Raw genomic sequence first — 120357 nt, 5'->3', positions numbered from 1 at the left:
TGAAAGGTAACTCGTATCTTTGTGCTTATGTAAGTAAATATTCCCTGCACAAACTCCATCAAAACATAAAGCAAGAGCTAACAGCCTTTTATCAAAATTTACAAAGCACATACGCTGTCTTTTATCTTGTCTTCTATGTGAGCTTCTCAGCAAGGATGTAAATAAATGAAAAAAAAAAACTTGCTACCACAGACACTGGTAGCAGTCTATATTTGCAATTAAACAGTTTATGCACTGCACAGTTAATTACTTAATCCATCTTTACTCACGGATTTGCAATTCTTGCCTCATAATCCTTGATTCCAGGGCTTGCCTGCCCAATCATTGAATGTTTTGCTTTGTTCTTACTATTTTACATAAAAGGCAAAAGGACAGCTTGAGTTCTGACAAACTTGACCTCAAGCAAGCATATGTTTTTGTCACCCCTGAATCTAACCAGATTAGTCTTCATTTTGTAATTTGTTAAGCTTGTTAGGCTCTCGCACTGAACACCAAAAGCAGCAGAGCAAAGATTTACCTAACTCCTGATACAAAACACATGGCCATTACTGATTCTAGTTAGTAGAGGCCAAACATCATGTCTGTAGTGCATTTTTTTCCCTGGGAAATCATACCTCATTTCAGCAGAGCAGAGCTGTGTGTGCTTGCTGTTGTGTTGCCCACAGTGGCTGTGTGAAGTTTCATCATTGAAGTGGAAATGAGTTCTCGTACCAAAGGCTCCTCATTCATCAGATGTTTTCTGCAAGATCCAAAATGCATGATTAAGCACTGTACTAAACAGAAAGGTAAAGGTTTTGGCACCAAAGTGAGGGAGCACTTGGATTGTGTTTGATTGGGCAACACTATGCTCCCTCAGCAAACCAGCTAGTTATAATGATGTTGCCACCAAATGGGATGTTAACTGAAATACCCCACCTTAGCCTAACAGTGCTGTGATTGTGTTGGCCACATTGCCACTTACCCATGTTCAGCACTAGAAATTTAATCACAATGTTTCAGTATGAAAGTGCTATTCATTAATGAAAGGATGAATTGAGATGTGTTTGTGGTGAGCTCAGCACACTTTTCGAGTACTTTGTGAATGAATGAAACTCGCTGTTTTATTCATTTTAGGTTAACCTGTTACTCCCTGAAGTGAGTACCAAAGGAAGTTTGCAGTTTGTCTTTATTTTCTTGACAGAGGAGCTGCACACTGAAATATTTGTCTGGATTCCTGCAGCCAGGAAGTCCCCTAACATTAAGGGCAACTTCTGCTGTAATGTGGGGCAGTGTAGTGCACCTGCCTCGAGTCCTCACATTTAGGCTCAGACAGAAGCATAAACAAGTACTTGCTGCGTCAACAAGGTAAGCTTCCAGAAGAGCAAAGCAAGACACCTTTGGAGAACTTTCGTGCAACAGGATGTGCATTTAGCACATGAAATTAAGATTCAAGAGTGATGATAATAAACTAGAGTGAGTCTAAGGAAGAGCCAACAAGATGCTTGGGTTGAGGCATGCTCCTGTGAGGAAGGGCTGAGGGAATGGGGGATGGGTTAGCTTGGAGAAGGGAAGGCTTTCAGGAGACCTAAGAGCAGCCCCCCAGCAACTGTGAGGAGGCTGAAGAGAATATACAGCTATGCTCTTCCCTGACCTGTATGATAGAAGACGTGATGGTCATAAATGCTTAGAGGCAAGGTTCTTGCCTTGGCATGGGGAAAGGTGTTCACTGTGAGGACAACCATGGGAGCTGCAGCATAGTCTAAATTCACTATGACCCTGCTTTGAGCACAGGTTTGGACTCTTCAGGGGCCTTCTGCTCTGAGTGATTCTGTAATTTACAGTGAAAATATGGGGGGGGGGGGGGAAGGAAAAAAAACACATTAAAAATTCTGTATACCTGTTAGCATCCATGTCTCCTTAAGAAAAAATAAAAATACTCCTGGATCCACTGTACTGACTACACTGAGTCAAACAACAGAATTTTATGAATTACTGCTTTCTAAAATTGTATGATGCTGTTACTATCTTAAAAAACTTCATGTGTGGTGCTTCCACCTTTTGGTATGTATTTTTTTATCTTGTCTGATTTTGACACTGGAAACAATTAACAAAGGATTCAGGTATTAAGGAACCTGTTTGCCAGACAATCAATAATTTCCTTAGGTCTGAACTTAAGGAAATCGCTGCTTGCAATCTATAGGTCTTTTGTGCTGAAGTAGACACACTCCTCAAAAAGGTTTCTCTGTCTGTCTTCAGATTATCCCAACTAAGCGGTAGTGCACTCTGGTGTTTTCTGAGAGAACTGTTGAGTTCTGTTTGCGTTGGTCATTCTTGCATGATTTGCAATCTTACATTTTGCATTCTTGATTTTTTTCAATAAGTGCCTTAGTTGATAGGGCATGTATTTTAAAGAAAAAAGATCTTGCATGAAAAGACAACAGAGAGAATACTAAGATCTCCCAAAACTGCCTGCTGACATACCTGTTTATTTAAGAACTTAAGCATTGTTTTCGTTCCTCTTGCTGCTACTTCTTCCAATCTCTCCCTTTTTCTCCAAAGATGAGTCAGATGCACAGACAGATTTCTTTTGGCTTCCTCTGCCCTTAAAAACAAGAGGATTGCTCTGATCAGACTTCACAGATGACTTTAAAATGACAATGTTATGTGTATAAAAACATGAATGACGAGATAAAGCAGAACAAATGCATTCAGATTGATCATAGAATCATTATAGTAGAAAAAGACCTCTAACACCATCTAGCCCAGCTGCCAGCCCATCACCGCCATATCACTGATCACATCCCTCAGTGCCACATTTCCACATTTCTTGAACACCCATCATGGACAGTGACAGCACCACCCCCTGGGCAGCCTGTGCCAATGCATCACCACTCTTTCTGAGAACAAATTTCTCCTAATATCCTACCTGAAGCTCCCCTGGCACAACTTAAAGCCATTACCTCTCATCCTATCTGCACCAAGATGCTATCTCATGGACACATATCGGTCATTCTGAGAATTCATTTTTTCACATCTCATGTACAAAGTTGAAGTTACAAATACTTGGCATGAAGGCAGCTGCTGAATTTTTAGGATAGCTGTATCTCAGTAAATCCAGGAGCTAGAAAGAAAAAAAAAAAAAAAAAAAAAAAAAAAAGCGAAGCTGGCATCTGAGTTAGAGCAGAAGTTCAGTTTCCCTCCCTGCTTCCCTCTCCCCAACAGGTTAGGAAGGTGTTTGCACAGCCAGCTCCTCACCATAGGTGTCTGTGCTGCGGTGTGCCTCCAGCACCTCTGGGCTTACAATGATTGTAGTCAGGAGAGAAAACAGACAGCCTTTTAGGTCTGTTGGCTGCTGGGAGAAAGTAACTGCAGTACTCAGTCACTGCTTTTGCTATCTGTAAAAATCAAGGTGCAAACTGTGAAATTTGTTACCCCTTTTATTTGTCTTACATGGTGCATGAGGAGACCCTTTCCACAAAGGAGGTGGTAATAAAGCTGAGAATTCACTAGGAACTGAAGTAGGCTAGGAACTTTGTGCTGAAGGAATTGGTTAGCAGAACTCAGGCTCAGCTCACAGCATCCTCTGCCAAAGCAGCCCAGTGCTGCTGGCCACTCAGTCCTCTCACCCTGCTTTCAGAGAAGATGCAGCCCACACAGTGCCATCATCCATGTACTGAGCTGATCCCAGCTTGCTACAGAGTTTACACAGAGACCAACATAGAGGCCATGCAGCTTTTTGCCCAAGAGCAAGTGCTTAACACGTTAACTTCCCTGTGCCCTCTGAGGCACCTAAAAGCAGTTACTAGCTTCTCAGGTAAAGTTTTCTCCATACAGATGTGGAAACCCTGCTCTGTGCTTTCTTCCTATTCTCTTCCAACACTGACTGGGTCTCCTGTGCAATTGTGTGGGCATCAGATAACCTTCCCAGGCTGCAAACACGAACTGGATTCTCATGTTAAACTTGTACCTGAGAATTTGCTCTACCAGATTGTGTTACTATTGCGTTAGTTATAGTGTTAGAGCTCTTTGTATCTGGTTCCCATGGAAATAAATAGGAGACACTATTTTCAGAGGACCTATATCTAAGTGCATCACTTGGCAGCTTGTGGACTTGGAAAAGGAAACAACAGAATACTGAAATCAACTCAAACTCTAACTTCAAGTACTATAAATAGTTTAAAATTGCAATACCTTATTTTTGCCTTACCTTCTGCTTGTACAATTTGAGAATATTAAAAAAGAAAGGAAATAGGAGGTCAACTTTCTCACATCTCTCTGACATACCCACCTTTAGAAGGTAGGAAATAGACACGTATGGGGCCTCTGACAGCAGATGTTCAGACAGGAGCTGGTATGGGTTGCTCAGTGGCAGTTTTGCCATCACTTTCAGTCTGGATCCAATTTTTGCCAGTGGTATCTTAGGAGAAAAACAATCAAAATCTGAGCTGTAATTGAGCTGGGGTATGGATTTCCTCACTTCCACTTGGATCTTCTGAGGCATTCTCTGAGTGTCAGGTATTGGCGAGGCACTGACCTGGGCAGACAGTCCAGCTGAGATAGAGTAGCACTTCCATCAGATATCCTCCTTCAGTGCTGCCCTGGAAATATCATTTCTATTGTTTGTGTTACACTTCCACTGCTTTGCTGTTGTTCTGAGCGCTCTGGAAATAAATAAACATCCAGTTAAACCATTTTTGTGATCCATAGGTTATGTATGTTGGATAGAATCATAGAAATCACTGAGGTTGGAAAAGACCACTAAGATCTTCTAATCCAACAGACATAATAACGAAATACTGCTCTGCAAGTTCCAGCTCTTTCTTGCTGTTCATAATGTTGTCTCCATGCTTATCTGTCCATCTGCATCTCATTAATTCCTCCAAATGAGAAACAGTCACTCTGCTAAGAGCAGATTAATATATACAGTGTGCCCAGAGAATTCAAGCTTGTGACGTCTGTCAGCTCAGTTTAATGTAAATTTCCTGTCTGAATGCAACAGTGTTTCTCTGGTGTAGTTATGCTTACATTTAATTTAAAACATTACTCTTTGGCTCTCTCAGTTCAATGCCTTAAATGTATTGATTCAGAGGAAGGGGTTAAGAATTGATAAAGAGAAACAAAAATATTTTAAACCTAGTTTATGTTTTTGTAGAAAAAAATTTTTTGTAGAAATAGTAAATAATTGGTCTGGGCTAGCTAGGATTTTGTGAGATATTTTTTTAATTTTTCTTTTTCCATCTTTAAAACTTCATTTTATTTTTCCAGTATGGAAACTCTCTGAATCTTACTACTTTTATTTTTGATTTTAACCTAACATGGGAGTGAAAGAAGCCCACCAGGTGCACACTCGCTTTAGTTCCAGTGCCACTGCTAATGCTGTGGTGTTACAATTCTAATTAAAATTACTATTATTAAAAAAAAAAGGTGGATGATAGGTAGGAAAAAGGTAGTTTTAATTAGAATTGGAATTGTAACACCACCGCATTAGAAATGGCATTCTGATGTGGTGTGCTGCTTTTCACAACATGGCTTCACATCAGCCTGGCCTATTAGTGCTGAATCCCTCTGAAAGATAAAAAGGTTCTAACTATTTAGAACACAGCTAATCCTCTGAAAACCAATTAAAAAATAATAATAATCCCAATTTGTTCAAGGTATTTACATCTCTTACCTACTAATGATCTCCACATGGCGGAGCTGTAGAGTTAGGAATAAGTTTTCAAAGAACAGAATCCTCGGAAGTGACATGTTGCACTGGTTAACTGAACAAGGCCCATAACTTTCTAACTGATGAGAGCTGTGTGTCCTTACAGGTTTTCCTACCATAACAAGTTGCACTGGACCTTAGGAAAATGGGTAAGGAAACCTTTTTCTTTGTTAATAGCCCCCATTCACCATACAGGCAAACATCCCAATCTCACTTTGAAGAAACATGAAAATCTCAAATACGATTTGATTGCCCATTCCTACCAATACCAAGACATTCACTTGTACCTTTCCCAAGCAAACTGATGCTCAGCCGGTCTCCAAGCAATAGCTTCTCTGGAAAGGCTGCTGATAGTTTCATGGTGAATGTGCCGTTACACGGAATGGAATACCAACTAGGCAGCAAGGGTCAGCTTGTCGCAGCCGTGCCCCATCCCAGCTTCTTCTATACCCCCAGCTCCTTGCAGTGAATGCAGAGTGAGAAACAGAGAGAGCTTACCACTGTGCAAACCCTGATCAGAAACAGCTGAAACACTACAGTGTTATCAGCATCATTCAGGTCACAAACGTAAAGCAGAGCACCATATCACAGAATCATTAAGTCTGGAAAAGAACCACTAAGATCACTTAATGCAACCCATCCCCGCCATGCCCACTGACCACATCCCTCAGTCCCACATCTCCACCTTTCTCAACCAGCTCCAGGCACTCCATCACCTCCCTGGGCAGCATGTTCAACGCCTCACCACTCCTTCTGAGAAGTAATTTTTCTGTATATCCAACCCAAGGCTCTCCTGTGAAACTTACAGGTTACTTAATTAAAAAAAATTAATCCCATCTCATCTAGACCAGCACAGTATCATACACTATCAAGACCCCGATGTTACACTCCTGCAGGAGCAGTTTACACAGTTCATTATTTACGCTTCCCAGGTGCTATAAAAGGTGCACTTTAAATAAATGCTTACTCCTTATCAGAGCTAGAAACCTATTGTTGTACTTGGAACCAGTGCTAAAGCCCACAGAATTATCAGTCACTGATAAACTCATAACAGTTCACACAATGTACTTTCTGAGTCAGCATAGGTTCTTCTGTTTCTCTCCCTTCACACATACATGCTCAACATTTATTAAAAAAAAAAATAAACCCACTAATGAACTACAATAAAAGGGAGAAATGCTACATATTATATAATTGAGTGCATGCACATGCGTATTTCCTGGTAAAGCTTAATATAACCAGAAAACAGCTTTAAGCCTGGTAGAAGAGACCCAGGGAGCAGACAAAGCCCAGAGCCATCACTGACAGTAAGGCACTCTGCTGAAAGCCCAGCTGTCTGACCAGGACTGAAGTAGAGAAAAACTGGAAAGGAGCTCTCAACTAATTTGACTTCTCAGGGGAAGAAAAAACCAAAAGAAAAAAGAAAAAAAAAAAAAAGAAAAAAAAAAAAGGGAAAAAAGGGGGGGGAAAAAAGGGGGGAAAAAAGGGGGGAAAAAAGGGGGGGGAAAAAAGGGGGGGGAAAAAAGGGGGGGGAAAAAAGGGGGGAAAAAAGGGGGGGGGAAAAAAGGGGGGAAAAAAGGGGGGAAAAAAGGGGGGAAAAAAGGGGGGAAAAAAGGGGGGGGAAAAAAGGGGGGGGAAAAAAGGGGGGGGAAAAAAGGGGGGGGAAAAAAGGGGGGAAAAAAGGGGGGGGAAAAAAGGGGGGAAAAAAGGGGGGAAAAAAGGGGGGGAAAAAGGGGGGAAAAAAGGGGGGAAAAAAGGGGGGAAAAAGGGGGGGAAAAAGGGGGGGAAAAAGGGGGGGAAAAAGGGGGGAAAAAAGGGGGGAAAAAAGGGGGGAAAAAAGGGGGGGAAAAAAGGGGGGGAAAAAAGGGGGGAAAAAAGGGGGGGAAAAAAGGGGGGGAAAAAAGGGGGGGAAAAAAGGGGGGGAAAAAAGGGGGGAAAAAAGGGGGGAAAAAAGGGGGGAAAAAAGGGGGGAAAAAAGGGGGGGAAAAAAGGGGGGAAAAAAGGGGGGAAAAAAGGGGGGGAAAAAAGGGGGGGAAAAAAGGAAAAAAAGGAAAAAAAGGAAAAAGGAAAAAAAAAAGAAAAAAAAAAAGAAAAAAAAAAAAAAGAAAAAAGTGTTCCAGCTTAATTGAAAAGAAAAACCAACAACAAAAAACCTCTGTTGATTGCATCAGTTCAGATCAGCCCAGATAGGGCCTCAAAGAAGCAGCAAGCAGCTAAGACCTTCCTAATAACCACATCCCAACCTACACATAACCTCCCTTTACCTCCCTTTCATTCTGTATCTTACCACAACCAACCAAGGTGTGAGAGAATTTCACTACTCCTCTGGTCGACATTTGAAGTATTCCAAACCAAACCACAGCCCTCCCCTGACCTTGATTCACTTCACCTGTGCAGGATCAGTTAGCAGGAGTGCTACCTGGAGAGAAACTAATTGATTGCTGATAGCTGTGTATGCCCCAGAAAAAAAAGCTCAAATTCTTATGGAGAAAAAGCTTTATCTTTGTGATAGGATGGATTAGTATTCTAAGAAATTGCATCTCATTTCTTTCCCCTGCTGCCTTTAGCTGTTCTACCTGTATCACTTCAGTGTAATAGACCTTTTTTGAGCGTTCAGCTGGACACGGATAATATTTTCCTGCAATGCTTTAAAGAGAGATCAGGGATCCGTGACAGCTGAAAGAATTTTTTTGGTTGGAATTTTGAATTCAGTGCTATGGTAAGCAGCACTAAAGCTGTCCCTTTGTCCCAGTGAGACTAGTTTCATCCAATTCTTCCTTCTCATTGGTATGCATGGCTTGCCATTACTCTGAGCAGACTCCAGTCTGTTGGCAGGCAGTAATTTAAAATGGCATCTTTTTGTTATTTTACTCATTTTATGGCTCTTAGGAGAGCAATCTTTTGTCTGACTGTATCTCTGAAGCCGTTTGGTCAGACATACAGGCTCTTGCATTGCTCAAAGCAATAAAAATCTTGTGGGAGGAAAGTTCAGATGGCAAGTAGTCAATAGTGTTCCTTGGCTGCCAAGGCAACTTAAGCACACCCCAAGCATGGTGAAGCTGTCCTAGCAAACCCAGCAACCAGCTCTCTCACACAAAACCACAGGATAATGACTTGACTGTGCTCAGAGAATCCCTTGCTGTGACTGAGACAATGGAAGTGTTCATTTTCATTGAAGCCAAAATTATATAAAAATAAGTACAAATCAGGTTTTGAGATTAAGTTCTTTTTGGCATTGGAAAAAATTCATATGAAACACATTTCTGTACATTATCCCTCCATTTTTATGATTTCTTTTTTTTTTTTTTTTAAATCGAAATTTTTTTTTAATGAAAATTTATTTTTAAAGAAGAAAAACTCTTCTACTTTTTGTAGGAAATAACATTTTAAATCTCTTTGAGTATCTTACATTTAGAAAGAGCAGCCGAGGAGCTTGAGGATTTGCATCTACCTATTCCAGCTCTTGCTTTGGTGACCCTTAAGCACCATAAGATGCAAATGTGTAGGGATCGAAGTCTCATGGATCTGCTCAGATCACAATGTGTTTTTCATTAGCTCTTGTATAGCAGCAATTATCTTTATCTTGCATCAGTATTTAATATCCTGTATAGATTAGGGTAATCATCAAGTTTAGTTAGTAAAGGCAATTCTTCATATCTTTTTCATCTTTTAGTTACTTTAAAATGAAGACAAACTTCCTTTTAGTTCAGTTCAACAAGCTTTCACACTGAAATAATAGAACAGGCTTTCTAACCTGTACTTTCCCTGTTTGAGTTCAGGCAGCCTCCTCCTGCCAAGGCCAAACTGTCAACCACATTTGGGGTTGGTCCAACTCTCCATCTCCCGTGGTCCTCAGAATTTTCCTCTATATAATCTAATGAAACAACAGAGGTTTCCTCATTATTTTAGAAAGACACTCCTAATGGCCATGCTTCACCCCTGTCTTGGGTTTCCTTGGTTTAATTAAAAGGATGGACTCTTTCTGAAAACACACCTATTGTAGCCTACCAAGATAAATCATTTCTCTGCAGATCTGAAAACAACTCACCCTTCTCTAGCTGTACGTGTTTGGTGAGCAGCTCAGTGATGGGGGAAGTGCTGCTGATGGCTGCATGTGAGCTGGGAACCAGCAGGACGGGGTCTAATAAAAATGTTGCCCATATCATGCATCAAAATGGAGAATAACCTTACAAGTAAGGACTGCTGAATTCACACTGAAGTCCAAAGGGGCAGTGTACACTTTGCTTACTGGTGCATCGTGCATTTAGTCCTTAATGGAAATATCTGAGCATCTGCAAATGGGAACCTTGGCATGAGCCAGAGTTTGCTACAAAAGAACCTTGCCTTTGAGTGTTGCAAAGGTGTTCTGCTTTTTATTATCTTACTATTAATACACAACCGTCACCCAGTTTCTATTGTTCTGTGATTAACCTAAAGCTTGCACTTGAGTTAGCTGTGCTTTTGCTTATTCCTTACTTGTTCCACTGATATCTGCTGGTTTAGCAATAGGGATTAGTTTATCAGTTTAAAGACCAATATATTAGTTTAGCAAAAGGAATCAGTGAGTGCTAGTCTCAAAACTTTCAATTTTAACTTTGCTTGCTATGTGATCAGCCTTGTTTTTCTCAGTGATTCTGCTTCACAGGAGCACTGGTGTCGAAATAACTACTTTTATCTTTGCATCCATCAGGTGCAAGCACTTTCTCTTCAGATTTCACATACATTGTTTTGAATTAGAGTGCACTGAGATGGATCATTATGGCTCAACAAGCAATGGGAATTTGCCAAACTGGGAAAAAACAGCCAGAGGTCAGCTGAAATCTCTGTGCTGAAGCTGATGATGGAAAAATGGGGAGACAGTAAGTGGTCATACGACCAGCTTAGATGCGGCTGCACTTGCCCAGAGGGACATTAGCATATATTAATGAGTTCTTGGAAAGAATGAATATGTATGCAAATGTATTATATATGTATGTCTTAACCATTTAAATGTAGAACTTGAACTCTGAGAGTGTGTACTTGATGTGTCAAGTCACCTGGTATGTATCATAAGGAATAAAGGAATGCCACTTTCTTACATCCCATTGGTGCTAGAGTTTTCTTCCTGGATTTCAGGTAACAGTATGATCTCAGTTTTCACCTGGATGGTGCTCTGTCAGTTCAGGTTTTAGTTTGTGGCATTTTGTGAAATAATCATCACTACCAAAGCTGAGATGAAGTGTGAATCTGGACATTTTTTAACAGTTATAAATATGATTATAACTCTTGGTGAGAAGTAGCTGAAAACTATTGTTAACTGAGGAATTTTCTTCTGCCTCCTTTCAAAAGTTATGGCTCCAGGTGAAGCCATCACCGTGTTTGCAGTGAAGTAGTCTCTTCCAGAGGTGTGCTGAGAGGCTCTGGGTTATTTGGAGGTGTGGGCATGGATAGTGAGATACAGAAAGCCCATGTAGAGTGGGCTGGAGCACCTCTCCTATGAAGACAGGTTGACAGAGTTGGTCTCCAGGGAGACCTCATTGCAGCCTTTCTGCACTTCAAGGGAGATTACAAGCAGGAAGAAGACCCAGTTTTTACATGGTTTGTAATGACAGGACAAGGGGGAATGACTTTAAGCTAAAAAAGGGGAGATTTGGGTTAGATGTTTGGAATAAATTCTTTACTCAAAGGGTAGTGAAACACTGGAGCAGGCTGCCCAGAGAAGCTGTGGATGCCCTGTCCCTGGAGGTGTTCAAGGCCAGGCTGGGTGGGCTCTGGGCAGTCTGAGCTGGCAGGTGGCAGCCCTACACATATTAGGGTATTAGAACTGGATGGGCTTTAAGGTCTCTTCCAGCCCAAGCTATTCTATGATTCCATATAGAGTGCTTAATGTCATTCTTTCTTCAGCTCATGCAGCAAATACATATGCACTTCTATTATTTATTTAGAATTTTAATGTGAGGGTGATCAGACACATGCCTGATCCTGTTCTTTTACCAAAGTTTGCAACATTCTATAGGGAACTGCTGTGAAGCACGTTGTGCCAGTGACAGTCTTCAAGGAAGCCCATGTACTGAATTGTGACAAAGATGTTCCTTGAATCCCATTAAAGTAAATTCCTTCTGTTATATCCTTGGAATATATCTGTGCAGTGAGTAACTCCTCTCTCCAGAATTGCCTGAATGCTGCAGAGCAGCACTCGGGGGCATTAATTTGAAGTGCAGCAGTTGTTCACTGCGCTTAATTTGCCCCACCAGTATTTGTATGGAGAACAGCATCCTGGTGCCACATCTGTGACTAGCAAATAGCTAATAATCTTAGAATCATAGAATCATAAAATGGTTTGAGTTGGAAGGGACCCTTAAGATCATCTATTTCCAACCCCCTTGCTATAGGCAGGGACACCTCTCTCTAGACCACTTGCTCAAAGCCCCATCCAGCCTGGCCTTTAATGCTTCCAGGGAGGAGGCCTTATATGTACCTGTACATGGTCAAGGGAATTACCTCATCGTTTCTATTTTCATGCAGCTTTTTATTCTGTGGGGAAAAAATGCATTGTATATCACAGTGTCACACAGATGACACCAAAAGCAGATTGCTGTTTGCAATTAAAACACCAGTGCAAATAATAAGTAGTTTAAAAAATAACAAACTCTTATGTAAAATAACTAGATATGAGTGGATAACATATGAGCATATAGAAAATACTGCATGTCTACCAAGTCTATGAATTACAGACAGGAATATGCATAAACCCTCTTCTTTCTTTTTATCAACAGCAGAAAAATACCAAAGAGATTTGATTCTGTCAGCTCTTATGAAAGTAAACACTGATTTCTCAAGTTTCAATCCAAAAGGCAGCAGGAATTCATCTGGTTTAAGTTTTTTCCTCCCACTGGGATTTGGGTACCCATGTTTGTATTTTCCAATTATTATTTTTATGTGTTAGTATTGCCAAATCTTTCTGTGCTTGTCTCCTTCTTATTTAGATAACTAAGCAGATCCCCATAAATTTGATCTTGCCAATTAGCTGCTCAAATTTGCTATATGCTGCACAGATCAAATTGTTTCTCAGCTATTAGTCTGCACCGTTTGTTCCATGGCAATGCTGTGATTGCAGTTTACAAGCAAACAGCATTTCAACTCAGCAAAGAGCAAGATGAAGGTGTATTTTAAAATATGGGGAAGAGAAGAGGGGAAAAAAAGACTTTTTTTGAAAATCATAGACAAGTTTTTATATCATTTTAGTTGCTGTTGTTGACAGATGCTGATTAAGTATAACTGATTAGGAAATGAAAATGCTACGTTAATGCTGTGACAATTACTTTGGAGATGTCCTAATTACACTACTGCTCTTAAAGGTAAAGGTAGGCAGTATCTTCAGAAGAAATGGAAAGAACATCTCCAGTCTAGATTCTAGTTTGCATGGCTTCTCCTTCTCTTGAAGGGAGAAACAAAAGAAGGAAAGGCTGGTAGTAGAGAAACGAAGAAACTAGAGAGAGGTTAAAAACAGAGACCATATTGGGACATTGAAAGAAATTGATTTGCTGATAAGGGCATGAAGATTGCAAGTTTCAAAGGTTAATGCTTTATTGGTTTGCTTGTGGTTTCGTTTTTGGTGATGTGCCCAAATCAACTTCCTACTTTGTCACCTAAAAATCAATTTATAGTGTGTGCACATGAGGCAACGGAATGTGATAAAGTTGTACCTGAATTAGAGCCAGAACATGAGGTCATGTAACCACTTTGGCTTGACACTGTCGCTGAAGTAATTAGCCCTGATGAGATGCTCATTACTTTGGATGCATGGCCATAGTAGCACAGCTGCAGTGCTTAAGGATCCAAGCCACAGTCTGCAGATGCTGCTGTCTGTACTGTGCAGAGTCAGTTTGGGATTCCTGAGCAGGACAATCCCTCCTGGACTTCTCTCTTGCATTATCTTCATTCTCAGATTCCCCCCAACCTGACAAGCTGTTAATCATTTTCTGATCACTGAGTCCCACCTGCCCCATTCATCAGTCCTTGGCAGTGCTGAGGACACATCTTCCACTTTCAGAGGACTGTTGCAAGTAGTTCCATAGGAACTCATGCCAGCCAAAGGCACAGAAGGCAAATCTGGTGCCTCCGCTTGATCAGAAGCATCCCAGGGAGCTGAACATAGATGAATGGCTAAACAGATAGTTGTGGCTCATAGGTTACATCCTCAGTACTTAGGATATTTGAGTCCTCTTCCCCACATTCTGACACTCGCACATTGCAGAATGACCCATTTTATTTGGGGTTTTTGGCTTCTGATTTTTTACAGAATGTGAACAGTCTCCTTATCACCAGTCCAGACAATGCTTTTCCTACAACTTTTTCCCTCTGTCACATCCCATTAATATACTACGGGAGAGATGAGGAGGAAGAGCTGCCTTTCTTACAAAGATATCTCCTTTCTCCTATCTTCTTGTATCCCAACCATTTGTCTTGGAACTACTTCTAAAGTACATATTACAATTGTCACACTTATACTACCCAGTAAATTCTCCTGAAGCATCTCCACTACAAAGGCAACCCCACCACAAAGGCACCAGCCTATTCTTTAAGCAAAATCAATTATCAGCTCCAAATGCATATTTATATGCATTTATATATGTATTTATATGAATTTGTTTCTGAACTTTATGCTTATGACCATCCCACTGTCATGAATCCTGTCCCTAATGCAGAATAATGACTTATTTTGGTTCTAAACTGTTCTCTAACACTTCTTTACTATTAATTTACTCATTTGTGACAGGAGGTGATGAAATCTTCTGAAGGTAGGCTTGAAGTGCTCTGTGGAACGAGTTTCATTTTGCAGAGAGAAACTGCATGCTGACCTAAAGTCAATTGCACACAGTAGCAGAGCAGCTTGCAGGACATGTCTCTCCATGGCTGGGAAAAGCTTTGTTAGGGAAGCTCATGATGTAAGGAAGTTCTTATCACTGTATATAAAGAGGGAAGAACTTGGCCCAAGGAATGTCTGATCTGTACACACACACCTTGTCACCCCACCGTGCTGATGCTTTGTGTACTAAGACCTGGCACTTCTCCAAGGAGGTGTGTCAAAGGTGAAGGAACATGGCACGGAGGCATCCTATTGTGTTGTAACCGTCTTGCTGGAGCCCAGAAGGTGTGTCTCTGCCCTTATAAATACCGCACTGCCTTTACAAGCAGCTCCAGTCCTTCTGAGAGAGACGAGCTGCATCCTGAGTGAAGTTTGGATACCTCTGGCTCCTGGGCAAGGTATTTATTTCAGCTATCTTACTTTCACACCGTTCTACTTGTAACTGAAAGTTACTGCCACATCATTAGTTGTTTTAATTTTCACTTGTTGCGTATTTTTAATAACTGCATATTTGTAACTACCATGGGGTGTTTTCTAAAGAGGGTTTCATGCTGTGAAAATCTCTTTGAATAGAATAAGGCAGCGAGTCAGGTAAGAGCTACACAGAAGTGGGACCTGCTCACGTCTGCTGCTATCTATGTGTTCTATGTGCAGAAAGTTGAATGCTGAAATGGACTCCTTATTAGCATGCCTCCACATGAATTTCTGCTTTCTAACGTGGCAACTTGGCTGCCGAAATGTGTGTGATGGAAACATCTGAACAGTACACTTAGCACACTAAAAGCCACATTTAACCTTCAGCTATTATGGTGTGCTCCACCAGAGCTTTGATCCTGAAAGCTGCTTCACAGAGGGAAACACCTACAGAAATAAATGCATTCTGTACACAGCAGCTTTAGGCACATCCAATTGTACTACAGGTGTCTTCAAAAGCAAAAAGCAGTTCTGTTTGTGCAGTAGGCAAGACAAGAAAAAAATGCATCTGTAGTTACTTTTCAGTTTATGAAAAAAATATTTTATTTGTAATAGAAAGCTCTTACATACCAGCGTACCAAGTGAATTAAGAAAATTTACAGGATGCCTAGTAAATAATTATGCTCTATTTCTATTTAGCACAGAGGCTGGAGTCAAAATGACTCATGTGACATTCACAAAATGGGAGATCGTGGACATAGCAGCAGCTTTGTATGGCATAGCTTCAGATATCCATCTCAAACTGACAAGTCCTGTGGCCAAATTCTGTCTGGGATTGCAGAAGGGATTGCAATAAGGGTTCCTCAGTTACTAGGCAGGAGTGTATCTTGGTAAAGAGTCTCTTCTGTTTCACACCGTTTGGATATAATAATATGTAATGGTTCTAGAAACCAGGTACTGTGCACATGGAGGACAGAGGATCTTCCCAATAACATCAAAGAATCATAGAATCATTGAGACTGGAAAAGACCTGTAAGATCATCTAGTCTAATCATCCATCTACCACCAATACTTCCCACTAAACCATGTCCCTCAGTGCCACATCTCCATGTTTCCTTAACACCTTCAGGGATGGTGACTCCATCACCTCCCTGGACAGCCTGTGTCAATGCCTCATTGCTCTTTAGGAGACAAAATGCTTCCTAATATACCACCTGAACCTCCCCCCTGGCAGAGAGGTTCTAATAGGTATCGTTCTAACAGATATCAAGGAGCCAGTCTGAACTCCTGCAGCTATCAAATAAAGTCCAGTAGGAAGTGAAAATGTTTTAATGACTGTATGTTTTTGTTTTGAAGGCAAATAACGAGCAAAACATGTGGATTAAAAATGTTGGACTCCTGTGTGTGTTGATTCTTGTGTCCCAGATGCTACTCACCAGCTGTGAAAGGCAGGAGAGAAGAAAGGGGAAACAAGGCATAGAGCACGGTGGGAAAAAACAGACTGAATCAAACCCAGAGAGAGAAAAAGGGCGGAAACCAAAAGGAGGAAAGGCATCTCCTAAAGGCAAATTTAAATCCAAAGAAAATGCTGACTGCACCTGGGCGGTGACCGACATGAGTGCTGCAACTGTGCACATTGAGTGCAGGAATGGGGACAGTGCGTTCTGGTGTGAGTTCTCAGGGGACCCCTCCACCTGCCCACACTATGCAGCAAATCAGAAGTCCTACTGGAAGCAGGTCTCCCGCTCCCTGAAGAAGCAGAAGCAGATCTGCCAAGACCCCAGGAGCATGCTAAAATCTAAAATATGCAGGAAAAGCCCACGAGGCGCTCACCTCAAGCTGACACGCTCAAGCCTCCTGGCAGCAGAGGGCCCTGCCAAAGAGCACCCAGCTCACCATGCTGCAGAGGATGCCCAGGTCCCAGCAGCTTCTGAGACTGGAAAACAGCCAGAACACAGCCCTCCAGACTGCGTGGAAGACGTAGATTACATTGATCAGAAGAAGGTGGCTGAGGAATACTGCCCAGAGAGTTTGCTGTCTTTATGCAACTTCTTCATCACCATGGTGCAAGACAAAAAGTGCTGAGGATGTGTTTGTAAAGTTCCGCATCACAACAGTCTGATCTCACCGAAATTACTGCAAACTCCCAGGTTTTATTCTCCTGTTATATAGTGTACATAGGAAAAAAAAAAGACATAAAACTGTATATTTATATATTTTTCAGATCTTGTTTTTACACGACAGACGACACTTGGTACAGTTGAAGATGTTACAGATTTCATTTGCACACATGTTTCTACATAAGCATTACCTGTTGATGTTACGTACTCTGCACAGAGGTATCTAAGCAGTCTCTTTGCCCCCCTTTGAGCTGTGCTAGCCAAAGGGATGACTTTGGTGCTATGCACTCCTCAGTTATGTACTCTGCATTTGACCTAAAAATTACTAAGAAAAATAAACTTCAAGATATATTTAAAGTATTCTCTGTGTGTTGAATTAAACTTCTCTGGAATTGCTGAGCTTTTCTGAAAGGCTGATCATTCACAAGACCAAGGCAAAGTATTGCCTATACAGCTGTTTTAACAAAACTTCTGCAGCTTTGCAGAATTCAGCCAGAGCATTCAATGATTTTGTTTGAGGGAAATAAACTATTATTTGTTTGCAATCATCATGATAATGAAGGGTGGCAGGATTTTCATATTTTCATAATTTTACAAAAAAATTTTGGTTTTCCCAACACATCAAAAGATGACAGAAAACTTTGCAAACTTCAGTTCTTTCATTTCTCCTATATTATGAAACACGTTTTACTTTTCTGTGGTAGGGAAACTGAGACACAGAGATTAAATGGCCTGCCCAAGATCACTTCTGTTGCAGGGCTGAACTCTTCCTCCAGCAGCTGAAGAACTTATGCTCACTGCTGCCTCTGTATTTCTTTGAAGTTCCATTGCTTGCTCCCTGCATATATGGAAAACACTAATAAATCCTTTTCCATGTGTTAGACTTCATCTGTATTTAAAAAATATTAATAATAATCCAATTCTACAAGAATAGAAATTTTAGAAAATTTCAAGCCAAATGCTGACAGTTGATCTTTGGAAACATTTAAAACTTCAGCTGAAAGAAAAATGTGCAAGTTACACTTTTCTAGTGGCAGTAGGCTGGAAAGGAAGGTCTGCTGCCACAGTGAAAAAACTTCCTTGAAATACAATTTCCCTGATAATTCCTAGCAGATTAACATAGCATTTCTGCCCCTTGAGAAAATAAAACCCATTCCTTTTTGTAATTATCTCTCTGCTAAGACCTGGGCTGACCCCAAAATTTTAAAGAATATTCATAAGATGAGTTGTTATGAGTAACCTTTTATTTAAATCAATATGTCTGGGGAGGATGTTTTAATGCTGCTCTGGCGAGTTGCTACATTCAAGACAAATGTCTTGAATGTAGGATGCTGCTATTAGTCAAACTGTGTTATTTCAGAAGGATTCAGCTGTATTTTAGTTAAGTCCAAATTAGAAGAAGGAGGTAGATACTTCTTACTGAAGTTTGAGCCTCACATGCCTTGTGGATACAGGGGGGTATTCCCAGGCTGTCTGGTGCAAGTATTGTTAGACCAATGCCCACAGTAAAGCAAAATTTCCATAAAGAGGCATCAGTGCTATATTCCAAGTAGACTGAAAGACACAGCCATTCCAGTGCCACATTGGGTGGAAAGCTAGCTACCCACTTCTTATTATTAATGTAGATATGCAGGTATGGAGTTTCAGCTTCTAGAAACGTTGTGTTTCAGCCTGCACCATTTCACAGTGGAAAAATGCTGAAATAAGGCCAGAAGATGCAGAGGAAGGATGAGTAGCACACATATGGCTCAGCCAACCATATATTGTAGCAATTAGTGACAAATATCTAATCTAGTATACAGCTACCAGTATAATAACCTCAGATTACAACCAGAGCTCTAGACAAGGCTGAATTAAGAGGCTCAGTTGTTCCAGATACTTTGGAAAAAGTCCAGTCCTAACTACCCTTAGCTGCTGTTACCCTCCCAAGTACTAACATCAGCAATTGGTTGCCTGAAGCGTGATCCACCCCTTGGGATCTCCAGGAGGCACTGCTCAGCTCTGTGGCTGTTGGCCAGCCATGCACATGGAGCCAGTGACATATTCCCAAAGCAAATTCCAGCCCCAGATTCCGGAGCTGTGACTGTGTCTCTGCCTGCTGGACTGTCAGCACGTGTGAGAGCTGCACTCTCCTCTCCAGGGATGAATGACATTGTGTTCCCGTGTCTTCATTGTCTTGTTTTCTTCCAGGACTGACTGCTACCCTCTTGCATGGATCTTTCCAGAAGGAAAACACTTGAATCTTAGCAGTTCCAGGGTGCATTTCAGCTGAGATGTATGGGATTGTTCCAGTACCCCAGAAGGACTACAACGTCATGGGCAGCCATAGACTTCAGTGACTACATAGACTACAGATCTACAGTTAAGTGCATCTAAGCTTTCAGCATGCTTAGCAAACCTTGTGTTTCAGTCATGCATCTACAATCACTTGACTACAATTGCTGGGAGCTGCTCTCTTCTGAGCATTTACAGGGCCACTTGGGTTGGTATAACATTGGTCCTTCTAGAGTCAAGCAGGTTAAATAAATATTTTCTGGCATTCACCTTAGGGTCTATGATCATTCTGAGAAACTTCACCACTGACTCTACTCTGCATATCTTAGTGGTGGTACTGAATTTTCTAACACCATCTTTAGCAGAGCAAGAGGGAAAAAATGGATTTAAATTATGCCTGTGCAGCCTAGGACTTCTGCACCTTTCAACCTTCAACAAAGATCAGAGAAACTAAGAGTTAAAAGGAGACTAAAAACATCGAAGTTAAGCATTTTTTGGAAGATATTTGCTAGTACTTAATAGTCTTATCTAGGAAATCTAAGATGTAATTCTATATTCACTAGGAAATAGGGGGATGTTATTAGTGAACAACAAATAGCTCTGGCAGTGCAGCACAACTTTAGACTTTGTAAAATTTCAGCTCCTTTAATTTTAAAGTTTCTATTCTTTCATTATTTTCTGTAGTATATATTTCACACACACAATCTCATTTTAATGAGTTTCCGCTTCTTTTGCAACCTCTTTTATTCGTTTACCACTTTGGCAGCAGTACAGGTTACACATCTAATCTCTCCTGTTTCACGGCTGCTTGTAGGAGAACAGAGCTGGGTGAGTCAACTTTCCTGCTCCCAAGAGGGCCCTACCCTCCTCTTTCCCTGAGGGGGCCAATGAGTACCTACCGCCTGATATCACCTCACCTGAATTTGGCCAACCATTGCAGAGACTCAGTGTTCAGACATGACATATTTTACACTGCTGTGCTCAAGTCATGTAGGCATAGTTCAACCTAGATAACAAATTCCACTCCCTTTTCCACTTTTACCTGGTTGTTTTTTTTGTTGTTTTGGTTTTTTTGTTTGTTTTTTTTTTTCTGATGCTGCCCTGAGCAAGGCAGCTCCGTACTTGTTGGTAGCTGCTGCGCCTCACCCATGTCTTTCCCTGGATCTCATTCCATTTCAATATATTTTATTGTGTGTTCCTCTAGGCTATTTCCAAGAATGGCAACGATTTGTTTAGCACACTGGGACTTGATCAAATAGGAAAACCCATCTTCGAGGCTATTCCAGCAAAAAAGAGATTTGCAGTCTTGTCACCAGGGTAGTGGTAGCATCTCCTCCCTCACTAGAGCACATATAGCAGCACAGTTGGTAGTCTAACAAATCCTATTGATCTCAAGACCATTGTAGGTATTCCTGTGTTCTAATATTTTTCAGTGTCTTTCTGCTCTTTCCCTTGAAAGGACGGGGTATCCCTGAAACCCACTTGCAATCGTCAAAACCCTCAAAGAACCAGAGAGGAGAAGTCAGTGTTACAAGAACCTTGACTCTCTTTGAGTGATAAGACGTGGAAAGATCGAAGTTTCTAAAAATCACTCTGGTGCCTCACTTGCTCCTTCCATTGTCATCACAGCTGTGAGACAATACAGGGATTTGTGTAAGCAGAAGGGACTGGCCATGTCACAGATCATTTTACTTGTTTGTAGAACTACTGCTAGCAGAAACGTATGCATTGGAGTTGAAATTCTCTCTTTAAAGAGGACTGATGTAACAGGTTTCTCTGGAAATGTTCTCCTATCCATGTGAAGTATGTGTTTCATACCATTACTGGAACTTCTTCCAGGCTGCTTGTAGATTCCACTTGAAAGAGCTGTTTTAAGGCAAAGAAGTGGTAAGCAAGAAGTGACAGAACTGTGAAGACTTCCCTTCAGCTTGTTGCCACCCGACTGCCTCAGTCACTGATCAGATCCAGCACCACGTAGAAATGATAAGTTTAATTATTCTGAAGCTTCCAGGGGACCATGGAAGCATTATGCTGATTTGCAGGCAACAAACAGACACATCAAAGGGACCTCGTTATATAATGAGAGACTGCAACATGTCCAAAGCTGCCTGTGAGTATGCACATGTAAGCACTGTGGTGCTTTGTGTATGCAAAGGGAGAGGAGCTAATGTTAAGATGGATCCTAAAGTCCAGAAATTACAATGTTATCTGTAACAGCAATGTATCCTATACATCAACGATATGTGTATTAATTACATATAATAAGTCTGCTTAGATAACAGGATATTTTAAAAATAATGAGTTATGTTTACATCTGTTGCCTGAAAGTGACGTGGTTTCTGGAGTCACTGAGAGAGAGGTGGTGTGATTCTCTGGAAAATCTGGGAGTGCTTTTGGGCTGTTCCACAGCTGCTGCTCCTATTCCTTGTTCCAAAGGGCCCTCTCATGGATGACTGCATGTCTGCAGTGCAGGCTTCCAGGACATTTTGTCTTATATGGCTCTCGGTATGAATGTGGTCGTTGCCCAGCATGTATGGCAGCCTGTAGACCTTAGGTCCTGCAGAGTGTGTTCCAGTCAAGTGTTGATCGCAGAGATCCTTTGTTCCTCATTTACATGTTCAAACAACACCAAAGTGAGCTAAAGCAGCCAGTTGGTGGACAGAAAAGTTGGGACACTAGGGGATGTTGGTTTGTATATGACATTGTATAAATTCATTGAGCATCCAATGAGCAAAGCATTAGGGATTGCATGGACTGCTGCAGAAGGGCTGCTGGAGCTGGCAGCAATCCATTCCCATTAACAATCAGGTTGCTGGTTGGAAAGGGTTGTTGGAGCTCCTAGGTTGCCATCACTGTAAGAGAGATGACGTTAATTTTGGCCAGTGTCCAGCTGGATAACTACACTCTATCCAGATGATTTCCAGAATTTCAATCTGTTGAACCTTTGGCAAAATGTAGTGAGAAGCTCCAGGCCATGGAATTGGAGCAATATTAACAGAAACGGCATGCATAAATTTGGTTTGTTTTTCAAACTAAAAAGTATGTACAAAATAAATGTGAAGAAATAATCACATGAGATTCTGTAGGAGTGATGACAAAAAAAATCTATCTCCATAAATAAAAGTCTGAAGTACATTGCTACATTATTTAGGGAAAGAATAAAAAAGAGGAAAGATCTATTTTAACATATATATATATAACAACATAACATATATATTAACATAGTAATATTATTATCAGAAGTAAAACAAATGCTGTCATGGTTTCATGGTTTTAGAAATAATTCTTAGACTTTGAATATGCAATTTTTCCTCATCCAGCTGGAGTATATTTCCAAGTAAAGTTGTGGTGGAGTTTCCCTTTTCAAAAGCTGGCAATGTTTAGCTGGATACCACCACTATCATATGTAATATTTCTTTCTTGACTTCATAAGCCAATCCCATATCTTTATCTGCATATTCAAGCAGCAACTTGTTTTACAGGCCTGTGTGGGAATGGAAGAATCAACCAAGACCTGTCAAAGACAAGGATCCCTCCAGAAGCATATAACGTAAATATGTGTTATAAACATAACATAAATTCATGTTTCCTTCTTCTCTGACACAAAGTCAGAGCATATGGAAAACAACAGAATAAACAACTGTATTAAAGCAGGCTTAGTGAGGTTTGGTGAGCCCATACAAGCTCCTGAGTCAACATGTGCTTAGTAGATATTTGAATCTCTCTAAAAACTGAAGATATCCCTTTTTCCTAATTTTTTTTTTTTTTTTTTTTTTTTTTTTGTGCCTATTATTGTAGTTCTGAGGCTACTTTAATGCTTTTATTAGGAGATGATCATACAGGACCATGCCTGTAAGGCTGTTCTGAATTTGCTGTATTCTTGCTTCTGTAGTTAGCTTTGGCAAGGATACAGCTGGCATTTCTAGCACTTATTGTATTGGCTTCAGTCTTTGGAAGTAGCATAAGATTTACTTAGTGATAAAAACTTACCTTCCTATGGAGCACCAATCTTCATATCACTCTTCCTATCTCTAGTGAAATGAACGTTGAATTTGGCTTCTGCTTTGCATTTGAAAACTTTCTGGTTTTATTCCTTGAGAGGCCCTGTGTTTCACTTTTGAGGTTCCATCATTGACATAAAAACACTGCTTTTGGGGAAATACATCAGTATGAATGGAGCTCCTCTGGACTCATGTAAGTACTACTCAGAAGTAAATTTTGCTAATAGTGTGTCATTATGATGAATTTTATTCTTTGAAATAACTGCTATAATTTGCTATGGACCAGTAAGTCAGAGGTCCCCAAATAATTAACTGCTTCAAATAAAACTAATTGAACAACTGTTAACAGGACCAAAGTAACAAAGGTTTGAGTGAAGACTGTGCTTTTGGTTAATGTAAAGTCATATTTCTGGGGCTTCTTTGTGAATACAAGACACAGCTGCCACATGAATTCACCAACCATTTTGGATAGGGTGACATGATGGGTAAGAAATTCTTCCATTTCCAAGAATATAAATCTGTCATCTCTTCATGGTTGCAGGCAGCGTACTGAGAAGTATGCCTAGGCAATAAAACTTCCACTTTGATAATGATTCTGATCATATCAAATGATGATTCTGTTGGAACATGCCTTTCTCCCTCATGTTTGACTGAAATGTCTGGTCTGGAAGGATTGGTAGTTTTTGCAGTACATAATATTTACTTCCTAATGTTGGCTTGTTAAATGGTTGCATGACAAAAGGAGTTACTCTCATCCAAGGGAGCTTGTGCAATTACTCTAGAATAGCATTTGTATACTTTTTGGTTTTGCTCTGCTCAGATAAACACTACGCTTGCTTTTTCTGGCAGTAGATATGTCAGAAAATTTTAATGAATATCATGGGTTATGGAATTCAAAGAGCAAAGAGCAGTGAGAGGAGAAAGACAAAATGTGCATTGCTGCAGTAACAACAGAAGCTTCTCTGATGCTCAGATTTGGACAATGGAAACAACCTGGGGCCCTTTTAGGAAAAACAAATGCAGAACCAGTAGAATTGATCATTATCCCTTTTTTAATGTCTTTTGATTGTGGAACTATAACTTCTGAGAAAGCTAAAAGCTCTTCTGCTTGTGATGTGAGCACTGGAGTACATAAAAATGCTGTAAAGCAGATGAAACTGCTATGTATTCGCAGGAGTTCTTGACAGTTCCGAAGACCATTGCTTTTCATGATTCCTGAGGAGCTGAAATGACAGGAGAATTTGCCTCTCTTCGAGCATGCTAGACAAAAATTAGTTGCATTTCATATATTTGAAAGTGCTAGTCAGATGCTAAATGTCCAGCTCAAAGAGCCCATCTTAAAACCTTTAGGATGATTCAAAACTTCTTTTGCCTGACATTCTGTACCTTTCTGTTCTGGAGCACACTGAAACATATGAATAGCAATATCCAGTAACCAATGTAGAAAAAAAATGGTGGTGTGGTGTACAGAAAGGCAGAGGAAATTACATATGTATTTCTGTGTTGCTGGCAATCTTTGGCTCTCACAAGGGCAACCATCCAGATGCATATATATATGTGTATGCAGGAATGCATGTACCTGTAGATAGATTCAGAGGGAAAAACTGCACAATTTAAATATTTAGTGTCACACTCTTGTCAAAATGAAATGCCAAGAGCCTTTTACTCAGAAGATTGATTTTTCTTGTTTCTCAATAATATGAAGGGTTTTCTTCATATTACTGAGATTATTTCTGCTTTACAAATAGGGAAACAGAGTCAGAAGACTGAAATAACTTGCCTAAGTAGAATCTATAGGTTAGAGCTGTTCCTAGTTTGAGTGCATTCAAATTTCTGGATTTATATTCAGTACTAATTTGGCCTGAGTGTTCTGAGTGTTCATTTCTTTGAGTCGCAATGGAATTGCACTAGGGAACATCAAGAAGCCATTTGACCAGACCAGGAGCTATCAGTTCCACTACAGCTTCTAGTTAGTCTGTATGGTGGTAACAGTGCTCTCCTTGTAAACTCTTGAAGACTTCCATCAGCACCTATGCTTTCCAAGAGCTCAAAATATCAGCACTTGCATTGACCTCTCAGTTTCTTCAGAAGTGTTAGAAATGTTTATATGGGTGTGTGGCTGCATATAAACAATATGAACAATCTCGGAGTAGAAATCCAACCATGTCTATATTCTAGAATAAGTCAGATCTAATGCAGAGTCAGTCTATAAGCACAATACGATCCAATAGCCCTATTAAATGATGGTCTAGCAGACCATCCCCTGTACTCACTAAATCAACCAAATAGCTTTAATTCATAAGCAAAAGAATCAGCTTAAAATTCTTGGCAACTTAAAATCATAATGCAGGTTGTATAACTGGAATGAACAGAAATATATAGCAAAAGGCAATTTAAGCTTACGTAGTCACTTAAACCATATAAATCATGTAAAATATCTGTCTGCCTAAAATTCCCAAGACATTTATTCTGGTCTGTATTGCAATTGGGAGATGCAGTTATCACAGAATGTTATTCAGACTCCTGAACTCTTTGCTCCTGCTTTGTTCATGATGGGAAGCTCTGAAGAATGCCATTCCCTTGCAGCCCAGAGCTCACGCTGATTATTGGCAGTGAGTAATGGTGCAGTAGCTCCTATTACGACACAATATCCTTCCTAATTTATGTAAAGAAAGAAACACACTTCACTGTTTCCAGCAACACTTGAATTGTTTTCTTTACGCATGTTCCCACTAGTTTAAATGTTCTCTTTCTGTAACGAGTGAGTAGTTGTGTCCAATTGCAGCCTGCTCATCAGTCACCTCAGATTCCATCTACCAATTGCAGGCATGCTGGAGGCCACAACATACCTGCTCATTGCTGGAAACGCCTTCAAGACCAGACAATTCTGTAGTCCTAACTTTCCTTCTGTATTTGGGATATCCATGGGAACAATGGAAAGATACCATTTATTTATTTATTTGCTGCATCTGTTCTGAAACTAAGAGAGAAGAATATGTATTTGGCTTTGGCCAGTAGTTTTTGTATAGATATATCTATTTCCAAATATGCCTCAGACTTCCCTCAGAAGTCAGCTAGTTGAGTCTAAAATTTGAACTCTGAATATTATTAGAAAGTATATATTTATAGAAGCTGGGAGCCTTCGTATTTGGTCCATGAGTTGAAGGTAGGTGAATTATGCCTCAGAAATCTGATGTGGGATGTCTAAGCACTCCTTGTAGCACATGCCATTTCATTATATGGCACTAAATCACCAAAGACACACTGCTGGTGCACAGGAAACCGCAAATGATGGGCACAATCTGAGCACTGCATTGCAGTGCATATCATGCAGGAGCCTCAGGGGCTCCAGGCCGAAGGTTTAAAAGAAATCTCCTTTGAAAATCACTGTGGAAAAACAATTATCAGTGCTTCACTTGTTCCAAGTTGATTTATTGCACTTTGGATATGCATCTGGCTGGCAACAAGCAGCACACGTGAACAGTGATTTTCTTTACTCTTTCCAGAAAACAGATTGCTTCACCAAATTTTAAGCAGACCTCCCACCAAGGTGCTGGTCACCGTATGAGTGAAGCCTGCAATGAAGACTTTACTGACAGTGAGCTGCCAGGTAGGGAAAAGGGGTAGAAAAACATCCTTTTTCACTCACATGGAAATAGAATTATAGAATGGCCTCAGTTGAAAAGGACCTCAAAGATCATCTAGTTTCAATCCTCCACCATGAGCAGGTTTGCCAATCACCAGACCAGGCTGCCCAGAGCCCCATCCAGCCTGGCCTTGAATGCCTCCAGGAATGCAGCATCCACAACCTCCTTGGGCAACCTGTTCCAGTGCATCACCATCCTCAGTGTGAAAAACTTCCAAGTATGGGCCTCCTTAGTGGCTGGCACTTTTAAATCCATGAGCAATGAGTGAATTAGATGAAGAAACTGGCAATTCAGGACACCACTTTTGAAATGCACATGCATTGATTTCATTTTTCTGCACAATTCAAAAAGCTTTACATCTTCTTCAGCCACATATAAATCACTCGAGTCCGTATGTTGCACAAAATAAACCTCTTCCTTAGCACCCCTGTTGATTTAAACTGCTAAATTACACTGACAGCTGAGCAGGTCTGTACTATCCAGCATAGAATCACAGAATCACAGAACGGTCCAGGTTGGAAGGGACCTCAAGGATCATGAATCTCCAACTCCCAAACTCCATCCTGCCATAGAGACAGAACACTACTCCACAGAAGCTCTCACATGTGAAGGTGTGGTTCACACTCCCTGCAGTTGGCCCTTACTGGTGGCTCCTACTGGAAGGAAGACATGAGTTCAGGATAAATTCTGCCTGAATAGGCCCACAGTTAGCACAGTGGCATGCAAACAATTAATTCAATCAACATTTTTGGAAAAAGCAAACAGCAAAAATAAAATAAAGTAAATTCAACTAGTGGTACCCGCTGTTAGACATTTTGTTTAGTGGCCATCCATATAGAGATGGATCAAATGTAGAATGGAATGTTCAAACAGCTGAGACTCCAGTTTGCAATCATAGAATCTGAATAGACAGATTCATTAAGGTTGGAAAAGATCTGTAAGATCATCTAGTACAACCATCCACTTACTACTAATAGTGCCCACTAACCTGTGTCCCTCATTGCCACATTTACACATTCCTTGAGCACCTCCAGCATCAGTGACTCCATTGCCCCTCTGGGCAACCTGTGCCAATTCCTCACTGCTCTTTCCAAGAAGAAATTTTTCCTAACATCCAACCTGAAGCTCTCCTGGTACAACTTCAGGGCATTCCCTCTCATCCTATCAAGTCAAAAGAATAAAATTATTCCTTATTCATTCATTATATATCATCTGGTAATGAAGAAAGATGAAGGGCCTTGGGACATATGAGGGGTATGTTTGACTGCATGTAACACACTAACTGAATTCCAGTGTTTAGTTGCAAGTAGCAGTGTAAAGTCCTGTGATAAGTAAAGCTACCGGCATTTTAAGTCAAGAGCAGTATGATGTGGGACAGGAAAAACGTCCCACAAAATAAAGCAGCAGCAGAGCTACAGCAGTGGTAATGCAGAATGCATGGGTTTAACCCACCAGCACCTGCACGGTCATTCTCAGCCACGAAGGTCACAGGATGACAGTGAATAATTTGTTTGAGAGTAACAGAGCAGAAACCATTTATCGTAAATAATGCAGAGATGTAAATGAGCGAGGAAATGTGCCACAGAATGATTTTCATCTGGGGAAATAAACATGACCTTGCCTAAACTTCATCTCATCTTGCGTTGTGAAGTGTTGACCTGGAATTCACTGAGAACTCCTGCATTTACTGAGAACTCTGGACATATAGCAGTTTGAGCAGAGCAGGGAGAGAACAGCACGTGCACAGTGTCTTAATAAATTCTGGATATGCTGACCTGCATTTCACATGCTGCCTGCATCCAGAAACAAGTGCAGTAGCCCTGTTATAGGAAACACAGAGACCGTGTGCAAGCCAACCACAGCTTTAGGGCTGTGTGACACATGTGCTGATCTTACCCATGCTGCCTGTGACACATGCATTTGATATGTGCTATTGCCTAAGGCACTAGAGGTCATAGGTTGAGTTTCTGTTATTCCTGTGCTATTTCTACAAAAGACTGAATCAAAACATATAAAACCGTCCCATAGCTTATAGGCAGCTCATTGTCCACAGGACCTGCTAATGGTGATCTTGTCTATAGAAAACTAAAAAACTGGAATCAAAAGTCCATTGTTACTCACAGTATGACTGCCAGAAAACTGCAAATAGAATTGACCAGAAAGAAGAGCTTTCACCTGTAGTTTTCTTGTGAAGTTTGCAGGCAGGAACATCCCAGGAAGCAGTGTTTTCAACAGGGGACAGCTGGTTCTGTTTCAGTTGGTAACAAGAGCTTGTAGAGCTCTTCTTGAGACCTGCTTTCAGTTATTTTATTCATAGCACGGAAACCATAATTATAAAAATGTAAGATCTTTAGATCTGCTAGTCTGTCATCAGAATTAGCAATGTGGACGTGCATATTGCCAATAAGGCTGTAATATTTCACTCCAGCACTGAATTTGGATTTAATTTTCCTGCACCTGCCAATATGCTGATCATCACAAAAATGCATCTGTTTGAAGGGCACTGCTGGGTGCCAAATGGGAAAGCAGACAGAGATGCTAGCTAATTTCATACTCCTCTCTAGAAGTTTCCTAACCGCAGGTATGGCCTCAGTGCCCACAGCGAAACCTTCCAGGGAGTATGCATTTTTTCCAAGCACAGACCTCCTCTAAGGCTTACACTTCTCAGGAGCAATCAGAAGTCCTGACAGTCACACCAGGAAGAAAAGCTCACCACTGCCAATGATTCATTGTATTGCCCAGATAGGCTCTGGAGTCTCCTCCTTGGAGACCTTCAAAGCCACCCGGATCCTTTCACCTCAGCCAGCCTATGGTTCTGCGAAAAGACTGGGTTCAGTCTTAGTACAAAGAACAAACAATATTAACTGATAACACTAACAACATTCTTATCTCTGGCTAGGGACGTTTTGCAACAGTCTGTTGTGGGTTTATTCACCAGTGAGTGCCTCTCAAATCATGGGACAGCCCAGGCATTTTCTACTTTCACTGCTATTAATATTTAGTATAACCCACATACTGCTGAAAATAGTACCAAAGGAGATACATAAATAACTTCCAATCAATTTTTAATTTACTATGTCAAGTTTTATCAAGCCAAGTCTCAGCCAAAGTAACCTTGCCTGAGTTAATTGAACGTAATGTCAATAAACAGAATGGCAATTTTAGCAATGCAGAATAGAGTATTTCTGCTGTGGAGCTGTATAATTTTTGACATTGTAATTAAAAAGCAATTACCTTTGCTCTGACGTAATTTGTCATGCTGTACATCTACAGATCAAAATCAGTCATCTCCCAATAAATGATCTTTGTTTCACATACTTTCTGGTAAAATCTGATAAAAAGGGTGTGAACACAAGTAACCCAAACCAAAAAGGCATCAGATATTAAGTCGTTTTGTTCATCTTCTTCGATCGTGTGTTTTTGGCTTCAATGTTCAGTTGTATGCCACAGTCCATATACTCGCTCTTTCCTCCTGGTTTACTTATGGAGATCTCTACTTCCTGAGGGACTGAGCAGAATCTTGGCATAAACAAGAAAAAGGAATAGAATTATAGCCAGATGGAACATGTATGGCATTGGAGCAGGGTTGGGGGGGTTAAAGAGAAGCCTAGAGCATCAACAGCTCTACAGCTATGTTTGCTTGACTTTGGGCACTTCAGTTTAGTATTCACATTAGGAAACATCTCAGATGACAGTAAGAATGTCGTTAACTTGTCAGGATTGTTGTTATATTCTCTTGGTAAATTGAGATAGTGATATGCTGATGCTGGTGAGGTCTTTTTGCTTTTCAGAAAGGCTAATAAATAATAAAAGCTAATTTATATACATAATTTGTATTGTAAGAATGTTGTTATGTAGAAATGCTCTTTCTTCAGCTGAATTTTTTGACCACAAAGTCCACCCACTTCTGATAGGGCTTGTTAGATTAACAATTCATCTGGTGTTTGGTAGTAAAAAAAATCAGTCTCTAGTCTAATAAACCTGTAACTTCTAAACTTCTGTAACTTCTGTAAATCATTTTATTATGTCTCATCAGCATTAAGCACAGTAAAAGTAAGGACTAAATTTCAGTCTAGCTATGTCAATCTAATCAATAGCCAACATGCCAGAGGGGATATAAGATGTCTCTCCACTCTGTAGGAAGAATAATGAAGAATGGAAGAGTGAATTAAAAAGTCACTACTTGTAGCAAACCCTTAAATGTTTTAAAGGTTTGATCTCTTTAATTCAACAACATAAAAAAAAGGCAGAATTCTTTTCACGAGCAGAAGCTAACCTTCCCAAGAACACAAAAGATCTTTAGTACAGAACAGGAAGTTGCTGGAAGCTGGATATTGGCAAAGTCTACTTTTGCTTTCAATAATAAGGGTAATTACTGAAACAAGCTGTCATGGAAAGAGCAGATACTTCATTGCCTGACATTATCAGACAGCATGAGGCTGCTGGCCTTTCTGGAAAGGATGCATTATCCTAATGCACAATCTGAGAACAGAGCAGAGGCATGACAGGACAAAACAAAAAAGCTGTAGTATTCATAAAATCAGCTGAGGTGCTATGATCATCCTCATGACCTCAACTTTTAAAAATATGATTTCATCTTTCCTCCTATTCAGGCAAGAAATCTCAACTCTGTGTATTAAATCATTTGCCAAGTGCCTCAGAGCAATTCCCTAATAGAAGTAGCAATAAATCCTTACCTACACCCTGCATTCAATACAGTTCGAAGGAAAATGTAGTTGATTAATGAAAAAAGGATTCAGTCAGTCCTAGGACTTGATTAAATGTACTGAGCTATTTGTTACATGTGAAGTGTCTGGTATTACACACAAAAGTTGTGAGACGGATAGAAAATTGTGGATACAGTCACTGTTTTCCTGCTTCCTGTTTTTAGCAGTATTTTTAGAGCAAGAACACTCATATTACTGCTCCATTTCTGTAATCCATATTTGCCTAGACCACATCCTTCTGATCATCTAACTTTCTCTGTAGCATCTCATAGCATAAAAATATGGCTCTATGTAAGGCCTCGAGATAAATATATTTATTATATTAGCTACTCTTTCTTAGGGGCTATTTTATGTAAGAAAATGTCTGAGGGTCACTGTCTTTAGTATCAGGCAGTCTCTCCATGTCCATGCAGGAAGCATGGCCCACAACAGCCCAGCTGAAGGTTCTGCCTCTGGCTGGTAGTCCCAGCACACTGCAGCTATGTCAAGTCCCATACAAAACCAGACCCCTGTTGCCAGTGTCTGGGGGGATCCGGGTCCACTGCATTACATACTGCTAATGCATACAGAAACAAAATCAAGAACCCTTCACAGCTTGATGTCACCTCTGTCCCCACACGTAGGTCATGGAGAGAGCCAGCGGTTCTGCACGGTGACTGTAGGGTGACTGATGAGATGTGTGGGCATCAGCCACAAGCAAATATAAGGTATAAGGACCTAAATGGAATTCAGGCTTTTTGTATTCTCCTGTTGAGCCTCCTGATCCTACAAGACGCCAAAATGCTTTAAATCAAACATTGTGATTCATGGCAAACACCCATGGTCAAGCAACAACTGGCAAAGAGAACAGACTTTTCTGTATTTCATTAGTTTTCTAATCTCTACACTAAGTGCAATGATAACAGGCTCTAGTTAGGTGAAGTACATCCAGGGCTGAAGGAGCACAAATAGTGTGGCAGAAGGGCCACAGAAGTAGCTTGCACAGCACAGTGCAGGTCTGGGGGCTGAGAGCACCTTATCACACAGTAATGAGCATTCCGAGCAGGCTCTTGGCTCTGTTTGCTACGGGCCTGGGGCACAACCCGACCCATTTATCTTGAACAAGTTGTGACAGAGGCTCTCTTCATCAGATTGAAAGCATATTTTCAAAACTGGACACATTTCAAAATGGGTGAAGAAACTTTTCTTCTAGGCAGTGGAACAAAATGCATCGTTAATTTCTCATTTTATTTAGGTTTCTGTGAAAGCATGTTATTTGGCACACCTGTAAGGATTTTTGCTGGAACAATGCTAATGCCAATCACCTGTGTCACACAGCTGTCACTCACTCAAGCACAGTTGCCTGCACTGAGTATGCACTGCATTTTTCAAAAGCACAGGTTTGCTGTTTGAAGATTTATTACGCAACCCCTGATAAGAACAGTAATCTTTGTTAGCTAATATGGCTGAGAACAGCATACGTATCTGGATATCTGTGTTTGAGATAAAGATGAGGTGTTTCACTTTCTGCCACCTACGGAGACAATAACTTCTCTGTGCATGATGGAGGAGGGAGAAAGGGTGCAGCCTGAGGAGGATATGCCCTGTGGCCTGTCCCTGCTTTCCTGGGTGATTATGTGCGGAGTTTCATATTTTAAGTGAATTTCCAAGTTATTTTTCCAGTGTGTTTCTAGCTACTGTTACACAGCTGATATTCACAAGAATATATTTTTTGCTATTTGAGAACACATCTAGCAGATCTGTGCTGTGAGCACTTTAATGCAACTTGATCAAACCAAAACATTCCCAAGTTATCTGTTGTATGCCCCTCCTTGCAGCACATCATACTTTTCCACCAGCTTGACCTCTTCTGTTCCTTGGTCATGCCCGGAAGGGGACAAACTGCTTTCAGATGGCCACAGGTGTGGGGGTCCACTTTCACTAGAACATGAAACTGAATGAGCAACATCATCAGTTTTATTAGAAACCCTGATTGGACAGCCAACATTTTATTATTACACCAGAAAAGGTACAAAAGTGAGCATGAAGACAGATTCTTGACTTACAGTTAGAAATAGCCTATTTTAAAACACTAATATGAATCTGAGTCAATGCAGCTAATTATTATGTTACAGACAGCACATATTAAAAAAAAAAACCATGTAATTCATGTAAACATTATGGGTGAAGTCTTGGGTGTGATTGAGCTGCACCCAGTACAAGACCCCGTATTACAGAGCAAAAGTCTATCTGGAGATGCTCAAAGTTATATCAGCTTGCATGGTCACTAAAATGCATGGCACTACAACCTCCTGCCTGCTGCTTGTGAGTCACGCACAGCAAATCATCACCTCACCTACACAGCTGGGGTCAGGAAAGGCTCCCACTGCAGCAGCCTCTGGATGTTTGTCTCGATTCCAATGGATGGCCAAGCTGAGGGCCCTTCGTGGAAGCTGGAAAGCTTACACTTATTGCTATACTAACAATAAAATGCTATCTGAGCCACAACTATGTTTCCAGTAGGATTTTAAGTCAGTCTTGTTATTTTCTCTTCCCAGCTACCCTCTAAATGCATTCTTACAGATGCTGGCAATGCTCTGAGCAGTTTCTGGTCTCTTCTTGGCTTAGATCTGCCATTTCCTAACCAGCTTACTCACTAGAAGGTAAGAACTGCTCTACTTCTTCCATTACTTGCTTTGCCTGCTCAGAAGTGCCACAGTCCCTGGGAGAAAGGCCCAGGGCCTTGCCTGGCTCTGCCTGACTCAAGGGGACTGCCCAGTAAACAAAACATCCAACCTTCAGATACAGCTACAGGGGGAGAAACTCCAGGTCTTCCTCACTGACTTCTCTACTCTGTACAAATCATGGAATCTATAACATGTGCCAATGGACAACATTCCCTGCTCAGGGAATTTCCCTTCCAGCCCTTCTGAAGCAGCATACAGATCATAGCAAACTGTGTCTCCACTGGCAACTTTCTTTGTGCATGCCCAAGGCAGCCTCTGCTCTGATGCTCTGTGCACAAGTAGCTACATATGAGGGAACAAAAACAAATCTTCTGTCCTCAATCGTTGAACGTGCCTTTGGCCCTTCTGAAACAGCATGCTTGTTTGCTTGTGTGTGTACAGGAATCGCAGCTAAAATACCACCTCCTGCGACTTGGCTGTTAGTATCACAGCAAGGATTCCTGGTTATTGGCTCTGTACAACCATGGTGCTATATATCACTGTAAGCTACATAGTCATGTCCTTTTCAGTTTTGCACACAAATCAAGTCTTATATAGTGTGGAGCACTCTGTTTCAAGGAGCTTCCGTGCTGTTGATGCAAAGACTGCAGTCTGGGTGGCCAGGATTATGTACGCACTGAAGGAGCTGGACTGGCCTGGGAGAAGACAGAAAAGCAAATATTTAGTAGCCACATGAAAGTACAGCAGAGCAACCACACAGGTATTAAATGCAGTGTGAAAGTCAAAGTGTATGTTACACCTGTGCTTATCAAGTGGATGTCTTTTCTTAAGATAACTTTTCTTGCATAATGCTGCAGACATATCTTTGGTGTTTATAGGGGTTGGAGACAAGAATGGATGCCTATGAAGTAAAGCAGGGTGTGAACACTCTGCATGTCAGCTATGCTGTGATAGCAAAAGTAATTACAAAAAGAAGACACCTTTCACTGATCACAGAGTGGCTGCCACACTGGAAGTTCACCATTTCGCTTATCTAGTAATAGCCCTGACTGCTACCCTACATAGCTGTTGCTAAAAACATACTTGTAGGTATGTTTTAGATGTTTTGGCACAAGTACATCCCCTTTTTTTGAACTACTTGTGTGAAAACAACAAAAGCAAGAGATAATGACCAGTGTCAATTGCTATATGTCACAGAATACCAGATGCTGAGCTGGTAAGGACCCACACAGTTCTGCCATGACTTCAGTCCAGTCCATCCTAAAGAGTTTTACTGGACATATAAGTTAATTATTTTATTATTACTCTGTATACAAAATAATTTTAAAGTGTTTGTACTGTTCTATATAGTTGCTTATGGATGTTAACTGAGTGCTGACAAAAAGCCCTACTTTTTATTCTATCTTAAGATGTGAATTGTGAGCCACAGTAACGAGTGTGCCAACACATTCTTTGTGAAGTTATGAAGATTTCTTCTTGTGCTGAGCCAAAGGGAACTTAAATTATTACATGTTTCCCCTTCCTTCCTTTCTTCTTAGCTTATTTCAGCATAGGCTAGAATAGTTCACACCTGCTTACAAGTCCTGAAGTATTGGTTAAAGACTACAGTAGTCCAAAGAGAAAGTGAGTATGCGAGCATCCTAATTCAGTACATTTACGAACCACACCAGTGTTGTTTTTTTGCACAATGTGCAGAGCACTTATTATCAGGTTCAGCAATATCTAAACAGGGATAGATTGCTCTGCTTTCGCGAGTAAGATCCTAGTGCTTCATAAGGTATTTGCAAGGCAAATGTCTCCCTCTGCAGACAACCTTTCCCTTACTTAAAACCAATATCATGAACCCAGTACTTTACAGAAATGTTTATTTAGGAAATGTTCCTATCAAAGTATGAGTTATTTGCTTTAAAAAGCTATTTTTGGCAGATAAGATATGGTTATTAAGCTTTATGAGTAAAACTGAACTCTAGCCACTTTTTTTAAGGTCACTAGAGGACATTGTTCATCATCATAAAGGTCTCTTTACTGACACAGAGGGACAACGGCTCTCAAGCTTTTGTAACTCCTCAGCAGGCAGGCAGAGATTTCAGTCAAGTCAGAACTTGGGCTTTTCTGTTTCCTGAATTCCTATTTCCTGGACTCACCTGACAATGGGAAATTGTAATAATTACTAATGCCTATCATGTGTTATGTCTCACTCCCTGATAAAGCAGCTGGATGGAAAGGAAATTCAAATTATAGTGAAGGAAATAAGGACTATGCTTAACACAGTGTATTATTTGCATGAAGCTGGAAGGAAAATTCTTTACTTGGCTTTTATTAGTGTACATAAAAACCTGATAATATGAAAATCTGCTGCAGGAGGCTGCATTGCTCCTTTGCTGAAGGCAACCGAGCAAAGCCAGCAGCAGTAACACCCTGGAGCACAAGGCAAAGAGCACAAGTGGGAGGCTCAGAGAAACATATAGCCACTGAAACAGATGTGATGGAAATAAGAGGGCAATCTGCTCAATTGGCTGTAAACCAGGAGACAATGTCAAGCAGAGAGGGAGATAGGATATCAGTTTTGTTAGCAAGTAGATACTAATGAGAATTACCTGTAATTGTCTTCACAGGTGATCTTAGTGATCTTAAAGTTTCGTTCTTCTAAGATGTTTCTTAACTTCTTTATGGAATAGCCTGAGCAGGAATCCCTGGAGAGAAAAGTCCTTTGTTACTTGTGATCTTTGTATGTATGAGAAGTTCAGCTGAACTCCACACTGCATCATTTCATTTTATTTCAGATAAGATCTCCTAAAATGTGCTGTAAAATCTATTCTGGTTTGCAGAGCTTTGGTTACCACTTGGCCTTTGCCAATAGAAAATATATGATGTTCAATTGCTTAGCTTGTTTGAAAACCTTTGTGCAGGGAAGTCTGTGGAAAATAACTCACTTCCACCCACAAACTGAGATCTTCATGCGTTATTTATTTGAATTAGTTCAAGGAGTCTCCAGTTGTAGTGACAGGATTGACACACAGAGAGCCACTGCAAAAGACTTGTCACCTTGGGGGGAAAAAAATGACCTTTTGGTACAGAGTATGGGACACAAATGAAGACAGTACTGGGGCAAATCCAGGACTGTTCCTAACACACAGCATTAGTGGAAAACAGCCAGCTGTTCTTTGTTCACAGGATTTACCAGATATTATTAGTGATCCAGTATGAAATACAATTAGAAGATAGAAGCAATACATGTTCTTACAGTTACCTCTCCTTTGCTGTTGAAACAGAAAATTAAGTGGAAACACTTGTGAAGCTGGCACAGGAGAAAGACGTCAAGAAGGCTGGCAGGGCACCAGGTTGCAGCAATTGTTGAGAAAGAGGAATGTAATGGCTTTTCTGATGCTGGGAAATCATGGTACAAAGGACTGAATGTCTCATGCAGGGAAATTAACGCAGATTAGCCTGTCCCCTTTTCTCCAGCAAACTACTATGCAGAGGGTGACCACAATGTCTGGTAAGCTACAAAGATGATAGGCACACGACTGGGAGCCTGTGATAGACACATCAGTTTGTGTGGCAAAGAAACATTCCTGAGTGTCAGTGCTTATGCTAGGGGAAGGATTGCAACACTGCAGCTGACACTGTGACTGATAATGTTGCTGCTTGAGTAAGAGTCTCTCCTGGGTCCCTACTCATTCTTGAGATACACCACAGCCTCCTTACTGACTCACTGTGTCAAAGCAGCTGCCTCTGGCATGTGGGATCCTTAAGAACAGGAGAAACCACTACAATGCATTATAACCATGCAAACACCATCTCTGAAGATAAGGGTCAAAGGCATTGAACCTCACACTCAATGTTTGAAACATAAAAGATCTGCAAAGGAATCCTATCAGAATGAAATTGTCACTCAGGCTCAGATGTGATTTGAGGTCACTGTTTTGATATCAGTAATTGCACTATAAGCATTTAAATTGCAGGTTTATTATAAAAAATGTCAGAATCACAAAATCATTTAAGTTGGAAGGGACAACTTGAGATCACTTAGCCCACCCAAGGTCAATTAAAGCAAGTTGCCCAGGGCTTTGCTTGGTTTTTAAGATGCCCACAGCTGGAGAGTCCACACACCTCTCTAGGCAATCTTTTTCAGTGTTTTAAATCACTATCACACTGTCTCTGGTCACAGGACTTTGTAAAAGCAAGGAAAGTATCATCACTGTGTTTCAGCTACGAGCAACAAGCTGTAACTATTAACAGATAGAAGAGTGGTGTGGTTAGGATGACACCTTACAGATTTATAGTTAGAAAGAGCATCGTGGTGGAGGCAATTGAAAATGAAATGAAATGCTCACCCATCTCCTAGACTTGCAGTAGAAAACTCCAAAAGGAGAGATCTCCAGAAAGAGATCCTTCCCTACGGGCAGTAAGCCCTTAAGTGGGGTCTAGGAGAGGTGCAGCCAGGCTCCACCCCTTCCAGTCACACAGGTGAATTGCCTTCAGCTGTGCTCCCAGGCTGACTTAGTCCTTGCCTCAGGTGATCAATCAGTGGTTCAGGTTGTGACTCAACAGTTCCCATACTAATAAAAAAACTATAAAAATGTTATTCTTTCCAATAAAGTAAGTAGCTAGTAGAGAGAATGCAGAGCAGGTTTTCAGAGTAGGTTTAAGATGGTGGTTAGTGTCAGGCAGTCATTTTGTATCAGAATGGTTTACCTTTGGGGTCCACCGATGTCATGCATAAGCCAAATACGTATTTCAGAAATTTTATCTGGATTTAAGTTAAAGATCTCAACACTTCCAAAAACGCTGTAAGAATGGGACATGAAACATCCTTAGCAATGTAAGAATTCTAATAATATAAATTCTTACTAGAGAATGCTCCCCAACTACTACTGCTTATGAGTGCTGCTGTTATCCTCAGTGAACAAATGTTTTCTTTTTGCTGGATTTTCGTAGACAATTCAATTACCTCTGCTAAAAGATTTTCTCTCCATTCTCATTTTACTTTCATGACAGCTTCTGAAACTGTGTGCAGATAGAAACAAACTCAAGTTCTTCCATCTACAATACTTATTCTCCTGTTAGTTTTGTTGACAATGGTTTTGTTTGGTGCAAGGGAAATGAACATGGCTGTTCTCCTGACCAGAATAGGCTTCATCATTTTGTATGAGACTACTGCCAGGTAGCATGAGCAAGCACAGTCAGAAGAGCTCCACCAGCAGTTAGAAACATGTAATTCCTATAGCATAGTATGCAAACCTAGATTAAATGTAATAAAGCTACTTTGTGCAGTAATATCATACTAGAGATCTACCTATATACACTGAGAGGGACTTCAGTTAGAGTCACTGTATAGAAGGAGTTAAGTGCATCAACTCTACAGCAGCCAATGGTTTAGATTCCCACATGAATTCACCAAAATCCATTCTGCACCAGAACTCGCTGACAAGAACCTGCTGACAAACACACATGCCCAAAAGAAACAGGGATGCTGGGGATACCTGCTGCTTCTGAAAGCTCCTGCTTCTATTGATCCATTGAGCATCACGTGAACCACACCGCATGCTGCTTCTGCAAACTGACCAAAATAAATGGACGTTATAATCTGACACTGCATGCCATGTCTCCAGAGAATTCTCTGACTTCTTAGATGTCATCAGAACTGACTTATACAAGTAGAGAATCTGGACCCTGTTTCTATCTACGTCCTTGCAAATAAAAGCTTCTAAACTCTTACAGCAATACTGACATAAAGCTGCATCACCTTGCTGTCACTGTTTTCAGTTTATAAAATGGGATGCAACTTTCCAGAGCCCCAGCAGCTATAGCTGTCTGATGGGGCTGCCTACTTTCTCAGTAACTCAGTAACTCAATAACTGAGTAATCCTCAGGCTGCCTGGACTCCAGTAGTGAGGATGTGCCACAACCAAAGTACTACAAGTTTAAGGATGTGCAAACCATGAAATACTTGCCACCTCGTGACTCACACTCTGTGTACTTTTGTGGTTGGGATTTTTCTCTCCAGTGATTTCAGAAAAACTCATGGTAAGTTTTGATTGCTAAATTACTGGATCATGTAATTGTTCTTTTGTTCTTTAAACTTGCGTCCAAATATTTCAAGGCCATTACATCACAACATGATGTAGTCACAGTACTCCAGATACATAACCCAAAGGTAGAATAAACAACTTTGAAAAGCTTAATACAGATGACTGTACTTATCAAACTCACCAAGTCCCTTTACTTATAAACAGTGTATCTCAAAACCAGCTTGAGAGCTTTCAAGTTACAGGAGAGTTTAATTTTGTATAACTTTCCAACACAGTAAGAATGTGTTTTAGCAGATCTTAAATCTTCTTGGAGTAAAAAGCTTGTAGTTCAGCAAGCCTCACTCTGTATGGTGGTCTGTCCCTCCTAGACCCTAGAACTGTATGTCAAAGCTGTTTTGAGCTAGCAAAACTTGATGGATGCTAGTTTGCATGCAAAACATTTTTTAATGGTGAGAAGATTTTTTCTTACGCGCATGAGATATTAAGCACACATTAATGCTTGTTCTACACCTAGAAAGTCATCTATTAATAGTCATATCAAGACTAAAGTCTTCTGAGACACATAAGATTAAACTGATCAAGGTGAGTATTTTTCTGGCAGCTGTGTGAAATGAGCATTCTGTAAAGTGCTGATTCCACAAAACCAGGCCAACTGTTTAACTCAGTCTAGCAATGTCTCCTTCATGTGATCAGAGCTGGGACACGCATACAGATGGGCACATCATAGGGACCTTGGAAGGTAACACTGTGGGAGGACATCCTCTTCAGGAGTATGCTGGGAAGGAGCAACAGGACTCTCAGCCACTTGCTGTGCTAGTCTGGGAGCTGCTCTCAGCATCAACAAGTTCTAAGTTTCTATATTTTTGTAATTTCAGTCCTGTGATTTAATTAAGGCTTTTATTATAATTATTACTGTAAGCCTTATTTGTAAAGCTGTCTGCCAAGTGTTGTTCTAGACTCTGGCATGTAATCTCTGCCCACAGTAAAAATGCCCAACTCTGCTGACAGCTCTGGTCCCATTATGTAAAGTCTGATAGAAGATTTCCATACTCATACTTGTTGGCACCTAAAGCTAAAACTCATGTGAACTTTTACTTTTCTATTTTTTAAGTCCAATCTGGAAACTCAGATTTTTGACAGTGTCAGGAACTTCATGCCTTTTAACATTCTCAGATGAGAGGAAATTTATTCTACACCTTACCATCTTGGATGCCATTTTCCAGAATACAGAGCCAGAACTGCCTTCACATTCACTCCATTTTGGACAAGATTCATAGTTGATTCCTGAGAAGAAACATATTTATAGAAAAAGACTAGGGTGAATATTATTAAAATGTTAGTAGAGAGTTGTTCCCTACCAAAACTAGTTGGCTACATGAGGAAGTTCTAGGAGAAAAGAGAATTTACATGTGTTCAGAGGTCTTCCTCTTTACTCACACATCTCAGTGAGACAGCTGGCTGCCCCATATGCAAATAATTCTCAGAAAACCCAGTACAGAAAACACATATTTCTAAATATGCAGAACAGGTTGGTTTGTGACATATGAATTTCTGACTGTACCAAATTTTGCCCAACATTTCCAGTAATTCCAGCCCAAGTTTACAAGTTTAGAACTTGTTAACATTAGGCATCAACAGTCAGGAATTGTGTGGGCAGCATAACCTCAGGTCCCTCCATACTGCCCCCCTCACTTTGCCTGGCCTACAACCAGGACTCTTTTGAATGGAATTCTTATTTTGCAGTTTGTCCCACTGCAGTTAAAAGAAGGTACCAAATGACATAGATAAAGTGATCATTAGTCCCAGAAGCATTTAATGTCTTCCTTGTAGCCAAAAAGATGTGTTTTTTAAACTGAATTATTTTCAGAGTTCCGTAACATGGGAGAAAAATGATTGTGGTTTTAAAAGAAAAACATGTGAAAATGGACAGTATTTATGTCTATATGTGAGAGAAAATAATAATCTGGAATTCTAGTATGCATATTTGGTTTGCAAAAGTTAGGACTTGTTACCCGGAGCTGAGGGGTCTCCACACCATGAAAGCCCATCAAGCATATAACCCAGGAATGTGTCCTCCAAGGTAAGGAAATGCTGATTGGATTTTGAATAAAGATGAACGAGATCATACGTCCTGCTCCAAAACAGTGACTGCAAAATAAGATACAATGTGCAATAAATAATACTTGAGCTGGTCAGGAAATTTTCCTGGAGAAGAACAGAAAGTTTTCTTAATTGTGATAGTTCTAGTTTCCTATTCAAATGCTGCACGTTCCCATAAGCAGATTAGTTCTTAATCCTGCAGCCCTTCCTCCCATTTCCAAATTTTTGGGGTGATTATTTTTCATGGAAATGGATGCATTCAGCCTGCAAAGCATTTTGAAAGAAAATTTTTTACTAGTTCACATAGCATACAGTTTGTAGAGCACTTTTTGACTACAGATGGGAGAGCAGCTTTTTAGAAGCAGCATTCCTCTGACAGAAGGACTGCATATTCCTTACCAAGATCTGCAAGCTCAGGAAACAGGGACATCTCTGCAGTGTAACCAGGATGACCCTGGCAAAAATATCAGCCATCCTGGCAAAACAATCAGCCATGTCCATCTACTGACAGTTACTATGGAAAAGATCCACTTCTCAGAGCCCTGCGCAGACACATTGCTCCTCAGCAATGCCCCCTGTACAGCCCACCGTGCATCCCGCTGTTACCTTGTTGCAGGGTACTGGATGACTTGCCAACTCCATTAAAGGCTGATAATCTTTTGTTGTAGCATTACAGGGATTCTTGTGAATGAATGCAGCTTTTAATGATTCCCATATTTTAAGGCAATCCTTATCTCTGCCGAAAGATTGAATCATAATTAATTTACATTTATTATTAAATATCTTTAATAATTATTAATATTTATGATTGTGAAATAATTTCCTTCTGTTAAATTCAAATACTACAGATAAATTTTTAAAGAGTTCCAACTTGTGCTCAAGTATCAACATATATTATGCATTAAAAAAGCAGAGTATCTTCAGCAAATCAAGTATAAAGTGAGGAACAAGCAGTTCTAAAACATCTGAGCCAAAACTATGCCGAGAGTCTACCTGCCCTCCCAGGTTGCCCAAGGAGGTTGTGGATGCCCCATCCCTGGAGGCATTCAAGGCCAGGCTGGATGTGGCTCTGGGCAGCCTGGTCTGGTGGTTGGTGACCCTGCACATAGCAGGGGGGTTGAAACTCATTTAACATTGTGGTCCTTTTCAACTCAGGCCACTCTATGATTCTATGAGTCTACTGAATTATTATTTTTTTTTTTTTTTAACAAAAGCAGAGGTCTGGGTATTTTGGATCTGATATTATTTGCAATTGAGGGCTAGCTTTTGGCTAAGCACTTTGTTGAAGCTATAGCAGATTTGTATAAGTATAGGTGAGATCTGAATCGTGCACTCCAACTCCAGGACATTATTTTCCAGTCTCTGTATAATAGCAGTTCTGGCCCTTTTGCTCTCACTGGTGTGAGTCAGAGGAATCTCACTGCATTTATATGAGGGGAACCAGTGGATGTCAAAACACACCTCAGTCTACATTCATTCCTAGCTCGCTGCTTCATCAGCCTGGTAAATAATGCATATCTCTGCTCACGGAAACAGGGCTCCTCTTGCACCACACTAACAGGAAACTGGTGCATGGTGCTGACAAGAAATGATCTCTGTGCACCAATTTATTGCCATGTTCCATGACACTGCAGCACATAAGGTGTGAGTCTGCTCAGGGCATCTGATTTCTTATACCTGAAGTAACAACAAAAAACTTACATTATGATGATTCCCAATTACTGCCTGCCTGCTCATTTCAGACCCACTTTGAAAGCCTGCCCCTTCACTGACAGCCATCCAGTGATTCTACAGCTTTCTCTTCCCTTTATGTAAATTCAAAAAGCTGCATTACCCCACTGTCTGCATGCAGAAAGGAGCTGCTCTGGCTAACTCTGACTCATCCACTCCTTCTCCACTATTTGTAATCTCCTCCTGGGTATTCCTGTTGCCTGAAGAACCAATCTGAAGAATGGCCTTTGTCTTTGGTAAAGACAGGGATGCTTTCAGAGCACTGTAAAAATTGCAGGGATCAGTTAGTGTGTGACATACACAGAGCTGCAGGCTTCTCCGTGTGTGCACACAGGTACTTCTGAGTACCTGGGGTACTCAGGTAACAGGTAGGAGGTGGAATGTGATTAACCCTAAAAAAGAGTTCTAAAGGGATTAAGTGAAATTGGTAGTAGTTTACTGAGGATTCCAGAACATTTCACAGCTCTGTGATATTCCCAGTGGGTGGCAACACTGTCCATGGCAGGGGGTTGGAGCTGGATGATCTTTAATGTCCCTACCAACCTAAGCCATTCTTTGATTTGGTAATTCTATGATTCTTGCTGCTTAATTTGATCCAGATTGCGATTTGAGCATTAGAAAGGTAATGTGAAACACATACTATGAGCTGTTTGTATTACAGAAGGCCATGTCAGTGGGACCCAGAACCACTTCTCAGCTCCCAGCTATTTCCTCACTGTGCTTGGATGTGCCTGCACATGAACACCCTTCCCTCATTCCTAAGCCTGATGGAGAAGAAACATCACAGGCAGAGAAGGTCTGCTGTTGTTGAGATGTGTCCAGAAGTGCTCCAGCACCTGGCAGCCCCACGAAACATCAGGAGTGCCCCTATCAGATGTGTTGCAGGGCCCCATGCTTGTGTCATGCCAGAAAGGATTGGGCAATCCACAGCAAGTTGTCCTGGCTTTTCTTCCCTTCTGCCTTTTCTTATGCAGTGGCAAACCTAAATTATCATCTTATTTGATAGTGGTTATTTGGTTCAAACTAATTAACGTGGATACTCATTCATATTTGGCAGCTTGATTACAACTTCTGTATTGTAACATGCTTCTTGTCCTTGCCACAAGGCTACAGCCATTCTCATTCCACAGTTGGCTGCCCCAAAGATTTAAGAACACCTCTTGTGTTACAGACAGCTGCTTCTCTGCTCCCAAGATTTATCATCACAGTGTGCAGATTACTTTGCTGTGGTAGGGTCATGAGAGGGAGCATTGACATGTTTTACAAAGCACAGAAACTAGCATCTCTTGGGCCTCTACAGACCCAGGGAGCTGGTTGCTCCAGAGAGCAAGTCAAAGCAGAACTTAACTTGGCATATTATATTTTGTTCTCAAGGAGTTTGTCTCTGGCTGCAAACTCTGTAAGCATCACAGAGAAATCTTCATCACTTTAACTTCTGGTACCTCACAGGGAAATATCTGGGAGAGCAGTGTTCAGCCACAATCCTGACAGCACTGAGCAAAGCTATGTTTAATGTCACAGAGGAGGTAGGGCTTAGCCTTCATAGAAGGGAAGCTCTTCTACACCTGGTAATGAGTGTGGGACTTTTATTTGTACCACACAGAAGAATGATAAGGCATAAAGATGGACTTTCATGAAAACTCAGCAATTCCAGCATTATTTAGAAGTCTAAACACAGATCTTCACAGTAAAAACAAATAAATCTACAAAAGCTAAAGAATATTTCACTACCCTCTCCTACCAACATGTCAATTTTTACATAAGAATAAAAATAACTCACTGGTGTGCTCTGGAAGGCTATTTTTCTGGTAGGAAAAACAGGTTTCACCTCACATCTTAAGAGCCAGAGAGAATTATTTTTTGGCTGATACACAGCTGCAGTGAGAAAGCTTTAGGATTTGTGAATCCCAGCTCTGGGAGAGATGGAATTCTTTACAGCTTCACTATTGATATATGCACTAGAAACAAAAGAAAGAAAACATTTGCCTGCTGTGTAGTACTTAGCACATGCAGCAAAGGTAAGGGCAGAGACATGCTGAAGCTCAGGTTCTCCTGAAGATACTATGGGAAGTCTGCTGGCACTTGGTATTGCTAACAATTCTAGAAAGAGCACCTTCCTATTGAAAGATGTACACCTCTCTTGCCCAAAAAAATCTATGAAATGAACAATTCTCTCAAGGCTGCTGTGAGCACAGAGGAGAGCAGTTCTCCTGGAGCCAGTTGGAAAAGCAATGTTGGCTTTTTCACTGTGCTACAGAGTTTTACCCACTGCATGGCCTGGGCTGCTTCAGGTGAGGAATCACAGCCTCTGCTTTCCCTTTCAGAGCACCACAGGAACACAGCAATGCCTGTGGGGAGACCTAATCCACTAAACCTAAAAAAATCTGCCATGTCAAAGATCCTCCAACTAGGAAGTTTTCCATCACAGAAAGGATTCATTTAATTCGTCCACAGAAGGAGAGCTGGGAGAGAGATTGCCAGGAGACCATGGTGAATGTGCTTGCTTGCCACACAGCTGCAGGACTCATGTTCTTTTTCCCTGGTTTTGGTTGGTTTTGTGTGTTTTGGATTGCATACTAATTCTGCATCAAACAAACATCATGTGTATTTATTTTTGCAATAATGAGTTTCTTCCCTCTAGGCTAACTTTGTTTACACTGAAATATTTGAGACCTTTTATTCTACTAAAGAATCTGAAATATTTAAGCCAAGTTTCTCTGACAGATAAAATAAATGCACACATATTTTATGTGTTTGGGTGGTTTTTCAAATGCATATTTTTAATGAGCATTGTTTGGGAAATGTTGGTAAATTTGAAATAACACTTAACAAGCTTAAAGGGAACACGGAACCTGGTGTAAAATCAGGAACTGAAGCTGCAGCCTGTTCTCTGGAATACAGGGATTGCAGAACTGGGCCTTACAGCCTTTTGCAAACTGAGGCTCTATATCCTGCACTGAGTACAGCAAGAAACAAGAACTGAGATACAAATACACATCAGCAGCACCCCACTTCCTTCTGAAATAAGAATGTTATGTACACAACAAAACATGTCCTGCATTTTTTCCCTACATCTGAGTATAGGCTGTGTTTTCCAATGAATATGAGTGTTTCTATCCATTTACCTTTTTTATGAACATCAGATAAATTTATGAAAAGGAATCTGGGGCCAAGAACATTTCCATTAGCAGCTATCCTAGAAGCCAAACTTTAATGTGCATATTATAAAAATGGACAGCTTCTGCATCATTGTTTCTTGCATATCAGTGCACTGACCTGGCTAACCTTGAAAGAGCATCCTCACACTTAAAGGAATACAATGGCATTGAGCTATCTGGGAAATCACTATTAATTTTGTGTAGTGTTATTTTATTCTTTAAAAAAAAAAAAAAAAAAAAAAAAAAAAACACAAAAAAACCTGGACATGACAGAGCACATTCATTCCCAATTGAAATTGATGTAATTGGTATAATATCAGGGATGAGTTTCATCCTTGGTGACTTCAGCTGCACCAAGAAGAACCTCTTGTTTTAAGTTCATCACTGGGCTGACAGTGGAAGCTAAAAACACCTTACAAAGAGTAAGAGAGTACAAAGAGTATTTCCTTCAGCTGTGTCACCTTGAGGCTTTTACTCAGAAATTTGAGGGATGTTTGAAGTATGGAACCCATTTTAAATTCACAAGTGAAAATGATTCTCATGCTTTGGTCTGGAGAGCTCAGTCGGTCCTGCCCACATTCTTCAAACCCCTCTGCAGGAATGAGAAGCCCCCTGGTGAAACATGGCCTTCTGTGATGGCTTCCCAGGATCCCAAGTTTCCTTTCTAAAACAAAACAATATAGAGAGATTTTGATTGTGATCTCTCACAGTCTTTGAAGGTAAGGTCCTTTATAAAAGTGGGCTTTGCAGGGATTAAACAGGGCAGGCAGATTGTGAGGTTGGTGTTGGAGGCTCTGGCCTCAGCTGGCAAGTCATGCTGGCTTTCATTAGGGTTGGTGCAGCTTTGTGCAGGCACTCACCCCAGCACCTTTCTCATTTGCTACCATCAGCCTGAATAATAATGCAAGTACACACCTGTGCACTTAGAAACTAAAAAGTGAGTGAGAAGTTCTGTGGTTATAACAAAGATCCTGAACCATGTGAGAAGCATTCATACTGAGCTTTACTTTTAAGGCACCTGAGAATGAAATACCTGGAGACTGCACGCCGACAGAAGTAAATGATGCAGCAATAGTTCTGTACCTAACAGACCCACCTTTGGGTCTGTTAACCTACCAGTTTTCACAGAATCACGGAATTGTAGGGGTTGCAATGGACCTCCAGAGATCACTGAGTCCAAGCCCCTGCTACAGAAGGTTCCTTACAGCGTGCCACACAATTATCTGCCTCTTGCAGTAGCCAGAGACTGTGGTGTTGTTTATATGTTCATCTTCAATTTATTTTTCATATGAACTTACGAGTAACTCTGCCTACATGCTCAAATGTTACACAAACTATGCTGTGTTGAGGGGAATCCCTCTGTAACCAAGAATCTTTTTGCTCTATACTTTCTGCCCTAAATCCTTCTGCTCCCGCCCTTGCTGCCCTTTCCCTTCTCCCAGCCTCGCCGTGTCACTTATTTGGTGTTGCAGCAAGGCACAGCCCTGGCAGCTGCAGTTGGACTCAGGACGAAGAGTCAGAGCCGGTCGAACGCTGCCATCAAGTGGCAGAAGGCGCTGTCTGCAGGCTCTGAGATACCTCCAAACGTGAGAAAAAAAATGAGAAATCAAAGCTGATTTAAGCAGTGCTTTTAGCACTGAGAAGATAACAAGGGGAAAAGTTACCAGGGGAGAGAATGAAAGAAAAAAGTCAGAGATGCTGTCAGTCTCAAACTCTTCAATGAGGACTAGCATCTCACTACCACTTAGCTTAATTATAATGGTCTGTTATCTCAAAGTTTTGATAAATGGTTTTTTTTTGTTTTTTTTTTTTACATCTTGATTTTGCAAGCATTGCTCTCTGTAAAAGAAACAGTTCAAAAGCCAGAAAAGTAAGAATTGCAGAACTGCCAGACAGAGAGACATTCAAAACCCCACCTTAGAAAGGCTGCTGCAGGCAGAGCAACTGAAGTCCATACAGCAGAGATGCAAAGTTTGGAGGCCAGGAAAAAACTTTTTTTTCCAGACAAGGTGAGCTCTGCTGTTATGTGGTCCAGGGCTGTGTTCACCTACAAGGAATGATGGACAACAAGTGATGGCTCCTCACCACCACTGTTATTTCCCCTCAGGGCTCTGAGGTGTTAAAAAGCTCTCCAGTTTTCACCAGACCTGAGGAATGACAGCTGAAGGCCACCATCAGCAAGACCCCCTGAGAAGGGCTCTTTCCACGGACTTCTCTACACATGCATAGAACAGAATGAGAGCAGAGAGAGATGAGAGGGAACAGGACTGCCCCTTTATCACCAGCAAGGCCTTGGAGTGCCTCATCAAGAATATATATCAAATAGACAGTCTAGCCCAGCTCAGAGCAGGTTGCTCAGGACCATGTCCTTTCTGGTTCTCAGCATATCTAAGGACAGAATCTCCACAACCTCTCTGGGCAACATACTTCAATCTTGAATTGCTCTCAAATTTAAGGTAGTTTTTCTTATGCTTAAATGGATTTTCCTGTACTTTGTTTAGTGAGAATTACTTCTTGTCCTGCAGCTAGAGCTGTAAGCCCCCTCTTCTTTTCTCTGATAAGATCCCTGCTAAACAGCCCCAGCTCTCCCAGCCTCTCCTCTGTTCAGATATTTCAATCCTTTAATCACCCCTGTAGCCACTCATTGGACATGATGCCTTTGTACTGGAAGCCCAGCACTGGATGCAGTGCTCCAAGTGTGGCCTCAGATTTGCCCAACAGAGGGGCAGAAGAGGTCACTGTAACAATTCCTTTTTTTTAAAAAAAAAAAAAAAGAAAAAAGTGTTATGGTTTTTTTTGTTGTTGTTCTTCTTTAAATAAATAAGGAAAGATGAATCCTTTGCAGTCTGATGCAAACTAAATTCAGAAGCTTCAGAAGCCTGCAGTGCACTCCAAAAGAGGTGTTATTGCATTACTAGTAGGTAGTAACACAGCACTCTCCAGATGATTGATTCAGTAAAAGTGTCTCAAAGCAAGGTGTATTTTCTTCATGTAAAAATCAAACCTCAGTTAAGCTGAAATATAATGTCATGGCTACACAAGATAAAGCTATGGTTTTTTCTTACATGACGCTGAATCAAATCATAGCTGCTATGAAGTGCCATGCTCCATGTGAAAGTGTTAGCAATCAGTGAGCATGGGAATCAAATTAAAAACGCCCAGCAGAGCATGAAGGCATAATGCAAAAACAAGCATACGAAAACCCCAACAGATTGCTCTCTGGAGGGAAAGATGCCGCAAGTACAATAATATCTCACACCAAATCATGGCATCACGTGTTCCTTTTAACAAAATAACCACCATCTCTACAGCACACAAAGGAATGGAAAGGCAAAAAATGCACCATGGTCATGCAGACAGAAGAGAAAGCTCTCCTGAGTAAGCTTTTGCTAAATTTAATGGCACCAGAAAGTGTCAAAATTTCATGGAATCATAGAATTATTAAAGTTGGAAAAGACCTCTAAGATCATCTAGTCCAACTATCTGCCTAAGAATGATATTGTCCACTAAACCATGTCCCTGAAAGGGCATTCTACCACTAGCTTTGGGTACATTATTTGGTCCAACTGCTTTTAAAGGGGACATCCACAGTGTATGTCCATGCAGAACTGAATGAGAAGGACTTTGCTCCTCCACCATTTTGCAGTGCTGTGCTGACACACAGTGATGGCTGGGCCTGCACAGCCACATGTGCTACCAAGGTGGCTCCTTGCCTACATCCCTGTTGCTCTCTTACTGGCAGAAGTTGGATAAAAAATATCTGTCTTGTCTCTAGCCATGCTGAAGCAGTAGGTCCTTGGAGAGTTGACTTGGCTTGAGTGAATCAGAAGGGAACTGCACATCTGTGGGGGAGTAGTGACTATCTGCGAATAACAAGTCTGTTGAGCTGCAAATGTCAGATGAGTTCATTTCTAAGCTGAAAAAGAAACATTACTTTTGTTTCTGAAACTGTGAAACTTTTTTTCTGAAACTTTTCTTCCCTCTCCTTCACAACGTCACTAAGTGTTAACTGTACCCAAACCCACATCAGAGACAAAGCCGTAAACTTCACTGCAACAGGTTTTATGCTGTGTCTGTTACGGTCTGTTCTCCCCAGAAAGGAAAAACATACAGAGCTCTTGAAAAATATCCTCTAAGCAATGGATTACATAACATGCACATGAGGTCAGCGCGGGCTCTGCATGGTCATAAGAGTTCAGCTGTGTGAAGCATATATGCGGAAATTGCCACAAGGTAGGATCCTGTCTCGGGTGCTAGAAAAGTCTTCTGATTACACCGAGTTACATTCCTGACAACTTAAGTTTTATACCGCATGAAAACTGGAGCTTGAGGACAGCAAGTGTTCGGTTAGCCAGAAGAGGGAGCCTGTGTAACTGGGAACGGGGACAAGGAGCAATTCGAGGTCAAATTCCTTCCTGTGGTCAAAACCGCCTCTGGCTGTTCCTCAGACAAAGCTACAGAGCATACCAATGGCCGAGGTGGATGAGTAAGGGAACTCAGCAAGACCAGAGAAAGTAAAATGTGCATCTTTTGTTAATGCCAAAGAAAGTAAGACTACCGAGACGTGGTAAACTGTTCCTTTAGCTCTGTCTTTTGGCATCAGCCAGTATTTTGGAAAGCCAAGAAGAAGTAAAACCTGTTAATATGAACACCTAAGTGTGCAAGTAATGACCGTGTGCGTCACGTGCAGGGCAGGACCCCCGAAGCCTGCTCCTGTGTGGTCAGTGATGTTTCCTAGGATTGAGCCAAACACATGACAAGAACTATTAAATATTCCCTGCCTGCTTCTCACAGCAGAGGTCCCAAGACTTCACAGCACACAGACAGTAAAACAACGTGCACTACTTGGGAACTGCTTTTAGTGGGAACTGCAATACAGCACCTGAACTTTTGGTTGGTTTTGAAGATGTGATAAAATCTGATTGCATATGAGGTGCTTGTGAGACTCTGCAACAGACAGCAGCAGTCCCTCCAGGAGCCTCATTGATGCTGGGTTTGGGGCCATGTTTTGAACAGAAAATGAGGTTTCAATGGTATGAAAAAAAAGTAAAACCATCAGAAAAAACACAGGTTTTAAAGCAGAGCTTTTAAAAAATTACATGTTAGTGACAGATTAAAAAAGGCTCCACCAGACTCTGGACAAATTGGTGAGGAAAACATAAGATTTCTAAGCAAAGCAGTGAGGTTCCCACAATAGTAGCAGCAACAAAAGATCTCGCTGAGTGCAGGACGCAGCTTGATCAGTTCTCAGGAATGCCCGAGTTTCAGTTCCACGCTCCTACTCCCTTTCTTTGATGAAGTACAGCAAAGATCCCACGCAATGGAAGCTTCAAGGCCTACATTAATGATGAAAGAGTGCAGGATGAAAGATGGAGGGCTCTCTGATGTGTCCTAAAGGCACTGGCTTTATTATCAGAAAGCACCAGCGCTAAGAGTAGTTAGTTACATGACAACCTACATCTATCTCAGTAGGACCAGAAATGGGGAATCTAAGGTCAGATTCCCAAAGAAGACTCCTGGGTTTTACTTCTCTGCCCAGTAAACTCCTGAGCATTGCAGGTGCTTATTAATATTTTTCCTTTTTTGGTGCTCTCTTAAGTAGATTTCACAGTTTCTTTATTAAAAGTAAATAATCTTTTTCAAAAACCTACAACAGACAAGTTGTTCGAGCTGTTAAGCATGGCTGGATTAAGCACAGCACAAAAGATTATGCCTTGGAAAAACACTCCTGTTAGAAAACTTTTGATCATGAGTTTGCAATTTTAAAAGTGTAATTAGGAAAAAAAAATAAAGAAATGATTCCTAGTAATCATGTTGTGAACAAAAACACTTTAACAAGGATTCCTGAGTTAAAGCTGAGTCCATATTTCTTTAATAAGTTAATATGCACTTTTAGAAAACTGTATGTGATGTTGCAAAAGCTTCAGGAGCCTATTATATAGAGAAGCTTCCTCATCTACACTGCAAGCCCTCAGGTGTTTAATGTATAGCACACATTAAATCTGTGCAGTCTGGCCATAATTTTCCACCTGCTCATTTCACTTAAAATGCTGCAAATCAGCTTATTTGAGCAGTCCAAGAGAAGACAAAATCCAAACAGAATATATACAGCTTTGATTTCATTGGCACAGTGGTATGAAAATCATAGAATCATGGAATCATAGAATCATGGAACCATAGAATCATAGAGTCATAGAATCATAGAGTCATAGAATCATAGAGTCATAGAGTCATAGAATCATAGAGTCATAGAATCATAGAGTCATAGAGTCATAGAATCATAGAGTCATAGAATCATAGAGTCATAGAATCATAGAATCATAGAATGGCCTGGGTTGAAAAGGACCACAACAATCATTGAGTTTCAACCCCTGCTACATGCAGGGTTGCCAACTACCAGACCAGTTTAAGACCATTTCCCCTTGTCCTATCACTATCCCCATAAACAGCCATTCCCCCTCCTGTTTGCATGCTCCCTTCAAGTACTGGAAGGCCACAATGAGCTCTCCCCAGAGCCTTCTCTTCTCCAAGCTAAACAAGCTCAGTTCCCTCAACCTTTCTTCATAGGAGAGGTGGTCCAGGCCCCTGATCATCTTAGTGCCCTCCTCTGGACCTGCTCCTGGGTCTCCACACTTTCCTGTACTGGGGGCCCAGGCCTGGACACAGTACTCCAGATGGGGCCTCACAAGAGCCGAGTAGAGGGGGACAATCACTTCCCTCTCCCTGCTGGCCACCCATTTTTTAATACAGCCCAGAACACAGTTGGCCTTCCAGGCTGCAAAGACACACTGAGGTTGAGAGGTTGCAATTGTCTTTTTGCAGATGAAGAGCAGGATGGTTATGTTAGGAGGCTCACAGTGGTGGAAATGCCCACTAGAGCTAACTGAGGACACACGACAGGGTGGCTGGTGCCATGGGGATGAGGTTTAGTGGGTTCAGTGGTGATGTGTTGATGGTTGGAGCGCATCCTCTGCCAACCATCCAAAATGCTCAGTGTCCCCATTACCTGCAGGGAACACATGGCTCTTCTTACTTTGTACTCTGCCTTTCCTTGTGAGGCTAGAAAGCAGAAAATTAGCTCTCAGCCCTAATTTCTGATGGGGATCCAGGGAACCTTTTCTGTGAGTTGCACAGTCTGACAGCACCCAGTGCTCCAACGGGCTGAGCAGGGCCCTGGCTGTGGGCTGTGCCCAGGGCTGCCATGCCAGCACTGCTCACCATCCCATCACAAAGGACGAAGTCATTCCCACAAGCTGAAGACAGCTGTTTCAAATAACTCCACTGCATTTCCCAACATCCCTGTCCATTCTATAAATCTGTACCAGACCACCTCCTTTTCCTGTTTAGTCTTGGTTATGAGAATGCAAAGTTAAACACTTCAGGATTTTTGGCAAGACAGGATTTTGTGAATTACTGTCACCTCTCCTTACACCAAGCTGTGAGGATCGAGTTCTGGCTTAGCTGCCTGCCCAGAAGTTGCAGTAGGTGCTCACCAACTTTTGGCTCTCGACCAAAAGTTACTGATGTTCACATTCTTTCCGCACACAGATTCCTTAAAAACCCCAACTTGGGCACAGACAGTTGGAACCACAGAACCATGGCATCAGAAGGGACCCACAGGGATTACCGAGTCCAACTCCAGGCATCACAGGACCACCCAAAACCCAAACCGTATGTCTGAGAGCACTGCCCAAACACTCCTCGAACCCCAGGAGCCCTAAGAGCGCGTTCCACGGTGCAGAACCTCTCCCCGTGCCCAACCTGACATCCCTGTGATGCAGCGGGTTTTTGGGACCGCGCTGCCTCGCACCCCCCAGCCAGGGGCACGCAGCACAGGTGAGGCCGAGCTGCCCTCAACTCAGGCACAACGCGACGCCAATACTCACCCCAGCTCCACGCGCCCCTCGGCGAGGTAACTGTAGCATCTCCCCAGGACGATCTCCCGCAGGTTCCTGGTCGTCCCCCTGCCCTGCCACCTCAGCGGCTCCAGGCTCGCCTCCTCTTTGCGCCCCGTGAGGGCGGAGGCCAGCACAGCGGCCAGGACGAGAGCGATCAGCAGGATGGCGATGCCGGCCAGCAGCACGCAGCGCTGCCGCCTCCGCGCCGAGCCGCGCTGTGAGGGCATGGCGAGAGGGGCGGCGGAGGGACAGCGGGCACCGAGCTGCGGCCCGGCGCCTCCCCTTCTGGCGGCCGGGCTCCAGCACCCAGGCGGCCCACCGCCCGCGGGCAGCCCCGCTGCGTTTCTTAGAGAGAAGCCGCTGTTCTGGCTGCTGCGACTTCTGCTCGCGGTTTTGACTCTCCGGGTCGCAGTTCTGAACTTTTGCCTCTCGGAAGTGAATGTCCGAAAGTCAGTCACAAAAGCGAAACTCCTCGAAGATTTGTTTAAATAAAGATTCCCCTTGCGGCCACCTGTGAATGAGTGAAACTCGAGTTAGGACGACCACAATCTAGTTTCTCGACGTTAGTTTGCTCCTAAATGGCAGGCATTGAATCCCATTTTACCTGTTAATCGTTAACTTTACAGCAGTAATGAAAATATAACTTGGGTCATCAACAACGGCAGGCTTGGTTTATCATCCCATGAGAAATTAAGAAAGAAGGAAATAATCTCAGTCCTGCAGATGGCTTTGGTCTGGTTGTCATGGGGATTTCCCAGGAAAACAACTGTGCACATTGAGGTTTCTGAGATGTTGAGAAATAACACAAGGTACGGCTCTGCAGGGAGGAAGTTCCTTCTCTACACAGGGCAATTCTGCTGCCTTAAGTCAGAAACCAGCATAACAAACATAAACTGAAATAAACTAAAAATAGACAACTAAAAATAGACAAAACTTCTGTACGTCCCCATAATGTTAACTATAAATCGTTAGTAATCACAAAGTGTCTGTCTTTAATGGGTTCTGTGTGAGAAAGGGCATTTGTGACACAGCTCCTGTAGGTTCTAAAGACCTGAGAAATGCTCTGACAAAGCCTTCAGTGGTAAGCATATATTAATCATATAAACTTATCTTTGTTTTGAGATCTTATTTTCAGAGATACTGACCTTGGGAGAGTTCTCGGAACTGAAGTTTCAGTTCTGAAGCAGCGTATCTCTTCCTAACCTCAGCAGATAGGTCAGGTGAGAGAGCCAAGAAAATGCTGCCATGCACCTTCCTTCAGCTGAAAAACTGAAGCTGTCTGGCTTATCATCACAGAAAGAAGTTAAATAGCTATTGCTAATGCTTGTTTTCACAGAATCACTGAACCAAAGGGGTTGGAAGGGACCTTTGGAGATCAGTTACTCTGCTGAAACAGATTCTCTACAGTATGTTGCAAAAAATATTGGTAACGATAAAAATACGTGAAAGATTTCCTATTTATAAATAGGAAAATTGAATTAAACTCTCTACAGTATGATAGCTAAGGTTTCCTGGATGTGATCTATGGATGGACCCTCAGTGCAAGTTCTGGGATGAGGGCAGGGGTTTCTTCCCATATACCAGTGAGCTCACAAAGGAAATTTTTTCTCCAAATCTTTTCAATAAGCTTTTGGTTTTTGCTTTGGCAGCCCCAGGTTACTGCTCTTTCCTTGTTCCTTGTTTACATTATGGATAATACAGGTATTTGGATCTGAACGTTATGATTGTTTAATAAATTATACACACAAGGTTATTCACTGATGATAATTTTCTGATCCAGATATTGAACAGACAGACCAGAGGTGAAGTGTTGCTGGACCTCTGCTTGCCATTGCGGAGGAGATCATTAAAGGCACTAAGGTTGAAGGCTGTGTGGGCTGCACTGACCAGTGATCTCAAGGACTCTGAGTCTGGCAAAGAGTGGGGTCAGGACCCTGAACTTCAGGAGAAAGAACTTTAGGCTGTGCAAGGAATTGTTGGCCAAGATCTCCTGGGATGCTGTCTTTGAAGTCAAAGTGTTGAGGAAAGCTGACTACTCTTCAAGGATGCCTTTCTGAGAGCACAAATGCTCTCTGTCCCTCTGAAAAAGAAAGCAGGCAGAGGGGGCAGGAAACCAGCATGCCTCAGCAAGGACCTGCTGGACAGGCAAACTGAGAGGCAAAGAAAGCTATATACAAGCTGCAGAAACAAGGGCATATCACATGGGAAGAATACAAGGATGTAGTCTGGACTTGGCAGACATGGGATCAGGAAAGCCAAGGCGCAGGCAGAACTGAACTTGGCAAGGAATGTGAAAAACAGTATGAAGACATTCTACAGATACATTGGCCAGAAGAGATAGGCCAAAGCAAGTGTACCTCCTTTGGTAAATGTAAAAGGAGAACTGACTGAGTGGTGTGGTTGACACAGTGGAAGGAAGGGATGCCATTCAGAGGGACCTCAACAAACTGGAAAGGTGGGCTTGGGTGAAACTGTTGAGGTTCAACACAGCAAAGTGCAATGTTCTGAGCTTGGGCCAGAGGAATCCCAGGCATCCATACAGATTGGAAGGAACGGTCCTTGAGTGCAGCCCTGTGAACGACCTGGGGGTCCTGGTGGATGAAAAACTTAACATGAGCCAGCAATGTGCCCTTGCAGCTTGGAAAGCAAATGGTATCCTGGGCTCCATCAAAAGAGGGGTGGCCAGCAGGGACAGGGAGGTGATTGTCCCCCTGTACTCGGCTCTTGTGAGGCCCCATCTGGAATAATGTGTCCAGGTCTGGAGCCCCAAGACAAGAAAGACAGGGAGCTGTTGGAGAGGGTCCAGAGGAGGGCCACGAAGATGATCAGGGGACCGAAGCACCTCCCCTGTGAAAATAGGCTGAGGGAGCTGGGCTTGTTTAGCCTGCAGAAAAGAAGGCTGTGGGGTGACCTCATTGCAGCCTTTCAATACCTAAAGGGAGCCTATAAACAGGAAGGGAGTCAACTCTTTGACGGGGTAGATAACAGCAAGACAAGGGGAAATGGTTTTAAGTTGAGGGAGGGAAGATTTAGTTTGGATGTCAGGAGGAAGTTCTTTACTGTGAGAGTGGTGAGGTGCTGGAACAGGCTGCCCAGAGAGGTTGTGGATGCCCCGTCCGTGGAGGTGTTCAGGACCAGATTGGATGGGGCCCTGGGCAGCCTGGTCTAGTATGAAATGTGGAGGTTAGCAGCCCTGTCTGGGGCAGGGGGGTGGGAGCTTCATGATCCTTGAAGTCCCTTCCAACCCAGGCCATTCTGTGATTTAACGAGTTTTCCCCAAAATGTTTCTTGCATGTGTTTTCAACTTGCTGCAGTTCAGTTTTATTAACTAAGGAAATGTCACATTGGAAAAACAGAAGTTGTTATCCAAAACAATTTACACAGTGAAACTGCATTCTCCGCTTGTTCTAGGTATTGAAGACGCCTACCTTCAGGAATTCTGAAGTCAGTTTCTTTTTGAGTGGCACAACTGGAATAGTTAAAGTTTAAAACTTTTTAAGAGAGTTGTTTATCAATAACCTGTTATGAGAAAACTTTTCTTTCTTTTCTGATTTGGTTTCAAATTGTTAAGAATAAATAAATGAGGTGAGTACAGGCTGAATTGCTCTGAAAGCTGATTTTGCTGCTGGTTTGTAACTCCTCAAGCTGTGTAAGGAATAGAGCAGATAAGTAAATGCCAAGCCTCCTTTCAGCAAGCCTCTGCTGCCTGATCAGCCTGAGTAATAGCACCAAGCAGAGATGAGGGGGTGGCAGGAAGGCCAGCGCTTCAGGAAATGGTTCTTTCTTTCTCAATGTGAATGTGAGAATGAACTCACTTCTTGCAAATGTTCTGGCACAAGAGGGTAGGCATAAGTAATGCAATAACTGTCACTGTGGTGAAGTGCTCATGGATCTGCATGCTTCTCAGGCTGGTGTGCCAGTGGCCACATGTGCCTTCTATCGAGAAGTTGACAATTTTAAGTAGTGCCATGTCTGATAAAACTTCAGGATTTAGACCCCTTGGAGCTATGTCAATTTCCAAGACAAAGCTAAATTAATATTGTTCTAGGCAAGGTGTGTCTGTTTTTCTGCCAGTTTACACTGAATCCCTGGGAGGATCAGAAAGTGGGCATAAAAGATTAGAAGACAGACATGCTTTAAGCGTGTGCCAGTCTCTGCTTTGATACCATGTAGCAGCAGGAGGCTTCTGTAAGAATGCAACTATATGATGCATAATTTACTAGCCTGCATTAGTACTGCTAAGCATATCATAAGAAAAAAGCAGCTGGTTTCCACTGCTCCCTGATGGATCACATTTTTGACCCAGCAGAGCACAAACAACCCCCAGCCATCCCCAGCAACCCATTCAAGAGTTACACTTACTATTTAGCATCTTACTTCAAGCACAGACAGTCCTGACACCAAAATACGGCTGAGGACACGAATCCTTCATGAAAGAAATATCTGGCAGCAGGGTAGGACCAAATAACACTAACCTGCAAGTATGAATAAGAAAAAAATATGTTGTGCATCTTTTCAGTGCCCTGGGTTAAAACTCACCTCTAGAAAATGTTTTTTTTTTTTCTTCAGTTTCTTCAGTGAATAAAAAGTTTGATAGAATTTGATTGTATCCTGGCTGTTCCTCATGATATTCTGTTTCTCACGTGAGAGTGCTCTGTTAGAAATAACATCACTGCCTTTAATGGGATTAAACTTAGTTATATTAGCACTGAAGTTCTCCGGATGGTAGGAAATAGGCTGCTCCAAAGGCTACAAAATCAGGTTAGAAATCATGAAGAATCGTTATAGCATAATGCTCTGGATTTTGAGGATAGTACACTAGGCACAGTGCCACTAATAACTGTGGACACCTGTAATTGCTAGCTGTCAGTGCCCAGCAGAACTTCAGAATAAGGGAATTTGAACTGAAAAGAGCAAAGCTTTTAAAATAATTGAAGAAATTATTCCTTTCCTTTTGTTGAAATAGCAATGACTGTTCTTTTCATAGCTTCCTGGTTTCACAGGGTAACTGCTGTCATAACATTTAGAGAAGGCTGAGATGAACAGTGAAAATGAGAAATGGGCTGAGGTAAGTAGAACAGAGAGTGCAAAGTGACAGCTGTGAAGAGCAGCATGCCATCCAGCCCTGCACCCACTACTGTGAACAAAGCTTCTGCAACAAGGAGTCTCAGCACCCAGACATCTCTGCCATGCCTTCTGACAGAGCCATGCCTCTACCAGGAGCGTGGGCTGACTTACCTTCCCACTTACTGCGTGAGACAGTTTGAACACCAGCACTCCCTTGTCCCAGATCTCTTTTTCTCAACTGGTTGCCATTACCCAGCTACCTTGTTCAGCTCGTTGCTATCATCCTGCTTGGGTTGTTGTTACTTGATAAAAATTTCTACTCTAACTGTATTTGCTTCCAATGGAAACTCTTTAGGGTTACTTCTGAAGAGAAAATGTATTTCTACATATTGAAGTCCAAGTACCAGACTGTAGTGAGGGTTTATCTCCTCTGAACAAGACAGCGTAGCTCATCGTTCACCCTATCTGCGCAGGAAGAAAAAAAGAAGAAAAAAACCAATATGAAATGAATGTGCACGAATTTAGTAACAAGAACAGAACTTCTGCAACTCACTCCATTAGACTTCGGATAATATTGGTCAATAAATTGGCAAGTCTTTGGAAAGGAAGGAACTGACAGGTGGAAGAATGGAGAAGCAAATCAAGCAATGCATGCCTCCTTTCATTTGTAAGCCAGGCTGAAGACAAAATATCTTCCCAATTACAAGGTTGCAAAGCCGTTCTACAGTAGCATCTTTACAAGTGATACAAAGTGTTGTGTGGGGATACAGAATAGCTGCTGACATTGCTGACTGCAGGTCAGTTCGTTACAGCCCCTCCTGAGGGCTCTTCCTGAGGTGCAGCAAACCCAACTGATGAACTAAGTAACTAGGTTTCAAACCTTGGTCAGCTAATCTGACACTGCAATGGTTCATCATCTTGGTGGGCTTTAAAATACATATATATGTATATAATTATTATTGTTTTTAATATCGTTAGCATTTTGTCAATTCTGTGAGAACAAATTTCATACACTCCACTTTCTGCTTTGTTGCTATTTATAGTATATCTACTTAAAGTATATTGAAGCTTTGAAGCTATTCAAAAGTTCACAAGTCTTTTCTGGCTTTCCTGTGTAGTTTGCATACAGAACGCAGGGCTCTGTGACCATGTGTTAAATTGTATAGCAAGGGTGGAGGAATTTGATGCATTTGTCCTCTAACTCTGTTCTGTTGCATTAACTGTCTGTCTTTGAATGGCAATTATTTGCACCTGAGCTATGTCTAAGTAGATCACCAAACAGTTGTTAACACAGATGCAAAATTGACTGCTGCATTTATTTAAACAGACATGCATTTATTTTCATTTTCAACTTTTAATTGTAGACACTTGCAGCTTTACAAATCTATAAGGTTTCCAGCCTGAACTCATCTTCCAAAAAACCATGGAGAAATTCATTGTGCAGGAGACCTCTGAAGTAAGAATGTTGTGTGTGTGGTAGGGCCAATCCATTGTTACTGAATTTTCTGTGAGGAGATGCCCCTGAAAATAGCTGCAAAAGTCAGTAATGCCTTAATCGTCACTGAGTTGCTAATGGACATTTCTGAACTTGTTAATTCACCCATATTTGAGCACCCAGGGGACATTTCAGTTCAAACGGAAACACTGTTAGAATTTGCAGCAGAGCAGAAAGCCCAGAAACTTTGTACTCTGTAGATGTTGTGGATAGGCCACTTTGTTCTTACATTTGCTGTAAGTAAATGTATGATTTCTTTATATCCCCAAGAATGCATTTCCTAGGAAGGATAGGAGGTTTGCAGAGGGACCATCAGCATTACGTGCTGCTGTACATGTTAACAGTTGCTGGAGAAATACCGTGTCCCATCCCTGTTATCTAACTGGGGATGCATGCACTTTTTTCCATACTCATGACATGTTTTGAGACTAATGCAGCATGTAGGTTTGAAACTGCAAAGTTACCTCCACTTCTCCAAACACAGATCATACATACCATGGGTTCTGCAAGCATGAGCAAGCTCACCTGACTGGAGGCTCAAGCTGCCGCACCTGGAGTGTGATAAAATGCCCTGTAAAAAGGCACCATCCAGCAATTGTTTGCAGTTTGCCCATTACAACCTGCTGGGGCCTTTTTGTTTCTTTCATCTGTGTCACTGCTAAGCAGCTTGTTTTTCCATATGGAATTTATTCATTTTATTTTATATAATGCTGAGGGCTTTAAAAGGGAGAAATGAAAATACTAGATCAGTGCATGTTGATATGCATGATGCCTGTTTTTCTCTGCAAAGCATTCTGCTATCTTGACCGGAACGCACGGTTTTTTTTCCTATGCATTTTTATGCATTGTGACAGTGTGGGAGGACCACATGTCACCACTTCGTCTTATTTTGCCAGTGACCTTTCCATCACCCTACACGCACTCTTGACTGTAAGTAGTGTGTCTCATCACGTGACGTCTGCAGGAAGTTGATGGAAAGAAAGAAGGAAAAAAAAAAAAAAAAAAAAAAAAAAACCCACAAAGAAAAAAAAGAGAAAATAAAGTAAAAGAGAAAAAATATAGATATCAATAATAAGCAGTATCAATAAAATCTAGCAAATCTATTTCTGCTTTTAGTGTAAATAAATGTGAGGAAGCACATGGATGAATGCTGTACTGTATGCTGAGGTAGGTGTCCTATTTTTGAACTGCAGAGTGTGAAAGAGCCAACCCAGCAGCCCATGACAGAGCAACATCTAAAATAACATTTTTGTATTTACACAGACTCGAGCCACTTGTTTCTCCTTCCTCCCCACTGCGTTTCTCAAATAAACTGCTAACTACAGAAGGGCAGGGTGGAGTAATTCTTAAGGCAAACAGCACAAAGCTCTTTCATTCCTGCATGACTCACTGCATGGCCTGGTTCATCTGTCCATCACCTGTCACATCTGCAACTGAGAATAAACTTAGATAGGCACATGCAAAGTCTTCCTCCCAGGGTTGAATGTTCTAGTGCTATGTACCAGCACTGGCACTCAGTGACCTGGTGCAGTTGAGGAGTGATTCTCCACTGTGTTTTAGTAGGGATGAATTGAGTCAGGGACCAGTTTCTAGCTGTTAGTGTGAGGAGCTTTTTGATCAGAATTGACAGTTGGTCAGAAATGAGTACTTAGAAAAAAGAATTGAAAAATCGACTCCCGAAAGAAAAAAAAACACCAAAAGTTACAGAACTGTAGATGCACCCTGTTTAGTTTGATAGAAATACTTCTGACCTAATGACTGTGGCTTTTCCAAAGATCTGGTGAGGATGCACCCAGGGGACACTGAAGATAAAAAAGAAAAAAAGCAAGAGCTAGTTGATTCAAGGGCAATCTCCTCAAATCCCAAACGTGGTATGTCCTGATGTGCAGGAAGCTGAACTGTGGCAGGACTTCAGCTCAGCTGAACTGGGAATCCCAGACAGAGCTTAACTTCAATGTTGGAAGAAAGTGCAAGAGGAATGTCTGGGAGCAGTGTAGAAGCATGTCTCAAGATTTTAGGTTATGTGGTAAAGTTAATTTGCATTCCCACAAACAGGCACAGAGAGACAATGGTAGGTGAGGAAGAAGAAATAAAACCCAGCTGAGTTCCACCCAGGCCTATCACAGAGGCTGTGAACTCATCAGAGGCTCATCTGCACAAGCACAACAGAGCACAGGGACACAAAGACAAGCAGGGACATAGATCAAGGGCTCTGGAGGGTCAACCACCTTGCCTGGGCCTTTCCCAGGGCTGTACCAGTGTGGTATCCATCATAGTGGCCCTCAGGAGAAGCTCTCTGGATCACCTTGAGCTGTGGGTGCTGCTGCTCAGGGGATGCAGGGACAGAACATTTTGTGACTTTCTTCAGGGTTTTTAGGGGGCAGAACTGAAGGTAGGATGAGGGAGGATCAGCTGGACTCAGCCCACAGGCTCGAGGCCCTGTTGTATGCATGTGGTGACAGTGACTGGAGTGACTGCAGCTGTGCTTGATCCGGTGAGCAGGTGATGTTAGCCATCAGGTTTTAAAATAAACACATCCAGTTTGACTGATTGCTAAAAATGCACGGACAGCTAAAGATGTTATAAAAATAAAGCCGTCTTGCCAGTTAGACATTAGCATTGTGAAACAGAAAAGGAGACAAAGTATGTCTTTTCCAGAAAGAAAGTATTCAGTAAATGCCGTTTTTTGAAAACCCATGGTATCATTCACCAACATACATCAGAAGGGACTTCTGATCCCACCATTTGTTCGCTCAAGGTTTCTGATACACATCCATCAGCCATTTCAAAAAGAGCATTTTTGCATTTTTTGGTTCACAGTTTCTTACACAGGCCAAGTGGCATGTTTGTAACAAAACAAAGCCATAGCGAGGGTTTGTGCAATGTGTTAACAGCTCCCCTACAAGCACTCTGCTGGAGCAGTGAGACCTCAAGCTGTGGAGAAACTTCAGAACACTGTGAGTAAACAAGCTGCTTCTCTCTTCTGCACCTTCACCTTTTATTGGTATGCCTTTCTACTTAAATGTGTCAGAAAGCAATGGCTTTGACAAAGTTTAAATAAACATTCTTGAATTTAGCACTTAATTCACTGATCTGCAGACTAGGAGGCACAAATTGAATGAATTCAGCATAAACCATGTTGTGAAGAAAATATATATTTTTTTTTTATCAATAAATGTTTATTTATACAGAATGGAACAGCTGCAAAAGAAGAGACTGCCAGAAAGTTAGAGATACAACAAAGCTGTGACTTAGTAGGTAGGGAACTTCTGACTGCATGAGCAGGCATCCAACTTGGGGCTGTTTAATAGTCTGACGAGGTCGCCGTACTTCTTACTGCAAACCACTTTTCAAAGTTTACTTTTAGTGCAGAGGAAAAACAAATGCATTCATCTCACCAGCTTTCCAGGGCTTGTTTTCTGGCCAGTACTAATTTTGTTTCCTGGCCAGTGCTAATTATTATGCTGCTTACACATTTTGGAGTAAAGTACCCAGCAGTCTGTGGCAGTCAAGGAAACAAAGTTGATATAAAAGTTTGCTGTGCAGGCACAAGGTTGCGTAAATTGCGAAGTTTATCCTGAACGAACTACAGGATGTAGATGTGCCCCTTGGAATGGATCAATGTGAACATATAACAGGAAACCTGACAAACAAGCCATATGCTTTTGTATATGTGTGTTTAAATATTTGTCCAGGATTAGATGCTGTATCTTCCAAGTTTATCAGTTATTCTTACTGTCTTTAGATTCTTTTTGTACGATACATGCCATAAGATTTACTAGTAATCACTCTCCTTTTTCATATTATTCCAGCAGCTCCTATTTTATGTAACCCCATTCTTTTGGGTAGTGGTGACAAAAGTCAAGATGACAGCCAAGAGATTTCACTCAGCTTTGTGGAAATATCAGCTCTGAGCTTTCTGGCACCTTTTATTAAAACAGAGATCTTCCTTGTCAAATGGCCACAAGTAAAGGACTAATTACCCTAGTACCTATTACTTGAAGAAGTGTGTATTATTAAATTTAATTTCCCACTTCTTTTCCCTTTTATAAAACTTTTAACATTGTCTTTTTTCACCCATATTCTGCTAAAAGTATGAGGTAACTCATCTGAACTGAGGATCAGATTCACTTTTGCTGCAGGTGGCAGGAAATAGCAGAAGGCAGATGATGAGGGGCTGCCCAGACGAGGTGGATACTCTGGCACAGTGTGAGGGCCAGGTATGTGCTGTGCTCCAAGGCTCTAGTTTCCGTAGCCCCTCTGGCTGCCAGCCTGCACTTGAGATGCACTGCTGCAGGGGAGACAGTCTCCTCTGAGCTTGCCTTTGTAATTCCCAGAGACATACAGGAATTCAGCTACCTGCAAGAATCAGCAGATAATAATCTTCACCTTGTAAATAAAATGGCAAGTAAATTTAGAGTGGGCAGAAAGTGGAATTAGGAAAAACCTGAAAATCAGAACAACACTTGTCAGCTGCTTAAGCCACCCTAACATTTGTCTAAACTAAGATGCCATGCCTCACCATAGTGAGCTATTTTAAGACAAACCTTTTGGCTCTGCTAAAAGCACCGTTCTTCCAATTTACACTGTCTGTTGTTGAAGTAGAATATAGCAGAATTATTTCCAGCAAATTATAAAGAAAACTATCATAGAAGTTAGCTTCCTTTGAACAACTAAGTGTAATACAGATTCTTGAGATTGAAGTGGACGTTTCACTACATTTGAGATGGCTGATTGGAAACACGGTCATGTCAGCTGAATATCTCACCAGGCCAATATGACAAAAATAAACACCAGCAGCATTAAAAGGGCAGAGAGGTAAACAAGTTGTCCTTGCTTTATTCGCATTAATTTTTACTCCAGAGCACTCAACAGTTTGCATTTAAGAGCAGGTAGAGCAGACAAGAGCAGACATACTTGTGTTCATGCACATACATGCTGATAAAATGAATTATTCTGAATTACAGTTCTGTTTTTGTCAGATACAACAAGCAGAAACAAAATAGGTTAACAGAAGGGAGAATGGAAATAATCATCCTTGTGATAACGGAGAATGCGACACAATTGAGTCTATGAGTGGTCCAAAAAATGGGCAATGATAGGAAATACTGAATTAGTGTCAGTAGCTTCCGCAGGTTTGTCTGCATAAATGCAAAGCACCGTGTGATGCTATGGTACATGATACTCTCATTTGCCATCAGTAGTTGAGTACTAACAGACCTATTCCAAATAGTGGCATCAAACTAGATTCAAAATGAAGCGATAGGTATATGATGTCTTCAATGAAATATTGACCCCTTAAAATGTTTTCCCCCTTGAAATGCAGTTTCCGACAGCTGTATCTCCAGCACTGCTAGTATGAAGTATGGATGACTGAACATTTTGAATCTGTATTTGAACATCATTTGAACATCTGTTGAACATCAGCAGGCATTCAGACATTGTAATTTCTCAGAATGTGACACAGCTTCTATATGAGGCGTTTTGTTAGTCAGAGCATTTACCAAGTGTTCTGCACTATGCACCTACTGTATGGTCATAGAAATAGCTGAGAGAGAAGGGATTTTCTTGCTTGCAACTTTTTGCTAACATCTCTCCCTCCCCCAGGGAGTAACAAATGACCTCATTGTTTCTCACTCCTGTCCTGCTGCTTCAGAGATGCTGGCAACACTGTTCTTTCACATTAATTAAAACAATTACATTTAACTCAGAAGAAGAGATCCATACTCAGCTTGAAATTTGCTGCGTTGAAGATCTGAGGACACCTCTGTATTTAAAACTTTGCCTTCTTTTCCTAGCTATATTTGCTGGTTTGCTAAAAATCTCTACAGATGTTCCCGAGCTTTTCCAACAAGTTTAAGGCACTTTATTCAAAAGATATTGGAAAGAAATAACTGCTGTCTTTGCTACTGAGTTGATGTAGTGGGAAAGAGTGCAAGAATGTTAGAAATGAGAAAACAGTGCAAGATGTTTCTGAGTATGTTGGTCTTGTCATAAGTGAGTCCACTGAACAAAGGTAGATTCTTGTCTGAATTTGAAATGTTATAAATCTACTCCCTCACATCATGGCTGATGACGTGTGGAGCCTTCTAGACCTGGTGATGCTGGCCATATTGCTGGTTATGCTGTGGCCAGGAAATAGCCAGCTGAGGAACAGCTGGAAGCAGTTAAGAGTAAAATACTGCATGTAAGAACGTGTGCCTTTCATGTCCTGTAACTATTACATCCATATAATAGTTTCAGTTAAGTTTGGTTCAAACACTATTAAGGAAAATGAGTTTAATTTTTCCCACTATCTCACCTATTATGTTTTCTGTCAGGTAAGTTATCTTAAGTTCTCCCATTTGAAATCCTACTTCCTGCTCCCATTTACCCTCCTACTGGGCAAAAAGTTTTGTTTTCCTTTCTGAAATACATGAATAGAGAGAAAGCATTATCCTCAGTTTCATTCTATAGAATTTGGATAATAGGAGATAGCAAGGGAGTTCTTCTGTACAAGAAAAGGAAAAGATAGGTGAGGCTTTCTAGCAGCAGTAGAATTTTTTTGTACTATTAGTAGTTGAAATCTGGAGAGAAGTATGCAGGGTTTTAACATGCATGTTTGCCAGTCCCAGAACTTGGGTGAAATTGTGGTTAGAAATTAATTGAAGCCAGCCAAGTCAAGAGAGGATTTGGATTCAGTCTATTCACTTAGTATACTAAAGCAGATCTAAACAAAAAGGCTACAAAGGAAACAAACATGAGCCTGTTCCAGCTGCCTCCTCTGTCTGAAGATATAGGTCCTCTTTGTGCTGCTGGTGCAGATCTAAAGAAAAGAAAACAAACAGGATGTTCACAGCACAAGGCTGAGCTAGGATTCTTTTAAATATCAGAGGTTTGTTGCCAAGGGTGAAGTTTGCAGTTCAAGTACTAACCCAGAAGATTCTTTGTAAGCTTGATACCAGGTTCCCTTCAGCTGTCATGATTTTATAAACAGATTTACCTGTGTGCAGAGCCCTGAGAACACTTCTTTCTACCTAGTCTGTGCATACTACCTGCACCTTCTTTTATCTCCATATCCATGTACCATCTCTGGCTTACAATTGAGATAGTATAGAGCTCTTCTAGGTGGCAGTAGTTCTGAAGGTCTATATTTTTAGAGTCTCCGTACAGTATCCAGATCTATTTCCGAGACTCACTGACACTGCAAAAACGCAAGTAATAAATATCTCTACTAATTGCTGGCACTGGGCTGCCTTTCCGCTTTTTTTTAATACATCTCTGCCACCTAGTGGGCAATTTTTTTGATTACACGTTTTCTTCAAAATAGGTAACAAAGCTCAAAAATTTTGGCTCAGGAGAAACACAGTTCAAATTTGGAGAGGTGTGAAGTTCACACTTTAGAAGCCCCACGTGGATCACAGCACCTTCTAAGCCATTCCTCTGCTACCCTGAGCCAGCCCTCTCCTTTGCAATGCTGAGGTAACAGGAATTGTGGTCACAAAAAGTCACGTGCATAACTGATGGCTTTGGGCTGGAGACATCAATCTCCAGAAGATAAGAAACAAAGTATGAATATTGTAACAGCAAACAGCCATACTGGCAGGAGATGCAGCATAGCCCACATGCCTACTCTCAGTATTTATTACTGAGGTATTAAAATGTCATGTGTGTACACCAAGTACACGAAATGCAAAAGAAGCCTCTTCTTAATGGATATCATAGAATGGCTTGAGTTGGAAAGGACCTTGAAGATCATCCAGTTCCAACTCCTTTGTCATGGGCAGGGACACCTCTCACTAGACCAGGCAGGCCAGGGCCCCATCCAGCCTGGTCTTGAACAGCTTCAAGGATGGGGCCTCACAGCTTCTCCAAGCAGCCCATGCCAGAGCCTCAGCCCCCTCATGATGAAGGATTTCTTTCTAACATTTAACCTAAACCTCTCCTCTTTTAGTTTAAAACTGTTACCTCTTGTCCTATCACTACATGTCCTTGCAAAAAAGTCTTTCTCCATCTTTCTTGTAAGCCTCCTATATATAAATACTGGAAGGCCGCAATGAGGTCTTCCCAGAGCCTTCTCTTCTCCAGGCTGAACAACCTTGATTCTCTCAGCCTCTCTTCATAGGAGAAGTACTCCAGCCCTCTGATCATCTTCATGGCCTCCTCTGGACCTGCTCTAACAGGTCCATGTCCTTCCTGTGCTGGGATATATGCTGTTAATAGCGACACCATTAATGACCAAACTCTACCCATGCCAGTTAGTGGACCATCACAGAGGAAGAATCCATCTACAGAAAAAACAGATCTATAAGATGAACATCAAATAATTTATAAAATATCTGCTTAAGGGTTCTTTTTGAAAGGATGGCCAATTTTAATGGAGAGATTATTTTTACAGAGAAGTAAGTATTCTTTTGTGTTAAGTATTTTGGCTACTAAAATTTCTGGGATAGGCAATAATATTTAGCATGCAGATTGGGAAGCTCTGTCTTGATCAGGGATAGCATAGATTTGAAGTGGATTAAGCCTATTGCATTGCCATGCACATAAGAGGGAACAGGAAGCTCAGGAAGAAAAGAAGCAAGGAAACTTTTCCTGAGGATGATAATGGCTGAGTTGTTTAGTAATTACTCCAAGAGAGTATGAAACTGGTGCTTAGGACATGCTAGTGATTATGTTCATTTTAGTACCAACAAGGATGGATGGGAAGAGGTCACTGCTGCCCTGCAAACAGTATGTGGTACTGCAGAAATGGTATGCCCATCCCTTAATTGAAAAGAAGAAGACAAAAAGATTTCCAAAAGCATTTGCATCCAGATTTCCTCAGCTGAGGAATGCAACTCAATGACAAAACCTTGAGACAAACGGATTAAAACCTAGGTGGAGAGAATAGTCTTCTGCTAAGAGTTCACAGTACTGTATTTTATAAAGTCCTTTTCCAGTTTGCGAATATCATCACTGTGTTCACAGCTGTGATTTTGCATGGAACAACTGGATTTTCCTTTGACATATATGAGCAAAGCCTTATAATTCACTGGCAGAACAAGGAAACCATATTTTAATCAACTCTTCAAGTGGTATCCAGTAATAAATAAATGCCTTAAGAAGTCAGGAGCAGTTTATTTCTTATATCCAGTAACTGAAAGGATTCTAGAACTATCAGTCATTTCTACAATCCCACTGTTTTCATTGTACATTTCTGGGTGGGTGCTGGGGCATAATTTTGATGTAAGAATAAACGTTGCCATGTGATGAGTGACCAGAACAAACAGAGCATAATTTTCTCCATAAGGGTGCATTAAAAATTGAACATATGCTGTGGATAGCAACATACACTTCCTTTGTTGTGCTAAAAGAGGCATTACTGCCACACACTCTCAGTTCAGAGGCAGGCAGAATGCATCCAAAACTGCATGTAGGAGCTGTGTGCTGCCATATCCAGGGAGAGCAAACTGGGCTATTGGCAGCAGAAGTTATTGCAGCATTATGTGGGTTTTAACATGTAGAAGAATATTTGCAGGTGTCTGAATTAGGGCAGGAAGGGCAGTAGAAGATAGAATGTGGACAAATGTATGGATTGTGAATACAAATAATAAAACTAGAGAACAACTTCACATTTGTGTACCCTGCAACTTTCCAAACTGTGAGGTAGCTTTCATATTCAGATGATCAAATATTCTATATGTGTAACAACATGTAGCTTAAATGTAGCTTAAACGACAAATGAAAACAGCCATCTTTCAAGTAAAATTAACTGAAATAAAATATAAATTAATTTACTTCTCTTTATGCAGAAAAGAACAATATTGATTGGAAGGAAAACAAAACACATTAAGGAAGTGATGCTTGCTCAGTAAAAAATGTGTATTTTGGATGTAAAGTGCTTTCTCTGCAAATAACCTACTGGACAAAAGTAAACATATTTAAATGTAGAAATTGAGTGTGCATATAAAATGAAAGATAAAAAATCTTCCTCAAAATTTGGAACTGAAAGTTCCAGTAGTTGGATAAATGTTCTCTAGTTCTATTGAAATTATTTCATTATTTTATTATCTGTGCATTAACAAAAATAATTCAAGATTTGGAATTTGCATTAGAACACTCATGTTTACAAACTTCATTCATACCATCAGACAATGATTGTGTGATTAAAGAGAACTAATTTACACCTAATTTGCCATAGCAGGGACTCACTGACAATTGTGCACAATTTGTAGCCACAAATCTTTTACTCAATATACAGTAAGTAATAAACTTTGGAATAATGCACATTGCTTATGGATTACGTATTTATGATTGAGATGGAATATTAATTGTTGGCTTCTGCATTTTTCACATGGTTATAAGGAAAGCGAGGATGGACTGAACTTCTTTTACTTACGATGAAAGGGTACACTTGGAATGGTCAGGATTGTCCAAGCAGAGTAACAGCATTACAGGCCTGTGAAGAGACGGTTTTGTTTTCCATCTTTCAGATTGAAAACTAAGGAAAACTAATGAAGAAACCAAACTCAACAGCACTACCATGTCTGAAGATTCCCTACAGCGATACTCTGAACTGGAGCTGTAAATACTATTGTTACTAAATAGTAATTCTACAGATATTCAACAGATTTAAACTACTGCTTAGATTTTCAATCCAGATAAACATTTTACAGCAAACTGGAATACGAGGCCATCTTCTGTGTCTAAACCTGGATAAGTACAATGCTGCACTTACTTATGCAATCATACAATAAGATGTAGTACTTTGCTGAATTCATTGCTCTGAAATGCCAAGTCTAAAAAATGTGGCATCAGCTCTCTAAGAAACAAGTTTCTTACCGGAGTCACAACTTCAGAGGCACTTATTTGAAGCGAAGCAATAATTTAAAGTAGATCAGTTAGATTAATTGCTTCTGCAAATCCACTGCATTTATGAAGGATTTTCACTTACTTGTAATCGTCAGTGCAGACGACATCATAACCAAGGGCTTTCAGCCTGTCTTCTAATATCTGTACAGTATTATATCCACAGGAATCTCTGTGAGAAAGAAGTTGAATATTATTGCAAATATTTTATTTTCTATTTTCCTTTGAACTATTATCTAGTTCCCATTGAACTTGATGGAATTTGTAAAGGAAATTCCCATTATTTGTCTCTTCTGTGTTCCTTAAAACACATAGAAAACTGATGTAGTTTGCTATTTACAATCCTTCATTTGCTTACAGATGTTTAGCATTTTACACACTCAGTTTGCAGAGACTTTTGATTGGCTTCAACCTGTGTAGCATTTGCAGATTCTATTAACCAGAAATGTTTCAGATTCCATCTACAGAAACAGGAAAAGAGACAATTTTGTAAAATAATAAATAAGGCTTTCATTTTTCATACTCTTTGGCAGCTATTTAGTTGGTGATAAAGTTGACGGTGTCTTTACAGAATAAGCTGGATACAATAAATTAGAATTATTCTTGTAGTTAAAAGTTTGCTTCCCTTCTTGAATACAATGCTAAAACATGAGAACACAGAAAAAATCAGGAATAATCCAAACCACAGTTTTTGTGCCTAGCACTGATTTTTTTTTAATTTGGTTCAATCAACAAAGAAAGCTTGGCAATAGGTAGCAATGAACCTACTGAGATTTCTTAAACTTGCACCAGTGTCAAGTAGTAAGGCCACTATTAGTTACCCATGACTCTAAGAAAATCATATGGTATCAAAAAATCACTCTTCATAAAGTATATAAATATTCCCATGCATCCAGCTAACACAAACTAAAATATAATCTCAGTAGAAATTCAGTGCTTGTTCTAATTCTTCTTTGTGATAAGGGCTACTTCTGCAAAGGTGAACTATACTTTTTTTCCAGATATGATTCTTCGGTTTTAAAAGAAAGGCTCAGAAATGCTAACATAAAACATGCTTATACTTGCTTCTCTTGTCATAGATTCCATAGAACTGCAGTAAAATATTGCTCTGGGTTGGCAAGAGCAAAATGTAATGAAAGAGAAGCAAATGGAAAGAGATGATATGTGAAAGAGAAGGATAAAAAAGGAATTGTTTCAAGAAGAGCATCCTCACACTCCAAAGAATCCAGGTGACATCAGAGATTTAGCTGCTTGTGGTGGATATGGTGACATCTAAGGCTGTTTTTCTTGCCCCATTCAGCCAGAGCACTTTTAAGACCAATTAAGAGCTATCACAGAATCACAGGGGTTGAAAGGGACCTCAAGAGATCATTGAGTCTAACCTCCATAACAAAGCAGGCACTCTAATATAGGTTGCACAGGTAGGCATCCAGACGGGTCTTTAGTATCTCCACAGAAGGAGATATGATACAGTAAATTGCAGGGACTGTGGAGATGGTTGGAGTAAAGCTCACTTCTTCTACTCCTCTACCTTTGATTCATCTATGCATGATGACTGCTTCTCTCCTTCACAGAGAGAGAACTTTCCCCCAGAATTTATAATTAATAGACCACTTAATTTTTCCTTTACCAAAGCCTATCACCTTGCATAACTATTCTGTTACCTACAAAGTCCATTTTCTACCATGTTTCTATTGAAAATCTTTACTTCATTTTTGGCTATTCTTTTTAGACTGTTTTGTTTGTTTGTTAGTTTTTAAATAAAATTAACTGCAGAATGAGACCTGTTAAAGCTCACTCTTTATTCTTGAATTGATTTTAAGTTATGAGAGAAGATGAGCCCAATTGTGGCATTTCCATGCTTCTACTGATTTCCAGAACAGTTAAGATAAGTGAAAATCAAAATAATGTATTTGAAAAGGCAAAAGAAATACTTCACATCAGCATTTAATCTGAAATTCAGTTTGACCCTTTTCCTACTAAAACAGCATGTGCTATGCCATCACTTAAGGTTTGAGATCCACATAAACGTATCTCAAACTAAGTGGACATCAGAACTAACATTAGAATTTATTTTTATTTTGTCTACTTCTGGGAGTGCCAGCTGATGCTTCCTGTGTCAGCAAAAGCATCTAAAATATTTTTAGTTTAATTGCTGAGCAACTGTAGTAAAAGTAAAGGCTAAGGTTAGGTTTTAAAAACAGGCTTAAGAAGAAAGAATGATTTTTGTAGGAAGATACAACTTACATATCTGGTCCTTCAATATCATCCACAACCCAGATGACTATTTGTGAGATCTTGTCTCTCTGGAGATAAGGTATTTCATAATCTGCAAAAAAACTGATTTGAGAAACATTTGTTTAGAACTATGTGGAAAAAAATCCCTCTGCAATAAACAAACCTCTGATCCTGCTGTGGGATATGGCCTTGCTTGCTTTTAGATTTGTATCTTATGATTAGATTCAACAGAGTTGAAAAAATCTGATTCATGTTACGAATGTGCACAAAGTGAAACACATTTAATGTGAAGTTTTGTTTTTATATTCTTCACCTTTGAAGGACTCAACTAAAGAAAGTTATGACTTAGAGGTGAATTAGAGTGAAATGAACTTTAAAATGCAAACACAAAACAAAGAGCATTTGATATTTAGCCAAAAAAAGGATTGTTCTTGTAGACTTCTAGACTGAATACAATTTTGTTTTCCATAAAATTTAACAACAGCCACAAAACAGATTGATTTTTAGATATGAAATCATAGCAATATTAATAACAGATTTGGTCTAAGAATTCATAAGGCCATAAAGGAGAAACTTCTAGCTGTGTTTATCCCTGGCCTAGAATTAATTTTCTACTTTATTGTCTTGTGTAATTTTACTTTGCTACATAATTATCAATTAAAACAGGATAATAATATGGAAACTAAATCCTCCAACATCAAATAGAAAATGCCAAATCCAACAGATTGTTTTAATGTCTGTTTTTTTTTTTTTTTTTTTTTTTTTGTATTTTAAACACTCCAGCAAAGATGTAATGTTTTCTGACCTTATCTTTGCACTCCCACCTCCCCCTCCCATCACAATGCTTGTAATGGCTGTGTCTTCATATAATGTCTGATCCAAGCCCCAGCCCATGTGTGTGATCTGATTTGCCTATCATGAGTCTTCTAAATTTCTGCATCTGAGCAAGCAGCTGCTGCATGGGAAAGAAATCACAAGGCTTGGGATGGTTATTGCAGTCTGCTGGTACTGAGTTGAGACCTATCCATGAAGTTAACATGTTAATTTAAACTTCTGGAGAAGTGGGAGGCTTTTACTAACAGTTACCATCTCTAGAGAAGTCTGGTATGGCTACGACTGACCAGAGATCTCCAGAAACAACAGTAGATTTGCCTGTCCAAGGTGTTCAAGCCTGTCTAAAATAGTGAAAGTATAACCGAAAAACAAGATTACAGTTATTTTTTAACTCTTTTGCTTGTTCATGCATACATGATCAGGAAAAATGCATATTCCTCCAGAACATAATGGGATCTTTAACTAGAGGAGCCAGAAGCCCAGGAAGAACAATATATAACAGACTTCAGTAAACCAGTTATTTAACCATGCAGGAGAAGACCCAAACCACTGTTCGACCTTTTTCTTTACAGACATCAGACCTTCAACACATTATTTTGTGCTCACACAGTTTTCTTACCCTCTGACTGGATAAGCTCCTCCTTCTGCAGAACCATTCAACAAGACATGTATCACCCCAGAACTGTGTTGTGCGTACTGCAATACATAACAGAATATTTCTTTTCCAGAATTTGTTTTACAGATTTTTTCTATGACTTGGTATTGTCTTGCAAGTAATGATGACCAAGGAGACAATTTTACCAGAGCAGAATTGTGAAAATAATGTCAAACTAAAACCCCAAAACCCCAGCCTGCTCATTCCAGTAAAGCTGACAAGAATTATACAGCCAATGCATGAATTCAATCTATCTTCTCAAATTATTTTCTCAAACCTATAAACAACTTCTTCAGATCAGGAACACTCCTGACCTGAATTTTGGCACTCCTTGGGCTTGATCTTTGGAGGTCCTAAAGTCCCTAGTGTGCTTGTTGTGCTTAGTATATGCTTAATATGTATTAACACAGCTAACATAGAATTTGACCATGTTAGCTAGATGGGATGAAAGTCAGGCTCCCTCTGCTAAACACCATTCCCAGCCTAGAAAAGCCTCTTTGTACCCGAGGAAATAATTTAGCACAGTATGAGACTCAAATCTGTTTTGACCCAACAATGCTTTCCTAAACCATCAGGGATGTGCTCACTAATGTATGAAGTGTGTGTTAATGCACTATTTACAGTCATCGAAGCCATCCTCCAGAAAGCATCCACTGCATTGTTTTCACATTCTGCTGCAGTAGGGCAGGATTCATAGTCCAGTCCTGTCAGGAAGCATGTGAGATGTACTGTTAAAGACATAATAATGGCTACAAAAAGTGACCTCAGAAAGCAACTACATACAAGATAGTCTGAAATAACACAGGAAACTGTTAACTGTTTTATTTTTTTCTTAGTATTTTCCATTCTGTGCAGTTAACATTATCAGTGACATGCTGTGGACTTGATAATTTGGCTGAAATGGCCATAACTCCACACCCGGGATGCAGACAGCTCTACATTCCATGGTTTCTCTCCTGTGCAGCATTGTTTCACTGTGTGCTTTCCTTAAGTATTCACACAAAACAGGAGAGAAGACAGTGGAGCTACCCGATTCTTAATTTTTAAGCAAAATTAAATCCTCCAAAACACAGCAGTCTGTCTCCATTACAGTTTTACAGGCAAGCATATAATATAGCACTCGCTGTCTTCTTACCAGTGCTGTTTTCCTGCCCACACCAGTTTAGAAAATCTCCAAAGAAGCCAAATAGAGTGTCACCAAGAGTCATGTAGCGACGAGCTCTGTTTGAAAAGCTGTTGACTAGCAGCTGATTATTTTCCCAGAAGAGAGACTAAATTAAAAAGGAAAACAAAATACAGAAGAAATGAACCACCACTTGGGTGCAGACACAAGTTTATGTGGTGCTGAAAACGTTTTAAAATATATTTTGGTATTTATTTCAAAATCAAGCTAAGAATCAGGAATGTTAGCTACCTATTTATAGGAACAAACTTAATTCTTACAGTGGTGTTAATTCTGATCACTAGAGGCTTCAGGGGTGTTTCTACCATACTCAGACTGGAATCGCATCTATACTAAATATAATGAGGCCTAGCTTTGCTTTCTTCATCAGATATTTAGGGAAAGGAAGAAAAAGAGGAGGCATTCATAAGCCAGATACAGCTTAGAAAATTGTCTCATATTTCTATGCTGGCTTATGGTGTGAAAAAAAATTGTATGTTACACTGCTACTTTCATGTTTGCAAAATGTTCTCATTAATGAATCTACACAGTCAGTAGCATTTGTTGGTTTAGCATGTGTCACCTAGAGATAAGGAACAGTTATGTCAGCAGAAACACTGCTTTGTGTTACAACCTTTTAAAGAAGGCTAAAACATACATTTTGATGGGATCCTACAGCACCCTATCTCATTTCTGTTTATATGTTTAACATTTTTAACATGACAGAGTTGAATATTCAGCGCCCTGGGATTTGGTGTGTAAGCAGAAGGAGCAGGCACAGCCATTGCAAGCAGAGCATCTAGCATGAGGAAAAGTAGCTGTGCAAGGTCAGGGACTGCAACAGAACTACTGGCACAGCAGGAAAAACAGGAGACATTTGTAACATGGGAAAGGAGTAACAGAAAAGGAAGACACACAAATACCAGGCTTTCACTGCAAAAACAGTGAGGAAGAGGAAATGTTAACACAATCAACCACTGCAGACACAGGGAGAGGCTGGTACAGAAGAAGGAAGAGACAAAGGACACCAGAACCCCTGGGGAGAGGACTGATGGGGGATCAAGGTCTCCTGCACAGGGGAAGGGAATTGTAAGGTAGTACAGAGGAATATGAAGATTACTGCTGAAGTTACTGCTTACAAGAAATGCAGATAAATGCACTGCACTCAGCTCCAGTTTAGTTTATAAGCTGCAGGTGGGCCAAAATAATGAATTATCAGCCACAGAATGACTTCTAGTCTGTTCTGAATGACTGTGATGGGAAATCTGCTAGATGTCACTGGACTGTTATCATAACATTAATAATCATTACCTTGCCAGCGGGAATTGCGTGCAATGACAGTTTGAAAAATAATTCAAAGTCTTGAGGTAGAATGTTGCAAGGATCCTTGTTAATAAAAGCATTTCTAAAGGCTTCCCATAACTCTGAACAGTTCTTCTCACTGCAATTGTCAAAACAAATAGAAGAACTGGTTTGTTTTTATTTTTTTTCCAAAGCAGAACAAGAAAGTGATTTGTTCCCCATCTCTTTCAATCCACAAAGTAAATCCCTCACAAGATTAAGACAGAAAATTTGCAACCAAGGAATAGCATGTATCTCATTTTTCTCCTCCTTACTGCAGCACCTCTCCAAAGAAACTATGAAGAAGTAAAATGCAATAAAATTAGTTGGATTTACAGTGTGGAATTAGACATACATACATTTCAAAACATACCCTGTAAAGTCTTCACAGTGAGCTATGTATCCAGCTTGGTAGAAAGGCTAAAAGAACCAAACAGCTTTCTCAGAAATCTTAGGGATTCAAAAAGCCACTTCTGTTAAAGCACAGCTAAATATGCAAAGCTACTGAATGTAAAAATTACTCCTCAAATGTCAGATTCCAGTGCAGGAGTTACTAACAGTTTCGATGATAGAAAAATGGTTTCAACAAAGAACATCTTCAGTGTAAGCAGATTCGAGGATGATGCAGCTTTAACTTCTGGAATGAGCACAGAGGCTGTGTGGGACATGTACTGTCACTGTGCAGTAGCTGCAAGAGTACTGTTAGGATTCAGCATTTAAATTGCTCATGAAGAGGTGGGCTGAAAAAAGACACAAGGCTGTGCATTTATTTCCCTTCTGCCTGCTCTGCTTTGGGGACAATAAGCTCTCGCAGAAGGACAGGGCCAGCCAGCCAGGGATGGAAGCATCCTAAATCTCTGGATTTGCATGAGCTCATCTGCGAAAGCTCTGGACCTGCATGAAGTAATTAAAAAGTGAATTGCTGCTTTCATCACTTTCCCATGGTACCTTCCTCACTTACGCTGTGACAATGTCTATGCTGGGAGCACTGCTCAGCAGAAAAATGTACTTCACATGCACCAAGCGACCCCAGTGTGAGTGGCTGTAATTATGAAGCTTGAATAAAAGTAGTCTCTAAAAGTAAACTAAACCTAGCCATTAGAGTGTTTAGTTCATTTAATGTTATCCATATACAGAGGGGTTTCTCTTGGTGCTTCTCCTCATGAGATTCTTTAAGCAGCTGCTTTGAGATGCAAAGATTCTAGATTATTTAAAGTTAGAGGAGCCAGCTTCCATGCAGGAAAAAGAACTTTGGTCCCATGCAAAGAACTGGTCATGCTTCCAACATCTTTTTAAAAACTAACGTACCTTAAGCAATTATGAGACCTTGACCTGAGAATTTTCAGTGATGCAATATGACCCTTGGTCAGTGGTTCCAATGATTAAACAGCTTACTTGATAAAAGGATTTGCACCCTATTTCTAACTTTAAGCTGTTAAACTTTAGCTCCTGACAACTGTATATATTTGTGTCTTGTTTTGCAGAAGAGGTGAGTGCTGTCAGCCCTCACTTCTTCGTGTTAGTGCTTGTAAATTATCATCAGCTGAACTCTTAACATCTTGACAGTTGAAACCAGCAGTAATTTTCTGCTTAATTCACTTGCATTTTTCACTTCATGTCTTCTCATCTCAGGTTTGAACAGCTTGTAAATCAAAAAGATTATTCTTCTCTGTTAACTCAAAATTTCTTAGTTGGCAAAAATACTTCATAAACGACAGAGTGGGGAAGGACTGTAGTTCAGGACAGTTCTTCTCAATCTTAATAGACAAAAATAAGATGTATTACATATAATATAATATTTTATATTTTTAATATTATTATATATATTTTATTTATTTATCTTATTTTATTTATTTATATTTTATCTATATTATTATAATATTTTTTCCCCAAAAGCTTTTATTACATGCTATCTGTACAAAAATATGGCAGCTAACATAAGAGTTGTGTTTGTGTAATACAGCATACTACCATTAAACAACTTCAAATACGATTTTCGTTCAAATTTCTCACTTCTGCATTTTGTAAAATACCTCTTTTGCAATTCTGTATGTTCTCTCTTAATGCAAGGTTCTTCTTGCGTTTTCTATAAGCATTTTTATGTTTTAATTGTTTTGCAGTGTAAAGACATGTTTTGCCAGATTCTTTTCTGTTAGTGAAGTATTTTTGAAAATTATTCTGAAGCAAAAGCTATCCAGGTGGCTACGCCTCTGTAAAAGCTAGCCTGGGGGCAATTGAGAGGCAGACAATGAACAAAAAGGATTATAAATAATTAGAATATCTGGCTTGCAGCTGTGCAATATGAAATTTCAATTTCATTTGTGTTACAGTATTTTCTCATAGACCTAAGGGAACGAGAATAAAAATATATTATGATATTACATGAAATAAATTGTGCAGCTGCTCTTTTTATACTGCCTATTTGGTCCTTAATTCAGGAAAGCAATGCTAATGTCCAACCTTACTTTAAACTGTTCAGATTAAGAATAATTCAATGTGTTCAACTTTATGCAGCAAAAATGTCACAAAACTGTAATATATAAATACTTTCTATACCACTGTAGTTACATGGTAAAGCAAACATTTCCACAGTAACCATCCTTTATGTTGCTCATTTTAGAGTATTCTGATATATTAGTTAATTCCTGCTTCTGCTAGAAATGAAATGGCATCTCTTAACCCTCGCAAGATAAGACTTGTCTAGTTACCTACATAATTTTTAATTAACATGATTTTGTAGCTTATATTATGTTGTAGTGGTGTAGGAACATATAGTTAAAGCTTACTGATGCTATCCACTGTGATGCATTTATACATTTGCCACACTGGAGCTGTTTTGACAGAATTTTAGTACAGCATTCTCTGCATTAGGATGAGGTTTTATTTCCTATGGAACTTCAAAAAAAAAAAAAAAAAGGTTCTGATATGTTAAGAAAAATGTTGCTTTGCCTTTGTTAAATATCATAAGTATGTTTTCAAGACAGGTCCTGAATCTTCCTGTTTTGCAGCAGGAACTGAAAAAGTGAAGCTGGGGGAAGGTGGTGGTGTTTTCCACTATTTTGCAACTTATTGAATTCTGCACAAGACCACAATTCGATACTGCAGAAATCCAGACAGCTTCCTTCTGCAAATACCTTCAAACTATCAGGAGCAATTCTGGACTGAATTCAAAGCGACTGTCCTTCAGACATTTCTCCTTTTCACTAAAGCCGAAACAATGTAAAGAAGAAAGAAAACGTGGTCATTTTAGGCGAGGGTATTTCCTCCAATTTTGTGTAATTGACACAGACAATGAAAACTCATGGTAATAGTACTTCACTGAGTTGATTACTACTTGATTTTTCACCTGGATGAGCTAAGCAGTTTATATCAGCAGCACAGGATATCTGTGATGTGGTCTTCACCCTCTTACTTGACATGACCTACAATACACACAGAGTAATGCCAGTCTTTCCAGGAGCGCTGACAGATTTGGTGCTTTAGAAACATCCCCAGAACTTCTGTGCAGTGTTCTTTTTATAGAACACCCTTACTAGGGGAAAAAAGTTGAAGCATTAAAAATACTGCCTTATTTACACTACTGGTATTATTGCAACATCCATCAAAGTTCAATTTCTGTTTCCAGAAAGCTACACGTTTCGGTTTCAATCGGATTACTTTCATGGCTAAGAGTCATCATACTTTTGATTAATGACCAATTTGTACAGAAGACAAACACTATTCCAGAAACATGCAATTACTTACCCAACAGCAGGATTCACAATTCTAATATAGTCATAACACCTTCCAACGGTTATGCTTTCCAGGTTTTGTGTTGTACCTTCACCTTTCCATTTTCTTCCTTGCACTTCTGAAAAGTTGTTCATAAACAGAATGGAGCCTAGTAAGAAAGACAGAAAAAGGTTCTTCATCATGAATTCTCTACAATCCAAGTTCTTAAAAGAAAAAAAAAAAAAAGACAAAAACGACCAGATTAAATTATACAAGTTAAAGGGAAACCAATTAATATCTTCAATAGTAGCTGTAGCTCTGTACACAGCAGACAAAGTTGGACAGAAACCTGAACCTTGCCAGACAATGTAATCATACTGTTTCCTGAAATGACCGCAACCAGGGACACATCACTTCCTTCTATCTGAAAGTCCTCTACTTCAGGAAAACGAGACTTTTATGGTTCTGATGTTGCCACCTGGTGATAACTGGGAAGAATTACAATATAGTTTAGTATTCAGTGTACTTACTATTCAGCATTTACAACGTAAGTATTTACAATGCCTTCAGTTTGCTTAATTGCCACACTGCAGATTCCTAGAACTCACAAGTGCTTGCAAGCAGCACATTCTAGAGTGGTCTCATTTAGTTTCAAGAAAGGGCTGCACTTTTTTCATGGCTTAGGTAAAAATAGATGCTGAAATACATACGAAGAACGAAGAAATTGAAATACATAGGTGCTGATCTCATAACCCAAATTCTCGTGTGATCTTGGGTCATGCATATGGATATCATTACTGACTTCCTTTTCCGCCTTTCCACTGGGTACTGACAGTAAAATGTTGATGTGATGATGTGTGATTTAAAGTTCTCTTTGTAAACAAAACCAGGCAGGATTATGAGAGCCAGAAAGGCTTAAGGCACTTCTGTGCATGGAAGAAATATCTTCAACTTCTGTTCGCTTTTATTTTGCCTCCAAATTCTTTTCCCTCGAGAATTCTGCTAGACTGTCAAATGGTATGAATTAATGCACTCCTCAGTGCAAATATTTCCCTCTTTAAAATAATTTATAATTTTTTCAGCTTCAGAGAAATTTTTGTATGGATTCACATTTCTGGGAAATGTGGCCTTTCTTTCTGCTGAGCAGTTTCCACATCTCAGCGAATTTTATTTCTGTATTTATTGATATTGTGCTAGATATATGTGCTGTGTATCTGTACTATGTAAATATACTAACATACATACACAACAGTACTCACACAATATATTATATTGAAGGTAAAATCCTACTTGTCATCAAGTAAATTGCTACTTGTGCATTTATCCTGTAAGTGCAGCTACATTTTGGCTTACTATCTGCAGCAAATTCTTTAGGAAAGCCATATTAGCCCAGTCATAGATGTGCAGTATTGGGCTTAGTATGGTGGAGACACTGCAAATGCTGTGCTTCAGTTACTTCTTCAAGGCTTTTTCTTCCTATTTCCCTTTCATAGTCTCTAAAGGATGACCTCTTGACAGGTCACTAGCACACTAATCACATGATTTCAAGTCTACTGCTTTGGGTTAGGATTAGACAGTGAAACCACCCACAGAAGTCAAGGAAAAAAATTTAACATGGACTTCACTTTGGACATATTTTGCCTAATTATTTTGGGAATAAGAGATACTGTAGGTATCACTGATGAGATCTTCTATATAGAAGTGGGATTTCTGGCATCAAGATCACAACTCCTGCTTAAAAATATATACAGTGTAATTTTAACAGATGGAGACAGAGTTTTGGAATTGCTTTTCTTTCTGGACACACCAGTTTAGAACTCACAAATTACATGAAGAAAATGGGGGGGTTTCTCAGCGATGTTCTGCAAAAAAAGAATGTTTTTCAGAATGCTGCACAAACTGACTGAACATGACAGAGGGAATGCAAACGGGTACAGTAATTGCTGGGATCCCCACCTCATTGCCTGCCAAGCTTTCTGTCCTCGTTGACCCCTTGGAAAAATACACCGTGGCTGGATGGACCTCTGATCTGACTTGGCAGAGCCACTTCACACGTTCTTAGCTTTGATTTAAATCCTTCATGTGATGGCTGATCTAATAGGCCTCCAGGGTCATTGTTCCCATGGTTAGATAGCCTTAGGAGTCATACCTCTGGCCTGAACTTGTTTTTCTTCAGCTTCCAGTCACTGAATCTCATTATGTCTTCTTCTATTATGTTAATGAAAAATCCAGCCTCAGAACTATATTCTGTGTAAACACTTGTAGACAATGACCAACTCTTCCATTAAACTTGACCATGAAAAATATAACATTTAAATCTCATTATCAGGCAGTTTCTCATGTACCATTGCACTTCAGTGCCATGAACTGTCTGTCCACCTTGCCCCCCAAGCTCCAGCAGTTCACAGTGGCTGTGGACCACCTGCCCCTTGCTCTTTCCCTCTCTCCTAGAGAAGTCTGCCCATGAAGCAGTCATCAAAATTTGAAGCACATCTGCACTGGAGATACTCTAGTTCATAAAGCAAATATTTCTTCAGACTACCATGAAATTCAGCATGTTTATGTTCTGACAGCCTGGAAGATGAGGATGGACACGTTCTCTCTTGTTATTTCTGCAACATGTGAGCAGTAACTTCCAGCAGATGGAAGATTAACAGGTGGGAGCATTAATCCTCTGCTATTACTGAGGCATGAACTGCTGGCAGAAGAACCCCAGTTCTGTGTGATCTCATGTTTTAGGCTTTGAAATATGACTTTGGAAATGCCCATATTAGCAAGCAATATGCTTCACAAAACGCTGTTTCTTGAGGGTTTGCATTTTTGGTTCATAAATTCAACCTAGAGCAGTAACCCCAAAGTCTGCCCTGTGCCCCTGTATGCGATACTCCTCTATGCAAGAAATGTGCCTACCAGACCCAAAAGTAGAGCTCTGTGTACTAGCCAGGGAGAAATACAGCTGTGTGCTGGGTGGCTAGTTGTGTAATACCTCTGTTTTGCCTTCCTTCCCTTCTCTTGTGTAACTGCTATTTTCTCAGAGGCTTGCATAAAGCTAATCTTCCAAAATTTGTACACCTTTGTCAAATACGATTAAATAGGTCAACATGTTCGAAAGTTCTTGAAGCGGAAAGGATGAATAGAAAAGGCAACACCCAACACTGCAATTGCTTAAAGATCATTTCCTCAGATAAAGAACTGAAGGGATTATCGCGTTGGGCGATCGAGATAACCCAGATCACCTGCCCTCTCTTCTCCTTTCGTTACCTCCTGATTTTACAATCGATGACTTCACACTCTGTTCCCAATAGCTGGCACACTGACGCGTACTGGGCTAAAACGCAGGCGTGCTTTCACCCAAAAGATTTCAATTTACGGACGGTTCATTGGTTCCATTAGCAGTTCGCTGCTCGCTTGGCACAGCCACGGCAGCCCGGCCGGGACGCACCGCGCTCTTCACACGCACTGCCTCACCCGCCCACCCCCTCTCCCTTCCTCACGCATCGTCTCAGCACCTGTTCATTCTTCAGGAGTGAGAAGCCAGCTTTATTTCGTGTAAACGCACAACGATTTTTTATTTAACAGTAGATTTAAGGAGCGCCGATTGCAGCACGTGAGACGCGCGCCAGGCTCCCGAGCTAGCCGCCACACGGCGCGCCCGCGCAGCCCGGCAGCACTTGGAGCCGCTTCCACAGCTCTGGTCAACCGCTGTGCGCACAGCAGGTCTGGCTGGAAACACAGACCGGTCGCTTTGCCTTCAAGCGCAGCTGGCGCCAGCCAGGCCCCGCAGCCGAACGACGAGGAACTCGCCGCGCGGGGACAAAACCGACCCGCCCCGAAGCGGGGTATGAAGCAACGCCTCGCCTTCGAAGCAGCCGCCGCCTCTCACCGCGCACGCGCGTAGCGCAGCCGCCAGCAACCGCGCCGGAGCTGGCGGGGCGGCTGCGGTCACGTGGCGCCAGGCCCGGCGGGGCGCCCTCCGCGCAGGCGCGGGGCGGATGTTAGCGCCGCCGTTAGTGCCGCCAGCGCCCGGGCTCTATGGGGAGAACATGGCTCCCTTCCCTGAGGAGGTGGACGTCTTCTCGGCTCCGCACTGGCGGATGAAGCAGCTCGTGGGGCTTTACTGCGACAAGGTAGAGAGCGGGCGGGCCGGGAGCGGCGGCGGCCTTTAGCCCGCTCCTTGGAGGGGCAGATTGAGCGAGTGCGCAGCTGTCAGCGCGCCGGCCCCGCTGCGCCTGTAAGGGGGAGCGGCCGCGGGCTGCCCTGGGCTGCCCCTCCTCCGCGCTCCGCAGCGCCCACCGCCTGCCGCGCCGCGGGCCGTGCTGTGTGGCTTGGAGGGGCCCGGCCGTGGGGCGGGGGCGGCCGCCCTGTGCGTGTCCGTGTGTGTGCGTGTCCGTGTGTCCGTGAGCGCGCCCACCGGCAGCCGGCACGCAGCGCTTCGTTTCTATGGGTCTTTAATCTACGAGTGGCTGAGGATGCCCGGGCAGCGCCGTGTGCGTGCTCCTGGTTTCACTGCGCGCACAAAGCATCGAGGCGGCTGGCAGCAGCCCAGTGCGTCACCTACAAGGCGAACTTCGCGTGTAATGGGAGCTTCGGGCGGTACTTGCGAGCCCGCGGTCCCGCCTGCAGGAGCGGTGCCTCCATCGCAGGCCGGCAGCTGTTCAGTGTGGTTTCAAGTGCCGGGCAGCGTTTGGGATGAAGGTGAGGCTACGTGGAGGCAGCCCGCTGCCGCAGCGGGGTGAGCAGGCCTCGCCTCCTCCCGCAGTGCTCCACGTGTGCCGCGCCGGGCTTCCGCGTGGCCCTCCGTTGGGCTCCTTCGCTGAGTGCCGGCAGCTTTCTGCTCTGCTGGCTGAGCTGCGGGGAAGGCCGGGCGAGCAGTTCGACTTTGCCTTTTTGCTCTGAGCGCCGCTGAGTTTTGTGGGTTTTTTTGTTTGTTTTTGTGTCTGCCTGAAAGTTTATGCTGCTGTACCGTAGTAGCGTTTAGACAAGGAAGCAGACACTTAATATACAAATTATCATAGCAAAGTGCAAGGTTTTGCACTTGGGCCGGAGGAATCGCAGGCATCCATACAGATTGGAAGGAGCGATCCTTGAGTGCAGCCCTGTGAAGGACCTGGGGATCCTGGTGGATGAAAAACTTAACATGAGCCAGCAATGTGCCCTTGCAGCTCGAAAGGCAAATGGGATCCTGGGCTCCATCAAAAGAGGGGTGGCCAGCAGGGACAGGGAGGTGATTGTCCCCCTCTACTTGGCTCTTGTGAGGCCCCATCTGGAGTGCTGTGTCCAGATCTCGTGCCTCCAGTAGAAGAAAGTCAGGGAGCTGTGGGAGAGGATCCAGAGGAGAGCCACGAAGGCGATCAGGGGACTGGAGCCCCTCCCCTGTGAAGACAGGCTGAGGGAGCTGTGCTTGTTCAGCCTGGAGAAGAGAAGGCTGTGGGGTGACCTCATTGCAGCCTTTCAGTACCTAAAGGAATCAACTCTTTGAGGGGGTAGATAACAACAGGACAAGGAGAAATGATTTTAAGTTGAGGGAGGGAAGATTTAGTTTGGATATCAGGAGGAGGTTCTTTGTGGTGCTGGAACAGGCTGCCCAGAGAGGTTGTGGATGCCCTGTCCATCCCTGGAGGTGTTCAAGGCCAGATTGGATGGGTCCCTGGGCAGCCTGGTCTAGTATAAAATGTGGAGGTTGGTGGCCCTGCCTAGGGCAGGGCAGTTGGGGATTCATGATCCTTGAGGTCCCTTCCAACCCAGGCCATTCTGTGACAACTGGGACTCTTCACCCCACCCCTTACCAGAGTGCAAACCATGTTGCTGTCAGGACTGCCCAATATTGTAGACATTTGCTGATATTCCTTGTTTTTGTTTTTTTTGTTTTTTTTTGTTTTTTTTTCCTGTTCCCTAGATGTGTATTTCTGTTGCTTTGAACATTCCACAAAGTTGTAATCAAGTTTACCATGCTTTCCTAAAAGTAAAACTAAATGGACAAGAAGGTTAGTTTTTGTAAGTGCTAACACGTTGGTTAAAACTGCTTAGTCTGCAACAAAGGTAATCTCATTTTCTAATTCTTTTTGTGTAGGAGTGTGCTTGCTTGTTTCCTTTTCCCTGAAATAAGTGTAAGCATGAATGTGGATGAGGATTCATCTATTAATTTATTTTACAAGCATCAATTTTTGCATCCTTTAGCCCTGTTTTGGAACGTGAAGCTATGCCTGGCCCATGGCCCCACTGTTTGAATTAATCTGTATCAGGAAAAAATCTGTGAGCTGTTTGACTTCCTTTGTGTGACCGAGATGCTGTGATTAGATAAGACATTAGTTCTGCTTACGTCTTAATTATAATCTGTAAAGCTGTTTTCTTCATAAGTTCAGATTATCCTTGAGTGGTCTTGAGTTTTGTGAATTTTATATTGTGTGCTGTTCTTCAGGCAGTGTTCCTGTGCACTGCAATATAGCTGTTATCAGTCAGCGTCTTATTCCACCAAATGTTAAGGGTGAGTTGGGTGCACCTGTGCTTTTCAGTGAATTATCTGTAAGATTACTAATAGGTGGAGTATGCAGGTACCTAAATAATGCCTTAGGACTGAGACACAGTTTGGTTTGGTTTTCCAGAATTCAGCGTGTGACAGGAAAGTGAATTGGACGTGTAAGAAGTTTGATGTGTCTGGAAAGTTATCCCATTCTCTTATTTGTTGGTAGCAGAGATCTGTGCGTGCCTTTGCTGCACCATCAGATGTATTTCAGCTGCGTTGTACGCTGTACCATGGACTTAATTAGCAAGAATAACCAAAGTTCTGTTTTGTAAGGAAACCCACAAAATCGTCAGACCTGTCATGTGCTGTGGTGAGTCCTGTGAGAGTGTACGCCCTGCAGGGAGCCGAGTGCTGGTGTAGATTGTATAGTTGAAATGGTTTCATAACGCCTGACATCATCTTTGCTACAAATAGAGCAGTGTTTTCTCATCTCTAGTGAGATACTGTAGTCACCCCCTCCATCTTGGTTACCTGTTTTCTGACCTGAGTAAATATCCACTGCGCTGTATGGCATAGGTCACGCATTCTGTACCGCAGTGTTTGTTTTTGTGGGGGTGCCTGAATGGCTTCCAGTGGCAGCTGAAGCTGTACCTGACTGGTGCTACTCGTAAGTGTGTGCCTGTCTTGTTCCCATCAGTGCTTGAAGTGACTCACTGTGGTTTTATGCTGGTTGAAAACAATTTCTTTTTTCAAGCAGGGTAATTTTTCTGCTGATACTGAGCTGCCAGATGAGTCCTGAAGCCCATGCGAGGCAGAGGGTGGGACTGTGGCAGCCAGCAGTGAGGTTGGCTTAAGCTGCTGTGAAACCTCTGCCTAATGATGCCTTCTTTTTCCTGAAATCGGTTGTGCAAGATGAATCAGTGCTGTCCGTGAGTTGAGCTGGTGTTGGATGTTACTCTGCAGTCTTTTTTCCTAACAGTTGCATAGTGGCTTTGAACTTCGTGTATCGTTATGCTTTCCTGAAGACTGACACTTGAATTTCCTTTCGTTAGTCTCATGAGAGTAATTTATCTCTGGGATGTAGTAGTTTGCACTGACCCAAATCCATGTATCTGCATCCAGTAGAGACCATGTCTGTTGTTGCAGTACGCATTGTGTTTCCAAAACCACAGAATGCACTGCTTGCAGGTTGTTACTTTACTGGCTTTCCTGCTTTTCACGCTGTAGCTGAAAGTACCGTATCTGTCGTGAGACAGTGGAGATTTCAGCTGACCGTGTCTTAGAAATCCCATTCTGGTTTAGCTGGGAACATTGATAGGTATGATTTGAGATCACTGTTGCCCAGTGTGTGACACAGCGTGTGGTTTTCTAGAGTTTGTTGGAAGGCTGTAAAACAAGAAAATATCCAAAAGCCTTAAGAGAAATCACGGCCTGTAACATGCGTTGTATCGTCTTCCTCTTAAGTAGTTTGGTTGTCTTATCAAAAGGAAATCAGATTATATTTTCTAAACAAGTCCTTGCTGGCTGAATGTTTCTTTATTAGCTTCAAGCTCAGGGCTGCTCCAGCAGCAGACTCTGGTGCACGCTTTGAATATAATTTTGGCTGTGCCTATCACAGATGAGAACATCTCTATGGGATTTGTACTCACGGTTCTGTCACGGTGTTACTGCAGCTGAAGAGTGTGCTGTCTTAAGTAGGAGTTCAGACCTTGCTGAGATGAATGTGATAAATTACCCAGTACATTTTTTTGGGGGGGGGATAAAGGGGAGGAGAGGAAGTAGGATGAAAAGTTATGCTCTGAATCCTGTAATGCTGTGTTGGCTTTTGATAACTGTATCTGAAGTCTTTATGCCTGCCTCACAAAAATCAGCGTGAGACTTCAGAGTGTGCGTGGCTGTAATGGCTGGCTGCTTCTGTGAGGGTGGATTGCTGTGAACACCCTCCTGGCCCCTTGGTGAGCAGCTGGGCACAGGAGTGAGAGGTGATGGAGTACAGGTGGCTCCTGAGAGGTCAGCCGAGCCCAGAATGAGGTTTTCAGTGTGGGAGGAGGGAAAAGGGCTGTCCATTGAACTTCTGTGTTAATAACTCAGCTGTATTGTGCAACCTTGGGTGTTGGGTCAGATGCATCAGAGGTCATTTTTATGTTAGCCTAACTTCAGGCTTCTGTAATTTCAACTTTCTACAGACAATCTCTGCAGTTGTTTCTAGTGATACAGTAATTACTTTGGCTAGTTCTTCCAGAGAATTTTTGTCATGTTCTGCTGACTTGCTCTGATTGAACTTGTATAAATATTTAATGAGTACTTCTTTTTCTTGCCTGTTCTTCCCACTCCTTGCAAACTAATTGCCATAAATGTTTTGTCCTAATTCATGAAATTAATAACTTCATTAACTTCTTTGTGAAGACTAAAGTAAATATGACATTACATTTTGCCATTGTAGTATTTGGGACATTCCTGTTAAATATTATATTTAGGTGTATGTAATGGTATTTACTTTAAGCATATGTAAAGTCTTTCACTGTTCTTTTTTTGTCCTCTGGTACTTATGGCTGAGTATTATTTGTGTTCTAAGCCCTATTCTGCTACTTAAGGGATTCTTTTCTTAAAATTCATCTAGCTAAAAACTTCCTTTTGCTTCCTGATAATTATTTCTTTTGATAATACAAATATCTTTCACCTTTAGAGCTATTGAAATGCTGATAAATGTGCTTTCTGAGCTTCAATCATTTCTCTGCTGCAAGCTTTCCACTCTGCTCAAGTGAACAAACAGGTTTTAAGTGCTAAAATTTATGCTATTACAACAAGAATATTACAAATGAACTGTGTTAAGAGTGAAAAATACCCCTAAATTAAGCAGATTTAATATTGTAAAGCATTGATTGGGGAATTAGGTGGACCAGGTTATGACAACAGCTTTTATGACAGAGGGAATCTGAAAAATGAAGCACTGAACGTTTTGACTTCCTGCTTTCAAGTCAGAAGTATTTTTTGCTTGATGCCCTGAAGAACAGAAAAACTCTTCCATGAAAATAGGTCTGTTTCTAATTAAAAAAAAAGATAAAACTTTTGGTTTACTTCTGAAATATCTTTTCAGTGTTTCCAAACATTGTCATTCATTTTTTTTTACTGCTTGTTCAAATATGAGTGTGTTGATTTAAAAAGTTGTAGTATTTGGTTATTACCAATTAATGTTTTGATGCATCAAGGACCTGCTTTCACTCTACCTAGATTTAGCATGAGTAAACAGCTAATGAGGATCTTCAGTGTTAATGAGATGCAAATGATCAACTGTTTTGTCATCCTCCCAGACAGAAAGTGGGAGGAAATGCCTTCCTTCTTCCTAGATGGGATGGAATTAAGCGTCCATGTCCAGAGATGTGTGAGCAGCTTGCTGTCCATGCCTCTGAGTTCTTCATCAGAGACTCCACCAGTCCTCTTTCCATCTTAGCTTTAGATTCTCAATAATTCAGTAGCTTCCCACTACACCTACCGGGAAGTTGCAGCTCTGGACTAATTTTTCACACAGAAGAGTATTCTCAAGGTGAATCTGGAAATAACTGTGTTTTAAATGACTGCTGTTAAACACATTTTAAGTGAAGTGCCAGAGGGTGTGCGGAATGGGAGATAACTGTGTGTGAGTCTTTTCAGGCCTGCGTAACCATTTCAGCCCTCTTGTCAGGACAATTGTAAGTACCACAAACCTTCTAGCTCTTGATTATTGGATGTTTCACTGCCTTGTCTCTCTTTTTTGCTTTCCTAAAAACATATCCCTAGGCTTTTTCTTACACCAGACTTTTTCTGGTCTCAGCCCCTACTTTTGCCTTTGAATAGCAGGGGGGAAAAAAGGTTTTCTGTTCAGTCTTCACATGTAGCTACAATCTTTTGTGCTTTTTTCCAGCCTGCTGTGGACAGCAATAATAAGATACTTTTGCCTTTTTCTTTCTTAAGAAACCATTTATTAATTTCCTATTTCGTGGCACAAAACCAATAAAACAAAAAATGTAAAAAACAAACAAAAAAAAGCCCACCTGATGCCTTCTAAGAAGCTTGAGACTGTAATTGGTGTGTGTATATATAGGGGTTATGTGGTTACCTGGGGATGTGTGTGGTCATTTCTGAAACAACTAAATAAATAGAGTATAAGCTGTAATTCTTCAGAGACTTCTGGCTCTTTTTGTTTACATTTAGAGTCCAAAATAAATTTTTCCACTGTTCACTGGGAATTGCAGTGAGTATAACACAGGGAGACAAAGGTGTTTTTGCTGTTTGTCATTTGTGAGTTACTGCAGCTAGAGAGTGTTTGGGGACAGGGAGGGAGGAGAGAGAAAGCTTAAACCTTTGATTTGCGCTTTGGACTTCAGATACTTCCTGACAGAGGGACAAAAAGCAATGTCTTATTAGGAATCTACCAATATGAGAGTATAAGGTAGGAAAGAAATCTTCTAAGGCACATTGCATGTATATGAGAAATCCTGTTACGTACCTCTAGAATAGCGGTGTCATTGCAAGTGTTCCTCAAGCTTTTGTAAGAGTTCCTTGTTTCATATCTTTACTGGACTTCAATGTTTCTTTGGTTTCTTCTCTGCAAACCTCTGGTAACTTCTTGTGCAAACCACATGATAGTGAAAGTTAAGCTGACTTTCTCTTTGCTTCACAAGCTGGGTTCTCTGCCTGGGTCTCTGAGGAGATGTGGCACTGTAGCAACTGCCTCCTTGAAAATTCTGATGCAGTCGGTTCTGTGCAGTTACAGGTCAGTGTGGAGAGTGCTTGTGATTCCAAAACTTTCTGCTCATGTTTCTTTCATGAAATTGACTGTGGATGCAGTACAAGAGGGAGATGAAAGATCTTGGTACAAATGGAAGTACTGCATTTTTTCAACCTCTGCTATGCTCTTATGTCTGGCCTTTATCAGCTTGACCTCAGACTCTCAAAATACAGAGTACAAAACTACATGCCCCATTGGCTGTGCTCTCAGCAGGAAAAAAAAAATACTTTTGTTACAAGATCTCTGTGTTAATACTGTTTCCTCAAAACCTCTTTCAAGACTGTAGTTCTGCTACAGAACAGCTGATGAGTTTATATAGAGGACAGGATTATACAGAACAAGTCAGGCGGGCTTCTGAAAGTTTGGTATTTCTTTTGTTTTTCCTTGGGCTGGGCCAGATCCTGTCCTGTCTGCCTTAGTTATTGTCATTATTTTGGATTGACCTACAGGCGAGAGATGGACCCTGGGTAATAAAACCTGTATTACTGCTCTGATTGAAGGCTTTATATAGGTGAAAAGCTGGATCATGAAGTAGTTTAGCTAATTATCTTACAGTTCACATCATGCGCCTCTGCATAAGGAATAAGCCAGTGATCAGGTGATGTTGAGAGTGCAGTGATCTTGGTAGGCTGCCTCAGCAGTTCTGTCTTCCTTGGGGACAGCACTGACTGAGTCTAAGGACAGACTTTGTGGCTGGATGCTGCTGCATACTGCCACTCTGAGCAGGTGAAAAACGAACCTGCTAAAAAGGTGCAGCTTCTTGGATGGGTAAACTGATTGGGTTTGTCCTGCAGCTGTGTAATTGCCAGAGAATATTCCAGGGAAGGGCTAGGAATGTGCAGCTGGAAGCCACGGCAGGGCTGCTGCTTCCAGGTGTGTCTTCATCTGTCCCACCCTCTAATTATAAGCGGATTAAGTGCAGTGTGAAACTGCATGCTCTTGGTATTGATGCAGACACACCTTGTTCTAATCTTTGTTCCCCCAGTTTACTAGTTCATAAAATTGAGTTAATCTCTGCAGCATCCACGTTTCTATGTTCTGAGTGTTAGTGCTGTGATGTAAGTGCTAATGCTTAAAAATATGAGAGAGTGAAGCACGACTGACTGGGGATACCATGTTGTCTTTTTCCCCCCAGTACTTTTCTGCTGTAAAAATGCTGGTGTTTCTTTTTGTTTTTTCTATTTAAACCAGTGATCTAAGAATGGGGTGGTAGTTTTTATTCTGCAAGGTACTTTCTCCTTACCCGTTGATTGCATGCTGGGGAGTTCTTAAGGAAGAAGTTCCTGAAAGGAACTAAATGCTATATTTTGTTCAGTGACTGAACTGCTGTGCAGTTGAAGCAGTCTTCAGCTTATTTATTTGTTCACAGCATCCATCCACTATGCCTAGAAATAGCTCTGTTTCAGATGATAATGAAATGAAGTGACGTAGAAAGTGCACTCAGTCAGTGTAGGGTTTCTTGGCTGTTAAGCTTGCTAGTATTGTCAAATTGTTGTTGGAGCACAAAACTGAAGTGATAGCTAACAGTAAGGAAGAGGAATTGTTTGCTGCCTTTCTGTACAGAAATGTACACTATACACTATGTCAGTGGCTCTGTAGGCCAGCGGAGTTGGGTCCCACCTAAAAATGTCTGAAGTGCGGAGATCTTTTTCAAGTGTAGGTCATCTTTAAATAAATGATTTGAGGTTTAAAAAATGATGTCCATCAAGTGATTTCTTAATTCATTGCTGTCCCGTTCTGCAAAGGATAGTTAGAACTACCTGATATTGAATTGATGGCAGGATGTGTTTAAATCTTCATCATCATCTTAACGCACGGCTCTTTCAGCATTGTGGGAAGGTCTATATTTCTGATTTTTATTAAACTCTTCATTTCAGATATTGTGTTGGCATGTTAGATAGTACTAACTCTAGAGGAGAACAGCAGTTTTGTGTCAGCATGTCTGTCTCTGTCACACCATTAGTTGGAATTGATCTGGTATGTTACGTGACTTCACATCACTACTGGCACTGTTGCTGCCCTTAAATTAGTGATGCCTCTCCACAGTTCAAGTGAAACAAAGGTGATAGATAATTTGATAGAGCTCTCCTTAGGGGTTTAAAACAAAGTTCCCATTTAGTTTTAACAGCTGCTGGCTGCTTGTATACTCCTTTCACAGATCTGTGAAGCGTATCAGACAGACTTTGGGATGCGACTGACCTCCTGTTGTTTGGCTTGGTGCTCAGGCTGTTTATTGGTTTCTGAAGCTTCAGTATGTAATTCTTAAATGTTGCAAACTCCTGGGGGACCCCTGGGGATTTTCTCTTCTAGGATCTGTGATGCTGCTCTTGAATTAGTGTGCATTACGAACAAAAGCAGTCGTGCTGTAGGCTCTGTGTAAGACTTTGGAATGTGGAATTGTCCTTTGGAAAGTGTTATGTTCAAACAATGAGCTCCTGCATCTTTCTAATACCTACAGCTGTGATTGTGAGTTTAGTGCTGCGTGTTTGAAGTCTGCTCGGGCATCACTCATGCTACACTTCATATTTTTACCAGTTGATAAATACAGCGCAGTCCATCTCCTTGATCTTGTGGTGTCCCTAGGACTGTCCATCCGAGTTTGGGCAGGTGGTTTCCTTTTTGTACTACTGGATTACTGCATTGGTTGTGCTCTTGCGTAGAAGAGCGGACCTTGGAGTGGAGCAGCTGCCCTCTGCTAATAGTCTTGGTGCCCATCATAAGACTTCATCAGTCCCACTAATGAAATTACAGATCTAACAGAGTGACTTCGTTGCTAGGCTACCTGTCCTCTGAAAAGCCAATTTTCCTCAGCTTCATCTGACCTTTTTAATCTACCAGTTGCTGATTCAAACACAGACACTAAACACTAAGCTTCAGTATCTTTTTCATGGTTTCTAATCTTCTAGGTATCTACAGGGAGCAGCAGTAGCAGAGGTTAGCGTGTGAGTGTTTTGTGTTACGGTGGTTACTGTAACAGTGAGTTTGTGATAGAAGTACTGGAATTGAATGCCCAGATGGGTTCTTTGTTCAAAATTTGCTGATGATGGTCAGTGAAGATTGGAAGTGTTGAGTGCTGAAAAGATTTGAATCAGGAGGATGACGATACCATTTTGTATCAGAGCAAGATTTGTAATTTCTTTTAAACGATGGCAGAATATGTATTTTCTCTGATCTTCAAGTTATACACTTCATCAGTCTTGTTTCAGTTTTTATGTCAATCAGAATGCCAGGTGTTTGGCTGCAAATGGGATTCTTGGGAAAGAGGGTCCTTGGAGCTGACTCCAGGTATTGTGGAACCTTATGGATTCAGCGAGCAGTCAGTGATAAATGCTGGATTAGAAAGCAAACTGCATCATCGCTGAAGCCTGAACGATAAGTGGTTGAAAGTGAGCAGTGTTCCTGTGTGTCTTCTGTCCCTTTCCATTGCAGGGGAGCTGGACTAGATGACCTTTAAAGGTCCTTTCCAACTCTACGGCTTCTGTGATTCGATGATTCTGTGACTTCTGTTTGTCAGCGTGGAAAGTGTAGCCTGCAGTTTCATCTGGTGCCTGTGCTCTGTATGTTGCGTTCTCTGAAGTGGAGAACAGAAATGGGAAGAGGAGCCAAGGTCTTTTCCCATTTTTGTGTGCACAACAACTCAAGCTTCAGATCCAAACACAGTGCATAATTAATGAGTTGATCCCGACCTGTCAGTATTTGCTCTAAAAGATACTAAAAAAACCCCAAACAACCTTAATATTGTCCTATTTCTCATCTGAATCGAAGCAAAATAAATGTGTTCTCTTAATGGCAGCTGTTCATGTAGTGCACAGTGGGCGCTGCTGCCTGCCAGTTGTGTAAGTGCTTGGCAGATGTCCAGTGCGTTTCAGTTGCGTTGCTGCTGGTTGCCAGGAAGTGACAGTGCAGCGTCAGAATGAATAAGTGCATTTGTTTTGTGTTTCTTAAATACACAAATGGTAGGTGTTGTTTTAGACTGTGGATTTTATGGCCATATTTGAGGTATGCAAGTATTATATGTGAACGTATTTCTCATTTCCGTTTCTACTAAAACCCTTTTTTTTCTGGAATTATTGTAAACAAAACCACTTCTGAATGCTTCAGTGACATGTTTTCTGAACTAAGTGAAAATATTTGCAGTTTTAGAGTGCTTATTCTTGTATACTGTTACACACAATATGGTATTTTTCCATACTGATTTGACATCCACCAAAGGAAATTGTAGTCTGAAAATGCTATCAGTGGTGACCATTTGTATGCATGTAAAAATGGATTGCTGTGTTACTTGGATCTTCGTGCTGTCTTCCTCTCTTGGTTCCTGGTCCATGGCAAACCTTTTCTAACGGCTGATTTTACTTTGTGAGTGCTTGGTAAGATCAGGCCTTCCTTATGGGTAGTCCGTAATGAGCCATGCACCCACACGTGCAACAAGTACGCCTAGGAGCGGGGCTGAGTCTTTCAGTTAGCCAACTGAAACCAACCTGGGGAGATTGCACTGATTTCTACCAGGAAATTTTTCTACTCTTGTTTATTTCAGAGTTTCACAAGACTGGTTTATGTTTAAGTACAACTGATTTTACTGCTTCCTCAAACTAATGCTGTAATTACTTTCTTCCTTCAATGATAATTTGCTTTAAAAGAAGTTATCATTCTGCTTAGGCAGCGTCCTACGTTCTGTTTATTCACGTGGAATGAGGCAGTTGCCATTGGAATTTGCATGGTTAGATGTAAGCTGAATTTTGGAAACTTAGAAACTCTTCTCAAAACTTGCTTTACTGCTTTTATTCACAGCTGCATTGTTAAACTTCTGTGGTTATCTTTGTCATTAGTTTGTTGTAATGTTTCTGAGGCTTGATTTTTTTTTTTTTTTTTTTAATTTTATTATATATATATATATATATATATTTTTATTTTATTTTTCTTCCAGAGCTTCTGTTGGGAAATAGGTAGTTGTCATTGGAAGTCAGAGAATTGCAGTTAAACCCCTTTCATGACTGAAACCTTATTCACAAAGCACCACACTGTAGTAAAACTGTTTCGGTAACTTATTTTGGGGAATTAAGAATTGGATGTGGATGGTTGACTGCTTTAATGAATAGTAAGAGGAAAACCCATGATGTATGACTTTCATGTATGAGTTCTTGAAAGTTCTAGAAGGGTTTTGCGTGGAGTTCTTATCAGCTCCTAGTAACAAATCAAAATGAAATTGCAGGTCAGGCGCGAAGGTTGAAATAGTGACGGATGTTATAAATTACTCACAGAAATCATAGTAATGTGACTTGTGCAATGTTTCAAGTGTCAGTGTTCTGCCCACTGCTGGAAGATGTTGTCCTAAATTATATTTTGTTGCAGTAATTAAATAAATTATGGGAAAGTTTCCTATTAAAATGGAAAACTAGTTTGTATATTCCTACATATATGTACTTGAATCTGATTTCCATCTGTGCTTGAAAATTTGAAGCTTCCATAGGGTTCATTACCCTCACTTTTGATATCTTTGAAATGAGTTGTTTGAGTTGAATGCTCGCTTCTCATTATTACATGTTCTCTTTTATAAGACAGGGTTTTCAGTTTTTCTGTTGAAAGTAATGGGACCAACAAAGAAATATCTGTCCAAATGATTTAATTTGACTTTGGTATGATCTTCACTGATTTTTTTTTTTTTTTTTCTGTGGGCTTTCCTTTATTCTAGCTGTCCAAGACCAACTTCTCCAACAACAATGATTTTCGGGCTCTTCTGCAATCTCTGTATGCCACGTTCAAGGAATTTAAGATGCACGAGCAGATTGAAAATGAGTGCATCATTGGTTTGCTTCAGCAACGCAGCAGGACGGTGTACAATGTGCACTCAGACAACAAGCTCTCCGAGATGCTCAGCCTTTTTGAGAAAGGGCTAAAGAACGTAAAGGTAAATAGACTAACAAGAACTTGTCCTAAGGCAGAGTGCTACGATTATGTTCATTTGCCTCAACTTTTCATTATTTTCTCTACAAATAAATTAAAAGTAACGAAGCATCTTTGATAAAGTAGTGAAGACTTTCCAGTCACAAACCCAGATTCTTTTGCCATTCACTGCAGTTATTAAAATTCTATTAAAAACTCTCTTTAGGATTCTAGAGAAGTCTACACTCTGCATAATTGGAGATATCTTAGAGTCCAAACACTGACTGCACTGTGGCAGCTCAGGGCTGTGTGCTGGGGAACGTATTCCAGTACCCAGCCACCCTCTGGTGCCAGACCTTTTCCTAACACCCAGCCTGAGCCTCCCTTGTTGCAGCTCCATGCCATGCTGAAGAGGAGTTCAGCTTAATTCTGCTGTGTTGTTTCTCTGGGGCAGATAGCACAACTGTCACTTCTTCAGTTCTAGGCATTACAGTGTATTAATAGTTTGCTATTTCACTTTGCATTTCTAGTGCACACGTTGAGGTTTATCAGTAAGAGAAATAGGAAGGTTAATCGATCAGCTGTTTCTGATGTTTAAAGCAATGTTTGAGCTGAGAATCCTACAAATATCTTTTTCCCTGTGAATATCAAACCTTGAATTTTTGTTTGTTAATTAATTGTAAAATGAAGGAACATGAAGGAAAGGGGAAAACTAACACTTATATACTTTCGGACAGGATGCTAATGTTATTCTGTTGCTTATATTGATTTACTTGTATAAATATTTTTTAATACCTTTTAGATAAATGTTTTTTTGAATGTGATTAGATTAACTGTTGGCACAAGATTTTTGTGTAGTAATGTGTCTTTCTAGAAGCTTGAAAAGAAGATCTTACAGCAAATGTTGTAAGAATTGTGAGGAACTGCATGTTGCAATTACTGGACAGACCATATAACAAATCTGTTAGTGGCACAAAGAGCAAGCTAGTAATTTGATAGATGACGTTGGTCAATGTTTAACATTTAAGTCACGTCCTTATTTTGAAGATCTTTCAATTTCAAAAGTAAATTGTACTAATATATTAAAAAATATATATATAACACATGACTATGAATTCTTACTGTAATTTTGATTCTAGAACTGTGGAATAACTTAAGTGAAATCTGTCTGTCCCACGTTGCCATTATACTACGTGTATGCTTAGGCAAAACATGCAAATGCTTGGATTAGCCTGTAACTGCTTTGAACTTTGGGTTAGGGTGTAGATTGGCAGGCTTCAGTCTTGCTTCGAAGTAAAAATGTGTTTAGACAAGCTAATTCATATCTGATAACAAAATAAACTGCCATCGAGTGGGAGTGGAATGCTTTGTTCTGCATGGCAACAGGTCAGTACAGACTGTCAGATTGTTATCAAACTTTGTAAGTTGATGGGCTTTTACTAAGAAATACAGCAAACTGCGTTACATAGGCTTTACCTCGAGATGTTTGTTTAGTGAACCTATGAATGGACAAGATTAGATAGTAGTTAAATCTTTGCATTTGTTACAGAATGAGTACGAACAGCTAAACTATGCGAAACAACTGAAGGAGAGATTGGAAGCCTTTACGAGGGATTTCCTTCCTCATATGAAGGAGGAAGAGGAGGTAGGTCGTTCTCCTCACATACTCTGCCGAGCTCCTTGGTGTTTGAAACGATTGAGCAGAGACACAAAAGACTTGGATTTTTTTTTCTCCACAGTTCTGTTTTTGTTACTGTGTTAATTTGCATTCAGGACTGTGGTGTCATTGTTCAATTCTGACTGGTATGTGACACATTCTAGAACAGTGAATATATTGAAAAATTACAGTGAAGTTCTGGTTCTTTTGAAAATTGTCCACTGGGGCGTGGATTTGTTTATTGCAGATACAGCCTTTGAATGGTTACTTATCTCAGATGTTTCCATAACCTTTTGACTGGTGATGATGCATTAAAATAATGCTAAGAAGTTGAAGTGATTAATGTTATGTGTAATTGCAGTGATAATCAAGGTTTGTGTTACATACATCTACACACAGATGTTTTTGTCACAAATAACCCTTCTAACAAGGGTTTACTATTATATAAAGGATATAGAATATCACAGTAGACTTCAAATAAGGAATAAACAGTATGAAACCTGATGTTGTGCTTAACTTCTCTTTCTTGAAGTTGTTGTCATATAGGCTGTCTGACAGTACAAAAATTAATTTATAAAATAGAAGATGTAACATAAAGGGGCCTGACAATCTTAAAATTATGGTTACAGTAAGTAAAAGAAATGCAGTACGTTATTCTAAACATTAGTAATGTTGTTGTGACTTGCTCAATCTGCACATCTGTTTTTTTTTAAAAGTTCTTCCTCTTTTTATAAAGAAATACTTGAAAATCCAATGTTCTTTAAAATTAAGGTACTTTTTAAAAAAAATTATTATTCTTTTGTTTTTTTTTTTTTTTACAACTTGTGAATCTAAAATAGCACCGGTTTGAAAGTCAGGAAGGGTAATTGTCCTATGGCTTAGCAAAACTTGAAAGAAAAGGTTCTATTAGCCAGTGCTTCGTGAGTCAAACTGACACTCCCAGACAGCCTCTGACCTATATTTGAAACATAAAGACTAGTAGTGCCAGTCTGATGATTTATGGGCATCCAAAAACTGAGAAGCATCTTCGGAGAGAATAAATCTTCCGAAGTCTGTCCAAGAGAAATCTTCCCTCATGTTTGTTTGCCCTGCCACTTTGCCTTCCGTGTGAGTACATTGATAAGTTATTTAGTTTAAGCAATGTGTGTCCCTTCCCTTTCCTTTTGGAGAAAACAAGTAACAGCATGCTTGGAACTATTCAGCGACCCACTGGCAAACACAGGGTTAGAATGTAGAAGTTATGTGATCTTGTCCTTAAGTTTATTCATGTATGCCATATTTACTTGGTGAGAATTGGAAAGAGGAAATTTTTGTCTCGCTGGATCTGTGTAGTGTTATTGATTTGTCTTTGTCGGTGTTGGACTGGTTTTTTTTTGCCTTAGGTTTTTCAGCCAATGTTGATGGAATACTTTACTTATGAAGAACTGAAAGATATTAAAAAGAAAGTAATTGCACAACACTGCTCACAGAAGGAAGCTGCAGAATTCAGAGGTCTTAGTAAGTGGAATCAAGCTGAAGAGCTTCAGAAGGTCTTTAAATATTCTGTGGATGAGAAGACAGATCAAGGTGAGGCATTTAATTAAAGTGAAAACAGTTTTTCAAATGCAATTTTGTTTAAAAAGCCACATCATAGTATGTAACTTTAGTTATCTCAAGTGTGTACAATAGTTTTTATAAAACATAAATTCCTTCAGAACAGTTCAGAAACTGGAAGGCTTCTATTTGATAGAGGCTTTTGGCAACTTGTAACTAATACTGTTTATCTTCTCACAAGCTTCTCTCTCTTCCCTCACTCCCATTATAATATTTTGTATGATAAGCAAATGATGATGGTAGAAATGATGCATGAATTTTAATTCCTTCTATCAAAAGTATATTTTCTATTTGCAGGCCCTGCCTTTAGTTGTTGGTTTTCAGGCCTGCCCTGTAAGCTCTTCTGTTGATAGTTTAACAACACAGAGTAGTTAGTTGACCAGCAAAATTTAAACTAAAAAGCAGTCTGCCTTCCCCTGCTGCAGTAGCTAATTTCCCTGGGTCTTTTGGGAATCTGAAAGGAAGATGTGTTTGTAGAGTGATGCAAGGGAATGAATCCGTACAGTCTCAGTGCATGAGATGAAATGCGCCTTCTGAAAGAGGATGTTTTGTTTGCATTTGTGTAACTCTGCTCTCCCTGTTGGAAAATCCCTGTTAGTCTGAATGGATAACTACTGAAGGGCACTTCAGGCTCCTAGACGACTAGAAGCAGGCTCAGTCTTTACAGTTCTCAGGCCTAACTAAAGAAGAAAAGTTAATGTAGCAAAAGGGAATTAATGTGTCAAAAATGCAGTGTTGGAGTGAAACTGGCAAGTAGCTTCCTCTTAGATAAGGGGTGGTGCTCTCATCAGGAAAATGTGGAAAAACTATTATTTCTGATGAGACTTGACTTCTCTGAGCTACTTAACTGGTCAGAAGACATTGCTGTTCATGGTGTGAAATACTGTTGTACCTGAGCAAATGAATATGACAGAAGTAGCTTTATGGCTTTACTTGTTATTTTGTCTAGCCAGAATTGTGGTTTGGGGACAGTGCTAATTCTGCAACAACTGTGTTCATGAATAGGGAAAAATATCTTTCCGTTTTTAAAAATGGAAGAAATTTCACAGCTGTAGTCTTACACAGTTCTAACAGAATTTTAATGTGAAATTCCCTGTAGTCAGTGTGCAGTGGCTGGACAGGTGCCCCAGTAAACACCTTGATTCATCAAGTGAAACTATAATTCCATCTTTGTTTTTGAAATAGCAGCAGGTTATCACAGGGTAAATTATTTTACATTAGTCACCTTTGAAGCATTCCTGCAAAGGAGGAAAAACCTGATCCTTGTCTCACACTCAAGCTCTAACTTCAAATCCTTACTGATTTCTGAAACTCTCTGTTTTTAAGGAGCGCTGAAAACCTCTTTAGAAATATTTTTTTCTCAAGTAAATTTACCCTACACAAATCATAAAAATCCTGTACAATAGCAAAACAAACAAACAACCTTACACATGTCCACTGAATATCTTGTTTTATAAGGCTACTCCAAAAGTAATGCCTCTTATTTTATTATGTTGGCTCATGATGTCATAGGCAGATTGTGCTGTGGAGCAGAGACAGAATCTTCCTGCTGACATGTGAATTCCCTGTTGAAGAAAAAGGTCAGGACAAAGCCCTTAACAGCTGATTGTACAGTCTTTTGGGATGGCAAAGGAATGATCCTTCTTGATTTCCTGGAACCCAGACAAGCCAGCAGCTTTGACTGTTACATTGTGACACTGACTAAACTGAAGACCTGAATTTCTGGAGTTGTACCAGGGAAGAGTCACAGACTGACAGGGGCTGGAAGGGACCTCCAGAGATTGAGTCCAGGCCCCCTCCGTACTGCAGGCTGCAGAGAAGGAGAAACCTTGCTGTGCAGCCTGTTCCAGTGCTCTGTCACACTTACTGTGAAGGAATTCCTTTGCATATTGGTGCAGAACTTCCTATGCTCAAGGTTGTGGCCATTTCCCCTTCTTCTGTCTCCACAAAAGAAGACAGTCTTTCTCTTGTAGTGCAGACCAGTCTGAAGACCATAAGCACATTGCCAATGTTGGCTGGGCTGTCCTCCCATACCCACCCAATAGTCTGGATTTGGTGCCTTGTGATTTCCGTTTGCTTGTGCTGGTGAAAGAAGGATGGTGTGGGCAATGTTTTCTTTGCAGTGATACTATCTTTGCAGCTGGGTCACCTCTGCTGGTACAGATATTTTTGAATGTAGCATGCGGGTTGTTCTTCGTAGGTGTTGAAAATGCAGAGCTCATGGTGGTCACTATGTTGAAAAACAGTGCTTTGTATCTGAGTATTTGCTCTGTCAAGCAGTGTCACTGGGCTCTTTGTGGCTTCCATGGAAATAAATAGGAGGCATTAATTTTGGAGTGACTTATGTGCAACACTTGCAGCTCTCTAGCGTGGTGTAAATAAGAGAGCTGTTAGAGATGACTCCTACTGTTGTCTATTGAAGTATGGAATACAGTGGCCAATGTTTAGTCACTAACCTAATTCTTAGTCTTTCCTTCTGGCCCAAATGACTTGTCACCATTCAGAAGATGAAAATTTTTTGCCTAAACTTGAAGTAAAAGCTAGAAATAAAAATGAGACAGCTGCTAAGAGCTGTGTGTGGACTTCTTGCTGTGTCCCAGTCAAGAGGCTGAGAGCTTTCAGTGAGCATTTACTGGAAATCTGGCAAAGCAGGTGTGTGTGTATATATATCTCACATGTGGAATGAGGAGCAGTTTATTTTTGTCCAGGACTTTTTTTTTTGAAGCCTTGTGGGGTCAGAGTCGGGGGGGAAAAAAGCTAACCAGGTGGGAAATCAACATAGAGAAAACCTAAAGTTTTGTATTAAGATAATGTAACAGTAGAAGCTTTTAAAGGCAAAGCAGTGCGTGTGTTTTCATATATTTTGTCACACAGTTGTTTAAAAAATTTTAAACGCATTTTGAGTAGATAAATGAAACGATGAAATAGAAGTTACACCATTAGTATTTAAAGCTACAAGGATGTGCTTCACAGAACACAACCTTTCTGTGTTTCAGAAGCTGAAGTGACTGGGCACACAACAAATATTACTAATCTTCCTCCTGAAGTGATGGTGACCATTTTCAGTTACCTTAACCCCCAGGAGCTATGTCAGTGTAGCCAAGTAAGCACTGAATGGTCACAGCTGGCTAAAACTGGATCTCTTTGGAAACATCTTTATCCTGTTCGCTGGGCCAGAGGTAAGTTAAATTCAGTCCTTCCAAGGAAACGTCGTCAGTAACTGAAGTAGAGTCTGTAGAAGACAATGAAGTGTTTTATTATCGGCTGTCATGCCATAGGCAGCAGTCCTGAGAGCTGAGCGTGCTGTAAGGCTGTAGCCTCCTGGCCAAGGGCTGCCTTGAAACGTGGTAAAATGTTAAAATAAGTGATTTTTTTAAGTCTGCAAGATGGAGGTATTAAGAAACTAAATGTTGGTTATTACTTACGAGTAGCTCTTGCATATAAGAGCTTGTTAGTTTTATTGAGGTTTGTTGTCTTGCATCACTGCTAATGACTATGTTCAGTAGTACCACATCTTAATTACAGTGTAGGGGGGTTGAGTTCTAAGTGCTTCTGCTGCAACTATTCCAGTAACTTTAATTTCATTACGTTATTAGGTAGAAATAGGATGTTTTTGTGTCCCGACTAATCTGTTTTCCTTTGAGAAGTTTGTTCTGTGCTTCGCACATAGCTGCAGAGTTGAAGTTCAAAGCAGCAGAACTGCAGCACTTGGTCATAACCTGTTCTTAGTTTTTATATTCAGACTTCAGAGAAACCGCGTGGGTCAGATCTGTCATTTCTTTAAGTATCTTGAGTTGTACTGCGGTAAGGACTGCAAGGTGCTGTATTACAACTTCTGTTTTTTTATACATTCCATACTGAGAAATACAACTTTCAGTGAAAATGCCTGTTCAGACAGACAAAATCTTCCTATTCTCTTAAGGCCGGGTACAAATCAGAGTATATCTATAGCTTCAAATCCTTGTTTTTTGTCCAGATCTCTGTGAATATTAAACAGTCACTGAAGTATCTCATTGCAAGCCTCACAACTGATGCCATGTGTGTATGGTTGAGTGATTTTTGTTTTTAATAAGCTGTGTTTGGTGAATCTTTATTAACTTTCTCCATTAAAATTTTAAAATATGTAACTAAAATTCTGATCTAAAAGCTGGGAACTCTTCCTAGTTGTACCTTGGTGATTTCTTAAATCTTTACAGGGTAGAGAGGAGTTTAGTGACCTTCTGGTCTCAATTATTTCTTTGGCTGTATAAATTTAAGTTAAAATTATAGATTGGTCCCAGAGCTGCAATGGACTTGATTGTCTGCAGAGGGGTTTTGAAGTTCAAATTCTTTGAATTTTTTGTCTAAAACCTAGTTGACTTGATGTATAAATGTTACACAAAAGAGGTAATTGGCAGCTGCCTAAATTGGCATGTTCCTAAACCTGTTTTTGGCATAACAGGAAGCCATTCCCATGACGTACTGTCTATACTAATGCAGTTGTTTGTGGAGAAATGCCCTAAACTGGATGGAAGCTTCTCCAAAAAAAAAAAAAAAAAAAAAAAAAGCCAAAAAGCTAAACCTAAAAATATCCAACAAAACAAAACAAAACAGCCCCATGCTGAAAACAGCATAAAATTACAGGCTTAGTTGAGAAATATTGATGAAACCTTTTACTTTATAAGTGACTGACAAATGATTTGTATATTACAGTCACAGTCTATGTTGATAAAGGCAGAAGGTTTCTTACTCTCAATAGCATTCACCAGGGGTTGTTTTTCTTCGGATCTAGTAGAATTTCCTACTAGTAAGAATAGTGAGATATCCTGAGCCCAACACTACAGCATTCCCAAACTGAAAGTATGTTGCCCCTGAGTGGTGGCCTATGAGGAGAGGAAGGTTCCCTGGCAACTGAAATAGTGGAGCTGATGTTGGCATTCATCCAGACATTGTAGAAAACGATTGTCTGTTGCTGTCCTATGTAAATTGAATGTTATATTGCTGTTGTAAGTAGGCTACTTGTGGAGTTCTGCGATCATGGATTTGTTGTTTTTTGTTGAACAAAAAAAATACAGAGTGATTGATGATATGGTTGTGTGTTTACTGCTGTCTTCTCCTCTTAAGTTTGTTCTATCTTTTTTTGTTTAAATGGGTGAGCAGGTGATTGGTACAGTGGTCCTGCAGCAGATCTTGAGACAGAACCTGATGAGGAATGGGTAAAAAATAGAAAAGATGAAAGTCGTGCTTTCCAGGAGTGGGATGAAGATGCTGACATAGATGAGTCTGGTAGGTAATCTCAGGTTTTGGTGAAATTGTTTTTCTTAGAGATTATGTAGCTATAGTGAGTTTATGAATTAGCTTCATTTGTCTAAAATCTTTTGTTTCTACTGGATTTTCATATATGATTCCCATACTGTAAGATAATGACAGATGCAGAAACACATTCTGTCTAGGTAAATGCTTTCTAAGCAGAGCAGACTTAGGCAGCGAGAATGAACTTCAGAAGTTTTGTCTATTAGCTAGTTGGTGTTGCTGAAGGGAGTGCCTTCTCCCTATTTTCATCTCATCCTGACTCAATTGAGTCAAGAAACCAGGGGAGATTTTCACCACCACCACCACCAACAGAAAAAAAGCAGCTGATTTTGATGTACTGAATCACTTCATCTAGGAGAGATCAAGCGTGAGTAGGTGAAAGAAGAGTTATGGGGATGTGTCAGGAGATGAAAGGAGGAAAAAGATGCTTTGTCTCTAGGAAGTGTGGATGAATTGTGTTGCATCCTAATGTATTCTACATTTAAAGTAAAATTTGTAAGAAGCTGTTGTATCACAGCATGTGAAGTGGCCTGTGAGATAGTATTTCACTGTATACAGCAAGTCAGTGGAAGTTGCAGTTCCAGGCTACTATTTTTACTTGCTGTTGGAGTCGAACTCTTCAGCACTGTCAGAAAGACAAACAGATTTTCAAGATGGGACTTAAGAATGGAGCTAAAATTCAGCAGAAGTTTTGATGCAGGATGCTTTCTGAAACTTAAGCGTTGTTAGAGGTTCTTTGGTTTCCCAATAACCTGTGTGATGTAAGCTGACAGCATGGATTCCAATTAGCCAGATGCATTTTAAGTCTTTCTCTTTGGTTTTATTTTGCAGAAGAAGCAGCAGAAGATTCACTTGCCATTAATGTAGCACAGATGGAAAAGCGTTTACTTCATGGCTTAATTCATAATGTTCTCCCTCATGTAGGCTCCTCAGTGAAGACATTAGTACTGGCCTACAGCTCTGCAGCATCTAGCAAAATGGTGTGTAATTTGAAGCTAGCACTTAATAATTGTGGCTTTGCAGCCTATAATTAGTAACTGATTTGTCTGAGTTTAAAGCGTACTGGTTGTGAAAACAAGTTGCAATTCGAAAGAATTTAACTGCATGTGTTGACTCTGGCACTGTAGTCTTCTTGGCTAATGATTGCTGATTATTCTTCCTTTTTCAGGTTAGACAGATCTTGGAGCTTTGCCCCAATTTGGAATATTTGGATCTCACTCAAACTGATATTTCAGACTCGGCATTTGAAAGGTTAGTTAATTTTTGTTTCCTGAAAACCAGTGAGTAAAAATGAATGGGTGGGGAGGAAGCATTCAAGTATCTATTACTCTGTTTCAAGTATGAGTGAGAAACAGAGATTGGTCTGTGTTCACACATAATGAAGGAATAAAGCAGATTAACAATGAATGAAGCAGTAAGTAAAGCCTGACTTGGTAATGGCCATTTTTGAATCCTTGTCGTAGCCATTTTTAAAACCCATCGAAGTATAGCTATTATAGCAATTTAATGCTAATTCTAATAACTTGAAATTATTCATAGATACATTTTTAGGAGTTATTGCACTTGTTGTTCCAATATATCAGTTAATGTTTGGAGCACTGCTTTTTAAGATGCAGATCAAATGATGGGTAAAGTTGTAGGGACCAGGTGCACTACTGTGGATTCCTTAGTTTTACAGAAGCCTGCAGAAAATACATTTAGCATCACTGGAATGATGTATGTGTGCAGAACCTGCACAGAAGTGTCTTTGTATGATGCTGGAACTCAGTGGTTGTTCCACTCTGCAACCTTCTCATCATACAGTGCTTTCAAGTTCTGTCTATTAACAGCACTTTAAAATGTTACCAGCATAGTTGCTCACATGAGTGCTCTGCAGCTTGTACAAGAAGTTTAAATTGAAATGAAGACCTTAATGGAATTTACATGGTTCAGAATTTGATCTTTGTGAGTCTTTGTCAGTCTCTAGTAAACATTAAATATTCTTTTCCTACATTATATATCTGTATATCCAATCTTAAAATCTGTGATTTAGAAATAGGTTTCATTTGCTGTAGATGTTAACACTCTCCATTAACTGTGGTAAAGGTAAATAGACTGTACACCTATAGTTAATAATGCAACAGTATTGCTATTGGTCAGATTTGTTTCAGTTGAAACATGTAAGGGGTAGAACATAGAAGGGGTGAATTAGCATTAATATGTAAGTGTGACCATAGCTAAGGCTAATCAATACAGAATAACTCATACCATACACAAATGTGTCAGCAGACTAGATGCTCTCTCTGAAAGAAACAGGAAGTTCTTGAGAGAAAGATACAGGATCTAAGGCCACTGATACTTCAGCATGTGTAGGCATGCAAGCTTCAGAAACTCAAACAGTAATAAACTACAACTATTAAAATACTCAGAACTGAATATTGCAGGTGGTTCACTTGCTTCAGTGAAATTTGCTAATTCATTAAGCTCACAATTTTTAGCTTTTTGATAAATATTTGATTTCTCCTGAGTTACCTGGCTTTAGGGATCAGCTTTATATACAGAAAAAAACTGTTTTTGAAACTGTTGCATGTATTTGGTGCTTGCAGTTTCTTAAGAATTATTCAAGGTTTAGTAAATATCGACACTTTACATTTCAATATATGGAAAAGTATAGTGTTACTGATTGTGATTCATTTCATGTTTCTTTAGGCATAACTTCTAGGCATATTTACCTGCAGCGCCAAACCTAGCCTGTAATCTGAGGGAACTTTTAATGTTCTGTGAATTAACATCAGCATTTCCCTTATGAACTGTTCTTTCGTATGTGTTGCTGCAGTGTCTTTTTCTGAACAAAAACAAGTAATTGCTCTTCATTTTATTTCAGTTGGTCTTCAGTTGGTTGTTGTCAAAGCCTTCGCCACTTTGATCTGTCTGGATGTGAAAAAATCACCGATGTGGCCATAGAGAGGTTTTCCAGAGCTTTGGGTATCATATCAACTCACCAGAACAGAGGCATTCTGAAAGGCTGCAGAAACAGAATCGCTAAGACTTCATGGAAGAACAGAGAGATTACTCTGCAGTCCAACAAGAAGTATAATTGCTTGCATGAAATCAACAATGAAAACCTCATTGAGGGAGCAGACAGTAAGCATCATTGGACTAAACCTGACGGCTCTGAAGACTTCAGTTCTGCGTATGTGTGGATGCTGAATGCGGATGATTTAGCTGATATTGAAGATGCTGCAGAGTGGAGACACAGAAATGTTGAAGGATTTTGTCTTGTGGAGCCAGCATCCCACTTTAATTGTTCTGCATCTTGCTGCAGTAGAGACATTTATGGTTTAAGGACTAGAGGGTGGCAGCAGCACTGTGCTTCTACTGACTTCATTTACTGCGGTCACTCGTTTTGCTGTGCTGGAACAGCACTAAGAACTATTCGAGCACTTCCAGAGTCCTCTGCACTGTGTAAAAAACCAACAAGGACTAAACAGTCAGAGGAAAAAGACTTGGCATACTCTGGCAGTGACAAACCAGATGAAGAGACTGCACGAGTTCTTCAGTTTCTCAGTCTGTCTGGGTGTTACCAGATCACAGATCGTGCTCTCAGGTGAAAAGACATTTCTGGGCTGTTTTGCTGCGGTGTGGTTTTTGTATTATCTGTATGGTTGGGTTGCTCTGGGTTGAGTCCACCTAGCTTCAGTTTAAGCATTTTTATTGAGAACATCTGGTAAATCTTGAGCACTCCTTGCATCTCAAAATACTGAGAATAGCAGACGTGGAAATTTTCTTCCAACTCTTTCTTTGAGTGAAAGGATTTAAAAAATTCTTTTAACTCTTCTGAAATGAAGCATTTTGCTTAGTTTGCTTGCAGTAGATAAAAGCATAACTTACTACTCATTTAGATTTGATTTGTAGTGATTTCTTATTAGGAAATTCAATGCTGGTTTATTTTTTTTCTTTTCCTCTTGTTATGCCTGCCAAACTTGTGAATTCTCTTCAAGCTTTAAAACCAAACCAGAGTAGCATTGCATTTAACTTGACTGGGTGATGACAGAATTTTGTGTGTACATCAGAACACGTAAGAAGTGGTTTTACGTAAAGCATAGAATTTAGTTGAAGTTAGCTTGAGTGTTGAGGCAGCTTCATGACAATTAATAGAATCACAGAATGGCTTGGGTTGAAAAGGACCACCATGCTCATCTGGTTTCACATAGCTATGTGCAGGGTCACCAACCACCAGAGCAGGCTGCCCAGAGCCACATCCAGCCTGGCCTTGAATGCCTCCAGGGATGGGGCATCCACAGCCTCCTTGGGCAACCTGTTCCAGTGCATCACCACCCTCTGTGTGAAAAACTTCCTCCTAATGTCTAACCTAAACCTCCCGTCTCAAGTTTAAAGCACTCCCTCTTCTGTAATTGATGCTGTGTATTATGTCAGAAATGTGTAGTTATAGTTTCATAATGAAAATAAGACAAAAATGCTGCAGTCACCTGCTCAGATGTGCTGTAGCTCCTGGGACTGATTAGAAGTGCTTGCAGTTCAGAGACTTCATACCTACTTGTACACTGTAGTCTGTGAACAAATACTGTAAAGGATTGCTGGCATTGAATTGCCTGTCCATAGACTTCACCCCTCTTTGACAAAGAACAAAGTACAGCTGTTCAGATGTCTCCTAGCAGTTATTTTGGGACAGTTAGCTGTGCTTTGTGTCTGAGCCTGATGGTGTCCAGGTGTTGGAGCAGACTGGTACTGCTGACTGGCTCATTTGGCAACGAATGGGTAATGCTGCATGTAGCTGACATGTTACTGGTGTTATTCCTCACTGAGTCCTCTAGAATCAAAGGAAGACTTGATTTTTGAGTCATAGGAGTGTTTAGTTGTGCCAGTTTCTCATCAGTGCTTTTTAGATACAGGGGAATGTTAACAGCTGAGGGTATATTCTGCATTAAGTGCTTCCTGCAATTCCATAATACTTTGGGTCCTGGAAGAGAAAATAATGAGACTAATGTAAATATTTGGCAGTTCATTTCATATAAACTGAACTTTATTCTGATAGCTGGTTTTGTTAGTTGTTCTTTTTCCCGTCTGCTGACAATGGAAAGTTTTGTATGCTCATGCTCTTAGGACATAAAACTGAAAAGGCCTTTGCTTGAACCTGAAACATGTTGATTGAAGCATGAGAGGCTTTGTCTGTTCTCTCCTTCTGATGGATGAGCCTGTGATTGAACTCAGTTAGCTGTCCTGTGAGTGCAGAGAAGCAGTCAACCTAACACAGAGCGAGGGGTCAGATGCACCGCAGCCTTGAGGCTGCTTTATCTGCAGTTGACCTCTTGCACTTGGAGGGAAAATAGGATTTGGTTTGAGTAGCATGTAGTGGTGTGTTGGCAGAGAGAGGCTCTGCTGGTAAAGATTTATCTGACCTCAGAAAACATGACTTTGAGTTTCGAACTGACTAATAAGAAACAATACTCAAACTGTTGGAAATTCTGCACACCAAACTTTGGGAATGTCATACAGTTCTGTTTTTAGGATCTGTTGAGAAATATGCATAACCATGCATATGTCTCACCAAAGACCAGTAGTGTATTGGAGAAGTGTGTCATGCTGGCTCTTAGAAGTACTTGGTCATCCCCAGAGTCATTAATAAATTGATTTCCCACTGGAATGTATTTCTGTCAAAGGGAATTGATAATTTCTGTAGAAATGGATTCATTTTTCAGCCCTGTTGTGTGGCTTCAAGGCTGATTAACTGAATGGGATGCCAGACTTGAAATTAAGTGGCTTATTAGAGGTGTGATTTTCTTGCAAGATGTTGGTAAATATGTGACTTGGTGATATATGGAGTACTTGTCAGTGTAGTGCTGTGCAAGCTTTTAACACCCCTTTTTCTGTCTGTTAACAGGGCGTTGACTTTGGGAGGAGGACTGCCACACTTGGAGCACCTCAATCTCTCGGGTTGTCTCACTGTAACTGGTGCAGGCCTGCAGGATTTAGTTTCTGCATGCCCTTCTCTAAATGATGAACACTTTTACTACTGTGACAACATTAACGGTAATGTCTTTATGAAGGTGTGATCCTTGTCTGGGAGTAATGTCTGGCTTAAGGATGTTTTAGAAACAAAAAATGCCACCACCACCACTAACAAAAAAAACAAAAACCAAAAAGCCCAACACACAGCATCACCACCAAAACCACAGAAACCTAAAAGCCTGCAAACTCTTTTCTTGGCTGTGTAGAACTGAATTTAAATACTAATTACAAAATCAAAACTTTATGTCAGGATTTTTTTTTTTTGTATTGAAGTCTAATACAGTTTGTATTGCCTAGGGGGAGGACGTTTTTAGTCCGTGTTCTCTTACTTCAGATTAGCATAGGTAATAGAGGCTTAGAAAGTAAGTGTATAACTGGTACACGATTGTCCTCTTCATCTCTTCCCTGTAAATGATGTAGTTGAGTGCTTTCTTTGTAGTGCTTTGAAACAGAGCTGTCATTAGATTGATAGTAAAGTGATTTTTTGAGGGGATGTGGAGGGGGCAGAGCTTGTTATGCAAACCTCACATGTTGAAGTGGTTTTGGTGTAGAATACCATCATGTATCCTTGTGGGAAATGTAACTTAGTTTTTCTAGTTTTGCTTGAATTACTTAGGGTTGAATATCAGCTGGAGAAGGATCTGGATAAATGCATAAAATGTTTGTGGTGGAAGTCTTTGTAGTGTTTATTGCACTGGAATCCAGTCTGTTATGTCAGGTCCAGTAAGCGTTCGTAGCATTAGAGATGGGAACCGTGGTGTGATTTTATCCCATGTGTGAATTTAAAACAGGTAAGTGCAATAGAATGAGTCTGGAACAGAAAGAGGGTAACTGAGTTCACAGGATTATAAGAACTGTGTGTAAAACAATATTTCCCTGATAATTCATGGCAATGAGCTCAGTTTCATCTATACTGAGATGTAGCCACATTAGGTATACAGGATGCCACAGCTTTGGTACTGCGAGTGGAAGTGTACTGATGCTTGGGTATTTCATCCATTGGAGTTCATGTGAGGTGGTGTGTTTTGTTGGACTGGATCCTAACATTGCAAGTCAAAGTATTAAATCATTTTTGCTTCCATAATTTTTGGATGACTTTATGACACTTTTTTAACGACTTTTTGACACTTTTGATGCATTTGCTGTTTGTTACCCAGTTCCTTTCCATCTAGACCACATATTTGTAAAACATCTCCTTGCATTTCAATCTGAAAACTCTTAATACCTTTTTAAAATCCTTCACTGACTCTTTCCTGCATCAGGTTGAATTTAACAGTGTCCCAGAGACCAGTTAGAAGCCTTTTCCTCCTTCATTTTATTCCTTTTTTCTTATTGTTTTTTGTTTTCCCTCTTGTCAGTAATACCAGATTTGATGTCCTGGTTTGTCTTTAGTTGTTTCTGTCTGTCTCCCTTGCTCTAGTCTCTAAAATACAGTGCATCATCGTAGTTCAAAAAGCCAGAATCACGTGTGAAGTTCTCCATTGCTCTAAAGCTTGGCTGTTCCATAGTAACCATAAGAAATTATTTATATTTCAACAGAATACATTTTGGAATAATTTCATAACATTGTCCTGATGAATTGTCCTTTTTCCTTTTTTTTTTTCTTTTTTTTTTTTTTCTTTCTTATGAGAATAGGTACCCTAGCAAAACTCTGAAATGAGAAATGGCCTATTATAACTGAGTTCTCTGCAGCTGTATCAGGACACTGTTCTTTATTTTCACCTAAATTTCACTGTGATAGTGCTGAGCAAATACCTGTTCTACTCTGTGGGCAACAGGATTCCTGGGATGACATCTGATATTTTTGAAGTAACTGCAGGGAAAGTAAAAAGCTGTTTAGTTTTCTGTGCTCATATAGATTACATGAAGTGCTGTACAAAAATTACTGACCTGTAGAGAATAATTTCATGATTTTCTTTGCCCACCAGCAGATCAGGGATTGTTTTCGGGGAAGGAGATTTGTTCTGGGATCACGTTGGAAAACCCGTCAGTCTTGCAGAACAAAAAATGGAGCCAGCAGCATGGAATTTAGCCATCTTTGAGTAATAAAGATACCCTGCTATCTTTGAAATATAAAGGCTTTACTTCCACCTACAGCCTATTTTCAGAGTTTTTTTTCTATAAAGCCTGAGCTTGACAGAGGGCCCAATATATGCAGCTTCACTCATGTTCTCTGTGGAGATCTTGGTGGACTTGTTTGCTTGGCGTGTTTGCAACTTCCAGACTTTCTCTTCAGATGCTGCTGTACGTGTAGCTGTTGTACATGTCTCATAGAGTCATCACAGCTGTTGTACAACAGTAATATGGTGCAGTTCCTATGAGCAGAGCCTGTGAACTTGCATGCATCTCCAGGTTTAGTTTGTTTTACTGTCAGTATGATTCTGGTTCTTGGTTTGCATAGTAACATATTGGAACTTCTGCCTGCTTCACTCTGTGCTGGAGATTTGGAATTAAATAACCCTCAGCTGCAGCTGAAAACAAATTTGTTACACTCCTCCTAATTGATGACTGTTGGATTCCTGAAACACATTTGTTTCTTCAGTTGTGCTAAACTCAGTAACAGAAGTTGAATGTTGGAGTTACCTCTTGCCACTTAGAAATTCCTATTTCCCCCCACCTTGTCCTGTTCTGTCTTAGCTGTGTTCAGTCTCTGTCTTATACTTCCAGTTTTAAAGCCTATTTGTGACGCTTCAAAATGTTTTGGTCACGGCTGGATTTGTCTTCCAGTAACGGAACTTTGAACTTGGCAATTTCTGTTCAGATTTATGGACTCCTGTGTGCAGATTTATACGGGGTGCATTGATATTAGATTTGTAGGAGTTTGATCTCTCCATAAATTCTCCAAATAACAAAGGCGCTCTGATAACGTTCTGATGTGTAACTTCACCAGAGGCTGACAAAGAGTAGCACTTAAGGCCAATATTAATTCTAAATCTCCATTTACCTTTTCAAGATCAATGTTTAATTTGATCACTTTCTTGTAATTCCCGTGTAATGTGCTCCACTACCACCCAAGGTGGTATCTACTGTTGAGAATAAAGGAGCCTCTCACTAAGCTGCAGTTCTAAACCTGTGCAACTTTTCCCCCTGCTCTGGGCTGCTGCTTTGCAGTGGTGGCTGTGGAAATGAGGTGTCTTTCCTTCCCTCCTTGTGTGTTTCTGACAGCTCTTTTTCGCTGCCTTCCTGCTGTCAGTGTTTATGTAGCTCCTTGGTAAACAAAATGAAGAACTGGGGTAGCAGGTGGCCTTTTTACATCTCAGATGGGTTGGGGATCAGTCCTGCTGTAGACAGCAAGTATTGCTGCTGCCAAAGGTGAGAGCTAAAGGGATGTGGTGGCAGCAGCCAGGTGTGCCTTGCATGAGTGACTCTTCCACCCTGGTTCGGGTTGGAGTGCATTTTGTGTGAAATACTCTACTTATTCCTAGGAAACTTCATATGCCTTATTAAAAGTAATCAAAATCGAGTAATCAGGTAGCTATTTTTCCTTGTTTGCCAGGCATATTTATATTACCAGGTTTTGAAAACACTGAAGGCTGTTCAGGAGGAAGGGGTAAACCTTTGTTCTGGGTCACCTGAAGTAATCCGATGTACGTTTAAAGAGCATTACAGTAATCCAGGTTAGAGGCAGCTAAACCAGTAGTGTAGACAGTGGCAAGTTAGATGAGAATCTGATTAACTCTGCTTCTCCAGGTGAATGACCCCAGACCTCATTTTACTTAAGCACTTCGTGGTACAGAGCATAGTGAGTATTCCCTCCTTTGGGATGTTGTGGCTCTGCTAGTTTTGTCACAAGAATTATTACTGAAGTGTGGCGGTCGCTCCAGATTACCGTGATGTGCTGCTTAGCTGAGGCAGTGATGGGGAAGGTCAGCGCTGAGTTGGAAAGTGCTGCACAGAACATGCTCTGCTAAAACTACTTGGAAGTGCCAAGTCTCCTTCTTAAAGAACTTTGAAAGAAGCTTTCAAACTCTAGCTTGTAAACAATGCGAAAGATCAAAGCGTAGCTCAGGTGAACAGAAAGAATAGAAAATGAGTTCACCTACAAATTAAAGTATTGCTGTTTTCCTAATTTGTAACCATTGTCCTTGATTGTAGCTTCAGGTTTATTTTATTCAGTCTCATGCATGCTAACTTAGTTATTTTGTAGAATGTTGCTCCTCGACGTGTGGCGTGAAGCAGAAAACTGATTTGAAGACACTGTGTTCTGGGGGATTAATTATGACTTCAAGTTACTGTTCAAGGGGGAAAACAAGCCAGGTGTAGCATGGTGCCCTTATTCATTACATCATTTTGTTACTCCTAAATGTATTAGAAACATATTTCAAAAGGATGTGATTTGTTTCACATGTGGAGGGGGGGAAATGGATTGTCCTGGTTAGTTCTTTACGAGTTTGGTTTAGTTAATTAAAGTGTGCTGCTGAGTTACGTTGGGTGCCAGAGTTCAGCCAACCCACATGCCAGTGTTTGTGTTTCTGAAGCAGGCATATGGCTGCAAGAAATTAAATCCTATACTAATACATTTTATAGTTTCTCATGATCACTTTTAACACTTCAAATTAAAGGGAGAACAATAAGTGAAGGTAAGTGGAGGTGGGTAGTATTACAGTATTGGTTTATGCTGTCTGTGCTCACAACTTCCTTTCTGAGGAACTGTTTTAGCTTTTACGGTTTCTGATAAAGCACCTTTACTGTCACTGCAGATTTTTCCTTTTAGTCTCTGGATTTCCAGTCAGAGTGCAGGAGCTGTAGCCAACTATGTTGTGCTCATGGAGAAACACTCCAGACTGAGAGCTGTTTCCATATGATGGGTTGTTTTCTGTAATGCCATGATGGCATCTTCTGAATTCGGAAAAAAAAAAGAAGCAGGAGTTAAATACGCATTATGAAAACATACTTTGATTTTAAGAGGCAGCTGTAGGAGCTTTCTGAAGTTTGCAGATTGATGGTTGCTCATCCCACACCTGTGTCACTGAATGTTCCACTCATGGCACTAAGCTGTCAGTGTAAAAAAAACCAAAAACCTATTTAAAAAAACCCACCTCAGTGGGGTGTCAGTGATAGCAGCGGGGGTGTTCCAGGTGTTCCCAGTGCTGGATGAAGTTTTGTGTTTAAGCAAACAAACAAAGGATGTTTCATGAGTTACGAGGTCAGAAGATAGCTGCTAAGCCTATCTTCTTCTTTTCACATTTGTTCTGTTTTTGTGCAGGTCCTCATGCTGAAACCGCCAGTGGATGCCAGAATTTGCAGTGTGGTTTTCGGGCCTGCTGCCGCTCTGGCGAATGACTGCTGACTTCTGATCTTTCAGTCTACTTCATTTAGCTGAGCAGGCTTCCTTTCATGCACTTTACTTACAGTTTGCATCTTGTGTTAACAATCCTTGGAGTGAGATCTGTTATACTAGCCTTGACCCTGCCTGTAACTTCAGAATCTTAAGTGTACTGTACAGTGTTGTAACAATCTCACGATCTCATTTGGTTTGAAGGGTGTTGGGTTTTCTCTTACTTTTACTTGGGGAAGATGGGAAAACATGCAGATTTTTTTTTTAATGCCACTTTCTTCCAAGTTTGGCACTTAAGTATACTTTAATGGATTATTTTGTGTTAAGTGAATGGTTTCTTATTTTTAATCCATCAGTACAATATAAAGCTCTGCGGCTAATTTGAAATGTATTGTTTGCATTTGGGTAACAGTAATACATCTTTAGGAGCCTTGTTTCTCCCCCTTTCCTCTCATCTTGAAGTTGTCCTTTATATTGCAAAATTAGGGTAATTCCCACTTTTCTTTTGCATTTGGTTTTGTATTTGGGCTTGAAAGACATACTCAAATAAAACATTCCCACCAATAAAAACTTGATGTAGCAGTGGAATATATATACTTTTCAAGTGTGATATCAAGGTGTAAGATAAATACTTGTAAGCTGAAAGAGTTTGGTGAAGGCTGGATGGTGGTAGCAGAACTGTGACCCTTAAAAACACACATTCCTTCCTGCAGTGACTTCATGGAAGTCAGTTTTTTCATTCATAAGGAATCTATGGAAGATGTTTTCCCCACTGTTCT

At 40.7% G+C, this 120357-nt stretch overlaps 4 protein-coding genes across 9 annotated transcripts; 2 read left to right on the top strand and 2 right to left on the bottom strand.

Moving 5' to 3' along the window:
* Positions 1 to 14842: 14842 nt before the first annotated feature.
* Positions 14843 to 17149, top strand: FGFBP1 (fibroblast growth factor binding protein 1). Its single transcript, XM_052682027.1, has 2 exons — positions 14843 to 14932; positions 16305 to 17149. The coding sequence occupies exon 2, from the start codon at positions 16323 to 16325 to the stop codon at positions 17031 to 17033; it is 711 nt and encodes a 236-aa protein (XP_052537987.1). The 5' UTR covers positions 14843 to 14932; positions 16305 to 16322; the 3' UTR covers positions 17034 to 17149.
* A 16506-nt stretch (positions 17150 to 33655) lies between these two features.
* LOC128080133 (ADP-ribosyl cyclase/cyclic ADP-ribose hydrolase 1-like) lies at positions 33656 to 56532 on the bottom strand. 2 transcript variants are annotated; one of them, XM_052682025.1, is made up of 8 exons: positions 55294 to 56530; positions 43125 to 43254; positions 42431 to 42566; positions 41620 to 41702; positions 39870 to 39946; positions 39082 to 39174; positions 36981 to 37076; positions 33656 to 35078 (listed from the first exon to the last, which is right to left on the bottom strand). In XM_052682025.1, the coding sequence occupies exons 1-8, from the start codon at positions 55530 to 55532 to the stop codon at positions 34997 to 34999; spliced, it is 936 nt and encodes a 311-aa protein (XP_052537985.1). In that variant the 5' UTR covers positions 55533 to 56530; the 3' UTR covers positions 33656 to 34996. The 2 variants fall into 2 exon arrangements, with proteins under 2 accessions (XP_052537985.1, XP_052537986.1); XM_052682026.1 differs by lacking the exon at positions 39082 to 39174 and having other exon boundaries at positions 55294 to 56532.
* A 919-nt stretch (positions 56533 to 57451) lies between these two features.
* Positions 57452 to 83010, bottom strand: BST1 (bone marrow stromal cell antigen 1). 4 transcript variants are annotated; one of them, XR_008206587.1, is made up of 10 exons: positions 82672 to 83010; positions 78898 to 79027; positions 77560 to 77695; positions 77046 to 77128; positions 76389 to 76465; positions 74945 to 75037; positions 72783 to 72869; positions 72228 to 72287; positions 60544 to 60837; positions 57461 to 59959 (listed from the first exon to the last, which is right to left on the bottom strand). XR_008206587.1 is itself a non-coding variant. In XM_052682354.1 (9 exons), exons 1-9 carry the CDS (start codon positions 82839 to 82841, stop codon positions 60834 to 60836), a joined length of 840 nt encoding a protein of 279 aa, XP_052538314.1. In that variant the 5' UTR covers positions 82842 to 83010; the 3' UTR covers positions 57452 to 60833. The 4 variants fall into 4 exon arrangements, 3 of the variants coding, with proteins under 3 accessions (XP_052538314.1, XP_052538312.1, XP_052538313.1); XM_052682354.1 differs by having other exon boundaries at positions 57452 to 60837; XM_052682352.1 differs by lacking the exons at positions 57461 to 59959; positions 60544 to 60837 and adding an exon at positions 66681 to 68672.
* A 3584-nt stretch (positions 83011 to 86594) lies between these two features.
* On the top strand, positions 86595 to 120148 carry FBXL5 (F-box and leucine rich repeat protein 5). Of its 2 annotated transcripts, none has more exons than XM_052681462.1 (11): positions 86595 to 86765; positions 99559 to 99774; positions 101299 to 101394; positions 102789 to 102972; positions 105996 to 106178; positions 108139 to 108264; positions 109123 to 109271; positions 109460 to 109542; positions 111155 to 111877; positions 114173 to 114321; positions 119507 to 120148. In XM_052681462.1, the coding sequence occupies exons 1-11, from the start codon at positions 86631 to 86633 to the stop codon at positions 119581 to 119583; spliced, it is 2121 nt and encodes a 706-aa protein (XP_052537422.1). In that variant the 5' UTR covers positions 86595 to 86630; the 3' UTR covers positions 119584 to 120148. The 2 variants fall into 2 exon arrangements, with proteins under 2 accessions (XP_052537422.1, XP_052537423.1); XM_052681463.1 differs by lacking the exon at positions 86595 to 86765 and adding an exon at positions 96043 to 96120.
* The last annotated feature ends 209 nt before the right edge of the window (positions 120149 to 120357 follow it).

Source organism: Tympanuchus pallidicinctus, unplaced genomic scaffold, assembly GCF_026119805.1.
Source record: "Tympanuchus pallidicinctus isolate F22 unplaced genomic scaffold, pur_lepc_1.0 scaffold2, whole genome shotgun sequence".
Classification (NCBI taxonomy): domain Eukaryota; kingdom Metazoa; phylum Chordata; class Aves; order Galliformes; family Phasianidae; genus Tympanuchus; species Tympanuchus pallidicinctus.
The sequence above is the reverse complement of the archived record's forward strand: the minus strand, read 5'-3'. Positions and strand labels throughout refer to the sequence as shown.

What these genes read in the sequence shown, in the direction of transcription:
- FGFBP1 (XM_052682027.1), top strand. Translation starts at nt 16,323, where the DNA reads ATGTGGATTAAAAATGTTGGACTCCTGTGTGTGTTGATTCTTGTGTCC.
- LOC128080133 (XM_052682025.1), bottom strand. Translation starts at nt 55,532, where the DNA reads ATGCCCTCACAGCGCGGCTCGGCGCGGAGGCGGCAGCGCTGCGTGCTG. An exon ending in GGAAAATGGCATCCAAGATG is followed by an intron (nt 39,947 to 41,619) that starts GTAAGGTGTAGA and finishes TATTTTGGTCAG; the next exon opens with TTTGCAGAAGCAGCATGCGG. An exon ending in GACATCGGTGGACCCCAAAG is followed by an intron (nt 37,077 to 39,081) that starts GTAAACCATTCT and finishes TTTTCTCTCCAG; the next exon opens with GGATTCCTGCTCAGGCTATT.
- FBXL5 (XM_052681462.1), top strand. Translation starts at nt 86,631, where the DNA reads ATGTTAGCGCCGCCGTTAGTGCCGCCAGCGCCCGGGCTCTATGGGGAG. An exon ending in ATATGAAGGAGGAAGAGGAG is followed by an intron (nt 101,395 to 102,788) that starts GTAGGTCGTTCT and finishes TTTTTGCCTTAG; the next exon opens with GTTTTTCAGCCAATGTTGAT. An exon ending in CTGCAGCATCTAGCAAAATG is followed by an intron (nt 109,272 to 109,459) that starts GTGTGTAATTTG and finishes TTCCTTTTTCAG; the next exon opens with GTTAGACAGATCTTGGAGCT.
- BST1 (XM_052682352.1), bottom strand. Translation starts at nt 82,841, where the DNA reads ATGATGAAGAACCTTTTTCTGTCTTTCTTACTAGGCTCCATTCTGTTT. An exon ending in TGGGCAGGAAAACAGCACTG is followed by an intron (nt 77,129 to 77,559) that starts GTAAGAAGACAG and finishes GCTTCCTGACAG; the next exon opens with GACTGGACTATGAATCCTGC. An exon ending in GGAGGATGGCTTCGATGACT is followed by an intron (nt 76,466 to 77,045) that starts GTAAATAGTGCA and finishes TATGTATTGCAG; the next exon opens with TACGCACAACACAGTTCTGG.